Source organism: Carassius gibelio, chromosome A9 (assembly GCF_023724105.1).
Source record: "Carassius gibelio isolate Cgi1373 ecotype wild population from Czech Republic chromosome A9, carGib1.2-hapl.c, whole genome shotgun sequence".
Taxonomy (NCBI): Eukaryota; Metazoa; Chordata; class Actinopteri; order Cypriniformes; family Cyprinidae; genus Carassius; species Carassius gibelio.
In genome coordinates, this window is record NC_068379.1 from 29,393,447 (window position 1) to 29,536,964 (window position 143,518).

The 143,518-nt window shown below is 36.2% G+C and overlaps 2 protein-coding genes and 1 pseudogene across 2 annotated transcripts; 2 read left to right on the forward strand and 1 right to left on the reverse strand.

The window, feature by feature from the left end:
* Nucleotides 1-2,951: 2,951 nt before the first annotated feature.
* neurod1 (neuronal differentiation 1) lies at nucleotides 2,952-5,989 on the forward strand. Its single transcript, XM_052606758.1, has 2 exons — nucleotides 2,952-3,098; nucleotides 3,948-5,989. The coding sequence occupies exon 2, from the start codon at nucleotides 3,957-3,959 to the stop codon at nucleotides 5,001-5,003; it is 1,047 nt and encodes a 348-aa protein (XP_052462718.1). The 5' UTR covers nucleotides 2,952-3,098; nucleotides 3,948-3,956; the 3' UTR covers nucleotides 5,004-5,989.
* Nucleotides 5,990-7,802: 1,813 nt separating this feature from the next.
* LOC128020188 (ceramide kinase-like protein) lies at nucleotides 7,803-59,951 on the forward strand (annotated as a pseudogene).
* A 2,454-nt stretch (nucleotides 59,952-62,405) lies between these two features.
* On the reverse strand, nucleotides 62,406-87,427 carry LOC128020130 (integrin alpha-4). Its single transcript, XM_052606759.1, has 28 exons — nucleotides 87,048-87,427; nucleotides 86,212-86,324; nucleotides 84,401-84,498; nucleotides 83,055-83,184; nucleotides 82,863-82,930; nucleotides 82,660-82,789; nucleotides 81,176-81,261; nucleotides 80,283-80,345; nucleotides 80,057-80,194; nucleotides 78,654-78,762; nucleotides 77,036-77,130; nucleotides 76,258-76,348; nucleotides 75,221-75,266; nucleotides 74,829-74,983; nucleotides 73,392-73,546; nucleotides 69,696-69,848; nucleotides 69,496-69,572; nucleotides 67,341-67,488; nucleotides 67,102-67,200; nucleotides 66,939-67,015; nucleotides 65,825-65,914; nucleotides 65,654-65,741; nucleotides 65,460-65,567; nucleotides 64,732-64,857; nucleotides 64,534-64,659; nucleotides 64,307-64,405; nucleotides 64,096-64,215; nucleotides 62,406-63,865 (listed from the first exon to the last, which is right to left on the reverse strand). Exons 1-28 carry the CDS (start codon nucleotides 87,257-87,259, stop codon nucleotides 63,779-63,781), a joined length of 3,087 nt encoding a protein of 1,028 aa, XP_052462719.1. The 5' UTR covers nucleotides 87,260-87,427; the 3' UTR covers nucleotides 62,406-63,778.
* Between the last annotated feature and the right edge of the window lie 56,091 nt (nucleotides 87,428-143,518).

Here is a 143,518-nt window from a genome sequence, read left to right on the forward strand (position 1 = left end):
CTATCTATCTATCTATCTATCTATCTATCTATCTATCTATCTATCTATCTATCTATCTATCTATCTATCTATCTATCTATCTGTCTGTCTGTCTGTCTGTCTGTCTGTCTGTCTGTCTGTCTGTCTGTCTGTATGCATAAAATATATTTTATGCATAAATTATATTACATAAATAAATACAGTATATTTCATGAATTGTTATTTTAAATATTCTATTCGATTTTAATTTAACCTTACATGCAGACATTTAGAAAAAGACCATACATTGTAACAATTTTTTTTTTCAATTTTTTCTAAGTTGTAAATAAAAGATAATTAGATTACGTTTTACAAGAAAATTATATTTCAATCTAATTCAATAATAACATTTAATTCAATATTACTTGCCGTTTTTTCAGTGTAGTTTCTCAATTTTAACAGAAGATGGCGCTGGTGACCATAATTAGACTCAACAGAGTCATAGCTCCGATCTTATACACATACACAGGGTTCCAGTGAAATGAATATTAAACGTAAAATGCGACTATAACCATTTTAAATAACAATATATTAATAGTACATTTATTATAATAAGATGAAAGCCAACGCCATACTGTTTAATCTAATGCACTGGAAATTTATTTCATAAATGTATACCAAATAAAACATTTAGGCCTAAACAAAATAATTTATATTTTGTAGAACTCTGGTGCCGACTGCCTCGAGAGGCCGCACTGGTCCCATGTGCAGCAGGTGGCGTTACCTGCAACCCAAACGAGCCCTTGAACTAAAGAAACACAGAATCAATCCACAGAGCTGCACAGATGGGTCACCAGCCAAAACGAGCGCCACTGCATGATTTATTGCGCCAAAATACCACAGAACTAATCAGCGGACAAACTAATTAATAGAAATCTGCATTTTTGCATAATTAATTAGAGCAACTCACAATAAAATAAGAGATAGGGATTTATTCTGTCGGGAGAGCCATTCAAGCAGAGAAAGAGAGATTTGGTTTGTATCCCCTGTTCCAGTCGGAGGAAAGGTCTGCTGGTTTAAGCAGAGGACGGTAAAGGTCAAATATCATGTTAGGATGGGAGCGGAAACTTACAGGAAGCGTTAAAGAAATCTTACAGGAAGTTACCTACTTCTGTTCGTTTTGTATCAGAGCTTACATATATATGATTTATATATAAATTTGAGCAATTGTTCTACCTTTTGATTTATTCGCCTTTGTATTAAACCAGAGAAAATAAAAATTATCAGTCAGGGCGATGTAATATGACATCATACACTCTGTAAGCTATATTTTAATGCATGTAATTTATAATACCACATAAAATAAAGAGTGTGGTATGTGTGGGATGCTGAAGAAACGAGAAGTGCAAAAGCGTGAACCAAATGCGACACAAGTCCTCTGAGTTGCTGTCAGTGGTGCTGAAATCACTTGGTTTGCATGGCAACAAGGAGATAAAGACTGCAAACAGACGGCTTCCTTTCGGACCTTTGACCGGGACAAACTTGTTGATTTTTATGAGAAATATCAGCAGCATTCAGAGCCCATGTTCGTGGACACTTCACGGTTACCTGGTTATCAGATGTCTGCGGTAGGCCATTAACAGATGTCAGGAGAGATAAGCACAGATAAACAAACAATGGAAAGAAATATTTTCCATGCATGAGCAAACAGCAGGGGAGGATAGAGACGAGATACCCAACTCAGCTTTAGATCGAATAAAAACAATTGCACTACCTCAGTAAATCAAAACCTGCAAATCTTTAATATGCTCTCATAAAGTTTATTTGATCAATGTAAAGTTGAGCAAGCCTAAGATGTTTTTCTGGACTGATTCTGAACTAAATCCCATAGGCCAATATTTTAAAGACAACAAATACTCTCAAAGCTAACAACTACCGGCTAAGTAGGCTACACAATTAATGCATGATTAGATCATACACAGACTTTTATAGTGAAAAAAGTGTTATTTTGTTACTTGTCTAGATGACTTTCTGTTGATATCTAATAGGCTGATTCCTCAATTTTATTTCATTTTATTTATTGTAGGCCTATTTATTTATTTTAATAGCCTATATAGGCTATTATAGGCTAATCAAAGCACAAACGCTCCACGTCTGTTTAAATGCCACTGTATAGTTATTCCCCCATTTATGTACTTGCCTCTTTTTTTTGGGAAGGGGGGGGGGGGTAGTTGGAGGGGCAGTGATATTAAATTGAATAGAAAACACCAGATTTAGGACGTTGGATCAGGTTAGTGAGCCGTGAAACATGCTTTTTGTCAGTGCGCGTGCGACTCGCGTGCCGCCCGACCAGCATTGACAAGAGGGGGACTCATGACCGGGATCTCGAGCCAAACTTTGCAATAGCCTACTGTTTACACTCAAGATCACGAGATACTTGTAAAACATAAGCAACAATTCTCCGAACCACCACAACAAACTACAAATTTCTCAAAAATCAAATGGGCTAACCTATAAAAAGTAATGATAAGATAATAATAATTTGTATTTTTTTTATTATACAATTTAGGCGTATTTATATTCTTTTAGACAGGACCTAGGCCTATTTCTACTAATAATTAGGGACAAAACCTACTGAGTAATTATGAGATAATTTATGGACACGCATAAAGAACTGTCCGCTTTAAGACAACGGGATGTAGCTAAAGAAAGAGCCGGTCGTGATTGAATGTGTCCCACGCTTGAAAGGGTTAATCCATCCTGCGGGTACAAACAGGTCCACTGAGTCTCTAACTGGCGACAGATGGCCACTTTCTTTCGGCCACAAAGGGACGGAATACGGAGCTCTGGCGAATACAAATGGAAGAGATCACGTGACACTTGAGGCCGTTTTCCTGACGTAGTCGGCCATATGGCGCGTGCCGGGGAAGGGGCGGGGCCAGATGCCAATCACGGGCGCAGGGTGGGACTGTAGAGGCAGCCACAGACAGACATCCACTCGCATCTTCCAGCATCAGCAGCACCGCTATATAACCAGAGCATCCCATCGGCGCAGCCACATTAGGCTTCAATCCGCAGGACTTCCCACACCACCACGACGGGCATGAAACTGTCATAACAAGACATTCAACAAATCCTAGGTATGTCTTGTTTCTTTCATTAATAATAAACTCTGTATTTGACATATTTATGTTGAACTGACAAATAGCTCGGTCTCATTCAGATCATTCGTATGTTGCTGATGGTTATACTCCATGATACTTATACATGAACAGACGTTTAATTTGGAACGGCATACATTTTGCATAACTGATACTTCGTAAACCCACAAATAAATCTACTGAAAAGGTAAATGAATTGTTACATTCAATAGTGAATATGTGCCAACTTGCATTGACAAGTTTTTTGCGTTTTTTTCAAATTAATAAAATTAATTACAAAATTGATTTTTGGAGTGCAAAATAATCCTGTATATTGACAAATTAATACTTTTTACAATCTCATTGTCTAAACTTCTGCTATACTGTACAATACTTGCTTTTAAGATTTAAAAAAAATCTTGCTGTTCAGTCTCGTTAAACAGGATTAAGGCAATACCAATTTACTTATGATAATTCAAACTACATTCAGACTAATTTATTTCAAACCTAACCAGAAATTAGAATTTAGTTTCTGAATACCTAGGAATAAAAAAACACACACACACACAAACATATATATAATATTCCAATATTCCTTATTAAATTCCTTCATACTTCAAAATGAACAACAAGGACTCCATCTGATTAGGAATCTCGGATGATGTTACATAACAAAGCTGGATGAAGTAAGCAGCTATGATTCATCCACAGGTCATGTGTTGTTGCATTTTGAATGTGCAACGTAGTGCATTTCATTTTTTTTTAAGGCTTGCATGCCTCTAATGTTTAAGATAATACAGAACAATTTGATTGAATGGATGTTTAAAGGCTTTATTTATCGCTTTGTAGAGTTCCAAAATGACGAAATCTTACACAGAGGAAAGCATGATGCTGGAGTCTCAAACTAGCACGAGCTGGACCGACAAGTGTGACAGCAGCTCCCAAGACGAGCGCGACGTGGAGAACACCAGCGTGCCCATGCACAAGGATATGGAGGACGACGAAGTAGGACTTAGCCGACTCGAAGATGAGGATGACGATGAGGAAGAGGAGGAGGAAGAAGACGGCGATGATACCAAGCCGAAAAGACGAGGACCCAAGAAGAAGAAGATGACTAAGGCGCGTCTACAGAGGTTCAAACTAAGGCGCATGAAGGCGAACGCCCGGGAGAGGAACCGCATGCACGGGCTCAACGACGCGCTGGAGAGCCTACGCAAAGTTGTGCCGTGCTACTCCAAAACGCAGAAGCTCTCCAAGATCGAAACACTACGACTGGCCAAGAACTACATTTGGGCGCTTTCGGAAATCCTGAGGTCGGGCAAAAGCCCGGATCTAATGTCTTTCGTGCAGGCCTTGTGCAAGGGCTTGTCCCAGCCCACGACCAATTTGGTCGCAGGATGCCTCCAACTGAACCCCAGAACTTTTCTCCCCGAACAGAGCCAGGAGATGCCCCCTCATATGCAAACAGCAAGTGCTTCCTTTTCCGCTCTTCCCTACTCCTACCAGACGCCCGGTCTTCCCAGCCCTCCATACGGTACAATGGACAGCTCTCATATCTTTCACGTCAAGCCGCACGCGTACGGGAGCGCACTGGAGCCATTCTTTGACACCGCGCTCACAGACTGCACCAGTCCCTCCTTTGACGGACCTCTTAGTCCACCTTTGAGCGTTAATGGGAACTTTTCCTTCAAACACGAGCCCTCGTCGGAATTCGAGAAGAACTATGCCTTTACCATGCACTATCAGGCGGCGGGCTTGGCCGGCGCGCAGGGACACGCGTCTCTTTACGCGGGCTCTACGCAGCGCTGTGATGTACCCATGGAGAACATTATGTCGTACGAGGGGCACTCGCATCACGAGCGGGTCATGAACGCACAGCTGAACGCGATATTTCACGACTCGTGATGATTCTAACAGACATTTGTGATTACTGCTCGTCACGGTATTCTGTTATGGCTGATGCAAAAAGAGCAACAACATTATATGCTTAATCTTATGTACTTATTTATTGTTGTTACTGCCTTTAGGAGAAAAGAGAATTCGTTTATTCTCGTTCCCCTTATGTATTGTATTCTATAGCGCTTCTACGTTGCGGTCACACACAGGTGGGAACAGGCGTGACTTTCTTCAGAATGTGTTACTTATCCATGCTACAAAATCACAAGCAATAATTTGGAATCTATGCAATTTTTAATCCGATACTGGGCCAATTATAGAAATGAATAGAGATTGATATATTTTTCAACCTATTACATTTTACTACTTATCTATCCCATACTGAATTATTTTGTTGTGATTTTGTATAGAAGTGTTAATTTTTATAAAGTCAAATCCCTGCATCATTCCATGCAACCCCTCATGTTAATGTTTTATAAAACTGGTTTATCTCTGGTTTATATAAAACAGTACTCAATCTAGTAATAACCAGCAGGCAAGTGCTTAAAAATCTGTAATGTTGCCTTAGCAATTAATTACTGTAAAATCATGCAGAGTTGCAGAAGTCCCGTTCTTTGAACCCCGTCTAATTTAACGTTCAATCAGTTATCCTTTGTGGAATTTCGAATTGCTTGAGTGCTGAAAAATTCGGTTGTTAGAGTCTCAGTGTTGTACATAAAAGCTTGACTATCACCTTTTAAATTCGCCCTGTGTAAAAAGCTGATCGAGAGGCCTGTCTTTCTAAGATGGGAAATAAATAATGGACTGAATTAGTCTGCTCAAACTATTCGGTTATTCTCGACTTGAAATTTTATTGCTTGTGAAGAAGGAGCAAACAATGACGATGCAACCAAAAAGAGGTTGATTACAAAGTGACTCTAGTTTTGAGACTGTTGTATGTGTGTATCAGTTCATGATGGAGGTTTACGAAATAAAACAAATGGTTTTGAATTTAACATTATCATAGTCATTTATTTAAAAACATTTAGAGATACATGCATCACTCCAGGCACTTTCAGATTTTTTTTCTTTATAAATCATTATTTGTATTTTCTTTAAAACACCGACTTGCTGATTGTTCAGTTAAAATATCGATTTATAAACAGGTGAAAAGGTTTGAAACAGTTGGCTACATTTTGAAACTATTAATATGAAATTTCAAGGTCATGTATATAATTCAATATAATTAAACATATTTTTCTTTCCTAAAGGATATTCACTGTTAGTAGGCTTTAAGTAACCTTAAGCGGCTGTATTGATTTGGTGCGCAATGAGAGAGTGTTTCTTACCTGAACGCATTGCCTACAGTTTAAAATTAATAGCACAGAGGAGCCCAATGCAGACCCACGATATAAATGCACTTCCCAAAGTCTACTATTATCCAGGCTTATTTAAAACCAGATAGGGCTTAAAAAAATCTCCTCAAAATAACTTGACATGCAGCATCACGAAAAATGTAAGCGAATAGCTTAATGTCGCCATCGCATAGCAATACACTTATAAAAGGTTTTAATAAATATAAAAAAAATGTTTGGAATTTCCAAATACACCCTATATCACCGCAGATTTCACACCATACATCAGTGTAAATGGACCTGTCCTCGAATAATTTATAATCCACCTGTTCAGCAAATAATTATTCTCAAAATGTATCGGATATTTGTGTTTTATCTGAAGTGCAGAAAAGCCTTCGTTCATTATTAAATTAAGCTCAAGTTGTCACACACGCAAAATATAGATTATAATGAAAATTAAAAGACAAAGGTGTAAAAGAGAGTTATTGAGATGCCCTCACATGCATGCCCTCATATATATATATATATATATATAAAACAAAAATCTTTAAGAATTCTGTGCGTTGGGTGAAAGATTTTTGTATGCTAAATGGGAGCCATTTAGGCATCGCGACTAACATCGTCCTTTACAAATATCTTTCATTTATCATTTATACTTCATTGAGACTGTTGCATATATACAAAACGTTAAAAAGAAATTGAAATAATCTGGCATATAAAACGGGGAAACATCCACTAGAAGTTAACTGCTTAGTCTCAGAAGCTTTGGCCACTCCCAGGAACTGTCCAAGGTGCTGTGTGAGGACGACTTTTTCCACACATAGTAATACGGGTTATTGTTTAACACAGCAAATAGCCCATGCCTGCAGTCATTATAATATGGAAACATATTTAGACACGCAAGTTTGAAGCAGCCTATGTATTTGTTGACATTAAAACTCATTTAAATCCGCGGGAATACTATTACAGAAGTGCAATCAGTCTTTGACAAGATTAAAATATTTCTGTTAAAACATCTTCTTTTGCAATCCGTAATTTATTCAACTAACTAGTACTATGTCTAGTACTTTTAAAATCAGTAGCAAATAATGCTACAGCGATCTTTTGCTAGGGTATTTATATTCTATAGAAAATCGTTCACATATTCAGCTAGGCCCATGGATTTCTAGCAGGACCAAGCTTTAACAGAATAAGTACTAGTAACTAATATCATTTTTTACATATTTTTTTCATTTTTAGTAGGTTTTCCAGTTGTGATGATCTTTTTCAGTTTTACTATAGGATAACTATTTAGACATGAAACATTCTGTTTCTAATCTACTAGTACAAAAAAATGGATAGTTCGTTTAATAGGAATAAATGTAAAATGGCTGGTCATGGTATTTCTCAATACCACACAAATGTAATGATGAGCTGAAATAGTAATTACACTAAATGCGAGTGAGGGCAGCGAGCGCGCTCGGCTAAGAAAACCCAGCGGGCGCGCGCGCTCCAGAGGTGCACGGAGACGAGGAACTTCCTCAAAAGCCTAGAGACCGGGAGCGCGCCAAACCGGTAAATTGATACACAAAGGCGAGTTCACAACATTCTCACGATGTTTCAATTCCCGTGTAAATCGATAAATGTCCTGCACGCGTGTTCGGAGAATCGGGAGGAGTTGCACGAGACGCAACCGGTGTCTTCTCGCGGGACGAGAAAGCGAGTCAAGACAAAGAAGAAAAAGCCAAAACAGCAGCAAAACGCGACACTCTCTGTCTCGACCACTCGGTTATCCACGGATGACGCCCACAAGGAGCGAAAATAAAAGAAATATAGACCGGACGAGCCGATTGTAAGAGGAATCTTCCATATCGGGAAGAAGAGCCACTACGTTGTTCTCACGGCAACGCGGGTCACATGGACGCCCATTCAGTCCGAGACCCCTACAGGTGAGCAGCGCCGCGCTCTGTTTGCCGCCGTCTCCATGGTGATTGTATGCTACACCTGTTTCCGTCCTGTGTGTCTGACGCTCAAAGTCATATACGCCTCGTGCACGATGCACATGCAATCTCAGCATTGGAAAAGTGCTTGCACATGGACTCAACAGAAGCAAAGACTGTAGTTTGTAAACTTTTTAGAATGTTACAATGAATCATTTCATTTTCATTCAGTCTTTCTTAATTTGGTTATGCATATATTTCTGTCTTGTACATGAATACAAAAAAAGAGCAAATATCTTAAAGAGATTTATTAAGACAGAGTCATCAAAGACTGTAGAAGCTTGGTTTTATGAAGGTTTGGTTTTTGAATTTAGAAATTAATTTGGTGTCTCTCTCACACATTTTTTTTTGGTTATGTATATACTGTAGGCTTTACACATGATGACCACATAGGTCTACAAGTAACAAACTCTAGACTTGCACATCAGAAAGTTGCATTTTCAGAAATATATGGATTCTTCGACCACAGCACATTCTTTTACATGACTACACTGTTTTAGTGGGACTGAAAACGCAAACTTTTGAAAAAGAATGCAAGTTTTTGAAAATGATACCGTTTACCGTCTCTATGTAAACTATGAAAATGGGAATAAGAAAATGGTGATGACATGCGCATAAATGTTATGTGTTCAGTCAATAGGAGCATAGTGTTTATAATGACATCGCAAACTTGTGGCCTGGCATGCATAATACAGCATTTTTTTTGTGGATCTGTGGAAGTTGCAACATTAAAAAGGACCAAAAATATCCTTTGTAATATTTTTTTTAAATAAAAATAAACTTCTTTATTTATTTTCACAAAAAGTAGGCTTCTCCATCAATATTCAATATATATATTTTTTTTTTCCTAATTGTTGTAAACATTAGAACCAGAAATAGGCAAATTGCGGGATGCCTTTATCTCCCTTGTATCCTGTAATAATTACACAAGCAAAAGGGGGCTACAACAATATAACAATTCAAAAAAGGGGGGAAAAGGGGTAAAATCAGTCCTGCCAGAAACTCATGTGTAACAGCTGTGCTGGTAATGGACTCCGGCTGACTGTTGTGGCCACCTAAAGTAGGGCATCTGTCAGTCTTGTGGACAGTTAGCAAATGTCCAAGTAAATGATACTCAAAACTACCATCTGCATCATTATGCTAAGAAGATAACCATATGACTTTAGGAGGATTTGATTTCATTTAATATCAGTCAAACTCTAAGCTGTGCAGTTCTTTTGCTTTGGGTTTTATTCAAGGGATCCACTTACATTTTGAGTAACTAGAAATGTATGCAAACATGTCAGAGGGGGGCGCTCTATGGGAAATGCAGCAGCATCAAATAAAAACATGCATTTGTGAATGTAAGTCCACCTTTGCTGCAATCTTTGAGACCTTCATTAAAAAAAGCCCTCCAAAATTGCTCTTAAAGAGTAGATTCCCGATTTGATTGACCAGTAAACAAAACCAAATGGAGAAAATGAAACCATTTTGAAACACGCCCAGCAGTTTGAAGCTGAGGCATGTACTTCCTGTCTTTGGCTGTTGTTCTGCTCAGGCACTTCAAAGTGTGAGTGCTGCCGAGTGCAAGAGAGACTTTCAGTCAGCGTAAGCTTTATAGACAGTACTTTTCATCTGTGATCCAAGCTAATGTTATTAAGCCAGAGCTCTCATTACACAGAAAGCATTCATCTAATAACCCCCTATGGCCTTTACCAAATGTTCGCTTAAAAATGCCAAAAAATGACTGAGAGATCCCAATATGCTGGGGTCTCTATTTGACGCTCATGTGCTTTTTTTCTGCTGTGGGATAACAGATCAGAATATTGCCCCTGATCCCTCACTACAAATGACTGAGAGAGATTGAAGGACATTATCCAGCAGACAAACACAATATCAAATTACTTGACTGCAATGTGGCATTTCAGAACTTGTTTCTATGACAACACTGAGTGTTGGATTTCAGTGATGATGTGATACTTTTGTTTATATCTCCCGTTGCTTAATTTCTGATTATGTCACATGCTTTACACCTACAAAACAAAAACAACTGTGATCAAATTAATTTCTTAACATTTAAACAGTTTGCTTATGTGTGCACATATATACATATTATAATAACTAGTTTAAAAAAAAAAAAAAACTATATTCTCTATATATATATATTCTCTATATTCTCTATATATTCTCTAAAACTATGTTCTCTATATTTTAGTAAAGTAAAAGTATTTCTTTAAATATTAAAATGGAAAAAGATTGTAATAATGTTTCACAATATTACAGATTTGTCTGTTTTTATATTAAAATAAATGTAGCCTTGGTAAGCATGAGAGACTTCTTGGAAAAAACATAAAAAAAAAAAAAAATCACAATTACTCCAAACTTTTGATCAGCATAGTGCATATACTCTGTCATAATTTACTTATGATGTTGTGACTTGGAACACAAAATAGATTTTAATTCTTTTAATTCTTTTATTATTCTTTGTATTTTGTCAGAAGAAAATCATATGGGTTTGGAATGACATGAGGATAAATAAATGATGACAGAAATTTCATTTTTGGGTGAACTATCCCTTTAAGACACCACTAGCTGCGGAGCTAACATCAGTTTCTTTTTTTAGAGGTCAGCACTATATGTTACAAAAATACCAATGAAAAATTGTCTTATTGCATTACCTAGAGCTGATCCAGAGTAAACAACATGCCAGTTAGCTCACCTTTTAGAAATGAAGGTAGAGCCAGGTGAATTGGCCTCATATTCCACAACAACCACAGAAGCTTGCGGGAGACTGGGATTGTTTGCCAAAGGGATCTAGGTTTGACTTTTTGAACCCTGAATTTGCTTAGCATTGGCCTTGGCTTTACTTCAGTGTGTCTGCTGAATGTACAAACGCCGTGATTTGATCTGACTGCCAGAGCAGTTCACGCCTCCAGTCCACGCAGTTCATTTAGATCACTCTGGTGGGTTCATGTCATGTGGGTGCTGATTTTACCTCTGGCTCTGTAGAAATATACAAACAAAGCTCCTGGGTCAGAGATTGCAAATCTATCCTTTTATTTATTTTAATTTATATCATAAAACTGGATACAGAATGCAATAGTTTAAGTAAAAAGTTAACACTGAGTTGTGTTCCACCGCTAAAATGTTTGTACTGAATTCTACTGCTTAAATGATTGCTCATGTCAGCAGATGAACCTATAGGAAAGAAAATCACGCATGAGATCACTTCAGTATCTCTTTTTTCTTTCTTGTGAGAGCAATGAGATTATATGTAGTATTTTGTTTCTCCAATTTTTATACTGAACAAAAAAAACACCTTTAAAATATTAATATTAGTTTTAGTACAATTAATATTAGTTTTGTGTGTGTACACTCTGAGATTAATATGAACTCACATATCATTTAATAGTTTAATAATTCATTTAGTGGTCCTGTAGCTCAATTGGTAGAGCATTGTAATAAAACAAATAATAAGGTTGGATTAAACTGCTATTTTTAAATCTATAATCAGATATGTCCACTGCAGGGATTTTCCTTTCTATGCAGGAGAATCTAATTACCTTATAGAGTGTATCCTGTATGCATGCTCATTTATCTCTGATAGGGAATAATACATTAGATGAGAGATGTAGAATGCAATTATTCTTCTATATGCATTTTAAAATGATTTTGTTTCAGATTAAATCTTAAAATATTGACTTTAGTTCTCAGCTTCTGTTTTATAGTTCACTTTAGGCATTTATATGCAGAATGAGCATGTCATGTAAGCAAATGCTAGATGGTTAACCATACATAAGCTGCGGTACTAGATCTTTGAAAATGACCTGTTTTTCCCAGAACTCTGAGGACTTTGGTTGACCATTGCGGTCAGCATGGAGCATCTGCCCTAGTGAAGCTCACTGGAACTGGACTGACTGGCTCAGCCTCAGATTTCTGAGACTAATTGCACCGCTGAGGTTATCTGATCCCATTTCACAGCACCGAGGGACATAAGGGGGACATTTTTTAGTCCAGACATTCTCCATCCATGGAAAAATGCTGGGCAGAGACGAGATCGTTCAGTAGTCAGTCAACGTCAGTTCTAAATAACGGTATACTCTTCAATAAACATCAATCAAAAAAAAACCAACATGTTTTGTGACTTCAGATATGTTGATAAGTATTGTTAATTTAGCAATTTAGTCTCATTAATGAAGTTATGTTACACATTTAAGCAATACAGTCTTACAGACCCCCACCCCCTTCATGTCCCCAAATTATTTTGGCCGGGAGCATAATGAAAAGTAGATGACTATAATTGTTTATTTCTAGAGCCTGTTTAAAAATAATGAGCAGATCATCATTAGCATCAATAATGAGTCATTATGCTGAGACATGCTCAGCTCTTCTACTAACACCTGAGACTCGGAGTTGGAGCCTCTGGTTACAGACCCAACGAGATAGACGTACATGCTTCCAAAACACCACAACAGCATAAGAATGAGCATAAGAACAGTTTTGTATTGTATGAAATGCATCCCGCCATAAGCCTGCCATGTGTTCACCAGAGCAAATTTAAACACAAGTTGTTCCAAATTTGTATGACTTTTATTCTTTTGCAAAACACAAAAGAAGATATTATGAAGAATTCCGAACCACACTGGACCTTACTAAAAAAAAAAAAAAAAAAAAAAAAAAAAAAAGAAGAAATTAATTGCATTTATTGCACTGATCGGCACGTAATTTTTACAATCCCACAAAGGACTGTGTACAATTATGGACTCTGTGTGGTTTGACAAAAGCCAAAAATATATAGTAATACGCTGCATTGCACATGCACAGTGTTTGATTTTATAAATTCTTTAAAATGCTATTTATCTAGCAGGTTGTCCTATGCAAGCCAATCAGCTGGCTTGTGTACCAAACACAGTCAAAGTTCAAGTGTGTGACCCCTCTGTATTGCAATAGGGGTATACAGTGTCACAGTCTAATTGCATACAGGGAACAAACAGACGCTGCCTCCTTTGTTTGCATCCAGGGGGCTTGAAAACGGTAATATAAAAATGTAAATATTGGGTTTTGGTGTGTGGGTCTGGGGACACAGGCTTCCACAGGCACAGGTGGAAAATATGCTCTCTGATGCCATGCTGGGAACCACATGGCCCCACACAACATGGGGGCAAAGAGTGGCTTGCTGACCTGGCATAGGCTTTCTGCAGTTGGACCCTTTTCAAACAACGGTATTAGTTTCATCTGTGAGAGTGCTGCATGCATCAACAATGAGTAGGGTGAAGAAGAGACAAAGAGACTGATGCCAAACTGAACCCTGTTAATGCAGGTGAAACAGATGAGACATTCATGGATATTTTCTATATTGAGAAGTAATTATAGATTTTTACTTTTTCTGAAGGAAAGAGTGGTGCTTACCTGTGCATATTTCATTTGGATGATACTATGATGTTGTAGGGGGTTACCAGGGCATTGCTATGCAGTTTCTAGAGGTTTCTATGAGGTTACTTGATGGTTCAAAGTTTAAGAGCCCACCTTTAAGTCTTCGTATTGCTTCTTAAAGTGCACTTTTATCAAATTTTCCTAGTTAAAATATGAAACAAAATACATTTATTTGAGATGCAACACTGCATTAGATACTAAGACTTGTTTTGTTGTATCTTTTATACAAGTGTATTTTTTTTATTTTACTGCACTGACAGATTTTTATTTTATTTTATTTTATCATGTTTTAAGTTAAAAACAAGAGCAAAAAAAAAAAAAAAAAGTGAAACAACAACAACAACAAAAACAACCCTTCTCCTCAGCTATAGCCGCAGGCCGATCATTTATGTCTGGATCACAAACAGTATGAGATTAGTTACATGTTGAAGTTTAATACTTGGTTTGTTCATACCACTATTGTTAAGTACGAGCAGTAGGCTACTAAAAGTGATTCTTCAAGCACCACCTGAAAAAATCAGTGCATATGCATCAGACCATATGTATATTGAAATCTCACTGTTACAAAGTCTAGCAGCTCAAATCACTGCCGGTGCAGAATTGATTCTTTTTGTCCATACATTAGTTGGATGATGACATGACGTCGGGCCCCCTGCATCTCGCCTTTGCCGGAGAGCTGCTGAGAGGAAGCTTGTATCCATCTGGAAGCAATAAAGTTTTCTAGAAGAGTGCACAGTTTTATTTAATCTCCCGATGTCGTACTGTGCCTCAATTGAAGGGCTGTTCCCATCTTGTCATCTGAAATCAACCTCATGTGCGCCAGAATATGACACTTGCCACGCTGGGGGGCCACAGAAACGTTGTTCTATGCTTTGTTTTCTGCTTTCTGGATATCCGCCTTGCGAGGCCCAACAGAACTGGTATTTTCAAACTAATTAACAATTTCCTAGTATGCAAAAGCTTATGACAACCAGCAATTCTAAACTGATAGAGATGATTTAAAGTCAGTTTTAAATGCTTTTTTTTTTGCTGTATTGTCCATGCATGCTGGACATGCAATTTTTATTAGCAAGTGTAACAACTCATCCAACTCTACAGAGTTTCTTTTCATCCAGCCTGATTTCATAGTAGCCTAGAAAACATGAATTGGCAGCCGGTGAGTGTGATGAGAGCTTGAGCGTGTGTGTGTGTCAGTGCTGGCTGAGAGTGGTGTCTACACACAGTGATACATGTAACTGTCAATGAGAGAGCTGAGATCTCCGGAGGAGGGCTCCGTGTTATATGACCTCGTGTGTTACCAGACGTGTCATATTGATTTGGCCCTTTGCAGCCCCTTTAGACCAATGACCCTGAACATATGGCCCTTCTTATTTGTGAACTTGTGTGCCCTGCAGCAGAGGCACCAGCAGCCAAAAAATTTCATTCCCCTTCTCTATCCCCAACTTTGAGTTTTGGTAATACTCTCAAATCCCTTTTAGATCACACAAAGAGGTATGGTGTCTTGAACGAGAAATCTACATATCACGTCTATACATCTTGAAGGTGCGTTTTGTCTTTTTGATTACTGCAATGTGGAATCTTTCAGATTATATACTGTATGAACTTGTGAGTGTGTGTATATGCCATAGGTAATCACCAATCACACGATCACATGATTACCTGTGCCATACAAAGGGATAGTTTTCCATCATTTACTCACCCTTGTGGTGTTCAAAACCCATATTATGTTCCTTGTTTTGTTTATTTATTTATATAGCACAGATTAAATTTAACTCACGTTGCCCAAAGTGTTTCACAGTCACAAGCTAAAAAAATACAATAAATAAAACACAAGAAAATAACAGAGATAGACATATCCACCTCACATAAATAAACACAAACATTAACCCATTAAAAAAAAAACCTCTCCATTTGAATTTAAAAGATGTTGTTTTAACGCAGCTTTGAACATGGGTAAGGATTTGGCAGATCGAATAGAGTGAGGGAGGTTATTCCACAAATTAGGGCCTGTTCGAGAAAAAGCTGTATCACCACTATTGTTTATATTTTGTCCTGGGAGTGCAAAGCAGACGTTGATTTTCTGATCTCAAGGATCTAGAGGGGGTGTAGACTTTCACTAAACCGGACAAATACACAGGAGCTAGATTGTGCAAGGCCTTAAAGACAAGTGCGAGGATCTTATAAATAATTCTTAGTCGTACTGTCAGCCACTTTAATAAAATTAATAATGGAGTCAAAGATTCATATTTCTTTGCCGACTCGATAATTTTTGCTGCAGCCTTTAGTTTTTTTGTTTTTTGAACATCAGCTCCATAATGAATGGAATTCCAATAATCTATTCGAGAAAAGACAATGGATGTAATTGCTCTCTCAAAATCTGGAATGGATAGAAATGGTTTAGTCAGATGTAGATAAAAAAAAACAAGATCTCCCCACAGTGTTAATTTGTCTGTCCAACTTTAAATCACTATCAAGAACAAATCCCAAATTTTTAATCCCAGAGATTTAACAAAACCAGTCAAAGAAGTTGCATTCAAGCGCTGCAGCACATCATGCTTTTTAGGGCCAAACACAATAACATTGGTTTTATTTTCGTTAAACTTTAAAAAAATTGGTAACACAGATTGCTAATCATCCAATCACATGGCAGCATCTGGAAGTGGTGAAGTTGAAGTTCAAATCGAGCATCAGAATTGGAAAGAAAGAAGATTTAAGTGACTCCAAATGTGCCTTGTTGATGTAAGAGGTCAGAGGAGAATAGGCAGACTGGTTAGAGATGATAGAAAGTCAACAGTAACTCAAATAACCACTCGTTACAACCAAGGTATGCAGAAAACCTTCTCTGAACACACAACACGTGGAACCCTGAAGCAGATGGGCTACAACAGCAGAAGACCGCACCGGGTGCTGCTCCTCTCAGAACAGGAAACAGAGGCTACAATTTGCACAGTCCAGTGGTGGACAGTAACGGAGTAGCTTTACTTCGTTACTGTACTTAAGTACATTTTTCAAGTATCTGTACTTTACTGGAGTAGTTTTATTTTGAGCAACTTTTACTTTTACTTCACTACATTCCAAAGCATAAAATCGTACTTTTTACTTCACTACATTTCATAAAACATATCGTTACTCCCTATATCACGTGCTCCGACACGCAGAAGCGGTGTCTGATTCTTCATTAACGAACGGAGTCTTTTCAAAAGAAACTTTTAAATCGGATCGCGAATCGCACCAAACGATTCGTTTACGAATTAGAATGATCCGATTGCAGCTGTTCTGTAGTCGACCACTCACTGATTCAAATGAACCGTTTAGTGCGAGTCACCAGAAGTAAGAACCGGGAGATCTTGTGAGCGCGCGTGCGTCTGATGTTGCTAAAAGTAAGTTATGTCGAAATTTTGGATTAATTATTGTAACTGAAAATCATATTTAGGTCAAAACTGTCAGTTGTTTGGGAACTAAATCCGTTGTAAAGAGAGATCTATTTAAGCCCACTCAAATGCTCGAGTGCAGACAATGCATCAATTTTAGGTAAAAAAAAACAACAACAACAAAAACCTTAAAACAACACAGATTAAATACAATAACTCATGCATGTTCAAATTCACCGCTGCCGTAATGTTAACAGTTTTATTAAAATGTCCTTTGTGACGTCTGTTTTTATATTGTTTATCGACAGTAACGTCATACATATGTATATTGTTTGGATTAACTAGACGAGTAGACAGACATGAATGTTCATCGTACTGAAAATAAGTAAATATTGTTAGCTGATGCTAACTGTCTAGCTAACAAGCTTGTTGGTGCTAAGTTGATGTAATTTTTATAAATGTCCAAATATTTTTATTCAGCCACACATATCTATCTATCTATCTATCTATCTATCTATCTATCTATCTATCTATATATATATATATATATATATATATATATAGATAGATAGATAGATAGATAGATAGATAGATTACATCTGGTTAGAAAAGAAAGGATGTGATGTTCAGAACATGGTAACTACAGTAATTAGCAAAGTGGGAAGAGATGCACCCCGTTTGGCCAGGGGTGTTTTTAAACCACAGACAAGATTTGAGAAGGAAAAAATCATTATGAAATTTTTTTATTATTTTTTCCTTAAAATGTTCTTCCTAACTTCAGGCCCTATTATCATGTCATATATACATTACAGACCAAAAGTTTGGACACACCTTCTCATTCAAAGAGTTTTCTTTATTTTCATGAATATGAAAATTGTAGATTCACACTGAAGGCATCAAAACTATGAATTAACACATATGGAATTATATATGGAATTATACACATAACAAAAAAGTGTGAAACAACTGAAAATATGTCATATTCTAGGTTCTTCAAAGTAGCCACCTTTTGCTTTGATTACTGCTTTGCACACTCTTGGCATTCTCTCGATGAGCTTCAAGAGGTAGTCACCTGAAATGGTCTTCAACAGTCTTGAAGGAGTTCCCCGAGAGATGCGTAGCACTTGTTGGTTCTTTTGCCTTCTGTCTGCGGTCCAGCTCACCCCTAAACCATCTGGATTGGGTTCAGGTCCAGTGACTGTGGAGGCCAGGTCATCTGGCGCAGCACCCCATCACTCTCCTTCTTGCTCAAATAGCCCTTGATGCCTTCAGTGTGACTCTACAATCTTCATAGTCATGAAAATAAAGAAAACTCTTTGTATGAGTTTTCCAAACTTTTGGTCTGTACTGTAACTTTGATGTTCTGTAAAACAACTAACTTTAAAATACTTTTTTCTTACTGGTGAAAATCAGATGGTCATCTCTGTTTTCTCTCAGGTACATCACAGTGTAAGCTTCACAGTGAGCATTACTCTCATCAACGTAGTCCATATCAACAACAAAAATATCTTGACTCCATATAGTGGTTATTTTGGAAAAAATCCCAGGTATTTTGAGCAGTAGGATTATAAAAAAATGTGCTAATATAAAATTAAATTAAGTTGCCTATGTAAAATTGCAAACATCTATCTTGCAGTACTTTTTTACTTAAGTACATAAAAAATTGAGTACTTTTGTACTTTCACTTGAGTAAAATTGAAAAAGGAGTACTTTTACTTTTACTGGAGTAATATTTTACCATATGTATCTGTACTTTTACTCAAGTACTTGATTTGTGTACTTCGTCCACCACTGGCACAGTCTCACCAAAATTGGACAATAGAAGATTGGAAAAACGTTGCCTGGTCTGATGAGTCTTGATTTCTGCTGCTACATTCAGATGGTAGGGTCAGAATTTGCCGTAAAGAACATGAAAGCATGGATCCATCCTCAATGGTTCAGGCTGGTGGTGGTGGTGTAATGGTGTGGGGAATATTTTCTCGGCACACTTTGGGTCCCTTAGCACCAATTGAGCATTGTTTAAATACCACAGCCTACCTGAGTACTGTTGCTGACCATGTCCATCCCTTTGTGACTACAGTGTACCCATCTTCTGTTGGCTACTTCCAGCAGGATAATGCACCATGTCACAAAGCTCAAATCATCTCAGACTGGTTTCTTGAACATCACAATGAGGTCACTTTACTCAAATGGACTCCACAGTCACCAGATCTCAATCCAATAGAGCAGCTTTGGGATGTGGATGAACGGGAGATTCACATCATGGATGTGCAGCTGACAAATCTGCACCAACCGCGTGATGCTATCATGTCAATATGGTCCAAAATCTCTGAGGAATGTTTCCAACACCTTGTTGTATCTATGCCAAATTAAGGCAGTTCTGAAGACAAAAGGGGGTCCAACCATACGTGGCCGGTGTGTGTGTCTAATATATATGTATATATAATTATATATTTATTAAACAGTCTTATTTGGATCATGGTAATTGAGTAACCACCTTCACATGATGCATACTGTACATAATTGGAATATGATCAGTGACTTTTACTGCACAACACTTAAGTAGAACAAGTAGTTCTTTGTTATTTATATTTCTTTCTAGCATAATTTAATCTTAAATCAGCATTCTAATACTTGTGTTAGCTTTGTAATTGCATCAGCAAAGCCACGTCAAGAGAATAATTTTGCTCCTAATTTTAATGTAAAGTTGCATCAGTATTTACTTAAAAATAGATTAGCAAGTGTGGAGCTGTAAAGTGGCTGAAATACAATAGAGATATAAAAAAAAGTTTGTGTAAGCAAAAATTTGTGGCCTTCCAAAAATAGAGAGAGTACAATATTAGCAAAAAGTAAAGTTTAAATAGTGTGGCCTGTTTCTGAGCACATCAGCAGGAAACACCAGTCAGACTGGTACTTTAAAAGGTGTATCAACTCAATCTACATTGCTTCTGCTTAGCGGGCTACTCATTTAAACTCAATTTTCATGCTCTTAATTGACTAATTAGTCACTAATTAGGTCCTATTACCAAAAAAAAAAAAACCTCAGAGACCAGACCAACCTGACTAGTGCACATGCTGACAATTGCAGGGCAGTTGTACAGCAGAGTTTGAAGTCTCTCTATTAAAAGGGTGAACGTGTGCAAAAACTGCACACAATTAGCATCAAGCAGATAAGTCCTTTCTCTAATCCTGTTTACGGCTGGCATCAGGCAGATGTGCCAAGATTGATCCGGACAAGGCATCGGCTTACTGTAATGTAGCAGAGGAGAAGGCCCCCTTTTTCCTCTTCCCAGTCCCTTCAGGACCCTGTCTCACACCCTTGGAGGAAGCTTCCTGTGCAAGGCCGCTAACACGGGCCACTTTGTCATTTTCCCCAGCTCCCTGAAAGCTCTGGCGGGAGAGATTATCTCCTGTTCCCACTAATTCAATTGAATCAGGGTTTCTGTAAAGTGACCACAATGAAATGAAGCTTTGGAGTTAAATAAATAGAGTGTTGGAGGTATAGAGAGGTTGGAGCAGAAGCCTGAGTAGGAACAGATGGCGGCGGGGGTCCTGCGCAGTAATGTGAGAGGGTAGTTAATGTTCTGAAACGCGGAGGTGCGGCTTGGGGTGCTCCTAATGAAGAAAGGCTTAACTGTCATTTTGAGAGGAAGCTATAGAACTCGGTTCATCTTGAGGCTCGGCGACAGATTTCAGTGTGGTTTAATTGGGGTTTGCCTGTGGGTAATCGTTTACAGCGGGGTGTCAGGAGAGAACAGGAAGCTCGCAGTGCAGCTCTGTTAAAAGTCTGAATTCTCAACCATTAAAACTTAATATTTTTGTTTGTTTTGGTTCTCGTAGAGGACAGTACATCACAAAAATGTGACTGTACTAACAGAATGATCATTATATTGTTGCAAAGATGACATTTTAAACATATGTTGCACAATGAAAGTAAAATAATTATGATATTGTTTTGGACCCCACTGATCTTGTTCTTGAATGGGCAAAAACAGTTCAAAAGTTTAGTTAAGTCAGTAAGATTAGGAAGAAATGCCACCCTAAAAGAAAGCCTTGCCATCCCAGTTGGCAGCAACGAATTAAAGGTTATGGGCAAAAATGTGAACATTTACGAGCTCGAATCTTTCGTGATTCGTGATCCCGCTCCGAACTCCAAACTGATTCAAATGATTTGCGATCCCCAAACTGACTCAAATGATTCGCGAACCCACTTTGAACTACCGAACTGACTCAAATGATTCGCGAAGCCGCTACGAACTCCCGAACTGATTCAAATGATTCGTGACTCCGCTCCGAACTCCCGAACTAAATCAAATGATTTGCGATCCCCAAACTGACTCAAATGATTCGCGAACCCGCTTTGAACTCCCGAACTGACTCAAATGATTCGCGATCCTCAAACTGACTCAAATGATTCGCGAACCCGCTCCGAACTCTCAAATTGATTCAAATGATCCGCGAAGCCGCTCCGAACTCTCGAACTGATTCAAATGATTCGCGATCCCCATAACTGACTCAAATGATTCGCGATCCCGCCACGAACTCCCGAACTGATTCAAATGAGTCGCGATCCTCAAACTGACTCAAATGATTCGCGAACCCGCTTTGAACTCCCGAACTGACTCAAATGATTCGCGAACCCGCTCCGAACTCCCGAACTGATTCAAATGGTTTGCGATTCCCAAACTGACTCAAATGATTCGCGAACCCGTTTTGAACTCCCGAACTGACTCAAATGATTCGCGATCCCCATAACTGACTCAAATGATTCGCGATCCCGCTTTGAACTCCCGAACTGACTCAAATGATTCGCGAACCCCAAACTCTAATAATTTACAAAGTATTAATATACTGTAATATTTTGTTGTTGTTGTTGTTGTTGTTGCAATAAAAACAGACCTAAGACATCAATAGCCTTTAAAATGGCTTAAAATGAATTATATAAAAAAAGAATGAGGCAATAATGATTGGTTAATAATAACACTGTTAAAATACATAATGTAGGCATATACAAAATAAACAATTTATGTACATGTTATTACAAATGCCATGTGATTGCTGCTGTTACACTTACAGGACAATCAAATACTTGTTTAGGCTACTGACCAAACATTTCATTCAAATATTCACTTAATCTTTCATTTTTGGCCACCTTTTTGCTATAGATGACACAGACTTTATAATTTCTTCAACAAAAAAACATGCATATCACAACCCTTACAAAAATAAACCATGCTTTTATCATAGTAAAACTGCATGATTTCTGAAAGCTTGAGACTATAAAATAAATTAGAGTCATAATAAAGTTATAGCCACAGGTAAATGTCGAGAGCTACAATTGTGATTTGTAAATAATACAATTTATTCATTTAGTTGTTTATTTGATTAAAGTTATTTTTTCACCCCTATAGTAGTTTTTTTCCCCATCATCATATTTGAGGAAGGGGGGCACAACAATAAATCCTGCTTATGGGAACCCTTAAGGTGTTGTTATACACGTCTCTGGGAATGTGTGCTCTACTACACACACACACATACACACACACTGAAGCACGCGTGGTGTTTTCAGCTCTTCACTATATTGGCGCATGATGTAGGCTACACATGTGCAAGTCAGTGCGCTATGAGAAGATTTCAACATTTCATTTGATAAAACTATCATCATTCATTCGTATCGTATACACAGACTGACACAAACGGCAATGTCTTAACGACATCCTGTCAAAATAAAATTTCGGTATAACTTAAAGAAATTCAAACAGAAATATAGTACTATTGCACAGAAGAGTATGCTATACTTCAAGTAGGACTATTAGCTAATAATAATAGTTAATTAAAAAACACAGAAACTCTGTTTCATGCTTAAATTATGTTTTGGCATTTAAACACATAACATTAAGACCCATTACAAGTGATCCGGAAGGAAAAAATGTATAATTTGACTTTTAAATGTCTCTTGTGTGTTTGCTTTAGCTGACCATGATGTGAAGAAGCAGGAAGAGTATGTGGAGCTTAAGGATGTGTTTGCTGTGAAGGTAAAGCGGTGGCGCTCTGTGGGGCAGCAGACGGGTGGAACTCTGCTGGGCATCACACTCTTCCAGTGCAAGAAGAAAGGGCTCAAACTCAAGGAACATGCCATCCACATCAATAACCTCAGTGCAGACCACTGTGAGATTTGGTTCAAAAGCCTCAAAGAAATCCTCAGCGGTATGTGCACACGCCAAAGCAGCTCAACATCTACCATACACTGTCACAAATCAAACATTAGGCATTTTAGAATTATTTTTTATCAGTGCTTTAGTTAATTTTATGATGTGCAAACATTAACCTGGTCAACATTTGCTTCACTTTATATTTTATTGTGTTTGCTGACATTTATTGAATGAAGATTGCCCAACCCAGTAATGAATTGGATACAATTATTCTGTTCCTAAACCTAGTGAGTGTAGCATTTTAAGTGTGCTCTTGATGCAAGTCTACCTCAAGAGGTATGCAGCATTAATAATGCTTTCTTCTAAAATACTTTTTATGCCGAATTCTGTGGCAGAATTTATCCTTTACAGTGATGGAAATCGCATAATGCACTGATGCGAAACAAATATAATAAGAATGATGGAGAAAGTGAGGGAACTACTTACTCTACAACAACTTTAATAAATCTCATTTAAATATGAACCATCTAACAAAAATTTGAACCATTTTACCCCAATAATTTTTTTTTTTTTTTTTTTTTTTTAGCAATGTTGACTATAGCTCAAAATGAAATCGATCAAGTGACAATAAAGACAGTTCTAACAAAAAATAAATAAATAAATAAAAAATACAGCTAAAGGAAATAACAGCTTAACTGTTTTTTCAAATCAGCATATTAGAATTATTTCTGAAGGATCATGTGACACAGAACTGACTGGAGTAATGGCTGCTGAAAAAATTAATGTTAGCATCACAGGAATGAATTCATTCTAAAATATATTAAAGTAGAAGACAATTATTTTCATTGCAATAATATTTCACAATTTTACCATTTAATGTGTCTTACTGGGATCAAATAAATGCAGCCATGGTGAGCATAACAAGTTTTGTCAAAAACATAAAAAAAATCTCACGAGACAAATGTTTGAACATTTTTAAATGGATTAGAGTACTGCTTATTAGTTTAGCAACATGTGAACACCAAACTCAAATCAAGTTAGTCCTTTCAATGAGGAGAGCTATTTGTATAACCCATTGATCAGCCTATGTAGAGCATTAGATTGGTTCAGTAGGTTTTGGAAAAGAGCCTTTCTATCACAATTAAATGATTTCTCAAGTATGCATCTGACCTACAAATATGATGTAAAAATAATGTGCAAGGTGTGTCAGTTACATCCTGACTACACAAAAAAGTTATGAATAAACTCCACAGACTGTATTATAAGATAGTCTCATTGAGAGAGCCAAGGGGCACCATCACTTTTGTGTGATGACCGTATCATTGTGTGGTGTGCCTTAAGGGGGAGTCGGAGGGGGTCTTGAAAGAGGTGGGGTTGGACCTGCTGGATCAGATATTAGAGGAACAGGTTGGTCCTACGGCCTCCCTGGAGTTTGTAATTATCTGTGCTCCTCTCACAAGCGTTCACTGCCAAGACGGGCCAGCGGCCTGCCTAGTGCTTCGCTGTGCTACACGGGAGACAGGTGTCCTTCCAAATGCGTCAGAACTCTTCGTTCTCCGGTTCTCGAAAACCTGGGGGAAAGGATGCAAGGAGGAGATTTAATATTTGGGGATTCAGTAAAAGCCCGTCTGAGACTCTAACAAGGACCAACAAAAAGATTTAGTATAAACTTCCTTCGTCAGCTGATTTAGATGCTGCCTTTGTGAAATGAGCATGTGTAATCTCTGCTAATCCCGGTCTGCAGACAAAGAAGCGCTGCACATTATCACTGATTTAATCTAGCATCACAATTAGGCTGGAAGTTCAATTTCAGAAATCCTTCTTTGCCCGCTGTCTGTCCCACATAAATACTACCATACAAGTAGTAGGCTATATTTAAAACCGGATTGGATGTGAGATATGAGTTTGGGACTAGAAAATGGTGTGGGGCAAATCTCTGGACCGTGTTTTTGTCCAATGAGGGCCTGGTCATAATGCTGTATTAATGCCAGCTAATCCTTGGAATTTCAGTTACAGCACTGAATAAGAGGTGATGTAACAGCAGCAGTGCTCAGGAGGTGCATTACTCGCTGGGAATTAGGGAGGGGATTGTCCAGGCCTCACAACTTTATGCTGTCAATCCCCTCCCCCACCTCGCTGAACCCTTACTTAGACTTCAGCCATGTAACTTCTTAGCACAAAAGTGTTTCTGAGCTGTAGCCCTTTAAAGATTTAAATGCTGGCTTTTTTGTGGGTAATTGTGAGTGAGGGCTGCATGTACTTTGGGCAGAACATGAATTAATTATCATAATTAAAGAATATGCCTTGAGGGAGCCCAGAGGAGAGAGGACATGCTTATTTAGTTCTGCGAGGAGAAAAATTATTACACAAAAATGAGATTCATTGTGGTGTTTTACAGTGGAAGTGTGTTAAGACATTTCAAAACCATTAAAATACAGTGTTTTAAAATGTATAGAGCCTGTAGACTTAAACTGTATATGTGTTTACATAAAATTAGAATCCTTTATGAATGGAAAACATAGTCATTTTCCTCTCATAGGAATTGTGTCCACCTACAAAAATAACCACACGTTACACAGCAAAAATTACTTCTTAATTAGATTAATTTTCAGTGAAAATATCTAAAACTTAATTCTAAAAATGACATAAATTATTTTTTAGACTTAGTTTGAATCTTGATAAGTGTATTTTCAGTGTTTTTTGTTTTGTTTTGTTTTGTTTTTTGCTAGTTTGTAACTTTTGTCAAATCTTCCTGAAAAACACTTTATATCACAATACTTAATATCTTATGCAGTGTACTTTGGATGTAAATGTAAAGAGTTTTAGATATTTCAACTGGAAGATTAGATCAGGATTATGATTTTTTTTTTTTTTGCAGTGCAGATAAAATAATAAACAGGATTTTACAGAATAATTCATTTACAGCCGATGTAATTTCAGCGATACTAACCAAACAAAATTACAAAAGCAATTAAAAAATAAACAAACACTTGCATTAACAATTTTTTCCCCCTAACCTAAGGAATGTAATTTCACATATGTTTCAAATATAATTTGAGTTAAAAATATATTTTTTAAGTAAGATCTGATGATTGAAATAAGCAACATTTTGAGATTTTATACAGTGTAAATAAAAGATTAACCATTTGGGGTCATGATGAATCTATATTTTAGTACAGTACATCCTCTCTCCTATAGATGTAATAAACCAACATTGATAAGGGTCCATGTCTTTCCTTCTCCAGGTTCTGATGAGCAGCAGAGCAGCTGTCATGTGCTACATATTTATACCGTCACAAACTCATACAGTTGTTAATAAAGCATGGCTTTTTATTTGGTCCTTGTGGAAATGTTCACCCCATCCCCTGCATCTCATGCACATGCTCTAACACACACATAGATGCATGTTTTTTTCATAGCTGGATAATCTGTTATTTTATTAGCAGTTAAGGGAGTGCATTCTGGATTTTAGGGGTGCTCACCTGTTACAGTGGTCTTTCCCAGGGAGGCGGCACAATGGAGGGACACTCAGCACAAAAGGTGAACGGTCCAAAAAAGCAGCCCCAGACCCTCAGTCCACGGTTTGATTTTATTCAAGGTGAGCTCTGAATGCCGTCTGCAGCATCGCCCATGTTTTTCTGACTAGCCATGTGATGTGTGCTGACACATGAGGTGCGTCCGCTCAGATGACAGATTAAACCCCTGCGGTCAGAGAGTGAGCAGTAGCAGTAGACTCCTTGTGTCCTTAAACCCTCTTTTGAAAGATTAATCTTGGCGGGTCAATCAGAGCCCGGGAAGCCCTCCGCGCTCCGCTCCGGACACATAATGTGCTCTTGGTGCTCTTGTCAAAGCGCATGGTCACACTCCTGCGTCAAGCTGGACTTTATTGTTGTAGACCTAAAGGGAGGAGAAAAGACAAACAGAGAGGGGAGAGAACTCAAGGGTCAAGCACTGGGTCCATCTCATTCCTCCAAAGGCTTTTGTGACCTATCTGAATTCATATGTGCATTTGGCATAAAGCACAAGAGTTGCTATTGTGTGCCGTGCATTAAACCGCTTTGAGTTGTTTAACAAGATAATAGGGAAAGCAAAATCTCCCTTGGAACGCGATTTTAAAAGTACATTCAGAATTTGAAGGACGCTGGGCCTTTCGCCGAGCTTGCGTGGGATTTACATGAGCTGATGTACAAAAGCTCGATAGCCGAGTGGATAATGTTACACATTAACAGGTTTTCCATTAAGTCAACCTCTGCGTATCCATGGTGACTCTTTCCCCTTGGCTCCTTGGAAACGGATCAATCTGTGTATCTTATTGACTGGAGCGCTCTTACTTCAGTTGATGTTTTCTGGTCAACCCAAACTCTGTTTATATGCTGGTGAGAGTTGCTTGCTTTGATCCTGTTTCACATTAAAGACAATAAATAAATAAATAAAGTTAACGTTTTAGTTCAAAGGAATAAGTCTGTCATCATTTAATCACCTTCATCACATTGAAAACTCGTATGATTCTAATTAGCGATAAAAAAAATTCATAAATCGTGATTTTAAATTGAATAATAAAACTAAAGTGTATAATATCTGCACTGCCAAACAGAATGACTTCAGAAAACAAGATGCTAATGGACGGCAAAAAAAACCCTATCTTTAGTGAGTATGTATGTCCTATTTTACACTTACAATATTTAAAATTGGTAATGTCTTAAATATAATTATATTTTGTCTTACTGGTGAACCCCTCCCCCCTTACGGTTTTAGTTTGATTATAAATAAAACAATTTTACACTTATACAAGTCACAAGCAATGAAAATAGGTATTAATGTATTTTGGTGCATTTCCTCTCAGTCAAATTCAACTTATTATAAAGATTTTACTTGCATAACAATTCAATTTAAAGTCTAATTTGCTGACTATATAGACTATATTTTTGAAGTAATTTTCCTTTTTGCAGTGAAATGTAAGATTGCTCAGAAATTGTTAGATCTGTTTATACAGGTTCTTGTACCATTGTACCTTTGGGGTTACAGCAACTTATCACTTGGGAAGTAACCTTAAAGAGAGAACTTTGTATTTTATCTACCAATAAAAGGTGTATATTCATAGTAGTAATGTGCCCTTAAGGTACTACAATGGACCTTTTGGGGGTACAAAGGTTTCTCTTTTAGGGTACTGCCCCAGTGACAAGCTGTTGTAACCCTAAAGGTACAATTTTTGCACTGACATTTTGGTAGAATTTATTTTACAGTCCTGTTCCGCATGTACATACTATCTACTTATAATAGCAATTACAACAACTGAGTATTAACTAGGTACTAATCCTTAACCTACACTTCACCTAATCCTAATTTATCCATGTACTATAATTACATAATTACATTAAAGTAACCCTAAGCCAAACCCAAATCCTAACCCTAACCATATAGTAATTAATATTACTCAGTACTTTTATGTATAATTACACTGTAACAAGGACACCTTAAAATAAAGTATAACCAATTTCTTTTTTCTTTTTTGAGAGTGTAAAAATCAAATCAAATCTGGAGGTGCCTAAAGATTCCCGTCCATAAAAGCCACCGTGTACCTCGGGCTCTGTTGGGACGTCTCAGGGTGGACAGATGCTCCTGTGGGCTCTGCTGTAGGTAGGACTGCAGTATCACTTTCACAAGTGCTTCTTGTGGATTTTTTTCTGCGTATTCCCAGTGGATCTTCCCTATTTCTCTGTCTGTCACACCCGCCCCGAGATAGACGTGTATGCAGACATAATGGATGCACCTAACACATGGTGCTGTTTTTCCCCCTCTCTGGCCAACATTAGGAATAGTGCTATTGTCCACACCAAAAACTAGCTGTATTTGGAAAAATATACATGTGCTTCCCACGCTTTAACATGGAATAATTAATAGAATGCATTACATGTTTAATTTTATTGTCAGAGCATCTCTGTTCGTCTCATTATATGGCGCCTGTGTCAATTAATTGTTCCAATGAAAGCAAGTGCATTGATTTGAAGCCCAAACCTCCACCGCAGTTCCCCACCTCGTCTAGTGGTTGGAGCAGCTCCTGCCTGGTGATGCCTCTGCTGGAGGGGACAAATCTGGAGAGGGCTGGGTCTCCCCCACTGCTAATGCGCGCTAATGCCAGTCCCTGACACCATGCCAGATGCTCCGCTCTTGGCAGAGGATCTAAGGAAATGTCGAAGCACTCGTCCCCCGTATGGAGATCCCACAGCCGGTGGGAAAGCGGGACAGGAGAGTGACACTCTTTTTCTCTCTCCCATTGCATCTCCTGTATGGCCTCAAGATCTCTTACCTCCCCTCGGGCCTGCCGGATCCAGCTCCTCTCCGATCCTGACCTTTCCCACTGCAAGGCCCCAGTCTGGGCTTATCCGTTGGAGGGCTGACTCCCCTCGCCAGTCAGCCAGCCAGGGATTTCAGGGCAAAAATAAGACATCTGTTCTTGAGGATTAGCAAATATTCTGTGCACCCCAGAAAGCCCGTTTGGGTATTGGGGACTCAGCGAGTGGAACGGTTTATGGGTTTTATGGGTTACTTAAGTGCAGTTTGATGGCTGTGTTATGTACCTTGCGACTCTCTTGTCCTCTATGTGCCTTTTTAAGTGGGCTTGGCCAAATCAACATACTGTTATTGTATAAAAATGAAAACTTTAATTTTCAGAATCCCTAACTGAATTTCTCGACGACATTAAGACTTTTCTTATCAGATGTTTTATCCATATCTGGTGGATTTCATAAATCCAGCAGACACCTATTGTTGTCTTTCTATCCCTCTTCATGATCCATCTTCAAATTACCTTCGAACTATCCATCTATCTATTTATGAAAAGCCTACACATCTTAAAGTTTGACTTTATACATTTTTCAGTTAAAATCAGTAATGAATTTGTTTATTTTAATTCTACTTCCTTACATTTAAAACCTAGGGATTTATTTGGAATTTAAAAGCATTCTCATTCTGAATTCTACACGGCACATAACTCAGAAACAGGGTGAATTCACGGTCACACAAATAACACTACACTGTAATTTGAAGCATCGATGCCTTGCAATCAAACCATGACTGGACCGCATGGTCAATCCACTCATTAGCACAGTGAGCGAGTGTTTACGGGCAGTCCCGGGGCTTTGTTTGTCTCTGAAATCAATGTGTAACCTGACTCTGCTCTCAGGTAATTTACCCGATTATGGGAAAAGTGCTCCCCTGTGCCAAATCATCTTCTCCACAGGGAGACCCTCAGCCACACCATTCAGATGCTCCTTACCTTTCCCATCAGCACCCTCTGTGCCCTGAGACGGGGGCTGGACAGAGACAGATGTAGCTACTGTGTTGGGTGACATTAGCCGGTCTTGATAGCCCTCAGGGGTAAAACAGCCTTAAGCCTCTGAGTCATAAGGTGACTGCATCGCTGCAGAACGTGCTGACCTCATGGAATGTCCACAGGTGGCAGAGACACATGTCTGAAATGTGGACGTCACTACAAAGCTATTGAGAGGACAAACAGAACCAACTTGCTCACATGAAAGGCACAATACATGTGGGTGATTGTCAACAAAAACATGCCCAGGTCATTTACACTCATTGGATTTCATTGGATGGTACCCTAAGGTATAAAAGATAAATGGTACATATTAGTACCTCATTTACCCATACCCTAAGACTATATATTAGTACATAAAATTTACAAATCAGATATGTATGTACCATATAGGGGTATATGTGCTACAATTATGTAACTTTTCAGCTTTTGTAATTTTTTCTTTTTTTTGTAAGATTGAATTTAAATGATATATAATTTATATATATATTCTGCACAACAAATGCAACCATTAAAAAAAGTATATTTATTATAAATATTACATAATTGCACTGAATTTATATTACATTTCATAATATTACTTTTAAAAAAAAATTTATGTGGCCTGGACATGTTCTAAACAGGTTTTGTGAAATTCACCCATTTAAGAGAAAAATTACCTAAAACAGACTACAGAAGTGATTAACGTCAATAAGGTTTAATTAACGTGTGAACGCAGGTTGTCTGAAGTCTTTTTCAAGCTGCTAATCACAGTGGCCTTTTGCGGGAACACAAACAGGACTCATGGAGGTGAAACCTGAGTGTGGCCCCTTCATCTGGATTGTCTTTCAGCGAGCTCCTGGGAGCCACCATGCATCACTCGCACAAACATGGGATTATGTGCCATAGTAACGGTATCGTGCATGCTGACGGGCTACACCCCCACTCTCCCTTCTGTGGTGTTTAGATTTATCCTGAACTCCAGCTCAGATATGATCATTTAAACAACAGAAATATAGTTTCCTGTTTCAGTGTAAAGAATTAATCAGAGATGAGGGCTCTGTTCTAATATCTTTTGAATTGTCTTGCTGTCTACTGTGTATATAGAGAGCTAGAACCTCATAAGTAACTGATTTGGAACATTCTAACATTCTGACAAGTTTGGTCAAGTTAGCTAGACATGTTTCTAAGCTAAAAAACAAACAAACATATACAATAAACTGAGTACATAACTGAAGTCAAGCACCAGTACTATTCTTGCAAAAGAGAACTACTAGAATTAATGAATGAATGAATAAATAAATAAATGTTTTTGTGACGATGCAAACTTTAGTTTAGGTATTTCTGTACTTTTTTCATACTTTAAACTAAAAATAAAACATTTTCATATTTAAAAATAAAATATAAATAAAACAATTTTCTTAAAAAAAACTTTTTATAATAAATATAAATGATAAATGAATAAATAATTAAAGCTAAGCTTTTTCAAAATAAAATAAAAAATAAAAACAAAACTATTTTTTTTTTTAATTTGCAACGTTCATGTTAGCATATATTTACAATAAGCATCTCTCTCTCTCTTTTTTTTTTTTTTTTTTTTTTGGTCAGCAGTCTTTTTTTACGGAGTTCACTGCAGTGCATTCTGGGATTGCCCTCATACAAATCATGCACCATAGAAGACAGTATAGTTATGCTACCTACCTTTAAACATAGCCATTGCCATGTAATTATGATATAATGCTATCCATATAGGTAGTATACAAGGTTTTGGAACAGAGAGTCTCTTGGGAAAATCAGAGACTAAAAGGAGACTCTTTATAAATAGCAAGTTTTTGTGTGGATATTGTGAACTATCTTTATGAAATGGTGATGCAAATGTGCCCCCTAAATCTGATTCAATAGACGCTCATTGTTTTTTATGTGTTGTGTGGTAGGCCCGAAGCCCCCTTGGTAAGGACGAGGGTTACTGAGCCTCCTGAGCCACATTCACAGCTATAACAGCAGCGATGGTCCCGCCCCCCTGCACCTGCCCACATAGATCAGCATCCCCACGCTGAGCGAGACTCGCAACCTTATTTCAAGATCCCAAATCCCCCTCATCCTCCCCACCTCACATCCTTCATCTACTTTCGTGCACGTTTTGTGTCTTTTTGAACTGTGACCTTGGGCACCCCCTTGAACTCATGCACTGTGATGTCAACAGGGAGTACGGTGGAGGGCAAGCCGAGGGTAGCGGCTCGTTAGCAGGTCGAGGGTCGAGAGCTTCAGGGGCCGGATTAGAGTAAATGAGGGAGATGATGGAGGAAGGAACGAGAGCATTGAGCTTCACCTCCGCATCCTTCATTCTCAAGCACTCCAGTTAGGCCGGGAGAGAATGCAGTTCCCTAATTTCTGCTAATTATGATCCACCATTACTAAATATTGGGTTCTCTCTGCAAAGAAGGGAAAACAGAAAATAGTAAATCAAATATTGATGGCAAGTCCTGGAAAAAAAAATATTACAGTTTCCACATAAATATTAAGCAGCACAGCTTTTTAGTACATTGATATTAATAAGAAATGTTTATTGAGCTTCAAGTCAGCAGAATCATTTTTGAAGGATCATGTGACATTGACGACTGGAGTGATGTAAAAATTCAGCTTTGCATCACAGGAATAAATTATGTTTTAAAATATACGAAAATACAAAACTTATTCTTGCAAATGCAGGAAATAAACCCTATAAAAAATATATAAAATAAAACAATAATAATAATAATAATAATTAACCTAACCCTAACCCATACCTAACATTTTACAATGTGTCTATTTATTTGGTTACACTTTATTTTAAGGTGTCCTTGCGTAATTATATATATAAGTACTGAGTTATATTAATTACTATATGGTTAGGGTAAGGATTTGGTTTGGCTTAGGGTAACTTGCATGTAATTATGCATAATTCATTCTTACTATAATAGTAAGTGCATGTAACATGTAACAAAGAGATCTTAAAATAAAGTATCACCTATTTATTTATTCATTTATTACAAATCAGGACATCCCAAAAGGAGGTTTTGGTCAATTTTGACAGATTTAGCTCAATTCTGGGTATAAATTCGTACCCGTATAATATTCACATATAATGCATTGCCCACGCCACTTTTTAGTTATTGGTGTCACTCATCTCCCACCACAAAAACGTGAACAGAGAGAGACGGAGAGCCTACATGGCGCATGTATTCAAGCCTTCTCCTCATTCTTGGCAGACATTCAGCCGCTGTAAACAACAGACACTGATCTGACCTTTTCAGTCGGTGGAGACTGAACTCACGCTGTGTGAGAGCCGTTCTGCAGCAAGGGTGGCAGACAAAAGCTGAACTCACCACAAGAAATCGTTATTATGTAGGACAGGGGCTTTGGCTCACATTAACAGATGTGCTCTTCTCTAAACTGGATGAGTATCAAGCACTTAAATGAATGCCCATGGGATTCATGACACAAGGGGATTGATGTATCCTCCCGCTCTTTGTTGTTTTCTTTGCTCTGCAGGTTTTAAGAACCGTCCCAAGACTCTCAAAGTCTTCATGAACCCCATCACCCACAAGAAAGAGGCATACCAGATCTACCTGGATGAAGTTGCCCCGTTCTTCAAGCTCACCGACATAGAAGCTGATGTGACCAGTAAGTGTCTTGCATCCGTACTGTACAAGATAACAATTGGTTACATAAGTAGGTTTTCGTCTCAGGTTCAGCTTGAAATCTTCACGCACAGGTGACTGCCGCCCCCTCAGGCCTCACTCGAGGTCAAAGTGCATTAGCGTCTGCCCTCAGGGTTTGTTCACTCATAGGATTCATTCCTCGTGCTCAGCAATTCCCTATATACTAACAAGCTGGTGCTTTACGCCATTAGGCATTGGCAGTGGATCATAGGAAATCAATATTTTAGTGTGAGGAATGTCAAGGTCCCTATGTTAATGCATCATTTGAATACACACTCAAATGGGAAATTAATCATGTTTACCATTTTAATTGCCATCTCTCCATGCAATTTACTAAAAACTAACATTTAGAGGAATACTAAATATATTACTAGATTTGACTAATAATACAATATATCAAAATATCCTACATTGACCTTTTTTTTTTTTTCTCGAAGAATTCTCGAAACGCAACTTACTTGAGAAGCAACACTGCATAAATGATCAAAGCTTGTTTTCTTAGATTCATAGTGTTTGAATTTAAATGCATTTCCTCTTACTGCACTGGAAGATTTATTTCTTTATATCTTTATTTTAACGTTTGTTTTTATCTCGTTCATAGTTAAAAGAAGTGGATAAAAAGTGGCAGTGCTGTAAGACAAAGTATACTTGTATTACTGATGCATGCTCTGAAAACATGTATTTAATATGCAGTGATGCTTTTCAATAAACGTATCTAATTAAAAAAAAATGATTTTTAGATAATTAAACTAGAAAATTTGAAAAAATAGGATTAAATAGGTAAATAATTAGGTAAATAATTTTTTTTTTGTAAAACCAAATTGGATTAGTGTAGAATATTAAGAGTGGGCCATCAAATAACCACCTAGCAAACACTCAGAACACCCTGGCTACCACGTAGCATCTATTCTCAGCCTCAGATGACATGCCCACGGACAGTTGGCTTAAGTGGAAACACTTTGGTAGTTTTGAAGTCGCCATCGGATTGGCTGAATTATACAGGATTTCCAGGAGATGTATGTGTTGCATTCTTTAACGTTCCACCTGGAAACAATTATTCTGTGAATCCAAACCCCCTCGTGTTAGAAAAAAGCGGTTGTTTTTACACCTGTGACAATGAGTGCTTATCAGGATCAACTAAATGCTCTTCAAAGTCAGGTTGACTTTGAATGGCTGTCAATTTTCTGCTGGAAAAAACTATTGTGAAAGTGTTACCAGTGATATTGTTCCTCTGTGTTGTTGGGTCCTGTCCCAAATGGCGTTCTTCACGTGCACTTACCGTACAGACTTATTGTACAGGGCCTTATAGTTAGAGGTTTGTGGTGGGGACTTTCCTACTCTAATAGAATTAAAACTTTATAGTGATCTTTATCATCCTTGGTGTGAACAGCCCTTAATTTGTAAGAATCTTATTCATATGTTTTTGTATTTTTTGTCTGCTTACGCCCCACTGATACATTTAAGGGTGGCCTGGACCATCATGCTTAATTTGTTTTAAAAATGATAAGTTTCTGTACAAATAGACAAAATCAGCACTTTGTAAAATAGTGATGTTTTCTCATGAGACTCGGTGGAGTTTATCAATTAAAAAATTTGGTGTTGGCTTGTCTTTTCAATTAGGCTGATCAAAGTACAGCTAGGTGCTAACAACTCCGAAAACTACCAGAAAAATTCTGGAACTCATTAAATATATACTGTCTACCAAGTGCATGCATGTAAACGCCATGCTCGTAAAAATGCAAAAACGATCTGATTACGCTACACCAACAGTCGGGTTTAGGAGTGGACATTTGTGCTTTTTTTTCTAAATATTGTTTGCTCCCATCACATTGTACAAATTCAGACAAAATCACCACCTTATCAAATAAGTTTTTTGGGTAGAGTTTTTTGCTTTTTTATTGCTTTTAAATTTGGGTTGCCATGGCTCAAACAGCAGAGAATGTTAGCAACTTAAATGTATAAGGTCCACTAGTGCATGCATGTAAATGTGATGCTTATGAATATGGTAAGATTTAGGTTTAGGGTAGAACCTACTTTTTTTTCTAAACATCATATGTTCCTGTACAAATCACATTGTATGAATTCAAATGAAATCAACACCTTATGAGTTAAACAAATGATCTTGCTTTATTAAATTTGCTGACATGATAAAATAGACTGATAAAATTTATACCGTCTACATTAGTGATTTTTTTATTTTTTATTTATTTATTTATTTTTTTGCTGGTTTGCTTTTTTTTAATTTTGGTTGCTGTTGCTCAAACAGTAGAGTATGGTGCTAGCAAAAACATTCTCATAAAATGCATGAACTGATGCATATCAAATGCATTCAGATGTGATGCTTATGAATATGCAAAAATGTTTGCACAACCAAGCTCTCCTTTTTCTTTTATTCCTACATCACTCAATAACTCTCTGCAGTGCGCTTGTGGTTTTGTATGTGTGTGTGTTCTCATAAAGTAGCAGCTGTAAAACACTGCTGTGGATCATTCTAAATGCATCTCACACACATAATGAAAGGAGAAGTGTATCCTCCGTCAGTAACCTGACCCAAGGGGAGGGACTGCACCCATCTGTTCGAACACCGTGTGGGACTACACCCTCTCCTCCCCTTTACCCACCTCCTCACATACACAGACAGCACCCCATACTATATACACATAGACATCCATGCACTACTGCACACACACCCGAATACGCACCAGGCGCCCCCTGCTTTTGGGAAGGGGACTCCACAATCTGTGCTCCAATGAATGTGACTACCTGATTCCAGAAGCCATTTGAACAGTAATAGAATCCGATTCCTGATGATGTGCTCCCGAGGGCAGAGGCTGAGAGCTCGAGGTGGAGCCATTAAATAACATTTTACCTAACAGAAATTAAATATCTCATTCTGCCTCTCCGAACACAGAGCTTTGAGAATATACATGATTGAATTTGCTCTATAGACTCTGTGAGAGATGAACAGGCAATATTAGCCAACTGTTGTGTTTGAGAGAAGCAATTACAGTGTGTAATTCACAGCTATTTACTGATAACCAAAGCTTGTACATGGAAATCTCATCTTTGACACTTATATAGTTATATAAGAGTCTAATTGGGCATTTTATGTGCTTAGACCAATTTTAAATCGAAGTTAGATTTTTTTACTAAAATGAATGATATTTCACAGCTCAGGCCAGAATGTGGCTCAGTAAGTGAGATGTGAAAAAGGGTTGGGGTTTTGTTTGGCAAGGTCAGAGCTGATTTTTTTTTTACATTCTATTTATTAAAGAATATCTATCTATCTATCTATCTATCTATCTATCTATCTATCTATCTATCTATCTATCTATCTATCTATCTATCTATCTATCTATCTATCTATCTATCCTTATGAAACAAAAATATATTGCAGTATATTGGAAAATATCCTGTAATATATTAGGCATATATTCTTATATATATTTATTTTTAAATATATATAAGAATATATTATATATTTTTTTTTTTACATTCTATTTATTAAAGAATATCTATCTATCTATCTATCTATCTATCTATCTATCTATCTATCTATCTATCTATCTATCTATCTATCTATCTATCTATCTATCCTTATGAAACAAAAATATATTGCAGTATATTGGAAAATATCCTGTAATATATTAGGCATATATTCTTATATATATTTATTTTTTCCAATATATTGCAATATATTGAAAGCGGCAATCATTTGTATATTTTGCAATATATTATATAATATATGCATCATCAATATATTATTAAATGTATTCAAATGTATAAAATATTAGAAAATAAAAAGGGAAAATAAGATATTACAATATATCACAATATATTTTAAGAAATATATTTTCCTTTCGTAAGGGTATCTATCTTTCTATCGGTCTGATTTTTTGTCTGTCCCTACAGTTGTGCACAGTTTTCATGGTCTGTAAGCTGGTACCAGGGAGAGCCAGGCACGTCATAATGAACAGACTGGCACTTGCATTTCTGTTTGCATCATGAAACATGTTTTTAAACAACAACAAAAAAAAAAACATCCATCTGCAAGTGTCACATCAGCCACGGTGAGCTCTTTGATGGGAGGTCACAGCTGGGACCCGTTCAATGGTGGAGGTGCCCCAGAAAATACTAAGTGGGGCATGGGAGTGTAAAATGCCATCTGCGGTGTGCCGCCCCTCTTCCCCCACATTCAGTGGCATTTTTCCTTGCCACACAGGCCAGGGGTTTCACACAACATGACATCACACTGAAATTACAATTCTATTAGAGCCTATGTCCAATAAAATTTACTGACCACATTTAACCCTATTTTTCTGACAATGACCCTGTGTTTACCTTGTTACTCAAGTTACATCATATTTCTGTAATAACTGCAGAAGTGAATGGTGGGAAAAATCTTGACCTTGTTTTGTACAGCTTGGGCTGGCCAAACACAAGAGCGGTTGCCTCTTTGCGCCACAACTCATATTCTTGATTAAAAATGCAAACAGCATGCAAGTATAAATTCTGCTTTACAGCCAGTACCATATGTTCGGCTGAAGCCATTTGCCAATGCCTGGAAAAGTGTACAAAAGGCAGTTTGGAGTGCTTTTTTTGTTTTGTTTTTGTAAAAAAAAAACATTAACTCTTTCTTTTCCACAGTCACTAAGAGAAAGGGCCACGCACTGTCCATTCTGAAAGACTGCAGCTTGGAAAACTATGATGGATACATATATTATTGTAATGCAAATTATTTTTTCCTAAGATATTAGGTTCCTATCTCAGGGTGTTTATACTCAACTAAAACCGTAAAATATAAAACAAGCGTTAGCTTAAAGAAAGGGAAACGTTTCACATTCTTATATAGTTTAATTTGATGCACTTTAAAATAAAATAAGAAAAAAAAAAAGCTAATTTTTTGGTTCAGCACATTTCACTTTTGTTCAGACATGAACATGGTGATGGCTATCAGTCAGTATTTTTTTTTTAAGTTATATGTTGGAGCCAAGTTCCTGAGAGTATCGGTTTGAACAGGATTTTTGATTAAAGGGTACATAACACACAGTTTCACCTAATCTCATGTTAATCTTAAGTATATATACACTCTCAGAAAAAAAAGTACAAAACGGTACCTTTAAGGAACAAAAGCTTGTCACTGGGGTGGTACCCTCAAAGGTACATTATTGTACCTTGAGTCAAAGGAGCAAATTTGTACCTTACTTTTTTGTACCTTCTAAGGGCCAATACTGTACCTTTGAGGATCAATAATGTACCTTAGACAAAGGTACAATAAAGTACCTCTGGAAAAAGGTACAATTTTGTCCCATTAAGGTACCACCCCAGTGACAAAGCCATTTTGTACCTTTAGGTGGCAAAAAAGTTCCTTTTTATTCCCTAAGGAGTGAAAGAAAATGAAGGCAAACAACAACTAACTGCATTTTAAGACATTTATTTTAGTCCTTAAATGGAAAACAGTTTAATTCACAGATTCAATAATAATTAATCTCACAACCATACAATGTAACAACCCAAAATAAAATGTAACAATGTTTAGGATGTCATGTCTGATATAAAAACATTAAAAATAATTAATTACATTTTTTTAAGAAGCATTTCACTGACAAACTGACAACTTACTGCCACTCCAAAAACAAAATGAACAGCGATATCAGAGAATAAATACAATGGAACCATTTATATTTTCCTTCTTTCAATTTCATGAACATCACTAATAAGAACAGCAATATAGTGCAGAAAAACATGAGTTTTTTATCAAAGACCAAGCAAAACACTTTAGCACACCACACCAAAGTAAAGAGAGTAACATAACGGATAAACTAAATGACACTTGATGTGTTCTGGATTAAAAAACACAAGCTTTGAGCTCATCCACAACCCTCTACAGCCCTCCCAACACAGCTTAACATAAATGCCCCATACTAACAAACAGTTTATCATCGACACAGTATGTATCTGCTGTAGCCTTCTCTGAATGTACCGGGACAGGCTCGAGGGTTAGTGTCACGTTTTCTTTCCACTGCTGAACAAATCGGTTGAATTTGGCTTGCTTCTTAAACGACCCTTCAAAGAGGCATGAAATCATCCTCTCAGTCAATCCATAGTCCACTGCTTCTCCATCAACATCATTATCTAGACAAAAGAGAAAAGAAAAACAGCAATGTTAACCACCACTTTGGTAACAACATACAACAATTTAAAAAGGCAGACTGTAACGTTTGTGTAAGTCAATGGGGAAAAAGTTCGAGTCTAGTTCGCGCGAATGACGCGAATTGAGCGTTTCGCGCGATACGCGCGTTAAGCGCGAATGGTGCTTTTTGTGCATTTAAGCGTTTGAGGCGAATTCGCGTCTGCCGCCCGAGTTGAAAAATTTGAACTTGGGCGTCAATTCGCGCCGCGTTAACCAATCAGGAGCCTGCTAGGAGTCACTCATTCAACATGGAGAAACAACTGATGCTGTCAGTGAGCAGTCAACCAGAGCTTCATGACAAAAGTTCATATTCCAGGAATAAAAAGGACCTAACGATATATATATATATATATATATATATATATATATATATATATATATATATATATATATATACATATTAATAGATTAATTGAATAAAGGACAAAGATAAGAAACGTTTCGCTTTACCCCAAACGAATTACATTTTATCTTGAACCACTAGAGACATCAGAGCCAGCGGCAAATGTCAGAAGGTCTATCCGAGCTGAGGCTGCTCTCGGCGGATACATGATGATGGGGCTCCCGCTGATCATGTGGAGCTCATGTCTCCGAGATCGGCGAAACACATTTTTTAAATAGACGCTGTCTTTATAAATAAACCGCATATTTAAAGACTAAATCATACTTTCAAACAGTCACTGGCTATCGATAGTCACATTCCGCCCAAATGGCTTTGCTTTAGCTTTAAAATATTCCAGAACAAGAGACTGTTGGGCGGCAAAAAGGTTTTTTTTTTTTTTAATCGTTCTCCTCTGACGCAGTGCAGCTAGCTCACATAAGTCAGAACAAAAGATTTTTCGGCGGCAAAAACGCTTCTCATCCAACTCTGACGCAGTAGTTTTACAGCTAAGCTATAATGATGTGGAAAAAACGTTTTTGCCGCCCATTAGTCTTTTGTTCTGAAATATTTTAATATTTCACGTTAACGTTAACTTTTCGGCTGCAGAGTTGGATGAGAAGCGTTTTTGCCGCCGAGAAGTTAACGTTAGCTCGATGGTGAACTGTAGCCAAGATAGTACTGCTACTTATAATAATATTTATTTATGCTATTATTATATAATAATATTTTAACTAACGTTAACTAGTTAACGTTAATAATGGCAATCGTCAAAGTGAGTCTAGCCAGCTAATGTTGACAGAGTATGAACTTGGCTAGCACTAACATTAACAGTAAAAGTTAACTTCCAACTTTGAATTAACACCACAAACACTGATTAAAAATTCAAATACTTTACCTTTGAATTTACTTTTCTCCTCTTCAGTGACCTCTATCCCCAAAGTAAATAACTCCGTGATTAAATCTTCCGTTGATAAATGTCGAAGGGCCATCCTCCCACCTTTGATCGACACTGACAGAGACTGACAGTTGGATCACTGTCGATTCACTCATGTATCCTTCCGCGCTGCAATATTTATGCTTCCGCCGAGTCAAACTCTGGTTAGCCTGTAGCTAGATCCTTTCAATAGAACACAACTTAAAGCGTTAACAATTATTTGTCTGTTTTATTCTAATATAAATAGGGTAAATAGTTTGAAAATCAAATTCTTCAATACTGTTTGTGAATATAAATGATTACATAATCCTCATTAACATGATTAAAATGATTCAAAGGGACATTTCACAAAAAAAAAAAAAAAAAAAAAAAAAAAAAACATTCTGATTTATTTTGCCCATATCTCAAAACTTCACAGTTAATTTAGTTTGACATTATTGAGTTTGATAGTATAGGTTAACTTGTGTTTCTATATTGAGAGATGCCATTTTCAGCATCCACTAATTCCTGCCATTTTATATTTAAACATTAAGGTACAAATATGTAAGGGACAAATATGTACCTTACACCTCGAAAAGCTCACAATGTACAATGGAAGGTGCATAATTGTACCTTAAAGGTGCACAATTGTACCTTAAAGATACATTTTTGTACTTTTAAGGGTACATATGCAAAGTTTGTACCTTAGGGAACAAAAATGGACCTGTATTGTACCTCTTTTTCTAACAGTGTAGAGTAGCACTGCATCCTTCATATATCCAAAAAGTGTTTAGTTTTATCATATTTATAAAAGAAAACTACAGCTTTCCGATTCTTTCCGGAAAAATCCGAGCTCCTGGAGGTGTGCCATGAGCGGAACTATAATACTGATGTTTCGTGTTGTTTCCATTAACATATTTTCACTTATGTGCTGATTTCCAAAAAAATACAAAAATCTGATGCAATTGTACTTACATGAATGGGGTCTTTTATCACAGGGACAGCTCAATGTTTTAATAGCAAAAGATGTGCAAATTCAGCATCGACTTGGGTCTTGTTTATAAAACCTTCGTCACTCAAATGACCAGAATACACAAAGGCACTTGCTTCACTCCATTACTGCCCCGGGAAAACAAACTGCACCCACTGTTCATGTAATGCTGGGTTCTTGGGGAAGTTGAACACGGTAAACTTCCCTCACTTCCAAAAACGCACTTATTTGGAGGCATTCTCGAACAAATCCTACACAGCACTGCCGACGATTTTGAAGCGCATTGATATGCATAGTCTTGCTCTCCTCTGGTCAATGTGTGTGTGCGGGCGCGCTTTTCCAGGAGAAATGCTCATATAAGGACTGCCGTTCTCGTCTACATCATTAGATCCACGATCAAAAAAAAAACAAAAAAAAACTGCCGAAACTTGTACCAACCCGGAAGTAAAACTTTCAGCACAGAAATTCTCAGTCATTCTTCTAAATTATTTTTTTTTAACTTTGGCCATGTTTAGCATGAAAATCCATCTCTTTAACACTGTGAACAACTCTGAATACATGAAACACCATTGTACCCCCCCCTTAATAAATACATTTTAGTCCATTCTCACAGAAAGCTATTGTGCATCATCAAAATATTTGTAATATTGTGCACTCCTTTTGGGAGTTTGACAATCTCTGGTGATTATTCACTTTCACTGTAAGAAAGAGAACGGCCAGTCTTCTAAATAAGAAAGCAAGGAAGAAAAAGTGACATTGAACAACATAATCATGACAACTATCATTTAAAAGGAGAATTATCCCTTTAAAGGCTGCTTTATGATGTGAGTGAACATGGCATGGATTCAAAGCCAGCTGACAGAGTAATCCTGCATCTCTCGAGGTGACATTTAGCTTTAATAAATGAAGTAGGTGTTTGGGACAGAGAGGAGAGAGTGAAAGGCAGAGGTGGATTTTTGCAAAATGAGTGATAATACTTTGATTGGAGCGGCGTGCCGCGGGGCCCAGTGCGGAGCTCTCCGGTAGAGCTGGTCTCTCTGGTGCGGCTCGGCAGGTGGTTCCTTAATTACCTGTTCTGGAAGCATTGATGAAGTACCACCATCCAGCCGACCGCGGGTGCGGGGCATCGCTCACACCACATAGTACGGTCTCTCTCCACGTGCTCCAGTACTTCTCACAATTAGCTCCTCTTAAATATCTCCGGCCCCAGCTTACCGCTCATCCGTTACTGCCGCCCTACTGTTCCGCTGCATCCTCTGGGCTCGGTGGGAGAGGACGTGCTGGGTCTGCCACAGTAGTCTTTGATTAAAAACACAGCATGCAGGTTCACGGCAGTGACAAAGGGACGAGGGCGAGCACGAGCGAAGAACACATTCAGGTTGAATGGTGATTTATCTGTGGTGTATGAAGGTGGTAAGAGGGCTTGGTGACCAGGTTCTTGCAAATCTAGAAATAAAGAGATCAGACACTCTAAGAGGTCATAGTGGAACTTCAACAGAAGGATGAAGATGAAGGAAGACATAAAATCACAGGGCTCAGGATCACTGGGTCTGATAGGATTGTTTCATAGAGGTGGTGTCTGTATTATTGTGAGGCCTATAAAGTGCTGGGTGCTACCACAATATTTATACTTATGATAGAGATGTGTGCAGGACTGCTTTATAGAATTTATATGTGAGAGCGACAAAGAAAGACGTTGCAATGAGAAAATAGGATACAATTTGTATATTTTATCCAGTTTAACCTTACTTTTACGGTTTAGGGTGTGTATGATTATTATTATTTTTGATTTATTATTATTACTACTATTTAAAAGTAAATATTACTATTTAAAATAACTTTTTGCCAACACCACACGAGTCATAACTCCAGTCTTCAATGTCACGTTTTCCTTCAGAAATCTTTCAGTTATGTTGATTTGATGCTCAAGAAACATTTTATTATTATCAATGACGGAAATATTTTTTTTCAGGATTTTGATGAACAGCATTCATTTCTTTTTTTTTTCTTTTTAAAATAGAATTGTAACATTCTAAAATGTTTTTACTGTCACTTTTTATTTGAAATATAATGCACTCTTACTGAATAAAAGTATTAATTTGCTTAAAAAAAAAAAAAAAAACTTATTCACCCCAAACTTCTGAATGGTATTGCGTCATTTAGATCAAATTCTGATCAGGTTATATAACTGCTTTAAAAAGTTAAATATTTATTGCAACATTATTCAATTACAGTTAAAAAAAAAAAAAAAAACTTAAAGTAATGCTACTGAAAAATGTGAAATGTGTAAATATACAGTAATTACACAAACAGAAGCACCCACCTTAAATTCACCTAAAAGGCTGAGCCAGATTTGCTGTGTAGAGCTGCTTTAAAACCAGCCCACAAATATCTTGTAGTTGTTTCTGCATGTTAAGCTGAAATGAGAGAAAGCATTTTAACATGAATTAGTTACTGGTTCAGTTACTTCTTTTGGTTACTCATCACTTGTATAATCTTGTGGCATCATACATGATATCTTTGCACTTATGCTAATAGAGTTCATTACACATAATAGATTTCTCTTGCTTCTGTACAGTGCAGCTCTAAGACTCAAGACTCAGCGCTGGGATTTCTACATCAGTCATGATCTGTTTGTATATTTCAATTCCAGAAAGCTTTATTTTATTTTTTTTTTATTGAGGATTATAGAAATGATGCTCTGATGAATTTGTGTAAATTGTATTTTCTGTCAGCATGACAAATCACTGAGGATATAAGCTACTTAACCCGGCGGGGGGAAAGAAAGGTCACTGTTTCTGTGGTTTGCTAAACAGGATAATCTTCAAGCAGGAAATGTGTGTCAGTACTATTGCTACAACCACATGGGGTACATTTCAGTTGCACAAGTGTTATACAAAGTGGTCTTCACAAGGGATATAGTTCACTCAAAAAAATACAAAAAAAATATTTTTCATTGATTTTATGATTTTTTTCATATATATTATATTATAATATATTACTGACTTCAGGTGATATTAGTCCTAATTTTACAGCTTGGCAAGACAGTCCATAGGGTGTTTTATTAAAAAGAAACCTACACCTCAGCAAAAGCAAACGAAAAGAAACTTGAATAATTCCTCACATCCCATTTTCCCCCTGTATAGGAAATGTGTTGCATTCCTTTGAACTCTATTAATTAACCTCTGAAGAATTCTGCAAAGGTAATACTAACCACACTTTTTTTTTTTCATTAATAGACCCATCACTCATTAATTACTTCAGCAACTGATGCTTCCTTCTGTTTAAATGGAACGGTGCTATTTCAGTTACGTCTCATATGAAGTCACGCGGTGTGCCACACACAATAGACGTTAAAGTGATGGCACATCAGCGATGGATGCAATTATTCCCCTCACACATTTATTATAATTATCAACACCCTGAATGGAAAGATGATATTTGTGCAATTTTTAATGCCATCACATTGACTGCTGATAGATGGGAAGTGAGATAAGTGCCACAATATTAGACTGACATGCAGAGTTGGGGAACGTTACTTTTACGGAAGCAGTATGTTATGTTACTTTTGCATTAGTTTTCTCACCAAGATTTCACCAATACTCCACTTCCTTCAAAGTGGCAGCGCTATGCTTGCTTACAAGCATTTTTCCATTGAAAATGCTATTTTTCCTCATGTTTTGTCTGCCTAAACAAAACTATAATAGGTTCTCAGAATAATAAGGTACAGAACTGAGGCGGTACACTTTCAAAAGGTACTAACATGCACTATGAGGTGGTATATAAGTTACGAAGATGTTCCTTTTAGCTTTTGTACCTTAGGGTACTGTTGCATTAATGTTGAGAATCATGGGCTGAAAGAAAATGATTGCATTCTGTACATGTCTGATCACAATGACAATCTATGAATCTATGATACCCATCATGCCCACTCATATTAAAACAACTCTTAATGCTTTTTCACCATATTTATACACTTACTTTTCCTAACATGGAAAAGAGAGAGACATTTTCAGTTGTATTTCAGTAAATAATTTAAATAAAATTAGAAATGTGCATTAAGTGACTTGGATATTATGGTGCAAATGAAATATATATATATATATATATATATATATACATATTTAAATAACATTTTAATCATGAAAGTGAATGTGTGAAAGTCGTGACATTTTCCAAGTATAGTAACCCATACTCGGAATTGGTGCATTTAACCCATCCCATCCCATGAATTACTGTAAACTAGTGATGAGCTTACATTTACAGATAATGAAACAAAACTTTGTTGACATATAATGTGGAATGGGGCTTGTTCATCTTGACCCCATCCATCATTGCCATAAAGCTCTGCATTGTCTCTGCATGCCGTGTGTTTGGTGAGGCTTCTCGGTTGTACTGTCCACTCCTCCATAAAATATTTACTATCCTGGGGTGCATTTCCCAAAAGTTACTATGGTCGCAAGATCTGTTGTTACCAATAGACTTCAATGAGACTAACTACTGTACCATAAATAGCTAACGATGCTTTTGGGAAACACACTCCGATTTGGAAGATTCAAAGCATCCTTCGAGGCTTAAAGGAACACTCTGACTTTTTGGGACTTTAGCCTATTCACAGTATCCCCCAGAGTTAGATAAGTCCATACATACCTTTTTCATTTCTGTGCGTTCTGTAAGTGTTATTTGATGCACCCACCGCTAGCCTAGCTTAGCACAAAGACTGGATGTAAATGGATACTGTTAGCATAGTAATCCCAAGTGACAAAATAATGCAAACATTTTCCTATTTACATGTTGTGATCTGTATAGCCACAGCGTGTACAAATAACAAGGCTATATGAGACAGAGACCATTTTTAATCGTATAAATACTGGGAACTATTTTCTCACTAGGCGTAGGAGCACAGCTTGCTTGGTTCTTGTGGCACTAGAATTGATTTATGACTTCCTGAGGAATTCGGCTCTCGTGTTTCAAACATCGCTTTGATATACTCTTTAATTTGTCTGGTTCGACTCATTTCTGTTACACCTGTGACTGCAAGGTCACAGAACTAATTTTGTGAGTGGCATGACTACTTGCTCATTAGTGCTGGCCATGTCTACTAAACAAATCTATTTGTGAGATTGTACAGTATTGCTAAAGGGCATTTCTGAATTAAATGTAATCAGCTTTCCTAGGCTGTGTTCATTTATTAGTAATGTGCTTAAAGCAGATTAGTGGGCTCAGCCGTTTTTAATGATTTATTTTGCTGCTGAGATCTGACAGATTTTCTGCTATTCTTTAAAAAAAAGAGGATATTTTCCAATTAGAATACATGGTGCCTCTTAGCACTTCCATGGTTAAATCTATTGTGCAATATGACATAATGGGAATTATGGTTTTCATTAATTGAAATGGATTCCTCTAATGAAGACTTGCTAGGAAATTTTAATCATATTTAAGGAAAAGCTGTGCCTGTTCTGCCATGTGTGTTCTGTATGTTCAATCAAATATACGTCCATATGGATTTACATTTATCCACATATGAGTGAACAACAGCCTGATTGTTACATGTGTGTTAGCCAGCCCTTGGCCATGAGTTTGGTTCACGTGACTCACCGCCAATCCGTTTGCTTTCTCTCTAGCGTGGTATGTGTCGGGGGAGATGGCTCTGTAGCTGAGGTGGCCCACGGGTTGCTTCTCCGGGCCCAGATGGACGCTGGGAGGGACACAGATTCCATCTTCACGCCTGTCCAAGCAGCACTTCCTCTCGGCATAATACCAGCAGGTGAAGATAGGGTGGTGTATCTCTTTCTCCTGCAGCTGTCCCCAGTACAGTCCAAAATGTCCAGCTCCTCTCAGGAGAGTGCATGCGAATCAGTGCTCGGTCCTCGCTGAGTCAACAACATGAATTGAAAATTGACCCAATTTTCTTTAATTACACACATCTCTGGTCTTACTGTGCATATTAAATCATACATATTACATATACACGTTATTCTGAAAGTAAACAAATATTAGTTTTTGTGAACTTAACATACCTCCAGTTTTTTCCAGATGATGTCACAAAACCAAATCTCTAACCCCTCCCCCTCTAACCCCTCCCCCTTTATTCTAGTATGCAACACCCACTTTCCAAAATACAAATTCCTAGTTTCTTGTTAAATATCATGTTTCAGAAATAAATACTATACTTCCATAATCAGTAGTATTATATATATATATATATATATATATATATATATATATATATATATATATATATATATATATATAAAGTTGAATATTAAACATTTTAATCAGAATATAAATAGAATATAGTTTCTGGGCTATTTTGTTAATTGCACTTTATTATTATTATTATTATTATTATTATTATTATTATTATTATTATTATTATGTATATTTATTTTTATTATTAAACTTCAAATAAATAAATAAAACAAACACATAACACATAGCATAACACGTCCTCAAAGCCGACATGGACTAAAAGCCACAGAACAATTCTGCGGTACTTAAATACCTTTATGAAATATTTAAATGAAGAAACTGAAACAAAACCTATAATTGATAATCACAGCATGTCAAAATATGACTAGCAGTAAAATATGATAATGTATAGCAACAGCCTTGTGGCTAAACCCTGCGACTTTATTCATTCCAGCACTAAAACAATCAGAGGCGTGCTGCCAATTATTCGAACCCTGTAGTAATTTTGGTCTCAAGTTTCTGTGCTGTCAGAATGATTTAGTTTGATTGTGTTCTGAAACTCCTCTAGCGAAAACAAACATGCAGCTCATAACAGCAGCAAGTGAGTGTATCATTATCAAATTGATTTAATCACAGTCAGGCCTCTGAATGGCCCACTCACACACCGAGTTAATTGCCTTCAAGAGTGTCTGAAATTGAGCATCCTCCATTTGACTCTCCTTTGCTGGCTTTGAAACAGCTCCACTGGCCTTGATTCAGTGGCCACACTCAGACAGGACTAACTAACCTCAGAAAATCTTCTCTTTTCCTTTTTTTTGCAGTAATGTGGTGCAAACCAACCCCAAAAAGCTGGCAAACTGGGGTGGGAAGAGGAGGGAAGAGCAGGGTCAATGGGTACAATAGCGGCCCCTAGTTTTTCAGCCAAGAGATTGACCTTCACTTGTCATTTCAGGCACGGCAAAATGGAGTGCTGTTGTTAGGAGCAGTGGAAGCCCTCCAACTTCGCGCCCGCTGCAAACTGACTCTGCCAGGGTCACGTTTTCTCTTCATTAGTGCCGAATCCCATGGGAGTATTTGTAAACAGTTTCCTGTCAGAAATGCAAAAGGGGAAAAGAAAAAAAAGCCCCCCTGCCTCTGCTGTTTTCCTGCGCAGGTTTGGATGTGTCATTCGGTGTGACATCAGACCCTGGTCAATCCTTAGGGATGGAGGAAATGGAGTCAAATCACTCTCTTTTTACAGCTTTGCAAAAACACAAGTGTACTCTTAAAAATAAAGGTTTCATAAAAGGGGCTTTCACAGTGAAACCGTAGAAGAAGCATGGAACTTTTCAGTGAACAGATCCTAAAAGAATCATTATTTTCTTGGTGTACTCAACATTTTAATGTTTTGTTTTTTTTTGCAGTTATGACATAGAAGAACCATTTTGGGTTCATCAAATAACCTTTTATGCAGAGTTCTCAAAAGAACCATTTTTTGTTAGTGTGAAGAACATTTCATTATCTAATTTTCTACTGTAAAGAATCTTTAAGATCCTTTTGTCTAATGAAAAGGTTCCATGGATGTTAAAGGTTCTACATGTTCTCATTTGTAAGTCGCTTTTGATAAAACCGTCTGCTAAATGATTAAATGTTAAATGTAATGTACATGGAACCATTGATACAGAAAAAGAACATTTATTTTTAAGAAAGTAACAATCCTTTTGTGCAATGGAAAGGTTCAGTGGAGGTTAAAAAGGTTCTTCATGGAACCACTGATGCCAATAAAGAACGTGAATCAACTATAGTGATTTACCGCAAGTAATTACCATGTGCACATCAATAAAATACACATGAAATGCCCTCACATAGCAGCCAAGTTGATGTCTAATTATAGCTGGAAAACAGACTATATTCTTGAATGCGTTAATTTGTCATCTTTATGCTCCTTTCTGTCAGTATTCATAACAGTCAAGTAGAACAAACATTGAAGAGTTTCTTTTTCGAAAGATTAAACTAATTACAGAGAGCATTTCAAAGACTTTATTTACACAATGCAGGATAAACATACAAAAATGCAGCGCCCTGGCCAATTAAAGGCTTTCTCACTACACCATAGTATATACACCTCAGAACATATAGCATAGAAATTGCAGGCTTCTAATTAATTTGCCTGCTTTTAAGGGTTTCTGGGGGACTGTTAATTTCTTCGATATTCCAGGCAAAGAACCAAAATGTTGGTGCAGTTTCCACGAGACTCTCAGACATGCTTGACTAGCGAGTCATTGCATCACATTCATCTGCCTGGATGAGGGAGACATTAACTGCCTTATGAATATTCATGCTGTCTGCTTAATTAAGTTAATTGTTCTACAGAAGTGCTTGCACTTCCAAGGACAAATTTTTTTCTCTCTCCCTCGCTTTCAACCCCACATCTCCCATGTTCAAAGCCCCCTTCCTTCATATCCCCCCGCCCACACTCTAATATCTGGGCGCTACTACCATTCGTCACCGGGTTCTGGAATGGAGATGGGTAATATATGGAACTCCCGATGATGCTGGCACAGGCTGTTGCTCTGAGCCTTGCAGGAAAGGCAGATGCACGCTTGAAATATAGTGTTACCACACGGCAGCAGCGCTACAGACACCACCCAACAACAAAACGATCAATGTCAAACACCAAAAAACAACCAGCATAGAATGAAAATACTTCAGCGAACCTCAAGTGGGCTTTATGAGATCTGTACATAATGGTAATTTTAGTATTCAGAGTTTTTTTAATATCACTCATTCATTATATTTCTTTAATTGGCGGTAGTAGACCAAATACTCCATATATTACAGTTTTTCACATTATATTACAGAATTTATCCCCACAGCTGTTTATCCTCAGCTTGCGTTTATGATGGGGAGTGATATCAGCTCTCTTACAAAACCTGTAGCGAGCTGCCTACATGAGCAGTATTTTAAGGATATGCATGCTCGTTTTGTAGGCTGTCAAACGGAAAGAAAAAAAGAAGCCAAAATTCTGATTCCTGATTCTAGTGTCTGTCAAAGAACCAAATAATCATCTTTCCATCTGAAAAGGTGGAAGATACTAAATGTACTTTATTCAACACACTGTAAGAAATTATGTGTTCAGTGTTATGGTAACATATGTTTTTCTATTACTTTAACACATCAAAATATTTTAACCAATTTCAGCTCAATTTTTATAGTCAAAAAATAAAATCTAAATGCCATTATTATTATACTTAATTTTAGGCAGCAACTGAACTTAAGTAAAGAAGGTGGATATTATTTTTACATTGAACAGAAAAATATCTACAGTAAAATGTGAAATGTCATTCCCCCCCCCCCCCAATCGGTGTATGTTATTCACATGTTCACAAAAATTAAGTATATATATATATATATATATATATATATATATATATATATATATATATATACATAAATAAATAAATAAAAAACACTGAGTCACGACTCATGATACAATGCCATGTCTGGTGCATGTCGCAAGTAAACAAAATGACTAGTAGCTAGTAGACAGTACAGCAGCTCACTGGGTTTTGGAACTCAGTCCGGCAGACGCTGTTACCTTTACTGGGCCGAGGCTCAGAGCCTGGCTTTTGTGTTGAAATCATCACAACATATGGAAACTCCCAGAGAGGCCAGGAAGCATCATGGATGTGTTTGTGAGGGAGGGCTACATTACCAGTGACCTGGTAGGTGGGAAGAGGCACATGTGCTTGCAGCCAAGTTCAGTTGGAGTGTGAGTGTGTATACAGCACTGTAGGCCTGGCCGTCTATATCATCAGAAAGGAGGGAACGGTTTCATCCAACACCTCCACCCTATTCTCATTTACAGACATTTGCTTTCATACCCTGTTGATCTGAGCAAACACACTGGCCAGATAACTGCATGAAAGGAAATGCCTACTCACCCCACAAGGACAAGCTCTCTCTTTGCTGCTTGTCTCTGTTAGTAATCAATACAAATACACACACCTGTTCTCCCTTCGCAAGCTGCCAGCAAGGTAAACCGCCTTAATTGGCACAAGGTGATATTAACTTAAATTAATGCCCTTTAACAAAGTCCTCATCCTGTAATGATTAACTTTACCTAACTCATTAGATGGGCAAAGCTGCTGCTGTTTTTAAATCAATGCTGCGTCCTAACTCGCATACTAGTCTAAACAGTGTGCCAGACAAGATTTAGAGTGTCCCAAATCACAAGATATTTCCTAATGGGTGAATCTTAAGATTTGTATTTCCTATTTAGCTCATAATTCACCTGAAAAACAATGAATGAATATTAAAAAACTATATGTCACATTATCTAGATGGTCTCATTGAATCAGCATCAGCATGTCTAATGAGAAAAAGCTTGATCTCAAAATCACTTGTCCAGAGAACAGAATTTATTTGAATATGCTATTGAGATGCACTAGATTACAAACTTGATCAAGCCATATGATAACACTGTGAAAGACAAAAATGGATTCTGTGCCCTGTAGCAGGTGCTGAAGAACATTGATATGTAGGGGAGAGAGTCTACTATAATAAAGCAGAACAACATTTTTTTCACGTTTCTGTAGCCATTCGTAATGGAATCTCATCACTCACTGAGAGTAAACAGTGTCTGTGCAGGAATACACACTATAGCAAACATCATGGGACCATATGCCACAGCATTCAGATGGTCTCATAGCATCATCATCAGTGTGTGTCTAACGAGAAAATGCTTTATCACAAAATCACCTGTGAGGAGAACAGAATTTATCCAAATAGAAAGGCTGCTTGTTTATGAAATGCATAAGTCCACTTAAAGGAAAAGTTCACCCAAAAAGCAAACTCAAATCTGTAAGCTTTGCAATGCAACTTTCGTACCACAACTTAAAATAAGACTCATATGCTATATTCCAAGTCTTTTGAAGCATACAATAGCTCTGTGGGAAAAGCAGACCGAAATTGATGTCATTATTCATTGACACAAAATTGCACAAAGATTGCATGGCTTCAGAAGATTTGAAGACTATACAAAAGACTATAGTGCATTTTATGCTGCATTTTTAGAAATTGTATATATATATTAGACTCACGCACTATATTCTAAATCTTCTGAAGCCATACAACAACTTTATGTGGAAAATAGACCAGCATTGTCATTGTTCCAAGACACGGAGTATAAAGCATTTTATGTCACATTGTAGGATCATTTAGACAATATTAAGTCTATAAGTCATTCACTTTTGGTTCTTTTAGTGAGTTTTGGGGCTTGATCCAAGTAAACTAATTAAGAGTGTTACGATATGTTTTATTTTTATTTTTAATCCTTCTATAGGTTCTACCAATGTGGAGGCCTGCTCTGTGTATGGAATAAAATGGGCAATGACTGCAACCTTGCACATCATCATGGGTATGTTTTTTTTTTTTTTTTTTTATATACAGCTGCTTGTACGCTAACAGTAAGGCCTTGAGGAGCCACTATAACAAATATACATGATAATAATATGTAAATGTTATTTTTATTTACTTTTAAGTTCCACTGAGTTATGCGTGCGGGAGCAACGGTTTCATTTTCACACATTGGAAGTCTCTCTCTCCCTCTTTTTGGTGCATCCCAATAGCAGCGCATGCGGTGGCTCTCTGTAAGCTGTTGTTTAATTAGAGTGCACAGGCTGTTGTTATGGGGGCCGAAAGAAGACAACCCCCCCACACAGACTCTGCCTCTCTAGCTTCGGAGATCATGGTTAACAGGTCCCATGGAACGAGAGACGGTCCCAGGAGAGGTGGAGATACGTCTGTCGTCAATCACCCGTACGGTCCCGCCACAAACACTGAGTTTCTTTGACGTGGCTGTGGGCCGTCATTGGAAGTGTTACTTCTGGCTGGCAGTGTTCGCTTTGGCTTTAGTACTGCATGTTCCTGTCTGTCTGTCTTTCTGCGAGGCGTTTTTGAAGTTAGCACCAATATGTCTGGGCCATTGTGTCGACTGTGCAAGCTCTCCTGGGCTTAGCTTAACAGACAAGCGGATTTGGCTTGTGTCAGGGGATTACAAGCGCAAGCTAAGCTTGCATCCTCCAAAAAAAGAAAAAGAACAAGTACTGGCAAAAATGTAGCTTTACAGCTGAATTACGATTGGGATGAACACAATCAAAACCACACAATAGAATTAAAGAATCAGTTGTGTCCATGAGTTAATGATTGTCATTTTTCTGTTGTGATTGTTGTATCATTCTTCTTTGTGGATTATTGAGAAATTATTATCTGATAGTTTGTTTGCCAATCACAGGCTTCATTTTTGCTTTACAGGAATATTTCACCCAAAAAAATGTAAATCCTGTCATTATTTACTCATCCTCATTCTATTTAAGAACGCTGCTTTTATTTGCTTCTGGAGAAGAAAAAAGAGCTATATCTTCATATAGTTATTGTCAATACAATGACAATGAGGCTTCAAATGTGAAAAAACAACATAAAATGCAACATGAATCCAAATGAATCATGCGACAAAAGGAGATTTTTAGGGAATCTTCACATGTAGTAGTTCTTTTTAATACAATGACAATTAATATGCCTCATGCAATATACTCTAAGACTAAGATATCTAAGTTATACGTTAGCTTTTTGTAAAAATTGTATTTTGAAACTGTATGCTGGTATTTATGACTAGAAGAGGAAGGAATTGTCAATTTTCTTTTTCATACAACAACTAGGCTTGAAAAATGCACATAAATACAATAAAGGTAGTCCATATGACTCATGCACTATATTCTGAAGACATATGATAGTTTTGTGTGAAGAAAAGACTGAAATTTAAAGAGACAGTTAACGTAAAAAAGCTAACATTCTGTCATAATTTACCCTCATCTTGTTCCAGACATTTGACTTTATGTCTTACTGAATGTGGAACCCAAATATGTTGAAGAATGACAAAAACAATTAAAACATTCAAGTTTGTATTTGTGTGTGTGTGTGTGTGTGTGTGTGTGTGTTTCACAGAAAAAAAGCAGGTCAAACAGGTTTGAATGGTGAACCCTTATTTCTTAAGTGAACCCTTTGAAGGTGCAAAACTGGATTGTGTGACAAAATCGAATGACAAACCCTCAGAACTGGTGGTGCCCAAAAACTCTGCGGCCTAGTTTCGGATGATTAACTGCAATCTGACCTCCACGTGTGCAAGAATGCGTCTGATCATTATGCCCAAAGAATTGAGCCAAATGGTATTGTAACTCAGATTTTGACTAAAGGGAGGTGTGAGTTTTAGGAACGAGTGCTGAATTTCTTTTGTTCGCTGAGATTGGCACCTTCTCTATGCACCACAGTACACTCGCCATCTCAGCAGGAACACTGAGAAACATCCTGGTACCATCGTGATTAATTGCTCCATCAAAACATTGTGGCTCTTGGTACGAACTGCTGAGCTAAGTGTGGGCACTCGCTCAACAAAAGACAGCTTTTCCTTAGAAGACATTCCAGCATGCAGGAATTAGACTTCTTATGTTAAGAGGACTAAATAAAAAACACATTTTCCCCTTTCTTCACTAAACAAAATGTCTAGCTTTTGTTGCTGCAAGGTAAAAGAGAAACATCAGCGGCAGATAAGACACCTGACACGAATGAGAGCGCAATGCCTATTTAGGAGGGCCAACGTAGGGCTTGTTCATTTCTAATTAAGCAATATTTACGCATGTGAATAAGGCCAACTGGCGGGATTTGAAAGGATTCAATGAATAATTCATGAGCAGTGAGGAGCGTATGCTTGGGGAGACAGAAGGAGGTCAGGAATGTACCTGGCTACAGGGACTGGACTGGACCAATGGGCCACCAGATCCAGTCATTCCTGTTCACTCCGACATTTGCAATGAATTAACTCAAGAGATGTCACATTGACACTTGATAGATGTCAATGTTGTTTCTAATAGACAAAAATTAAATATGCTGATTATAGGATGCACATTAACATCTACTTAAATATGTACATATGCACTTATTGATTGGACAATACCATTCAAACATTTATATGAATGTATATACTTTTATTTAGCAAGGATCCATTAAATAAATCAAAAGTGACACCTTTTTAATGAAAAATACATGCCATACTGCTTTTAAAATTGGTCATTTAATCGTAATAGAGCTATAATATTTGTTTGTAAAGGGTTCTTACTGCCTCTTTTGTTAAACCCTCCCGTGGCTCTAGTGTCCTTTGTTCCTAGTGGTTTGTACTCTTTTTAGGGCAGTGCTTTGGTAAACCTGGCACTTCAGCATACTGACTGCATTACGTTGCTTGTTCTAGGTCATCATCAGCCTGTGGATGTGTGCAGCATCAGCTCTATGGGTTGTCTGCTGAGGTTCGTCTTCTCTGCCAGGAATGGTTTCGGTGGGCGGACGCTCGCACTGGCATAGAGACACTGCTGGATGCCACCCAGCCAGCGCCACGAGTTCGCTCTCATTAAAACACTGGCAAACCCCAAGTAAGCACTCTTTCTTTCTCAGTTGTGTTGTCAGCTGTAGCTGTCTCTCATCTGGTGGGCTCCAAGGGACTGGCTGGTGCTCTATCAAATCTGGGATTAGTGTCAGAGCAGCCTGGCACATCACACATGGGCACTGTCTCTTAGAAATCACCCTCTTTTTTATCATAAAACTCTGTCTTAATCGTTTGTTCTCTCTCCTCGTGTCCCTCCCCAATTGACCAATGGTGTGTGTGAAGACCTAAACACTGTGAACTGTCCTTAATAACCAGCCGTGAAGCCGAGGATCAGATAAAGTATGTTGAAGCCCATTTTTAAGGTTTTCTCGCCTTTAAGGTTTTCAGCGTAATTATTTGAATGTTATATAAAATAAACCACCCCCTGCTTAATTGGCCATTGGTAAGAAATCAAAATCCTGGAGATGCTGAAGGTCACCCAGCTAATGCTAATAATGCAGGATGCCCCACACTGAGAGGAACCCATGCAACTCCATTATTACTAAAATGCAGATAATGGTCGTGTACTAAAACAACTCTTTTTTCCCCATTTCTTTTACACAGAGCTGAGCGAAACAGGGATGGAGGATGTGAGTACAGCTAAATTAGGAGATACTCTGAAAATACTGCACCACTAGCTTCATTGGACAGCAAATGCTCTTGGCTAATAAGTGCTTCCTATGAGAAACAAAGGGGGGTGTTTACCAGCCGAATTAAAAGAGGAATTCTCCAGTGTACTATATTCAAATTTTAGGAAAGGTGTTTTTTTTTTTACAAATATTCCTTATTTGCCAAATAATCTGATTTACACATTCATTTGCCATTATAAAATCATTGGGAAACTCCCCACCAGCGATGTAGTGCTATATCTGTGCATCTGCTCTACTGAATCTACACTACAAGCCACCATCGCAACTTGACAAAACAAGATCTGTCCCACTATGTTCAGTGAAAAGTCTATATCGCAAGTGCCTGAAAGCTTTTTAAAATGTTAAAAGTGTAGGAAAGATGTAGTTTGTTGTAGTTTTTTTCAATCTCGAGTCTGTGTTTAAAGCAGTGTTCATGTATTTATGTTCCAATGATCGGCCAAATCTTTCACCAGTCCTTGTTCTGGGACCTCATAGTGTACAAAGTAAGCACTGCCCTCAATTCTTCAGACTGTACGCCTTAAAAGCAAGTAAGATGGGCTCAGTGGATAATGTCAGAGTAGACTGTAAAACCTTGAGATCAGGTCAGTGTGTCAGCAACACACAAGGCTAACTGAGTTTCCTGACTGTTGTAGTGGGTGTTCGGTGCGTGGAGCCAGCTAGAGTAGGCCAACATAATCCTGAAGATTGGAATCAGTGGTTGGATCAGACTCGTAAGGTCAAAGCCACCAAACTGGTCTAATCAGCACATAATTACTCTGATTAAAGGGAGTGGCCGGGGAGATTTAAGGACCGAGCATCTGTCCATGGGCCTATGAGTGCTCAACAAACCCCTCTCCTTCCCGTCTTTACCTAGCAATACAAGTTAAGCTCAGCTTCTCATAAGCAGCATCTTTACTGGCGACAGAGTCAATGCGGTCACAGAGTTTGCATTTCAAGAAACCATTTCTTTAATTGTTATTGTCTTGTTTTTCAGGAAAAATATCTAAACATCCTATAATAACTATAGTTGCCGGTGAGCTTAAATGGGTTAACTTGATTCAATAATTCCTTTTAAAAAGCTACTTTTAATGCTACTTACTTTTACATATATAATGGTAGGCTATATATTCCATCTGGACCTGTTTATACCTTGATTTACATTTTCCACTGACGTGTAGATATGGAACAGTCCAAGTGTAAGCTACAGTACATCTATTTATAGACCTGTGGTAAAACTGAAGAGAAACTGGTTTTATTAAGTAAACAATTCTAATTCCCATATGAAAAAAGTGTGGGCTTGTTATAATGTTGAACTGGTTTCCTGGTAATAATGCTTGCCACAGACTCTCCATACATGACAGGTACATATGTAATCGTTTTTATTATTGAAAGTATCACCTAAGAACAATAAACATGGGTAACCTTTTCTGTCTACCACAGGCTGGACAATGGCAGTATGGCACTGATCGCTGTTGGAAACACCTCCAGGTCAGAGTTCATCAAGCATTTGAAGAGATACAGCAGCACAAACAACGAAGTGAGCTCACCTGCCTACTGAGGGAACTTACTGAACTCACATCAGCCAGACGTGCAGGAGATCCAGCCCACGCAAATGGAGTTAACAACCTCCCCAGCTTAAACAGAATTAGCATACTGTCAAGTCAAATTAGTCGCTGATTGTCAGCTTCCCACAAAACACTTTTCAGGCTAATACAGCTTAGCCCTTTTCAGAGCCTGTCTCTTCCTTTTTCTGAAGCAATCCAATCTAGAGCTGTTTGTTAACCCACATTCTATAAATAATCTGTGTATAAATAACAGGTTGAGGTGTTGACCTGCTGCTACTGCTCTTCACTCTCGTGTGATTGTGACACGGATTAAAGCGGTGTCAATTTCAGGGTTTCTGTGCTGTACTTTATTGCCCATTTTAAAAGAGTTTGTGTGTGTTCACCTCAGAAGCCAAGTGTATTTGACCTGTGGTTGAATCAAAAAAAAAGAAAAAAAAAAAAAAAAGAAAGAAAGAAATGTATTATAATTTAGTCTATTTTTAAAATGTGCAATAAATAAATAAAAACATTCTTATTTCAGTACTGTGAAAAAAAATATATATAATTCAAATTGTAAAATATTTATATGTCATGGTAGTATTTTTGACATTTATTTGATTAAAATAAAGAATTAAAGTCAAAAAGGGGAAAAACTAAAATGTAAAATGTTATTTACTTTCAATTTAAGATAAGTTATGGTAATGAGAAAACGTGCTTAATTATATGCTTAAGTATAATTCCATTCTCTCTCTCTCTTTCATACTGTACACACACACACATACACACACACACACACACACACATATATATATATATATATAAATGCAAAAAATGCAATACATTAAAAGAGAACAATAATAAGAATCTAACAAAAAATATCACTGAGAATATGATAACAACAACAATAACTGAAATGTAAAACATACTTATTATAGTAATCAGAATTTAGGGGGAATGCAAAAACACAATGTTTCTAAATATAGGCTCTATTTTCGTTATGCAAAATGTAATTTCTTGTCATCCGGGGATGAAACGTGACTAGGACATGTTTTTTGTGAGATTTACAGTCAAAAACAATTTGCATGTGAACTTGTTATCCCACTAAGACACAGAACAGGAACATTCCTGCAGTTGATGCACGTTGTCTAAGCTTTACAACATGACTGCTGGGAGGATTTGGGTCAGAGCAAGTATTATTCTACAAAAATACTAGGGTTAATATGCATAGTTTACATTTAGTAAGAAAAAAATAATAAGTGAATAGTACTTCCATAAAATCTCTACAGTGAAATATAATAATGTCTGCTAAGCCATTTATCTAATTAAAAATTTGATAGACATACCTGGTTATCTGAATAAAAGAATATATGATACGAAATGAAAAGTCCAGTCCTGGCCTGGTTCTGTATCCAGGGTTCACTCCAGGTCACACAAATAGGACTGAGGTGAGCCAATGAGGATCAGCTGTTTATCACTGCCCCCTTGTGGACCTAAAGTAAAATACAGCCTCAAATATGAACAGTTCACAAACTAAACCATGCAAAACAATACAATAATGCAATGCAGTAAAAAGTACTGTAAACATTAAGTAGAATGTGTCTATATATATATATATATATATATTTCTGTTATTTGCAAAAACACAGTCTCTGGGAAGTTGTGCTGATGATGTCTCGAGGAGTGCAATTCAAAAGCCATGCCCATCATCTCCTCTGAAGGAACATACCCCTGGAACACTGACGGAGATCTGTTGGAGGTCCCATCTGAACTCCTGATCCAGTACAATGTCAGTCATAACAACTAATGGACAGCAGTAATCCATTAAACGCCTTGTATTGCAGTGAGCTCACTGTTTCTGACTCAAAAACAGACTCTTAACCCTAGTGAAATCACTGGAATACACAACCTTTAGTGTCTTTTGTTAGTTGCAAGTAGAGCAATATCATAAAAGAAAAATATTAAATGTTCTAGACGGACAAAAGCATCCTAAAGGTATTATAGATTATACTAGCCCTAGTCAGAACCGTCCGCTTTATGACACTGAATAAGTCACATATTTATTTGCAAAACAGTAGTCAAGATAGCCTCTGTTATACTCGCACAAGTTGAACTTCAGATGACCTGTGTATGCAAAGTACGTGTTGTTTGAAGACACTACAAACACTATATGAGCGGCACTTTCAGTTCATCTTCTTAAAGCCGCAGAAAGAGTGACGGAAGAATAAACAGAACAGTGTGAGCTTCTAAGAAAAGATGGAGGTACGTGTGCGTATATCAGATAAATCCTTGTAATGTTTAAATGTCCTGACAGCTCGGTTTATTTTCCAGGGTTCACCCGCAGCTCCTCAGACTCTTTGGAGCAGACATTGAGGAGGCGGAGGAGGCGCCGGTTAAATGCAGCTGTATCTGAACACACAGGAGCACATTAAAGAGAGATGGTGCTAGATAGTAGCACTATGAGAAACTGCACAAAGCTTTAACATGTACATAGAACATTTTATGACAGAGCAAAAAACATATGACACATAAAACTTTCCAGTGCATAAGAATATAAATTAAACAAAGTACAATTTTTTTTTTTTAAATTTTTTAAGACACGAAATTAAATCATTAAAAACATAATTGACAACATTAAATTATCAAAAGTACAGATTTTGTTTTACGCCATTCCCTGAACAGTGGATACTTTTTTTTTGGATCTTTTAGATTAAAAGCACTGACAAGCACCCATGTAGTTTCCAAAAATCTAAAGATCATATCCAAAATGTTTTAGCATGTGTTATTTGATTCATACACCAACACCCTCTTATAAGCAGGCCCAAGCAAAACCAGCTTTTCCACATTTTATGCGCACATCTTTTGTTTAGAATTTTGTTGTTTGAATATTTAGGCATTTTTTTAACTTTCATTTCTTATGACAGTTCCAAAAATTATTCTGCATACAATAATTTTGACATGATAATCAGGTTTGGACAATTAAATTACATTTTCTTTGTAAATTTTTTTTGGGTTTAAATTGAGTGAACACTTTCAGTTTCTATTTATTATTTATTGAATCAATTTATCAGTGCTTTTTTTTTTTTTTTTTTTTTTTTTTTTTTAGTTTTTATGTTTTAATTTATAACCTTAAATATAACTGTTAAAGCTTTCTGCACGTGCAGATTCAGTATGGGCCTGCATATGAGTGAGAGGTGATGGTGCGTTGTATATTCATGGACTTTCTGTCCTATAAATGAACACACACTCTTAAGCAATGGCTGGGAGCCAGACACATGCCAATCCTGTCACTGTTCTGTAGCGCAGCATCCACACACAACAGCAGCCTCCTTTGCCCTGTTTCCATGGCACCCAGCCAGAGCACACAGCAAACACTCGCTCCTTCCATCTGGCGTCTCCGTTAAACTTCTAACTATTGAAATCAGCAGCTAGAGCTTGGGAAGAGAGAGAATGCGTGTCATTTCCCCCTTTTTTTTTTTTTTTTGCAAGGAGAACCAATACCACGGTGATGCAAAGGTGTTAAAACCCCTATCACAGCAATGTTGTGCTTCGGAAAGGGTGATGGAAAGTGCCCGAAAATCCTGATTCACCCCTGTGGAGGGTACACTAACTTGCAGGCATAAAAGAGCGAGTCTCTCTTCAGATATACACAGCAATAACCTTAGTAAGAAAAGTTACAGCAGTGCGATTTCTCCTCTACAGCAGAACATTAGCCAATATGTTGTTTAGTGATCATAGGCTCCGTTCCAAAACCTAGTGAGCTGCCTTGCAGTCTACGATCTTAATAGGCAGCTGTTAAGGCAGAATCCGAACTCAAATAGCACTTTATCAATTGTATTCGTGGTACTGCCTTACAATTTGACCACGCTTCCTACCTTAAGGAACCTCCTCCAACAAGATTGCTCAATAGGTTTTGGAACAGAGCTGTAACGTTCTGTAGCAACAATACATTCTGAATCCTTTTTTCTCTTGGCACAACAGTCCCGGAGCGATTCATTGAACATGTAGTTTGTTCCATACTCTAAAGTGCATGGGCGTCATCCTGCTGACAGAAAATGCTTATTCTTTTGACAGTTTTTGTACTCCTTGTCGCTTTGCGATAAATGTTCTCAACCATTATGGTTAATGGCCATAGGTTATCATGAGTCCAGCTCCTGATGTCGACAGAGCATTAGTCCTTCATGGTTTGTCTCCTCCATTCCGACTGGTTTTGTATGAGGTGTCAATCCCATATTATGACACACTTTCTTTCTTAGGTACATAGTCCCAACTGTCCCGGTCTAACTTCTCCTTCTTCAACTTCCGCTCAAAGAATCCCAACTAATAAAAGCAAGAGAATGTATGATTGTCAATAAGCAAAAGTAATCTCAGTTTTAAACCCAACAAGGTTTAGAGCTGGTTCAAGTCCAGCAGAATATTAATCATATCATTAGATATTTCAAGTCTAGCTTTAGTGAAATCTTATGAACAATTTATATGCTCTTAATTGCTCTAATTGCACAACAATATGACGTTATGTCATACTTGAGAAATTGTCGTGTGATACATACCTTCCAGAGGGTGAGGACGAGCAGTGCTAAAATGATCAGTCCAACAATCAGACTGGATACTATTAAAAAAATCTGCACAGCCATTACAGGCTTATTGCTGTACAGACCCTCCAATAACACCTGAAACATTGCAAACATTCAAGTTCAACGATATTTTGTAAATCCAGCATCTCATTATGTATTCCTGGCAATAGAGGTTCAGACTACTTACTGTAGCAAAAACAGCATCCTTTAAAAGGATGGTGTTGGCATCTTTTACAGGTGAAATGAGGTCAATCATGCCTTGTATCATCATGACAGCATGTCTTCCCTATAGGAAATAAACATGTATTAAACGTCATGTGTTTTAGTTGTTCTTTTAGATGTAATATTCAGGTAATCCGTCTGTCAAACAATGGTTGGTCCATATTCTTCTTCTCTTCTCCAACAAATACTCACTGGACTCATCTGGAGAACCCTAGGGTTGAGCTCCACTTCCATTGTGATGGCAACTTCCTTTCCAACCTCCAAGTCACCAAAGTGGCACTCCACCATCCTACAGGTCTTATCTTCAGGACCACAGAACTGCAGAACAAAAGAGAGTGAGACCTCCTCATAACATTTACACTAAACACGCCGTAACCACAAGTATTTTACCATTATGCGCTTGCTCTTTGGGGAGAAAAAGAACACGAGTTCTTGAATAAAAGAAGGTTCGGGGATGTCACAGTCATCAATAATCGGAACTGTATTATTCCTCTGGAAGCAATGCCCAAGAGTTGTCTGCAAGACAAAAAAACTTAAAGTAAAGAAAGAGACGTGTACATTTTAGATCTATAGCATTCATTTTAAGCTAAGTTATAGGCACTGTTAGGAATAGTTTGTGTTTCTTCTGTGAATAAAGCCAGAGATGTAAAAGGTAAGCAAATTGTGATTTATACTACCAAGCTCCAAAAAGAATAATAAAGCACCATAAATAATATAATAAATAATAAAGTGCTATATCTGAGGTTGGACAAGAGCTCTCTGTGAGGAACCAATTAAATTTAAGCCACTGTCTACTAATAATCTTCCAAATCATGACACGTCAAGTTTTGCAAACTTAACAAGTCATAATTTGTCACATGACATGCAAGAACCAATGCAGTTTGGCCTCTATGATGTCAAATGTGCTTTGAAAACACTAAAGTTGATTCAGAAGCACAAACATTGTGCCTAACATCTCATTTTGTGAAAGACAAAGTGGCATGACAGTAAATATAAACTATTTCAATTTTGGGGTGAACTATTACTTTAAAATATTGTATATAATATACAGTATACCAGTTAAGATTTACCATGAGGTAAGCGTTTTATTTTTTTATTTATTTGCATGTAAATCTCACCTGTAAATCAGTGATCCTGATTAGCTGGTATTTGTATGGCACCAGCATCAGAGGCAAGCCAATCTTTACTCTCGCATCAAGAGCTTTACTAGGACCCATATTTATCATCTGTAAGTTAATAGATATTTTAACAAAACAAACCATGTCAATGATTCATTAGTGCTTAATGACAGTGTTGATGAGCGCTAAAATACCTTGTACGTATAATTGAACTTCTCAGGATAGCAGTCGACCGGCACAGACTCTTGTTCTCCAATTAGAAATGAAGTCGGAGAGACAAATCTGCAGAGACGAAGAGACACATCCCGTAATTTGACCTTCCGACATCTATTGATTCACATTTATAAGCAAAACAGATAACTTACGCGTGAACATTGAGGTCAACTGCATATCTCAAGGGCAGCGTAAGAACGACAACGTTGTCGTGCTGAAGATCTGTGTTCTCAAAGTTCTCGCTGAAAAACACACACATTGGATTGGTTTACATTCACTATTAAGGAAAGTTTCAAATGCATAAATGCAAGAAAATGGCTAATAAAAAGGTGAAGTTAAATAGTTCTGAAAGTAGCTCTAGCAGCATTTATTTGCAGACACCACTTAGTTTGGTATTGTCCCAATGAAATGACATGTTAAGTGCAGTTTAAGTACCGTATTTTTCGGACTATAAGTCGCACATGAGTATGAGTCGCATCAGTCCAAAAATACATCATGATGAGGAAAAAAACATATATAAGTTCCACTGGACTATAAGTCGCATTTATTTAGAACCAAGAACCAAGAGAAAACATTACCGTCTACAGCCGCGAGAGGGCGCTCTATGATGCTCAGTGTAGACTACAAGAGCAGTGAGCAGCATAGAGCGTCCTCTCGCGGCTGGAGACGGTAATGTTTTCTCTTGGTTCATTTCTCTTGGTTCATGTCAAATTAATTTTGATAAATAAGTCACACCTGACTATAAGTCGCAGGACCAGCCAAACTATGAAAAAAAGTGCGACTTATAGTCCGGAAAATACGGTATCCAAATGCTTTTTGGGGTGATTGTATATGGGAAGTCGTGGCCTAATGGTTAGAGGGTTGGACTCCCAATCGAAAGGTTGTGGGTTCTAGTCTCGGGCCGCACTACTCACTACTCACCTTGAAAAGATCTTTCTATCAGAGGAAATGTTAAATGGGAGTACAACACTATATACCCAGAGATTTCATTATAGGAACTCATTACATAGGCTGTCTAGGCACTCATCTTTAGATCCACTGTTTTTCTTGTTTCTAACAGTAACACTGAAAGCACATGAAACATTTGGGCATGCTGTTTAATGCTTTTGTTTGTCTTTTGCGTTCTGATCTTAATTTACAACTGTAAGCAGTAGCGAGATGCTCTCCACAAATGTTTACAATTGGCTCGAATGTCTTTGCATTTGTGTAAACCATTCTCTGTAATGAATTCCTAAGATCTAGGGCTGAGATCTCTGGATCTCTTACCTCGTGGCATTGATGTTAATACTAAGGTTTCCCCCACTGCTGTTCTGCATCACATCTAGTAAAAAGGTGATGTTGATCTGGAAGAGAGCAAAGAGATGTTTATACTCCAGCAAGACATGGTGACAAACAAACTCATTTATCTTCCATTGCTTAAGACGTTTACCTTTGCGAAAGGAGGGATGTGTAAATTCCCAACATTGCAATCCAGTCCGATGGCCACTTTATTCTCCTCTGCGATTTCACAGCTGATGTATTTATCTTCCTTAAATAATATCACAAGTATTAAAACACATCAAAGGCAGTTAAAGGGTATTGAGAAATACAAAGAGCTAAAAGGTGGCAGTCAAGTATCTAAGAGAGAACAGAACAAAATGAGGAATTACTGCGACAAAATTAAATTACCTCCAGCACTTTGATGAAATGCAGGTTACTGGGAAACCTCAAGTAAAGTTTGGGTAAAAAAGCATCATCTCCAATGTTGACCAGTGTGGTGTTTAACATGATGCTTTTCCCATTACCCAGAGCAAAGTATGGCATGTTCCTGTAGGACCTATTGGGAAAACAGTTATTTAAAATAGAAACTATAAAAATATAAAATATAAATTAATCTGTTCTATTTATTATAAATTAAGAAAATTGAATCCATATTTTATCCAGTTATCATTCTATATTATTTAGTGCGGATTAATTTCAGAGTTAAGATTCAGAAAATAATAATAATTATAATATTTCATTAGGGGTTAAACTATTTCAAACACAGAAAATTTTACATTTACACTTAAATATTGCACAATATATATATATATATATATATATATATATATATATATATATATATATATATATATATATATATATATATATATATATAAACTGTCAGATGAAGGAAGAACAATATTAGAAAAAATAGACATCAACAGAATTTTAGTAATTTCAAAAAGTGTAACATAGTGTAACATTAATTTATTTATAATTATATTCATATAATTATACCCTGTGCAATATTTGTTTCCAAAGCCAGTGTAAATAAACTTTTTTCCTGAAGTATGAACTCACAGTACATAAATTAAACAACTCAAATTATGTGTATGACAATTAAATACTAAGCCAAAATAGCATAAGTTACTAAATTTACTATATTGTAACAGTAAAAAGAAAAAATGCTTTCTAAACAGTAAAAAAATGCTTTTAATATTTTGTTCATTTTAAAATATAAAATGTAGAATTGAATGGAAAATGTGTCATCCAGTGTTTTTCCTGCATGTGTTTGTGTGGCTTGTGCAGTGAGGGCTCAAGCCTGATGTTTTTCATTTAAAGACACCAGGTGCATCTGTGAGAGTGACAAGACACTCTCCCCCTCACACTCTTTCTCTCGGTCTCTCTCTCTCTCTCTCACACACACACACACACACACACACACACACACACACACACACACACACACACACACACACACACACACACACACACACACACACACACACACACACACACACACACACACACACACACACAAGCCTTATGAATAATCAGATCATGTATTATCACCAGTGGGTGAGGGGGAAGTCCATGAATTAGTTTGCATACGGCTGCAAACATGATCCAAAATGCTAATGTGCACTCTCACGCTTTCGCCCCAATTGGGCAAGTCCAAGAAATGTGATGCATGAAATGCATCGACAGAAAGTTTGGCTACTGTGCTTGATGGTTTAATGGGTGAGTTCATGAAGAGAGCAGATCATCTCTAATGCCCTCCTGTTAGTCACAAACAACACCCACACAACTAGAATGTTTACAGAGGTCTGTAGCTGCTTACTTTGCACTTGAAAAGAAAAACAAGTTAATAAAACTATAATTATTAAAGTTTTAAGCTGTTGTATAACCGTACACATTTACAACATATATAAGATTGTTATAAGTTCTGCATTGTGACATTCTAAATGAAATTTGTTACTATCATAAAAAAATAAATATTCCACAATTCTCATTACAATAGAGTTAAAAATGTATCTTCACTGAAATAATGTGAAAGAATCAGGATGTCTGGATGCAATGTATATTTTTTTAATTGTTCGTTTTTTCTTTTTCTTTTTTCAACGAAAATCTGCATAAATTAAATTTAGTACAACAAATAATACATACATGCAATGGTAATTTTTTTAAAAATAATATTAAATTCTTTTTATAATAATTATGAAAATAAATATAAATAATTCTTATTATTTCATTATAAGTATGTAAATAATTATAAATAAAAATCATTTTACAGAATCAGAATTAATTAAATAAAAAAAATAAATAAATAAAAAAAAGAAATATATATATATATATATATATATATATATATATATTTATTTATTTTTTTTTATTTTTTTTTTATTTTTTGGATTTGGGAGCTAATAAGGGCATTTTCTAGGAAAATAACGTGGCTGCACAAAATCTAAGTGTTCTTAAAACCAGCTAAATTCTTTTTATTCATAATATTGTTCCATTTAATTTTGTGGTTTAACATGCAACAATTTACGAGAGATTCGGCCAGTTAGTGTTGATGACTTACTGCGGTAAAGCTAAATGAGCAGAAACCTGCAGGTTGGTTGAGCAGTTTTCCCAGGAACAATATCTGGCAAATGTGGTCTACAGAAAGATAAGAGATTCCAAATCAAGACACATTGTGACCTTTAATTAGGTTTAAAAAATTGGCCACGGAAGCAAACCACAAACAACAAAACAAAGATGGAGAAATGGAGAAAACCCAACCTTGTTTTTCACGACATTGGCCTGTTCATCCTTCTGCTGTAGAATGGGTTTGAGAGAAGGCAAGCCCCCTGAGTCCCTCTGTAGCACACGGTGCTCTCCAAGTTCATATTTCACCTCAAAATGGATGGGTGTGAAGATATCCCGGATGTCTTTCTGCACACAAGAGAAATAAAATGTATTAACAAGATGTTCTAAAGAAAATAATCGGGGCATGTCTATCCAAAATGTAAAAATGCTGTTTTTTTTTTACTTTCTATTCATCTAAGAAATCACACACAAAAAAAAGAAAAAAGATCATGATACCCACAAAACATGAAGCCGTACAAATGTTTTCAATATTGATAACTGTGCAGAAAACCAGCTTATCAGCATTATTTCTAAAAGATCATGGCTAATGGCTGCTGAAAAATCAGCTTTGCATCACATGAATAAATTACATTTTAAAATAAATTAAAATAGGAAACAGAATTTATTTTAAATTCAAATAATATTTCAAAATAAGACTTTTTTTTCTGTATTTCTCTTAAAAACATTTATACATTTTACAGTAGCGTAGCGTAGTTTGTCTACACAATTTTTTTTTTTTTTTTGTCATCTTAATTTTCCTAACTTCAGTGCAGATAGTTAATGCAGCTAAGGTTTACTCTGTCAGCTGTGATGGCCGTCTCTAATTGGGGGCTCACAGGTTTGGAGTTGTCCTGTGGGGTCTATCGGGCCTGTATTTAACTGCAGGGGAGATGTGTGACCGGGTTTTGGAAGGCTCTTTCATGACCAGTGTAAATGAGCTGGACTACAGCCACAACAACAACCTCAGAGAAACGCTAATTTCTGCAGCAAAGGCGAAACTCAAAGTCAACGCTGTGAACTTGTATCCTTTGCTCAGGATGTGGTCGCTGAATTTCGGTCGTCAAAATGTGCGCACACGAATCTGATGTCACAGGCATGTTTAATCTTATGGGTACAACCCAGACAAGACGAGTGCTATTTCAAGGAACCTGTAAATCATTTACATGGGTATGATGAAAATGAAATTTAAATGAACATGAGAAAGACAGGGTGTTTCCTCCACACCTTCATTCAACTCAAGGAACATTTCACCCAAAAGAAGAGCTGAACATATTGCTATGCCTTCCTGTTCAAGAATTCAGGCATGGTACATTTGCAACTCCACAGAACACAATACCAAACAACAGCATTTTAAGATTCCTATAGCATTGGGTGGAGGGGTGTTAAACGCAAATTGATTACCACAGAAAACTCAACTCATTCCTTTGATTGTAAAACATGCTAATATGTAGCATGACGTAGCAGTATTTTTGCAATAGCACTTTAGTTAATTGTAAAATATATAAACAATTAGCTGTATTAGCTGTTGCCTAAAAAAAAAAAAAAAAAAAACACTAAATTGACTCTTTTTCAAGGTGGAACTTCACTTACATCTCGCTTTATGCATTTGGCCGACGTTTCAAAATTATCAAAATCATTCAAGGTACATTTGAACAGTTTACGCATTGCTTGGGAGTCGAACCCATTACTTTGGTGTTGCTAGCAGCAGGCTGGTTGAGCTACATGAGCTACAATAATGTGGATAAAAGTACCTTCCAAATGTGTAAATGTAAACATAGATGTAGATGTCAAGTTTTGTCTTGGTATTCTCATTTCAATATCACACTCTTTAAACAGATGCATATTTAAAACAATGGATTACTGGCCAGTCATTAAAATGAAATAAGTCTAAAGTCTAAATGATTTCTTAAGCACCAAATCAGCCAATCAGAATGATTTCTGAAGGATCATATGACTGATGCTAGCTTTGTCATTACAAGAATAAATTAGATTTTAAATTAAATAAAAATAGAAAGCGTTTATTTCAAATTGTAATAATATCTTTATTTTTGATCAAATAAATGCATCCTTGGTGAGTACAAGACACCCCCCCCCCCCCCCAAAAAAAAAAACATTGAACAATCCAATAGAACTTTTAAACAGTAATGTCTCAAAATGTCAGTCAAATTCTCTCTAGAATGATAATATCTCTCTCACCAATGTCACCTGCATATTAACAAATAGTGACTGACATAAATAAGACCACTGGCTATTTCTAAAAACAAAAAAATAATAAATAAATAAAAGATACACCATTTTATACACCCACCTCAAACTTTCTGTTTCAACAGTAAATACAACCAAATATTACAGGAGCCAACGACCTTCCTAAAACACGACTCAAGGTGTCTGCCACATCTGTTTTGTGTTGCATTCATTACTCTTACTGCTTATTAATGAAGCTCTAAAAATACCACAAATAAAGCAGCCTCCTGTTTGGGTTTGCCTCTGACAGATAATCACACGTGTTTATGGCCATCGTCTCCATCAGCGGCCATTAATAACAGCGCAGCCATGCACAGGCCTCCATTAATTACTGTGTAAAACATGAGCTGGATCAGATGGCCCTGAATACAGGAAGAGACAGAGGGAGAGGTGTCCAGAGGGGCCCACAAAACACCTGGAACCTTCACTCACACTCACGGAGCCATCTATCCGCACTTTATCAACTGTCTAGCTCTCGTTCTGTACTGTCCTCCCCCGCACCATCCTGCCTGGCTCTTCCTCTTGTTCGCCAGCAGTGACGACCTGCTATCAGCTCCAACAAACTATCTGTAAGAGCCTCTTTATCACCCTGGCCTCCTGTGTGGAGTCACACCACCTGGGCCTCTCAGAGAGGCTGATTAACTCGAGCATGAAGAGCAAAGTGACGTGGGCGAATCACAGCTGTTAAGTCCACGGGCTTGAGTCTGAGTCAGCACTTCTGTATAGACTGTTTAAGTCTATAATGCACAATGTGGGCCGATCAAAGAAAATGCCAAGACACATCTGGCTTTTCAGGTGCATTTCAACCATACACTGAAATGCCGAAAGAGGTTGATTTTCTGTACTGTACTCAGCACTGAACAGTGACTTTATAAAAACGGCAACATAATAAATGCTATAAAGGAACTGTAAGAATGAAAGTTAGAACTTCAGCGACAAAGCGATTCAAAATCTAAGAAAACTTAAGAAAACTGGTGCAACTTGCATATGTTTGATTCACATTTACTTTCAGAACTTTATAATCAGGACTTTATTTCTATGTAAATCAAATATGCAAGCAATTTCGGGGGTAAACCATTACAAGTAACACAAGTTACATAATCAGATTACTTTTTCAAGTAATGCATATTTTTTCAATTTTTCAAAAATGTAATGCAACATGCTTTGTTTTCCAATTTATTCACTGACACCTCCCCAGTCCCATGCTGAGATAAATCGGGAGTGAGGTGCATAGGCCAATTTCACTTTTGGTGTGAAAGGGCCCTAATATTTGTCAAAATATAACAAAAAAAGTTAATCAAAAATAACTGTTTGTAAAATTACTTTTTTGGAGTGATACTTTTAAAAGCAATTTTCCTTAACACTGTATGTTTTTATTGTTACCTAAAATGTATAAATCATCTTTGTTGAGTGAAACGAATCTGAAATAAAGTATGAATATTAGATTTAAAAAAATAACTACCTCAATAAAAAAGTGAATTATAGAAGTTAAATACACATTTTTTCCCCATAAAATGTGCAGTAATTTGCTTACGAGTAAAGTGATAATGTGACAGTGTTAAAAGCAACATGCCCCTATACATGAACATGAAGAGAGTCTCGTACCTTCATGAAGGCCTGGTGGGTGGCACAGGTGAGCTGCTCATGCTTGACCTTCACTCTGCCTGCTGTAACATTGGATGTGCCGTTTCCATTGAAATAAAAACGAGAAGGGAAGCCATCTTTGTGGTGAACATCAGCTGTTATGTTGTACTTGAGTTCTGCACAGGAAACAGCATGACATTCAGAGACAAAGTTACAGCTGGACATAGACAACCTGTTAAATCTCTAGAGCAATTCAGAAACACATTGTTGTCTTGTGGTGAAACACTAGGGGTTTATGATGGAATGGCAGAGGAGTTGTAAAGAGCTGAAAAAAAAAACAGATTGTCCATGCAAAACTAAATTAAATACTATACATTCTTAAATGCACAAAATTGAAAGTCAAAATCAAAATCTAACAGTTTTCTCAGATTCTACATGCTAAATCTATTCATTATATTTGAAACATTTGAGAGTTGAGGTCATACAGGTTGGCAGACAAAATGCTCTATGCAAATTTAACAACAAAAATGGTTATAAATAAAACAACACCCATTTTTAGATACTTTACAAAAAAAAAAGGACTTTCATTTGATTATTTTCTTCATACTGAATGCAAATAAGTTCATTACAAACAAATGATAATGTGGCATCAGGGCAAAAACAGAACAACACAACTATAAAATGGATAGTTTTGACTCTGAATTCTGATTGGATGAGCTACATTCAAAGCCATTATGATGTTCTTGTGTGACTGTGAACAAAAATTGAAACAGTTCTACACGTTTGGGACATCCCTCTCTTTATTATCCCACTTTTAAATAACACGCAGCAGTCCTGTAAACTGACAGATAAACAGATGTATCAATCCACTGTGGTGGTATAAACGCTTCAGCAAAATCTGGGTGGCATGTTATTGCCATCACTACTTCATATCAGTTTCAAGATTATGAGTATTTGTCATCAAGCAAGGCTCTGTTGTTTACTATTTGGTCAGTGAGTGTCGATCTATCAGTGAAGGCAGGCCTTGACACACACCCTGGCCCTCTAACTGCCACAACAAAAGAGGGGATGTGGGGCAGAGATAAAGAGCTGGGAAAGATGTCTGAAATACAGCAAACTGCCACTGCCTTCAGCACGCGCTGATAAGACGAGCCAACGCACAGCCTCACGCAAACAAAGAGTTCGAGCCCAAAACGTTCATCCTTGAACACTGTGTACTCAACTCTGAGAGCACGTGTGCAGACCTGCTTAGCTTGGACATTTTTTTTTTTTTTGAGTAAGACAGGATCTGACTCAAAAAAGTAAGATAGCACTGCAAGAAGATGCAGGATGTTCCTGTATCACTCTAGGGTTTTACTGCACAAATACTCTAGACTTGGGGGAATTTTAAGTAAAAAAGTACAGTTTTCAAAAAACTTTTTTAACAAAGATTATATCCAATGGGTATTACTGTCTTACCTATGTTTCCCGGGATTTGTTTTCCTCTGACTCTGAAGCAAACCATAACATTGACACACACGGCAGGAAGACCCTTCTCAGTGCATTGGGCTATGGACCGGTTCAAGCTCTCAGGCAGCAACATGACAGCATCCACCTTCACTACTGGACGCGTTCTGAAACAGCAAGAGTTAATGGATTATTCGTCAAGTCAAACATTATTAAAGGGGAGGCTCCGGCTTCATTGGGGGGGGAAAAAAGACAACTAGCACCAATCTCCACTAGGCCCAGATGTAACATGCAGATTTTTCAAGAAATTTTTTCAGAATACCCTGGAATGTATTTAAATGTGCTAAACTAAGTTTTAAGTTACCAAAGAAAATGTGTGTGAAAAATGTATCTGCTGTTTTTACCTGAACACCACAGCTGAGTCTGACAGGAAAGCTCCCACTGCAACATCTGGATATGAACATAAAATTCCCATAAAACACTCTTGACTGTTGTTTCACACATTCCTAACTCACCAGTCCACAGATATTCTTTGTTTAAAATATTAAACATTTCAAACTATTATACCACACAATGTATTGTGGGAAACAGTGTTCCACACACTGCGCTCTAATTGCATACACCACACTTGTGAAAAAGTAGTAGGTAATCACGGTATTTAATTTATATAGAAAATGTGCATTCCATTTAAAGTGTACAAATACTACTTGTTTTATAAAACAGTATGCAGCACTTATCCGTTCTCGATCTGTGCTTTTTTCTGCCTTCAAAAAGAGTACTATTTTAAGACAGGAAATAGAGGCTGATAACAAGTTCTGACACATGTGACGTGAAACAACCTGACCTTTCAAAAAAAAAAAAAAGAGAGAGAGAGAGAGAGAGAGAGAAATAAACAATTCTGTTTCTCTTCTTGATTTCTATACTTATATACAGTACATATATATACTTCCTGTCCAAACAGCACTTTTTTCCCTTTTTTTTTTTACATTTACATTTTTTACAGGCTACATTTAGTTGATCAAAATACAGAAAAAGCTGTTATATTGTGAAATATGATTGCAATTTAAAAATAACTATTTGATGCAAAGCTGAATTTTCTGCATCCATTACTCCAGTCTTTAGTGTCATATGATCCTTCAGAAATCATAATATGCCAATTTGGTGCAAAACAAAAACAAAACAAAACAAAAAAGGAAAAAAAAGATCAATGTTGAAACCAGTTTAATATTTTAATATACATTGCTGTTTCCTATTTTTGCAGAAACCATGATACATTTTTCAGGAACCTTCGATGAATAAAAAGCTCAAAAGAACAGCATTTATTTAAAATAAACCTTTTGTAACATAATAAATGACTTTGCTGTAAATTTTGAAAACTGTAGCCATCCATGCTTTCACAGAGGAAACGTTTCCTGTTCATGTTTTGTGCTAAAAACATTACCTGGATAATTGTTGCTATCAATATCAACTCCTCCAGACACTGACTGGCCAAACATCCTGAAGTTATTGCCCAACAAAGAGCCTGTTATTCTCTGCAATGAAGAAAGCACAAAGAAGCATTCAGAAGATATTTAGATCCAGCATTTGACATATTAAATGCTAATGAAGTTGTACTGTACTTCAAGAGACATGCAAATGATCACCAGCCACAGTTTATTCTGCGATAATGATCAGATGGCTGTATATTATACCTTATGTTTTTCACTTTGCAGACACATTTATCCAAAAGTACTTAGATTCAAGGTACATATTTGATTTTTTTTGTGTTACATGAGAATCAAAACAATAACCTTTGACATTGCTGGTGTGCCATGCTCTACAATTACTGGAAAACCACAGGGCAATTACAAGACCACAAGAGCTGCTGCTAATCACTACAAACATCCTGGATGTAATCATTTTGGCCTGAAGTTAATATAATTAGATGAAGTTCTTCCTAAGCATTTGCTTTTATAACTGGACTCTCATGATTCAAATATGTCTAGTCCTGATCACTTCTTGAAACTATATGCAGAGAGAAAGAGATTTCAGGAAATGACTGCAATTAGACCGAACGCTTTCCTCTTAGTACTCCAGTTCGGAAGAAAGATCAAGAAAGACTCAAAACAATAGGGCAGTTCGCACAGGATGGGGAGGACTGCTAAGGTCTGACCTTTCCCGCCTCCGTTTCATTCTTCCCTGCCCATAATATCAGCATAAACAGCAGCTGGAGAACGTACTTGAGAGAAACTCCGTGCAATACCACTGCTCCTCCCATTGTAGATATATATAGCACCTCGCAGATCGTTCTCCTGAGGGGCTGCAATGGCCACATCTGAAACACAGGCATTGTTGTGTTAGCTTTGTTCCAAAACCTAGTGTGCAGTCTACTTAGACAACATTTTAAGACTTTTACTAAATGTAGGCATCATAGATATGCAACCTTCTAAGGTATACCGTTGAAAAGTTGGGGATCAGTAAGATTTTAAAAATATTTTTGAAAGAAGTCTCACCAAGGCTGTATATTTTTTTGAGATAAATAAATAGAATAAAAAATATATAAATAATGAGAAATATTATTGCAATTATTTTTTTTTTATTACATATATTTTTTTATTACATGTCACATAAATTAAATGAAATGAATATTAAATATGACTGATGTTTCAGCATAATTACTCCAGTGTCACATGATCCTTTAGAAATAATTCAAATATGCTGATTTGGTGCTCTTAAGAAGAAAAAATATAATAAATGTTGAACATTTTTGTGGAAATGGCAAAAACATGTTTCAAGATTCTTTGATGAATAGAAAGTTCAGAAAAACTTCACTTATTTGAAATCTTTTGAATTTCTTTACTGTCCCCTTTGATCGATTGAATGCACCCTTGCTTAATAAAAATATGAATTTCTTTAGACAAATAACTATCCCCAACGTTCGGAACAGTACAGTACATTATTTTGGTCAAATTCTATTGTTTTATTATTTTGGTCAAATTGTCAAATTCTAACGTAGCATTGCATATACTGTATTATATAATATGATATACATATGATATATTACTCATAAAAAGACATTCATATAAAGCACTGCAAGCTCAGTGAAAGCATTCATTTCAGAGAAACCATTACCAATATACATAAAATGCATGCAATATTGACAAGAACTAATAAAAATAGTTTCATTTAACTAAAAAATCAATTGTTATGCCCAATACATTACAATACAGATATTTTTAGGTTTATTAGAATATCACATAGTTAAGATGTTTTCTCAGGAGGCAGCTGCCTACTGTATGTAGGTAACAGGCAGCTTGCTACGTTTTATAACAGAGCAGATTCTAATCACGAAAAATACTATTTATATAATAATTTTGGTTTGAAAATAAATACTTTTTGCTGATGCACTGGCACTAGTCAGTAACAATGTGACACTGTGACAAAAATATAAAGTGTCTGTGAGTGAATGTGTTGCTTTCTTTTAACAGCATTTTAAAGTGTAGCCCATTCTAGTAGTACATCAGTTGTTCCTTCTGATCATGTTCTGTCTCTAAACCACACACACCGCTCTACCATGAAATACCAAGATCATCTTCAAATCTGATTCAGAGATTAACCAATATCTAGCCATGAAGCCACTCTGATGTGAACATGGGGTTTCAATGACAGAAGACAGGCTTTGAAATGCAAAGAAGAAAGTGAAACACTGAGGTTTATGTCAGTCCTATACAATATTAAAATACAGCAAAACATGATACAGTAACATTTGAAGTTAGTCAAATGAAGCAAATCAGCATGAGAAATGTACAAACTGAGAAAGATTATAAACGATCCATACGTGTGTTAGACATACTGTACCTGGATATCCGTCGTCATCAATATCGCCAAGGTTCACAATGGTTTCTCCAAAACGTGCTGCATAGGAGTCACTCCCAACTAACTCAAAGTCTGCCTCTTTCATTTCAGCCTGAGAAAAAGATATTTTTAAGAGAAGCATGACGTTAATTATTATAAGCAAATACACAATTAGCAGTCTAAAATCTGAATTAGTCAAATCTGATACATCTTTCTGCAATTTATTAATACAGTGCTGTTTAGACTCCAATTAAACATGAATAAAGTCTCTTAATGCAGTCATTTATTAATACAATGCTCAAATGACTGCAATGCACTAGTTTTACAATCTTCCCACAGACAAAGCGCAAAAGCCCTGACCAAACTGTGGTCACTTCAACTGTGACCAGAAAATGTGCTTTTGTTAGAGGTACAAAAAACAGCAACAACAAACTGTGCAGTAAATGGTGACAGTGAGGCAAGTTATATGTGAAATGTTAAAAGCATGGTGCTTTGTGATGTATGTGGTTAATTTTTGACATTATGGGAAAAGGAAACCTGTTCAATCGGTATGGCCTTGGTGGTCACGATTAGTGCCAATATACATACTTTTATACTGAAAAACAGCAAAGTAATATAAGACAGCTCTAAATATGTAGATGTGTCACTTCATCAAATGCATTACAATAGAAATACCTTCCTAAAATTATTGATATAGTTAGGAATATATGGGTGAATCCCATCAAACCCAAAAAGAACACATAATGTTCATATTCAACACCAAAAGCTTTATGGTTTAAAAAATTAAGCACATTTTCTCATCACCCCTTCAGACTATTTTTAGAGATGCAAATCGTCTAAATTTAAATAAACGTAAAATATATATTATTTGGAAAAATAATAAAATGATTAAACAATATATCATATAAAAGATATCAAAATTATATATTTATTTTAGGGCGGTCAAAATGATTAATCATGATCCAAAGATAAAAGTCTGTGTTTACATAACATATGTGTGTTTATTGTGTATATTTATATGCATATAAAAACAAACACACATATATGTATATTTTTAAGAAATATTTACATGTGTGTTTATATTTTTTATATATGATTTATATTATATATGAATATAAACAGTATTACTTAGACTTCTTAATATATGCATAAATAAAAATATGTATGTTATGTAAACACAAACTTTTATTTAGCATAAAATGAATTAACATGACAGCCCTAATTTATATATGTATTATAAAATATTACATTAATAACATATTATAATATAAAAATAATTAATCAAACAAAAAACAACCATCATTTTATTGCTTTTATTTTGAGGGTAACCTATTTTTGTGAGATTAACCCATAGGTACAGTATATATCAAACCATAATTAAAATATACATCATGTGACTGCCTCACCTCTCCCTGGTTTATGTAGACATGTACACGTCCTTCCTCCCTCACTGAGCTGAACATAGGCGCCCCAACCAGCAGATCAGACAGCCCGTCTGCATTCAGGTCAACCGCACACACACTAGCTCCATAATAAGAGCCGAGCTGTAAACAGAAGCAAACATCCCTATTGCGATCATTCAGCTGGAACCTGGATACTTCGGGAACACTTAAAATTCTTGAAATTTCTTACCTTCTTGCCCTTGGTTTTGGCAACAATTTTCAAAGTGTTGCCCTCAATCCTGAATATGTAAGCCTGGAGTTAAAGACAACATAGGAATATGGGAAATGGGAATTATAACACACACCAGCCTAATACAGAATTGTACATGAATGCGAACTACATATACATATAAGTATAGTTTCATCACGACTTTTTTAACCAGTCTCTGTTTCTTTGGTAAAATCATCAGACATCAGACCGTTACTCACAAAATGCATAAACGCTGCAAACTCAGAACATCTGCAAATGAAAACCTACTTCCTCTTCCGCACAGATGGAAGAAGAGTTCAGTTTAACTGATTTACTGTTCGCAACTGCATACAGATTAGATGTCAAGAGGGTCTCATACCTAAATCTATTTATACACAACTGCTGGGAAGTCATGGCCTAATGGTTAGTGATTTGGACTACAAAGGTTGTAAATTTGAGTCTCGGGCCAGTAGGAATTGTAGATGGGGAGAATGAATGTACAGCACTCTCTCCATCCTCAATACTTTGACTGAGGTGCACCTGAGCAAGGCACCGAACCCCCAACTGCTCCCCGGGTCCGCAACATACTGTAAATTGCTGTGTGTGTGCACTTTGGATGGGTTAAATGCAGATCACGAATTCTGAGTATGGGTCACCATACTTGGCTGTATGTCACGTTACATCACTTCTGATAATTCAGTATAGGCTATCCAGAAGATTGTTATTAAGCTACAAAAACCTACAGGCTTTGACTAAATTCTCCTTTTGCTCCAGAACTTTTCTTCTACAGCTGAACCAAACTAGAGAACTGCAACATTAAACTACTTAAAAACATGGTCTTTTCTTATGATCAGACAGGTGAAGATGATGATGTTGGTGGTGTTAACCCTTACTTTACCAGTCTGTTCATGCTGGGGAGCACCACCCACTATCTCAGTGTTTTGAGGGTCTAGAAAGTGTCCAGCACTAACTGCATAACCTGATGGAGAAAAAACATACATTGTGATAAAATATCTTAACTGCCCATTCAAAGTCTGCAAAAACACTGAAAACACTGTAATAAATAAAAAAAAAAAATAATAATGATGATGATAAAATAATAAAAAAGCAATTATTTTATATTTAGTCTATTATATTTATAACTAGTCTATATTCCCCTAATCTTCTCTTATTATGGCTAACTAAAACTTTAAATAAAATAAAAATGAACTGAAATAAAACACAATATGTAAATGTTATTGAATATTAAAAATATATAATATTTTATTTCATCAACATTTCTTATTTTCATGTAGTTTAACTTGATGTACTAAAAAAACAAATATAAAAATGTAAATAAAACAGAAAACTTTATAGACATATAAAAAAGAAAACTTAATATAAATGACTATTTTAAATTGAAAATTAAAATGGAAAATATAAAAATGAATTCAAAATATTAATATGAAATGATTGACAGCTTGATACTAAAATAACACTGATAAACTAACCTTTACAATTTAGTCTTGTATCTTGATAAAATTTAAGTTAAATATTAAATTAAAATTAAATATTAAAATAACTGATTTTTTTAAGTCATATTACAGAAACCGCTTTCACAACAAGCAATTTCCAGCTGATGAAATAAAACTTTTTAAATTGTATTAATCTACATGACTTTTCATGCTTGCAATTTGCTTGAAAAAATGTATATTGTGAAAAGCGGTAGACAAATAATTGTGATTTTACCTACTTTATTGTTAGATGTCGAAAACAAGAAATCACATAGCATTTATAAAATGGATGTTTTTTTTGAAAGTATGGATAGGTTGCCGTGAGATTAAAACAAAATGACAGATTAGCCTCTCACATATCTTTGCAACAGCCTGATGCTCATAGATATTGCAACAGTATCTGTTTCCTGTTTAAATAGAAGAACGTTATGTCTTATAACAGCAAAAGTGTGTTTCCTGCTGCACGTCTTAAGAAGCTGGCGACCACTGTATTATATTTATCTTGTTGCATGCTTAAATGCATTTTAGCAATATTAAATCAGAATATCCCTAAATCCCATAATTTCATTCACAAACCATTAAAAAAAACACCATACATTATTCCTGTTCTAAAACCTATAGAGTTGGCTTGTTGTATATTACCTACACAGACAGTTGCATTTTAAGCAAGCTTCCTAGACATTATGGAACCACATAAATGGACAATGTGCAATGCTTTACATTGGCAGCAATTCTAATACACATGCCACATGCTTGTTGCAAGGCATTCTGGGATGGCCTTCTCTGTGAAAAATACATGCTGCCTTAGAATTTGAATAAAATAAGGCATCTTAACAGGTTGAACAATAAATTTGCCTAAAGTACTTTCCCTTTTGTGAACTCACCTAAATAGCTGCCATAGAGAACTTCATTGTCATCATCCACATAAGCAGCTGAAATGTTGCTTGTGGTGTTGTAGACGAGAACAGATCCGGTCCAGTATGAGGTACCAGGAGCACCCATGACCATCAGGTCCTACAAACACAATATTCTGTTACCAAATCAATTCAGTGTCAGCTCAATCAAAATCCCAAAAAGTTCCTTATACCTCTGTTAATAAATTTGATAATCCTGCTTGACACGACCCATAACCATCACCAAACTTCCTTTGATGATCTAAACAGAGAAAAGGAACTCATTTGACACTAAGAAACACTTAGTAGTAGTTTGCTTTAGGTTACACTTTGTTTGGATCAGTGAACCACAAGCTAACCAATATGACAGTAATGGAAATCTGTACCTTTATAGCAAGGAATAATATGATTGGCTTGTTTCAAATCTGGGCTGAGTCTGAAGCAAACACCATGTGGCAGCTTGTTCTGATTGTCTTTACTAGAGTAGTAGATATTCTTCCACCGATGTCCGCAAGCCTAGAATTTAAAACATTGTAGAGCAAAGTAATCAAGTATTTACTTATCGAACTCAACATCTTATATATTTCACATGAAACAATCATTACATGGTTGTTTATTAACATTCTCCACCTTCTCTCTGACACAGAAGTAAACAGGAGATTTTTCAATGAAAAATAATAATCGTAGCTATGCATTTACTTTTATAAAAATGTTCAGTAAACTAACAGTCGGACGTTTCAAATAATTCTGAATAAGAATTATCTTATGCTCACCAAAAACCACATTCATTTGATCAAATACAATAAAAAAAGTTTATTATTACAATTTAATATATTATTATATTTTTACAGTGTTCCTGTGGCTCAACTGGTAGCGCAATTGTGTTACCAGTGCAAGGTTGTGGGTTCGATTCCCAGGGAACACATGTTAGGAAAAAAATGTTTGGATAAAAGCATCTGTAAATGCATAAACTTAATTTTAAATGTAATTTTTTTAATTTAATTTTACATTTTATTTAAAAAGCTGTTTTCTATTTAATATATTTTTATATCTTATTTATGTCTGAATAAAAGCTGAATTTTAGCCATTACTTCTGTCTTCAGTGTCACATGATCCTTCACAATTCATTCGTATATGCTGATTTGGTGTTTAATTATTATCAGTTATTGTTGGGGTGTTCTATTATTAAAAATATTTCTTATTATCAATGTTGAAACAGTATTTGTCACTTAATATTTTTGTGGAAACCGGACATTTTTTTTCAGTATTCTTTCAGTGTTATTTCAAATAAAATGAACACCATTTATTTGAAATTTAAATATTTTGTAACATTAAACATAAATATTTTGTAACAAGTGTCTATACTGTCAATTTTGATCAAGTTCATGTGTCTTAAAAGTATTTATTTCCATGTATTTCTCCATTTTACACCAAATATTTAAATAGAAGCGTGTCTCAGTTTCCATAAAAATATTACGCGACTGTTTCCAACATTATAATAAGAAGAAATGTGTACCAAATCAGCATACTAGAATAATTTCTAAAGGCTTCATGTGACATTGAGGAATGGAGTAATTGTCATCACAGAAATAAATTATATTTTTAAATAAATGTAAATAGAAAATAGTTATCCTAAATTGTACTATTATTTCAGAATATGAGCTACTGTATTTTTGATCAAATAAATGCATCCTCTGTGAATGGTAGCGTATGCTTTGACCAACAGACGTACCAAAACATGGCCCTGTGAAGGCTGCCGGGACAGACTCACACCCAGCCACTGGTTATCATTCTCTGCCAGACAGTGTCTTCCACATTTCTGTACATCTCCTGAAATCATTCAGACAAATGAGCTTAAATTAATATACAATCAATTAAGGCTACAAATACCTCTGAAAGTAACATGTTGCGAAAAACTTTTCTAAGACAATGTGTCAAGTGCTCAAGTGGAAAACTGGGGGTTTCTCAACACCACTTATGAACCATGTCATTGAAAACCATATTAAACTATTAATTCTACTGTTAACATCAACTAGATCTTGAATTTTCTGAAAAAGAAAAAAATATGTTTTTTCGCACACATAAAACTTCACAATGTGATATTGTAGATGGTTGCCAGGGTATTGCATGTGGTTGCTAAGGTATTTTCAGTGTGGTGACTAGGGTGGCTAAGTGAAAAGGTTCCTAAGAAACAAATCTTGTCCCTAAATATGGCTCAGTCTCTCAATGAAAGTCTACTGCAGTTGTTTTCAGCAATTGTATCATTCACCAGGGACAACTTGTAAGCCTGATAGACAAGTATTAGCACACAACTCCTTAAAATAGCACGTGAACTGCGGTGAAATACATGCTAAAGTTAGATACTAGGTGTTTGTTCAAACCCCTAACCCTAAGTATGAGCAATAATAATAGTGATAGCAAATGCAACTAATAACAAAACATTTTCAGACACATTAGAAACCTTGAAATGTGTGTGCACTCCAACCCAGCATGGCTTTTGGTGGAAATTATGTGTAATGCCATTTCCCTTGACTAAACAGAGACATTTTATTTGCAAGTTATATATATCCTGTAGTTTAAGCTACAAAGGAGACTATCCCCCATCCCTTGTGTCGGGGGTGCGGAATATAAGCATCCTCTTCCTGACAGGAGGAAACCCTCCACAGTCTGTCTGACCCCGCATGGGGAATTCATTCACAGGACGTTTTCACAGTCAGGGGGCTAGAATGCACACACAAGTTCAATCAGAGCACAATCAGAAGTGTGAAGTTTAAACGGAACAATGTTGTCACATAGAAATGTTTAACTGGTTAGAGTTGGTTCAACAACAAACAGAAGACAAAAAAGAGGAAGAAGTCCACAGGATTAACTTTTATGAATAACAAAACAAGAACTGTTTTTCTATGTAAAGTTTAACAGATAATTAGCAAAGCACATTCAAATTTTATGAAATTTCATTAAATTGATTATATTATAAAGTATATGTATATTATCTGAGACTACTAATGAAACTATTTTTTAACTATATTATCAGTATAACACATTTATTGTAATTAGTATTTGCAATAAAACTAAAAGCAAATCAAAAATTCATGAATATCAGAAATGTTGAATTTGTTATTTTCTTAAGCTTTAATGACCGCATGACTGGAGCTGACATCCTGTAGTAGACAAAAGCTGATGATCATGTTCTCCAGCATGATTCCAGAGTGACCTAAAGAGAATCTGTGCTTTAATTTAAGAAAAATAAACGGACAATCTGCACAAAATCCTAAACCTTGTTTTGCCAGGTTTAAATAGGATTACAAAGCTCTGGTGAGCTTTTGGACCCCACATGAACTACTGATCGCTTAAGCATTGTATAATGCTTTACTGATGAAATTGGTTGATACTCTAAAATAAACGTATTGCCAAATACCCAGGTTACATAACTTTTAAGAGCAACCTTATGAATTATTAAACTTTTTCACAACTCTACCCTTCAGATTATCAATAAAACAACACAAAAGTAGAATTTCTGAAGTTAAGGGAGGGAAGACCTACCAACAGGCAGCTGCTCACATTGGGAGCTCCACACACTGCAGTTGTAGATGGCTCCAGGAGTTTTGGTTTTAGGATAAAAGCTGGAATCGGCCACAGGCGCTCCAACCATCAGCCTTAACAAGAAATATGACATTAAACACAGTCTTGAGAAACTACCAGTGAATTTGATCCTCACTTGCTCCTGGGTATTTTATGCATAAAGTATCTTTTGCCACTTTTGTTACCAACATCAAGATTTTAGAATGAATGATTCATGATAAACGGTTCAGCAGCATGTAACATAACAGCATAAAATGTTGTAGATGTGTAACATAGCATATACATAAAATGTTGTAGATGTTTTGCAATCATGAATCCACGGTTTGAAATTAATCAGGGCTCAACTTTCACATGAGATGTGCCCATATGAGCTTAAATATAAGCTCATATGAAGTTCTTCTGCACACTTTGATCAATTTAACATTATTTTACTAGGTCTATCTTGGCTGGTTTATCATTTCAGACTTAATTAAAAATAATAATAGAGTAATCTCTGAAACAACAACTCCCAACAACTCCAAAGCTTGAAAAGGGGATTATTACATATAACTTTATGTGTCAGTAGTAGACATCTAACAGCTGGATAAATATATAAAATGTATCCTGGCAGAAAGATAAGAGCCATGAGTTAAATTGATTATTCATTGTATTCAACTGATTCAACTTGGCATGAAATGGTTGTCAGAAATATAAAACAAATGCACTAAAAAATGTGTAAAACCCACAGAATCTCAAACATGCTCATTCACCCTTGATTTACAACATCAAAACTTCTGAAGCATCTTTAATACACTAACCATGTGTCCTCAGCATGCTGATGAAGCAGAACCGAATATCCGAAAAATGATCCATTGGGTCCATGAAAAACTAAAGGACGCTCCACATCCAGATTGTAACAATCACACAGAATCAACAGGTACCAAAATATTCCAACTGCAGATGTCCACTTCAGCAGATGTCTAGAGGGTAGTGATGAAATCATCTCGTTATCAGTCATAACACCACACATAGCACACAGAAGAAAGCCAATGGTGGGTAAAAACAAAAGCGCAGAGAGTTCGAATAAACTTTTGGTTGAGATATCAGGAAGTTGTCATTGTAGTTGTCCGCTCGCAATTTGCGCTCGGCTGTTGCGCTCCTGCATCTCATCTGCTTGAGCGCGCATCGCGTTTCATGACGTCACACTGCTCTGAGTTCTGAGGGAAGCCTTTGAAGTGAGTGTGAGCGCCGCAGGGGCGGGACCGCGCTGAGCGCGCCGGACAGCGGACGCTTCTGACATGCTGTAACGGTCTAGGAAATTATGAAGAACACGATGCATTAAGAGTCACATGTTCTGTTTGACGCCTCAACCACAATGAAAATCCTATCTCAAAAGTAAAGCTTTTTCTACATTTTGTGAAAACTGATTAGAAACACGATCGAATTTGACCAGATTAAGCCTACTTGGATGTTTTTTTATTTATTTATCTTTTTTACTTTTTTAATATTAATGCTATAACTGCACAAAGAACAAATACTTTCAACACATTTTTCAAGTTAAATGGTTGACTTGACACAAAGTGGTTACATTTGTTTATTTATACATTTTAGATTTATAAGTCATGGAAGTAATTATGGAGGAATTCAATTGGTTTTACAGACAATTGGTAATGACTTACAGCACAAACAATGTACACAAATAAAGTAGTGCTTTTTAAAAGCTTTCTGAAAGCTCATTTAGTTTTGGTGATGTCTGTCTATCTACTGGCTGTCTATCTGACAACCTGTCAGCCTATCTAACCATTTTCTCCATGCTAAATCCTTTTTCACTTTCATGAGAACCTTATGACCATGACAAAGCAGATTATTTCACACGCCCACACACGCGCTAAAACGCGCACTCACGCGCGCGCACACACCCACACAGCCTTATGTGTAAGTCTCAGGATGTCTCATACACAATTCCCCTCTGAGTGATAATACTGAGTGCACATGTGCTGTGGATAAGGAGCACAGTGTGAGTCCTGGGACATCATCAAGTGTCTCAGACACTCTTTAAGCACATTTGTGTGTCACTTTTTTTGCTCTGAGATTCACAGTTTGTGTGTGCATTTCTTTCAGTGTCTATCAATAGTTACAGCCACTCTCTCCTTCCTGCATAGGGAAGAATCCACAGAGACCCTTTAATAAGTGTGAAAGAGAGACTTGTCTCTCTCAGTCTCTATGAGAATGAGAGGAAATGAATGACCAGCCAGCTGCATCACTCATTTGGTTATTGGGGTTTCTGAATTTCTCTTTTGAAAGAAGTTTTTTTTTTTTATTTTTTTTATTTTTTTTTTACATTAAAATATTTTCATAACAGATAATGACATTTTGGATGTATCTACACTATTTTTCAAAAGTTTTGGTCATTAAGATTGTTCAATGTTTTTGAAAGAAGACTATTATGCTTAACAAATACAGTGAAAGCATTATTGTGAAATATAACATTGTCTATTTGAATATATTGTAAAATACAATTTATAAATTTTCGGCATCATTACTCCAGTCTTCAGTATCACATGATCCTCCAGAAATCATTCTACTGATTTGATTTTCAAGAAACATTTACTATTATTATCAACGTTTTGCTGCTTCTATTTTATAGATATACTGTACACTTATAGCTATATCACATTATAGTCCTTCACGTCTGCTATGATCTCAAAACTCTGGCCATTTGATAATATCTAGAATATCAAAATCAACTGGGGGTGGCGGATCCTTTTTCTATTTAGCACCCAAACTCTGGAACAATCTACCTAGCGTCTACCTAGGAGGCAGATACACTGTGTCAATTTAAATCTAGATAAAAGACCCATCTCTTTAACTTACACATAATACACTTTTTTTCTATGATTTCTATGATTCAAATCTGTTAAAATGATTTTTAGACTGCATTAATCAGGTCAACCGGAAATACATAACACCCAATGTACTCGCTACATCATAAGAAGAATGGCATCTACGCTAATATTAGTCTTTTTCATTCTTATTCCGAGGTCACCGTAGCCATACAGATCCAGTTCCAAATTATATATTTTTTTAATTTACAGCAGAAGCACAGAAACTAGGCACTTTAGGACACCTTTAACATTGCTTGTAGTCAAATACTTTATATATATATAAAAAAAAAAACAAAAAAAAAAAAACATCTGTTCTGTCTGAGAGAGCTGCCCTTTTATTTTCACCCTTGCTGATGGAGTTTATGAAATCTGCTTTTGGATAAACAAATACTTTTTGTTGGGGGACATAAAGGGGCTGATTTATCTACAATTCTGGGAGGTCCTGAAAAAAAATGAACTAAATTTTCAGAGGTGCAATAGTTGTTAAATTCACTAACACATGCAAAAGTAAATAGCAGAAAAAGAGCGCAGGTCAAAGAAGGGATGACTGACTCTTCATGGCTATTTTTCATGGTCATTGCCATGCATGTGCAAAGGATGGAAAACACATGCACATATACAGTATATATGGTTCCACATTCAGCAAAATGCATTTCACAACTTCATATTTCATGTTCCCCTCAACATCACAGTTCACAAAATGTTCCTACACTGATTTTAAGAAGAAAAAAATGCAGAATATCTGTTTTGAAATTACTTTCTTAATTTTATGTTATTTATTTTTATTATTATTATTTTTGCCAATTGAAAAAAAAAATCACAATTTCAAATATTTTGCACACTAACATGTGAAAGGGAAGGAGATGCACTTAGGACAAATTTGACAACATGCAAATTAAAATGTCAGTTAATGCCATTGATATCTTGTAATAAATATTCATGTTAAACAAAATGCATTACCGTCACTCTGATTCCCTCCATTGCCCTGACAGTCATGACCTTCCAGTGATTCACAACCATTCTGGGAAAAATGTCCCTGCTAAAACTGCCTATGGACTGCTGAGCATTCCACATACAGTTGTGCTTATTTAAACTATTACATATATTGAGAATAAAATATATACATCATTAAATAAAAGGTTATTACAGCATTTGGGGATTATTTAGAATTTGCAGATTAGTTAGAGTAGCACATTTATTCTAAAACATGACCCAAATTCCTGAAAATCCTTCAGAATATATATTCTGAATATATGGTAGGCATTTTGTCTTATACTACAAAGCGTGCTGTTATGGCCTCCAGGAGCAAAAGTAATGCTTAATGCCTTTAACATCAAAACGTCCTTGTTATGCGAAACACCTCATGACCATGGTGACGTCTCTGGAGCTGTGATAGAAAAGCAGTTTCGCTAATCAGAGAGTCAACATGGAATCTGCTACTGCTGAACTTCACATAAAGTTCTGCAGAGATCTCTCAGTATGTCCATCAAGATACAGTATATGAAGCCAAGAAAGGCTAAACGGAGTTATGTAAAATTATTACCCTATTGCTTTTATAAAACATTGACTACATAAAAATATTAAGGACACAATAAAAAATAAAAATAAAAATAAAAATAAAAAATAATAATTGTATACAGTATAATAGTAACTTTATATCTCACAATTATTAACTTTATTCTTGCAATTCTCAGTTTATTTATTACAATTGGATAAACGAATTAAATTATAAACTAATTATAATTGTGTCATAAAAGGACCAGGACTAACTGTTTTATAATAAGGACATTTGGCTAATTCTGCTTTTAGCTACTCACACAGCAACTTAATTCAACAAATTTTAGCATGTTTAAATCCATTCAAAATCAGTGCATAATCCCCATAATGTGTGCAGATTCCACACTGGCCTGCTAATCAGTCTACAATGAGGCTTCAAATCTCTCAAAGCAGCAGAGATACTGCAGGAGGCTGTTCTTGGCAGATACTGCTCTCAGCAGAAATGCTATGGGATTCACCTCGTACCTATGCAGAGCCAAGAATGTGACCTTCTCTCCTTCCCTCACTGCTGTTCCAGAAAACCGTTCCCCATGAGATCACGATCTCATCACCTCTCAATTACTGAGGGCAACACTTAAGGTGACATAAAAACTTTTTAAAGAGGATGTTGGAATGAAAACCTCTCAGAGTCACAACAGTGTGAATCCTAATTAATCATGTTTATATTAAGGAAAATGTAAATGCTCAAGAGTTCCAGTATATGTTTTGTTCCATTTATTAATATTGTAAATGTTAAAATGTTTAAACACGTCAAGACACTGGCCTGCAATCAAACATACTCAAACATTTCTCATTAAATACCAGTTTAAAGTGAAGGGACATTCAGTCAAGTATGGTGACCCATACTCAGAATTTGTGCTCTGCATTTATCCCATCCAAAGTGCACACACACAGCAGTGAACAAACACAAACTGTTAACACACACCCGGAGCAGTGGCCAGCCATTTATGCTGTGGCACCTGGGGAGCAGTTTGGGGTTCAGTGCCTTGCTCAAGGACACCACAGTCGTGGTATTGCCGGCCCGAGACTCAAACCCACAACCCTAGGGTTAGGAGTCAAACTCTCTAACCACTAGGCCACAAAATTTCCCATATCCCCATTTATCTGCTCTCAGTCATCTCATTGGCGTCTATTTTTTTTATTGATCTAAATGAATTTTAGGAAGAACATGCGACACAAAGTAAAAAATTGCATGAGACAAAACTTAGAACACCATTAAGTCAATGATAGAAAAACCTCAGAGCAATATGATTTTACTCTGAGAACTTTCTGGGAGGTTTGGGGTGCTCAAAAGAGATATGATAACAGGCAACATCAGTGACTGGCGGCACCCAAAGCTATCAGTAAAGATGAACCCCAGCTGCGGCAGTGGCATGCTGTGTCCCAGGGGGCTTCAGATCTCTAAATCTTTCTCCTCTACCCTCTGTTTGAGGAAACGATTTAAGAGACAACAGGGATATAAAACAGTCACCAAGGAACTCCAGAAACTGGACCCAGATTTTACACTGGATCAAATGTCCAACAAATGTATCAATCAAATGTTCAAAATTACAAAGCAATAAGAAAAAAAACAAACAAAAAAAAACTGCTCAATATAACCAAGTATTGGATGCAAAGTCTTTGATGTCAACAGCAAAATATGTGGGATGCTTTTTCACCTCCCTTTGCTATCTAGATTTTTACCAGAATGTAGTATTTCTTTTATTTTATTTTTCTTCTGTCTGCATACATTTTTGGATTTCTGAGTACTGCCTTATGAGAACTGAGAACCACTGGCTTAGGATTTTTAGTAGGCCACCCAGCATTACCAGTTCATGAAGGGCAAAATTAAGTCATTTCTGAGAAACTGCAGTACATCTATGAAAAAATGTAGGAACTCCAAAAAAGCAAGTAACACAATCTAATCAAGCAAAATAAAAATGGATGTATAAAACCAGGCAACTGTAGGCCCTTTGGGCAAACAAACGGTCACTAAATTGTCCACAGGCGCAGCTAATTGAATCCATCAGCACATGAGAACAGCCGGGGAGAATGTGAACCATAGCCATGGGAATAAGAACTATTTGAATTTTATGTATGACATCACGCTGCCGGGGAGCTGGCAGATCTCTCACGTGGGACTGTAATTAATCATCATTACTTTTCAATCACTGGCTATTGTCTTGAATTGACATGGGGGCCTTTTTGACAATCATAACTGTACTATCAATGACCCCTGTTTCACCTAGCATTAACTGTATCATTGCAGTTACTGAAAATGTTCTGTCATTTACCTTTAAATAAAAGTACTGATCATTTAAAATGCCTTCCTGACAGATAAACAAGGTATTCTGTGGTTCACTACTTTAGAAACATTCGCACAGTAAAAGTTGATAATAGAAAAATGAAACTATGAAAAAAGGCAAAAAAATATAGCATGACCGAAAATTCACAATGATTATTTATATAATGAATAATGACAATGCATTAGAAATTATGTTGTAATGTTGCTATTCTTAAATACGGTATTTTGAAAATAACTGAAATAAATCAGAAATAAAATATGAAGATCAAAAACTTAAAAGTACAAAAATTTGAAACTAAAATAAATGCAATTGGTTAAAAATAGTTAAAACACACACATATGTATATATGTATAAATAATTAAAATGTAAAAAAACACAAAAATTACTTAAACTTAATTTTAAATTAAAACGGAAAGAATTATAGTAAAAGCTAATTCAAAATATTAAATTCAACACAAGTGTATACACAATACTAAAATAACAGTACCTTTATAGACCAATAATTTGCACAATATTTTCCACTTTGAACCATCCCCCAAAAATTTAATGATATGAGTTTATAAGTTCACAAATAAAATTAGACATAACTAAAAACAATGATTATTTCAAACATGGGAAATCTAAAGTGTTAAAAATCTTTGATTAAAAAAAAAAAAAACATCTGAATTAATTACATTATTCATTAATATGTCAATAAATTGAAGAGCCCTGGACAAATGTATTTAAAAAAAAAAGGATAAAAAATAGTATTTGTTGACAGTGTGCAATTTTAATGTTATAAAGCAGATTGTTCACTGGATGCTACTAATGAGTGGTTTAGTTATTATTCTGTCTAAAATAAGCAACATGACAATAATTAAAGACTTGGGAATAAAATATCAATGATAAAAAAACAGTATCAGTCAATCTCTGGTGTGGTTTCAATTATCTGACCACAGTGCATCTTGAAAATATTAAATGAGATTTAGTTATGATCCTGAACAGAAAACACACGTAACCACTGATGTCACAATATCTGTTTCTCCTTCTGCCTGTTTCTTTCCACTCTCCAACTTTTCAGAATCAGCTTCCTTCCCTTAGCTCATTCTCAGATCTTCTCAGCTGGGACGTTCCCAGCTGAAGGCGTGCGGCGGGCTGTTTCATCATCTGATCCTCTCATCCCATCTGAACTCCAGACTGTGGAGATATTTGGCACAAGGCTCGATCCCATCTCCCTGACATCTTCATTGAGGGGGGCCAAGCTGAAATGAGAACTCTCTCATTTCAGCACAGGGCGTCTCCGCCAGGAGGCTTCTCGACCTTTCGGGAAGGTTACAACAGCCTGGTAAGCCCCGCCGTGGAGAGGGAGACAGCGGTGGCACTCGAGGTGTAGCTTGCGAAAGGAGCTCAGCTGCGGCAGAGCACTGGCACCAACCACTCGCCATATACCTGCACCATCCTGTGAATCTAACTGGCATTCGGTGGCTTGATAAATGAATTGGTATAATGGGACAATATAATTGACATATGTGGGGCTCTCTTGAGAAATAGGATTCATCTTTTGCACTACTCACGTCGACATGCTGCAGATACCGACACAGGCTCTTCCAAAACAGCTGAGGCCCTCACACTGACAGCCCCCTACCCATCACCTCGGCAGCCAATCAGCTCTCAGCCAGGTTCACGGCCCAGTGCTTCCCTCCACGGAGGATGAGATTAGAGAAGAGAGGAGCCAAAGCTCTACCTCGCGCTTGCATTCGCAGCTGCTTCAAGGCGACCCTCAAAAAATCTACCAGCATCACACGCCATTCATTTACAGCCCTGTTGAAGCATCGAGTGATCTGTGTCGCCGTTCCTTCCCAGGACTAAAGGCAGTCAGCAAATACACAAACAGAATCAACCTCATTCGTCTCAGGGGCAGTGAATCACAACGAGCACTGGATCAACACATTTGCATATCCAATGAATACAAACTAGTCACATCTGTGAGTGGGACGCATCAAGGCTCTCTCGCAGGTCGCCATGGTGATGAATAACAGACGTGATATCGCAATAAACGAGGCAGTTTGTGTGCTCCTTCATTCCCATTTTGTTTTTATTTATGTTTATTTGCTGGGAAATCATAGCGATTGCAATTAACTGAGAGCAGGACAAACAGTACAAACGAACTGGAATGCAACCTTTGCATGTTCCTGGGGTCAGAGTTCGCCGCAGGTATTTGGATTGGATGATCCGTTGCCTTATGGTTTAGTAACAAGGCCTCAGCTGATGGCAGCCCATGAACAGAATAATGACATCAAATTTGTCAGTAGATCTTATATGGCAACACAAGAGAAGCCTTTAAATCAGTATTTGTTCATATATATATATATATATATGTGTGTGTGTGTTTGTGTGTGTGTGTGTGTGTGTGAGAGAGAGAGAGAGAGAGAGAGAGAAAACGCATAGGACATAGGACGCCTAATTACTGTGTAGAAACAACATATGGAAACTTCATTGTCCATTTCATCCCTTCAATGTGTGCCATCACGTTGTATTTTTCATGCTCAATCATGTTCAACGGTGGGAGGGGCTTTCTTGAGACGGGCTGGTGATCTTGTTTACTGCTACCATTCCACTTCAGTTAATCTAACAACATTTTGTACTGGTTAATTATGTCTTTTTTATATATACTGGCTGAAAAACACTAAAGTTTAAAGTTTTAAAGCCTGATTTGCAACGTTTTACAATCGTGTTTCCCACTCTTCTTCCCATAGTTTTTGTTAATACTGACATTATTAACATATATTAAAGTAATGACATTAGAACATATCCTATGCAGCACACTGTCTCTCACTTCAAGTATAGATCCCTCTCTCTCCCTTCCAGCACCATAACCTCCCTTCAAATATCTGCTGTAAACTCCTCTGGCCACTGCAAATACGTCAGTTAATGAATCAGAAAAGAAGCTGGTTAGCAGATGTCCCAGCTTATTAACACACTCTGTCTACAGTCTAGAATGTAATGGTATTCAGGGTTTAGACAGAGAGACTAAGAAAAAAGTCCAAACCGAGAAAGATCAAAAGGAGAAATGGTCAAATACATTATTTTTGTTCCAAACAAAGTGAGCTGCCGACCTAGAACTCCCGCCTATTACTTTCACACATTCTTATGTCACTCTTTTGTCCAAATTCTTAGAATTCTAATACTGGTAAAGGTAATAACATAAATTAAATTCAAATGTATGCATTTAGCAGATGCTTTTATCCAAAGCGACTTACAGTTCATTCAGGCTATCAATTTTTACCTAACATGTGTTGCCGGGAAATCTAACCCCCTACCTTGCGCTTCACATGGCAATGTTCTACCAGTTGAACACATGAACATACTGCATGGTGCATCCACAGGATGCATGAGGCATCCAAGATGGTGGACAAATTCAATCAATACTGAAAGGTCATTTAAAACAAACTATTGTTTTGAATATTTGTGTGTGTGTTTTTGGATCATCTACGAACAACAATGTTAGCTTAGCACCGCTTGTTCAATCATACAGGATTGGAACAAAATTAGAAAATAATCACAGAATTTTCATATCTGGGTGATCTATCAATTTAAGTTTCATTATAAATTGGAGTCCGACACATTTCGAAGCACATGAAATCAAGTTTGTACAACTACTATATTTTGGCCTTAGAAGGCAACGGACAGTAGGCAGAACACAATTTCAACTACTGTGAGTTTTGGAGCGGAGCTAATGAAAAATTATGGAACATAAGATTATTTTAGGGAATATAACACCCAATGTAGATTAATAGGGCCTGTCATACAGTCCTGGTTCTCCTCTCTCACACTATACCACTCATTGCGTAAAGCTGCAAAACTATCTAACAACCTTCTCAGAAAAGTTTCCTTGAGTTTAGTGGATTTCAAGTTTGGTCCTGTGGGTCAAAGTCATGGAGAACCAACCGGGAGGTCAAAATGAAGTAGACAACTAGGGATTCAGGAAAGAATTGTGGTTAGTTGATGACTGTTTCCAGTACAAGATAAATGGCATGACATTGTTTAACTGCAGTTGCATTGTCCACAAAATAACATAATGCCAGTTTAACAAGTTCAATAACATGAAGTTACTCAATGACATCCATTACAATTCAATTAGAAATGCACAGTCATAACTGGCCTATGAAGTACAGATGCTATTTTAAACCACCCCAAAAGATTTACAGTAGACCATCTTTGTTTAACAGTTTACCATAAACTGCTTGTCCAAATAAGCAGGGCGGTTTAGGAATCTGACCTCGCTCTGGCTTCTTTTAGGTATGCTCAGTTAAACACACACTGAAACTGAGGATTTTCTAGGTCTGTAGAAAGTCTAGGATGTGAGGGGAATGCTTATTAGTAATTTATCAATGACCTACTTGTGTCTTGTCTAAATAAACCAGCAGTCAGCAGGATCTGAATGCCGTTTAACCCCTGCAAAGCCCAAAGCTGCAATATTCCCCAAAGATTACAGCTTCCTTCCTGACCACCCCAGACCACTGCTCAAGATACTGTATGATATGCTGAGCATTTGAAATCCTTTGCAAAACATCAAGAAACTGATATATTAACCTGTGATTAAGCACTTAGGCACAGTGTTTCAATTTTTCTGTCTTAAAATGCCATTTAATGTGCATAAATGCATAAAGTACTTTGTGTCCTGAAGTGTTTCTGAAAAAAAAACCATTATGTCTCAAAATTGGTACTAAAGTTGTTCAGTATACAAAGAGCCAAATAACAACCATAATAATGACTGAATGTGATTTATGAGCAAATCTGCAGGGAAACAAATTCAAATATAATTCAATACCTCATGTAAATAAATTGGCAGTAAGTAAATTGCATAAATATGGAGCAACATGGCGTGATTTAATAATGCTAAGTATTATCATTGGGTGAAATATTCCTTTAATTCTACATGGGGCGGGACTTGCCTCCCCCTTTTATTTTGTTTTTCTTCTTCTATAAGGTCATTTCATGTTATTTTGTATCAATATACTGTAGGACGCTGACCTTTTAGAAATGAGAAAAATAATGTGCTAAATCAGTAGCATCTGATTCTGTAGTTGTGGTTAAATTTGCATGATCATTCAATATCATTAAACATCTTACTGTCAACCACAACTGCAGATTTAGAAGAAAAATAATTACTGCCAGTAAATAATTAAGAACGTTTCGATTTGAACAACTGAATCATAGCAAGAGTCATAAAATGCACAGCAAGCACCTCCGCAGCAGTTCACCAAAATATAGAGATTATTGCTTTTATACACAAAAACAATTGAAAATGACTTGTAGTAATTAGGTTTCTCATTTGTTCATATTTGCTGAAAAAAAACACAACACAACTATTAATCTTATACACTTTCAGAAAAAAAAGTTTCACAAGTTGTCAATGGGGCATTACATTTACAAAATATACAAATATGTACCATTTAGGTATTAATAAATACATGTTAGGTACTAATTTGTACCACTAAGGTACCAATATGTGCCCTTTTGTGGTAATAAAAAAAGAAAAAAAGGCAACATTTTAACTTTTAAAATGGTACTGCTCCAGTCACAACCTTTGTACCTTTTTTCTGAGAGTGCAGATATAAAAATGTGGCATTATTTAAAATCAAACAAACAAATAAACATAGAAATAATGTAACATAAAATGAATATTTTCTACAAAATTTCAGGTAAACACCTCAAAATGAACCAACTAGGACTACATCATGATCATCACATGAAAAGTCTTTTATAATGACTTTTGTGAAGTTCATTTGCAATGACTCTATGATTACAATATCCTTTCACAGTGTCCTTCTAAATGCCAAGACGACATTTGGAATTCACATCGAGACTACCAGATTGAAAACGGATAAAGTGTACCAGTTTTCTGACAGCAAAGAGTTTATGAAAGCATCTTGACAGACCCTCTGTGTCATTTTTGTATTATAAATAACCATAATAACTTCTCCCCGTGACAATCAGTCTTTTTTATTATAGAGTCAGATACCCTACAGAGACCGTGTGGGATATTGCGTGCTGTCACTGTGACAGGCTTACATCCAGCTTTAAGTAATGTGCACAAATGACCATACATGCATATTTCTCCCATGTTCTGGTTTTATTATACATCTCTCACCTGCTTATTATTTCATGCAGTTCACAGGGATTTTATACAATGGTCTCAGCCTGTCTTTTATAATTTATATCATGATAGCGCAGCACAAATTCGCTAAAGCATTATTCATTCGAGTGTTCATTAATTATGCAAATGAGTTGCAATTAACTAATCTCTTCATAAGACGCCATTTGCATGTTAATGAACTGCATGGTTGTGACATTATTTAATTGGGTAGATAGATACATTAAATGCACAGTGTGAGTCTTCAACTGATATTACAGTCAATGTAAAAATTAATAATGTTTGTCACCAGAATTTGATCAGAAAAACACAAACGTTTATCTGCATCTTTAAAGAAAGTATTTATAACCCTGTATTTCTTTACCTGTATATCCTATAAATTATGTATTACTGTGGAATTAAATGTTGCTGTAAAATCACACTTGCCCTAGATAGCTTCGGCTACAGGCCAGGGAGACTAAACACTCAATAGTCTATGTCTCTGAATGAAGCGGTATATCTCCTCCTCTAATCAGAGGTCTTTTGAAGAACCTCTGCGTTTGGAGTGTTTGTGTGGATTGCTGGCTACTATCTCTTAGCTCTGATCTGAAGCGGTGGAGCTGCTCTCTTATTATCTCCAAGGACCTCCACCCACTATTGGACGTTTCCGTTCATCTCCTCAGCAACGTTGCTCCAGAAAAACTTCCCCCTTGACCTGACCTACGACCCCAACCCCTGCCCCACCCGCATTGAAGTGTTCCTGTCAGTTGGGAAGTGATGTGCTTCCTCAGGAAAATGATGAGACATTATGGGTCTGTGAACTGAAAAAGGTCTGGAGAACCAACAAGATCTATTACTTGGAGAAACTATTCCCATACATCTCATTGGTAATTGGTCATCTGGCACATGCAGCCAATTTCTGAACCAGTTTAAATAGATTGTTCACCCAAAAATAAATGTTGCCATTTTTTACTCTTCATGTATCCATTTCTTTCTTCTGCAAAACAGAAAGTAAGTTTTGAACAACGCTGATGTTCAAACAACATTAGATTTTTTTCAAAATATCTTAATTTGTGCTCCACAAAACAAAGTAACAAAAACAAAAATGTTTGCAAATAATGCCCCAATAGTTCAATCACGTCATTAAAAACCTTTTTGATTTTCTTTGTTCTAAGAAACATAAAATAAATATTGAAGAACTTTGGGATTCAAATAACATTGGACTCCATTAGCTTACATTTTATGGATATGAAATTAAGTCATTTTACAAAACATCTTCATTTGTGTTTCACAAAACAAAGTTAATCAAAGGAAAAAAATAAAAATAAAAGTTAGCAAATAATAGCCTAATAATTTAATCACGTCATTAAAAACCTGTTTGACTTTCTTTGTTCTATGAAACACAAAATAAATGTTGAAGAACTTTGGGATTCAAATAACACAGGACTCCATTAGCTTACATTTTATGGTTAAAAAAGAAAGTCATTTTACTAAATATCTTATTTTTGTGATCCACAGAACAAAGGAAGCCAAAGAAGTTTGAAATGTCATGAGTGATATATTAAGAGTTATCAGAAGAAAAAAATGTTGCTAATAATGTCTTAGTAGTTCACTCATGTTGCTCCAAACATGTTTGATGTTCTTCGTTTTATGGTACATAAAATATATATTTTATACGTTTTTTTTTTTTTTTTTTTTTTTTTTTTTTACGTACAATGAAAGTCAGTTAAGTTGCTTGGAAAATATATCAACATGTATACTTTTTAAATGACAATTGAGAAGTAAGTTCTTTGCTCGCATATTGGCATAATTATGGAATATACCAGCAAAACTTGAACATTGATCATCATTCAGCAGCACATATTGTAAATATTGCCTAATATAAATTTCACTCTTGGTGTGAATAGACCATTTGTCAGTCTGCTTTTGCACAGTAGTTGAAACTAAACATGCAACTTAAAAATGTAGACAGTAAGAAAGCCCTTTTCACACGTTTCACATTCAAGTGAAGTGCTGGAAATTACTTGGCTTGCCAAATGAACCCTGACTTCCTTGGGGTTTGCAAAAACCTGGCTGAAATCCCCTCTCTCCAGATATCAACGAGGTCTGCACTGTGATGTGTGGATGCATAATTAGCAGCAGCATGAGAGCGAAATGGTATTAATTATTTTTACGATTAAAACATTAACCATGCAGCTCATGTGTTCATTGTGATGAAATGGGCCTGTGTCCCCCTGACCTACAAACCACTGCGCACAGGCACCAGAAGGAAGATGCGTAATTGTGTTTCCAGTTCTCCTTGGGACAGTGGCATAATTAGTGTGCTTCTCACCCAAAAGAATAGAGGTGATTTGGAAACTATCCAAATTGCAAGCCTTAATGCAAACGCACCATCGGTGAAGGGTAGTCTGTCAAAGGAACCAAACTTCACTAGGAGCGAATGTATTCGTGTAACTTGGGCGTGTTTAAATGCAATCTAGAAGTCCCGTGAGACGTAGAAGACAGGGTGTGTATTTTTTTTTTTTTGGTGCTGGATTAGGGGGTAAACTAAACAGATTTTGAGCCAGAAGGGCTCTGCAGTTAAAGTTTAATGAAATCATGCACACACAATGAGACATGAGTGTATGCACATAGTCCATGTACTGTGCTTCCCACACACCACTTAAACAAAACCAAACTGCTCTGTCAGAACAAATGGCTTTTTATCCCCAGGATTCCCAGGAACAAAAGTTTTTTGAAATATAAATAATTTTAACATTTTTAACTTTTGCTCAATTAAATGTATTTATTTGAAAAAATAGTATTTATTTCATTCTAAATTCATTTAAATGATAATGTGTGCATACATAAATACAATAAAACACACACACACACACACACACACAAAATAACTGAAACATACTTATTATAATTAAAAATAAACAACCACGTAAAATCTAAGGTGCCTCTATTCAGATATTGATGGTCAATTTCAAAGTGCAGCAAGCCTATTCATTCTGGCTGTGTGAATTATCCATAGACATTGAATGAGGATGAATATGTAATTACTTTAAATGAAGTAATAGGCTTTTGAGAATAAAGATGTGAACTGAATTAATCACCACAGAAATCAAGAAAGTGCCCATGAGTGCAGCAGCACCCAATGAAAGACAGTTTCAGTTAAATGCTAAAAAAATGCACATAATTTACCCACCCTTCTGAAAGGGCCTCAGCTTGGAGACCAGCTTGAAAAAAGCGCCATTAAAGTGGCATAATAAAACGCGCACACACATATGTGCAGGCAGTGATGAGTTTCGTTTAAGGAGCTTTGCGCTAATGAAGATGCTCTAAACATAACCCGCAACTCTCTAGTTCTGACACCTACCAATTAACGCTCCCTAGTATGAAGCCTTCCATTACCAATAAACTGAGCAGGCAAAACAGTGCTGTGGCTCCCCTGTAATGGAAAATAATTGAAGAGTTAAGTGGGTCTTATTACTTATCCACCAAGACTCTGCATGCTAACACACACTAGCTATTATCAGAGTTCATTGCCTAAAATGCCTTTGAAGATCATTTAATTGGCCCCCAACTGATGATAATTCATTAGCTAGCCATTCGGAGGTGGAAATTCAACTTCAGCTCTTTCTTTTTGGAAAAAATAATGGAGAGTCTACAAAGTAACAGTGCCACCTGCTAGCTCTTTTTACACAAAGGACAACTGAAACAGGTTGTTAACAGCATGAAACTGACGTGGAAGTGGCTACTAACCATATTTTTACAAGTGAAGCTTGGGAAATAAAAATAAGACATAACCCTCAAGCGGTTCACTTCTGAGCTTTAAAATGGCTGTAAGAGCATTTACACTTATTATATCAACTTACAGTGCATTTAAGGCGTATATATATCATAAGATAATAATTGAAATCTATAACCATTGCTAGTTATAGCTACGGGAAAATCAAGGGAAGACGTATGACATCATTGTAGACAAACATTATAAGTTAGTCTTACAACAATATATATATATATATATATATATATATATATATATATATATATATATATATATATATATATATATATATATATATATATATATATATATATATATATATATATATATATATGCATGCATGAGATCTTAGAGTGGAGCCCCAAGCTGCGTTAGTCACTGAAAGCCCAATTCATTAGAAATCATCTAGGGACTTTCAGATGGCTACTTGCCAATTCCCAAAACACCGGCTAGCCTATATACTAGCCATCTGTGGTATCATGCTCTATTGCATAAAACATATATATAACACAGAAGGGTTCTGCCTGATATGACAGACCAACACAATGATAACTCATTTTATTCACATCATTGTCATTGTTACTACAAATATTTGCTGGGTCTGTTTGTTTTCAGCTGATCTCACTATTTGGTAGAACTGCTTGGGAGTTGCTTGTGATTCATCTCACTCTTATTTCATGAGAAAAAATTCTAAATTAATATCATAACTACTGGAAAGTGGAAAATTATTCTTTAATTAGCTGTCATGTTCTTAGGGCACTTCTCTTCTCTTGGATGATTCAGAGTGCTGTGTTTTTGTTTTATTTATTTTTTTCACAAAGTGGATATCAATTCTTTAAATTATAAAAAAAAAAAAGGTTGGTAATCATCAACAGTGGGCCAGAAAACTACCTGTACAGGCATCCAAAGTTACTTAAACTGCAAAAATAAAGCAGGATCAAAATAAGCAGGTGCACCACACAAGCGGAACAGTAAAAAATACTGATATCCAGTCGGATTTTAAACAAACCAAATGAAACTACAGTTAATTATGACCTTTTAAACCATCTTTCAGCAAACTGACATATTATCTAACAGTCTGCGTTGTTTTAAAAGAGAAAATTTTATATAATAAAATAAGACAAAATCCGTCAAATACTCACTGGCGTTTGTGCTGCTGGTTTCCCTCCAATATGATGTCACTTCCTGCATGGGAACTTCTACAAACAGGATGACAAACAGGATGGAATAAGATAGTAAAGGACACACACACACACACACACACACACAAATATCTATAAAATGATGCCCTGTTACAACAATATTCCCAAGAAAATATATATTTTGTTTTGTTTGGAAACATCTGCTTTACCAGGACACTCACCCACCCACCCAACCACACACACACACACACACACACACACACACACACACAGACAGACAGACAGATAAGCAGTTGATATACTGTATATTTAATGTGAATGATACAGTGCATACATGGAAATTATCCAGTTATTCAAACAATATAATTATATATTTATATTCAAGCATTTTTAAAGTGCTTTAGGAAATTCATAAAAAACTCAATAAGAATGGACTAAAATATATACAGTAAGATTAACATATCAATAATCACATTTCCTCTCTCTCTCTCTGCACACGAAAATGTTGTTTTATGGTAACATCAATGATTGTTTGATTATTCATCATTAATTGTATTTATTGTTTCTTCATTCATTAAAATACATTTGTACTTTTACTAAATAAATAACATTTATTTCGGTTTGAAATTTTCTATAAACTGTCATTCCTTTTTCACGCAGAGACTCCAGGCAGATGCAGCTGCCACAGGTGCATGTATTTTGCCCAATATGTTTTGCTTAAGTTTGACAGTGATTTTCATCTGTGCTTGGTTATTGTTACCCTGGCTCGCCCCGGTGCTCCGGCAACAGATGTGTGCTGCTGAATCAGTTTCCTCAGATCCTCTTTCCTCTCCTCCATCAAGCGGTCTGTCACGGCCTCTGTCAGGCTTCTAATGGATAGAGAGGTTTGTGCTGTCAGTGCTCTTGATGGGCCGTCAGATCCATAACACGATACCTCCTACAACAGCACACGCTGTCAAACACGGCAGATATTTCACACTGGCTGATGATAATTCACAGACTTTCTGCTCAGATCACCCCTTCATTTCCTTCTGAAGTGTGTGAAGTTCACCGTGTTCAGCATTCACGTCACGCTTTAATAGCGCTGCTGTCGTGTTGATACTTCTTTACTAAATTGAAAACAGCAATAATCCATGAAAGGGTCTATGTGTTAGAGTGATTTTACCACAGGTAAGCAGTGTTTATTGGCATGACGTGAAACCTTGTGCCTTTACCTGTGGTAAAATCATTGTAACACTCAATAGAAATAGAAATATTTTGATAGAAATAGAATATGCGATAGAAATAGAATATGACATTCATTAAAAACATAAAATGTATTAATTTTGATAATCAGAATAAATATAATATATAAATAATATATACATCACCGTTAAAATGTTTGAGGTCAGTAAGATTTTTATAAATGATATAATTTTATTCAGCAAGCACACAAAACAGTTATATTAAAGACATTTATAATGTTACAAAAGATTTATATTGCAAATAAATGCTGTTTTTTTGTAACTTTGTATTCATCAAAATTTACATATATTACACAAAAATATTAAGCAATACAACTGTTTTCAACATTGATTATAATATGTTTCTTGAGCGACAAATCAGCATATTGAAATGATTTCTGAAGGCTGAAAGAACCTACAAATTGTTTTTGAATTTATAGCAATTTAGGATTGAATAAAAGCAAAAAGGAAGTAACACTGATCTTAGTAAAGCTAGATGGGTACTTTTTCCAAGTCAAGAAAATAAAAAACACTTTAAATTACAGCCATAGCTGTAATATTCCACTGAAAATTGAATCAATTTTTGATTATATTTTTATTTAGTTCTTGTCATGCATGTTCTATATATTTTTCAGTCACAGACCCAAAGGGCAAATAGACAACAAACCCTCCATTCATTCTTTAACATTGCTTTTAATGATATAAGATGTCATGTGATATCTACACGAGGTTTAGGTGACACCTAAATTATGATAAAAAATGTGCTTGGCCTACTTATTTGGTGTATCCTTTGGCAATTGTATCAAGACAGCATGTTAACTATATGCCCTAACCTATGATATTTAAAAATCCTAATAACATTCACTGATCTCATTTCCGTGTCATGAGCCCTCCTTCATAGTCCAGTTATGCCCTCACCACCACTCAGCTAAATAAAGTGGCTGAAGATTGGTTTTTAGCATAACTAAAGCCATTGTTGGTCGCGCAGGGTGAGACATGTGACACTGTGTGCCTATTGAGCCGAGAGTGAGCAAGAGCTCGGTGGATGAATAGAACCGGAGCACGCTTTGGTAAAAGTGCATTTTATCTCTGTCTGGGTCCGTCTGAAGGGGGTTAAGCACAACAATGAGTGCCTTGAGGAGGTTTTCTCTAACTCTTTACATTTTCAGCCTCTGAGCTGGAACTGGATGGAGGAAAATCTGGCCAAACAAGCAAACATGTTCAGAACTGAGAACTACATTTGTACAATAATAACTAAAGCCCAATGTTTGTTTAAAACGATTATTTTTAGAAATGAAAATGTTACTTTTTTCTGCTTTAGTCTCAGTTGTTCTACTGATTTACTTTTCATTTTACTCAGAAACGTGAACCAAATCTGATGACCCATACATACATTTTTTCAACAATTTGTCAAGACAAACTTAGAATGTCAGCTTGACAGAGCATTGCCTGGAAGATAAAAAGATGGACAGATAGACTGACTGACAGACTGATAGATAGACAGATGGATGGCTGGATGGATGGATGAATGGATGAACACACACACACACACACACATAGAGAGAGAGAGAGAGAGAGATACTTAAACTATTTACACCCATTAATTTTTAAAGAGATACTCCAGCCAAAAATGAAAATTGTCATCATTTGCTCACGCTTAAGTTGTTTCAAAGCCATTTGATTTTCTTTCATCTGTGTAACAGATATTTTGAGAAATGTCTCAGTTTTGTCCATACAGTAAAAATAAATGGGCATTCTTCAAAGATTTTATTTTGTGTTCTGCAGAAGAAAGAAATGCAATGCATGTGTGAAATCACACATGAGTAATTGATAACAGAATTTTTGGGTGGAGTATCCCATTGGCTTTGAACACCATTTCATACTTATTGATTTGATGATAATTAATATAAAATACAAAGCCCTGTCTAGATTTCATTTATAAATAAAGTTTCTATTGAAAAGACCATTTTCTTTCTCCATCATTTACTGATAAATGAAGCTGTGTCTGAGACCAGACAGCTGCGTTGCTGTCTCACTGCCCAGTCGCTCACTGGTTTAACAGACAGTGTTTTAATACCAAGGCACCTTTCAAAGAAACCAAGGTACCATAACATCATGTCTAATGATCAAGAACAAATTCAATTGAGCTTTAAAGATGACCAACTGAAGATTAATTAAGCTTTTACTTATTTCTTTTATTAGAGAATCAATCATATATTGAATACAAATCAGACAAATCGGGTATATGTCTTCTTTCAACCAAACATATGATGTCAAAACAATGATACGTTTCAGTGCCTACGTCATACAAACATATATCCTCTGCATAGTTACAAATAAAACCCCTGCTAACCCCTGGAATAATGACTGGGTGTTGCAAAGCATGCCAAAAACATTCGAGTCTTTCAGATAATTTGGGGAGTTGCTACGTCACTGGCATTCAAGATTTGAGATTCTGTTTAAAGAGGGAGGTGGGGCATGCCCCATAAGAGCAAGCTCTCAAAGTGCTTGCTCCTTTGATGTCTGTCTTGTAATGTAGTGTGTGTCTATAATTATCTCTCTGTTAGATTTTGCTTCGTCCGTCAAATGCCCCGATTCATTAGCAGCGTGTGGACCACCCATATCAGCGGCTCAGAGTCTTTCATTACATCTTCAGAAAACGTTTACTGGACGGTGACACAAATCCACAGACCAGGTGTGACAAAGATTTGCGTTACTTTACTTCTTTATGTACCACAGGAAAGCAAATCAATATGCACAGTTCACAAGTGGAAGAGAATAAAAAGCACTTTGGTGCAAATTGATCAAAAATGGATGAATTTGCCTGTTTACAAGGAAACGGTCATGTATTATAAAAAGACTAATTGGGGGCAAAACAAACTTGAAAGTGGTTTATCTATAGCAAAATTGTCTTTCATATACAATAAAAGAAGAACAAACAAAGTGTGTCAGCAGGATATTACATAACTTTGTGTTTGACAGTAAAGGTGATATTAGCCTTTTTTATATAATGTAAGTACACTGGGCCAGGCAATACAATTAAAATCCTTTTTTAAGCTTTAAAATTTCAAGCTATGGATAACCAGATGTTCATCCACTGGTAAGTAGTTGAACCTCAAATAGGACATCTTTTAAGGAATAAAGAGACAAAGCAACTTCTCAACAGCTCACATAATAAATGAATGATTACTGTATAGTTCATGTCAGTGCAAAGATTTGAGTTTCACATTTCTGCTTTTGTACTTTCTGGAACAAGTGAAATTGCAATTTTTACATCTTTTATTTTTAGGTCGGGTGAGTCATTTCTTCCATTTCCATTTTTTCCCCTGAAGTAATCAATAATGTGCCACATGCTGTCAAGCTTGACTTGTAATGAACCTGGACAATTTCTTGAAAGGAATACTTCACACAAAAATCTAAATTTTCAGAAAAATTCTCAACCTCAGGAAATCCGATATGGTTTGTTTCTTCATCTTAACAGATTTGGATACATTTTGCATTAAATCACTTGCCAAAGGATCCTCTGCACTAAATTGGTGCCATTCAGAATAAAAGTTTAAACAGCTGATTAAAAAAAAAAAAAATTCACAATAATGTACTAGTAATCCACATGACTCCAGTCCATCAATTAATGTCTTGTACTTCAAAACATTTTTTTGGCCGAAATTCTAGCCTATAATCTAAAGTAATGCTTTCTCCAGTGAAAAAGTACTTCCCTTTTTGTCCTCTCACATTAAAAAAAAAGTCAAAATAATTGTTTAGAACTGTTTTGGACTGTTTTCACCTTTAAACACTATTTGATCTGTGCATATTTTTTTTCAGATTCAGGGGCCGTTTACATGATGTTTTCAGCCAAAAACTGAAAAATTTTTATGCATTTTTCCCGTTTGTTTTCATGAAAATGGCATTTTGGGGACTGAAAACGCATATATTTTTAAAAACCTGATTCAAAGTGCAGGTTTTTGAAAACGCCACAGTTATCGTTTCCTTGTACGTAACTAAAATGGGAATCTTTGAAAATGGTGAAATCATGCACGTGCATGGTACGTGTTAGGTATGCAGACATGCACAGTATGTGTCGATTTTAAAGGCAAGCGCGAACAAACATACACAACAATGGTGGAGTATATGGTAGCCTACTGTTGTTGCTGTTTAAGAGTTTGCTAACGCTTCTTGGGCAAAGTGTGGATTTACTTCACCAATATTACAACCAACAGCAGAGACACATCATATACACATGGCAACAGGTACTGTTTACTAATGATATAACAGCGCTACTACTGGCCTGGCATGTTTTTCGTGTATATGTGTAAACGCAATTCATTCTGAAAACATTGTCATGTATACTTGAAACTTTTTAAAATGCAAGGGATAAACGTTTCAGTTTTTGACAACATTGTTGCTGTGTAAACGTAGCCTCAGACAAGACTTTTTCATTGGAGAAATTATTATGGATAGAGGAGTCATATTTTAACCATTAGCATTGGTTTGAAGTTAAAAAACATCCTAATGATGGATTTGTTTGTTACAAACACACAGCTTTTCACTTCAAATGACTTTAATTGGAGTGGTGTTGATTATTGTGATGTTTTTATCAGCTGTTTGAACTCTAATTGTGATGGCACCCATTCACTGAAGATTATCCATTGGTGGATAAGAGAAATGTATCCAAATCTGTTTTAATGAAAAAACAAACTCGTCTACATCTTGGATGGCCTGAGGGTGACAAAATATAAGCAAATTTTCATTTTTAAGTGAATTATTCCTATAACTGTTCTTCTGTCTCCACTCACAGTTTACAGAATCAAAACTCTCTTAAATAATCATGTTCGACTTCGGTATCTTAGTGAGCCAGATGTAATGGAAACATTGTTTCATGGGTGTGGTGCATCTGACTCAGCAGCTGAATAAGAAACAGACTCTCTTTTTCTCTTGACCCCTGATTGCCTCTCTCTTTCACAGCTTTCGTTGTCTGATCAGTCACAATAAAATTAGCACACATTTTCTTTCCTAAGCACTTCCTTAGACACAAAGCCATGACGCTGTCACAACAGTCCTTAGCATGAGAACAATTTTAATACAATAATCAACCGTCAGCAAATTTAACAGCCTCTGCATGGGAGGAACCGATGCCTGTGAGGTCATCTCCAATAACTGGGTCTGCTGGAGGTTGGCAGTGCTTGTTTTAACCATCAAAGATCAAGACTGGGGGGTCTGATGGAGGCAGAATGCCAGATGTGGGGCAGAAAGCTGTGATTATGGATCAGATCACCCAGATCCCTGCAGGCTCAACAAAGGGGAAGGGTCAAGAGAGAGATGGATCCTGCGAAGAGAGACTGCAGTAGGATTCTGACAGCTTAGAGGACAGACTCAAAGACAAACAGGAAGCTAGAGAGATGCACAGAGAGTGGCCAACCCTTTTCAGCTTGCTCAAGTGGGTACAAAGCCACAAGGTCAAAAGACTTCGAATCAGAGCACTGGCTGAAATCTTTTAAGCTCTTGCTTTCCAGGGCTAAAGGTTAAAAGGTGAATCCACATGGATGATAAGTTGGGATTGGGTTATTTGGAACCTGGGCTGGTTTAAACTAAATGTTGAAGGCGAATTTAGTTTTGTGTTGGATATAAATTACATGATTAAGACATACTGTTAAATTGATGTTTGATTTACAGAATATAAACCCACAAGAATTTTGGATATTGGCATCTTTGTGGGGACATTTTTTTCCCCATAACAGTGTATAACTGAACCACGCATACAGATACATTATTATATTTCTGTGTATGAGGTACCAGACCTGAATTTGTTTCATGTCCTGTAATTTGTGGTCATGAGTAAAACTGTCTAACTGTTGGACCTCAAAGCGGAAATGTTCTTGAAGCGGAAAATCTTCTAGGACTATAAATCAACATATTATGTTTTCCTTAATGAATTGCCAAAACGTTAGTCAACAGTTACGTTGTTAAAATTTTCTTTAACTTACAGTATGCTAGAGTAGACAAATAAACTCATAAGCTTGCTGTTCCTGGAAATCCTAAAATGTACTACAATCTTGTGTTTTTTTTTTATCTCAGATGTAAAGAATATGTGTGCTTCATGTGGTCTGACTCAACTTGATTTTTTTATGTTTTTTTTTTTTTAAGTTTGTTATGCTCACCAAGGCTGTATATATTTCATTAAAAACACAGTTAAAACAGTATGTGAAATATCATTACAAATAGTTTTAACAATGTGGATTAATCAATCTGGATCTGTATTCTGTTTTTTTTTTTCTGTTTTTTTTTATGCAAATGAGCTGATGAAGCTGTGTCAAGGTCAGTTGAATGTAGTAAAAATGTCAATGTAAGCTCTCTAAAGCACACTTACAGCACTACCCTGTACGTTATGAGTTCCTGTTTTGGTATCCAAGAAGAGACTATTTCCTTTCCACTTCAAACTCTGTTCTCTCTCTCTGGGGCCTCTTCCTGAAACATGGCCCTGGTCTCTGGTCTTTTTACCCATGCTGCTACACACAATCCTTGGACCCCGGAACAACGGTCAATACAGGTTGGGTGATAAGACCCCCTTTTTTTTAACAGCAACCATATGACATTCGCTTCCGTTATCACGCGTGCATAAAAGTTTCCGGCAGTAGTGCATTTATACAGTGCCCTGCTATATATATATATATATATATATATATATATATATATATATATATATATATATATATATATATATATATATATATATTAAATCTACAGTGTGACCAGTGTTGTCGGTTATAGAAAATAATGAATCTTATGAGACAGTTCTTTTTATGAATCAAAAACATAGACTATAGCACAAATGGCATGCGAAGAAAAGACAAGATGATGTCATTTCTAATTTATTTAGGAGTAATGTAACACTAAGAAATACAAGCTTTTTCTAAAGGGATTTCAAATTATTTATATTTCTACATAAAAAACAAACAAACATGATAGCTAGTTTACAAACAACACTGACATTAATTGTTAAGCCACATTTCTGAAACAACGGTACATTTTCTTTTACATTTAATAATTTTGCAGACGCTTTTATCCAAACTGACTTACAATAGGTAATGATTATACAGTATACAAAAAGGGCAATATTCTGGATGGTTCTGGACAAAGAACACATTTTGCTAACACATTTATAAAAAAAAAAAATCCACAGTTTCTTTGAATAACTGGACCTAAACCTGTTCAGAAATCACCTTGATGCAAAGCATTCTGGGTAGCCAGTATCACTTTAAGGCCTGGTTTCACAGACAGGGTTCAGATTAAACTGGGATTTAGTCATAGTTCAATTAGGACATCTAAGTAGCTATCATAAAGATGTCTTAGAAAAAAAAAAAAAACATTACCGGTGAGCATCTTGAGATGAATCAATGGCACTGACATATTTTAAGATAATTATGTCAAGTTTCTTTCAGTTAAAACAGCTCAGAGATGCATTTTAATGGGACTAGCTTTAAGCCTTTTCTGTGAAACCGGGAAAGTGATTATCCATTAATATAATAGCACTATGAGATTATAAATTATTGGACTGCTCTTTTTTATTGAACATTCAGAAGTCATGTATGTACAACAGGTGTAAACACCTTTTGAAAAAAAAAAAAATTACTGTAATTATCTTATTATTTGACAATGGATTTATTTTTTATTAGATTTCAATATGTACACTTTGAGCACTTATATGTACCTTTAAGGTACCAAAATGGACCATTTATGTACAAACATTTATCTTTTGAAAAGTTACCACCCCAGTGACAGCTTTTGTACTTTTATTTCTGAGTAAAACAATCGTTAATGGAATCATTGAGAAATTGTAATCATTAAAAAGAATCAGAATTAGAATCATTCCTAATTCAGTTCTATTAAGATTCTCATCCCTAATACAGAGTGCAGGCTTAAACCTTTTACCATTTACCACTGTACATCTGATGTCATGCAGAAATTTTACCAATGTTTCTTTCACCCTGTTCCCAAAAATCTTCACTGAAGCATATAAGATTCTAAAATTCATGGCCATATGCTGGAAATATTTGATATTCGTTTTCTGTGTATCACACCGCTGCTTGACAGATGTGGGCCAAATTGCTGCGCTTCAGAGCAGGAGGTGTTCTCCATGCACCATGGGAACTGAGCGTACATTCAGGGGCCTAATGCGATACAGTGTATATGAGAATTTCAGTAAGTGCATGACTAACTCTCCGTTCGGCTGTGAGCAAAGGAAGTCTTTTGTCTTAAGATTGTGCAATGAGGAACAATAATCCTGCAGCAGACAGGGAGGATGTGTTTGTCTTCAGTATGTAAGGCCTTGCTTTGTTTGAATGAAGTTGTCATTTCCTACAGAAGTCAGGGAAAATGGAGTAAAGGAAGTGAGGGAGGTGACCGACTTCCTGTTGTAGGGATGCAACAACAGTACATGGCCAGACTATGCTGAATGACATTGAAGTATATAACAAAGAAAATATTGGAAAACTTTGATTTAAATCATTAGCTCGTCCAAAAAAAATATATAAATAAATAAATAATTTTTTTCATTATTTATTGGTCACTATGAACTGCATTAAAAATATTTCCATATATTATTAATTAATAATAGATTATTACAGCAGTTCACTCAAAGCTGTATCATACTATATTCATTGAATTTACCAAGATCGTTACTAAGGGGGAAAATGACAAAAATAAATATGATTTCTTGCTTTAACATGCTTGCTTTTACATTCATCTACATTTTACATTTATTTTTAAGATCATTTAAGATATTTATTACATTAATAATATATTAACTAATTTTAAGCCATTCTGTAGCCCCTTTTAAAAAATTGTGGTTTGGAAAGACATGAGGTTTAGTAAATGTCAGGTAAGTAACAGTAAATCCTTTGCATTTTTCGCAGGCAGTATAGGGCTGTCTAGTAGCTTAAGTTCAAGGTTGTTGGCAAACAAACTGGAGGCTTTATCTCAAGGTTGTATCAGTGAACAAGAAGCTGTAGAGTTGAAATGCCTGTGGCCTTGAGTACAACATCCTACAATAAATGACTCCCTGCAATTTAGTCATAAATCACTTCAGATTCACGTTTCTCTCAATATTACATTACCTGGCTGTTGCTGGCCTTAAGGTTGGAAATACACATGGCTTTTAAAATCTGAAAACACCAGGCATCTTATACTTATAGCTTTTATAAATGGTTACAGAGAAACACTAGGCATCATATACTAAATGACTAAGGAACACACAATACCATACTTTTGAGTTTTTCCAAACACAGCTGACATAGAAACATACGCCTCATTGCTAGGAGACGCATGCCAAATGAAAACAAAAATCAACTCAAAACATCAAACATGTTTTATATCCTACGACTGAATGAAGTCATACGCTGTGTCCCAAAAGCAGCTGCAGCAAGACAATAGTGTCATTATTTAACTCAAATCAGTTCAATAACTGTGTAGAGTTCATTCATTATGAAAAGTGCAATTCACCTATATCAGCTCTACTGAAGACAGTGTAGTTATTCAGCTCTTAAATCAGTATGATGCTGATTCAATTCCATTCAGTTACAGTGTTGATGTTGCAAAGTTCATCAATTATGAACAAATTAAATTCAGCTATACTCACAGTAAAAAGGTATATGTCACTGGGATGTTATAAAAGGAACTAATATGTGCCATTAGGTACTAATACCTTTAATTTACTTATATGCACACTTTAGGCATAAATAAGGCACAGAGGTATATTCTGAAAAGTGTTCAAACCATCCCAGTGACAGCTTTTGTACCTTTTTTTGTGCCCAAAATCCACATTTAGGCTCTGACTTCGGGCAAGTGGGGTCAACTTGTCCAAATTGCAAATCAGAGCAAAAATCTTGGCAAAAGTCATATAGAGTATTCCAGCCAAAAGTATGTATTTCCAAAAGTGTTCAATAGCCAACAGTATTGTCATCACAGGCTGACAGATTTTTGGAGAAAAACTGGATTCCGCAGAATTAAAAAATAAATAAATGTATGAATTATATTAGACAAATTAAAACAAACATTTTTTTTTTTCAAAGAAATAGCGGCAGTATCAGAAATCTGCTGAATTTTCTATATAATCTTACACGCACAGATTTTGTGCAGGCCTGGCAAGAGACCTGTCGTCTGGTAAAATGATCCTTGTAAAGCAGGGTTATTCAAATCTTGCCCTGGAGGGCCAGTGCTAATTCTAAATCCAAATCTAAATCTATATTCAAATGAATCTGAATTCAAATAAAAATCTGAGATAGTCTGCAGGTTTACAGCTCTCTTATTGTTTTAGAAGAAATAAATAATGCTAAACATATGGAATGCATCAGAACATGCTTAACTCTGAACTTCCTCAGAGCACAGAAAAGGAGATCTCGAGTCATTATGAGAGATCATTCATGACATCAAAGTCTTGTTTCCTCTGTTTCGTATACAACACCATAATATATCTCCTTATATCTGGTATATTTATCCTTCTGTTGCCCTGATACATCATCAGTGATCCAAAAACATTTCTACTGTTTATTTTGTCCACCCACATAGTGACCAAGTTAGACAAAAATCAATTTTAAACATGTCATGTTGAAACAACTGAAGCATGTTAGCATGTAAGCTTCAAGAGTTCTGTGCTTCTATCTGTATGAATACATGGAATACATGGACACAGGTGGCATCACAGTGCGGTAATGGGTGTAACATTTCCGTCACACGCTTGAGGCATTCAAATCACAACACACTGGATAACTTTCCAATAAGCGCGCACCTCACTTTGTAAAAATCTACGTGTTTCAGAAAGGCAGGGCATACAGGAGAAACAATAATGTATACAATGATATGTTTCTTGAACCTTAAACCACATAAACAGATTGCATTATACCAAATACACAAAATATTGTTATTTTTAGCAACGTCATATGACCCCTTTAAACTCTTACAAGCTTCCCCTTTAACATCTTGCTCAAGAAATACAAAAATACTTATGCTGCATGATCCCAATGTGCCTACTTATACTACGCCCTTAAAGTATGTACTTTTTTGTGAGGATAAAGTACACACATTTGAGTGTGAAGTAAAAGAGTACTCAAGCTTTGGCACATACAGTACTATCATGTAATACACTTGCGTATTTAAAGGACAACTCTGTCACATAGTTACATGCATCCAGGCACTGTAAACTATAGCATGTCAGTCATCTTGTCACAGCTTCATTTAACTTCCTTCTATATCAGAGGAAAAAGAAGTAGCATGTTGTTCAACATCCTAGCTGATTTTCATGCGACATGCGGTGAACTCTGCTCATATAAAAATAAAACACAGATAACATTAAATTAAATCTTTTATCACCAGGTTAAATATTGATTGTTAGTAACTCAAACCCCTTTATCTTAACCTTTCTTAACCTTCGGTCACACACATCCACCATGTTTGTAGTTTTTTTAACGCTTTTTATTCATGTTTGTAGTTCTCAACCGAATTGTGCGGATTCACACTTCAAAAATCCTTGGACTTTTGGCATACTCTTTTCAACATACTATGCTTTGGGACAAACTTATTTTAATTTCACATTCTATTTGAGATGGATAGAATGAACATTGGGACGCAAACACTGGTTGCATGCTTAGCAAGGGAACTAGAAATCCACTGCCCAGGTTAATGCCAACAAAAATGTGTCATGAAGCATTAACATCGACAGGTTAAGTAAATGCATATTTAACAAATTTAAATTGATTTTTATTTGATTGTGTTTTATTTAGATTTTATTAAAAGGGCAGACAAACCTTAGGATATTGAAGAGTTAAAAATCACACACAAATATATGGAAGTGGTAATCTATAAGGAAGATTTTGATCATTTTAATGTATACATAGGATGTACAAAACCAGGGAAGAGAGTAAAATTTGAAATTAAGCGTTTTTTGTATGTGTTCTTGAGCCAGATGAAAAAGATTTATATAGATGAAAAAATATAAAATATGTATATAATGAAGTTTTATTTATATCCAGTGTGAAAACACAGTTCTTAAAATAGCCGCATCCACACTGCTGCTACAGTTTGTCAATCCTTTGTTAATGCTTAATCCAGTTCTGTGTACACTGAGCAGAGTTTGATAACTTGCTTCCTACACTGCCATTGAGGTGAGTGGGAAGTTAGTGATGTCCTTTGTCATGTTGCCATTGTATAATGTGTACATGGCCAAAGTGAGAAAGGCAGTATGGGTCACAAGGCCATAGACAACACGCCTCATTTAGAATTGACTCTGTTGGCAGAGCCGCTGGACGCTTAGCTCATTTAAGATTTCTTCCTCTCCATCATGCTTTAAATGCTATTTCACAGGAAGTGAGTGCTGGGCAGAGTTTGGGCGGGACTGGGCTCGGCCGTCTACCAACTCATAAACATGATTAGAAGCCTTTTATATTTGGCCAGTTGTCATCTCTGCAAACAATCTCACTGCCATACAAAAGACCTTAGAAGCAAACCTACATCATACATCATGTTCATGATATAAATAAAGCTTTAATTGTATTCCAAATTCTCTCTTCCGGTTGGAGAAGGCTGGTTCCCATGATTTTTATTTTATGCCTATACATGCTCTGCAATATATTTTCCCACAAGTTATTTAAAACTCTTTTTATTAAGAATGTTGTCTTATTTATTTATAATCCCCACTTCTTTTCGATGCAGTTTAAATGGTGTTGTATTTGAACTGAATAAAAGTATATCTGGATTGTCTCCAGTGTGATTCGTATGTAAGACTGCATTACGTGGCTATTTAATTTTGATGGACTAAAACCAGATCAGACCGGCTCAGAGACAGACATTCAGACTGTAAATTTTCTGTTTCTCTGTATCAGTGATTGACAGTTTATTGACTATTTAAACAGAGCTTTAAAATGTTCTTATTGATACTGACACACAGTATCATCTGTGTTAAAAGCATTAAATGTCACAGACAGGCTCCCATGTGCATCATGCTAAGGACTGTTGAGATGTATGTAAATGAAAGTTAATGTGGGTATTAATGAACTTGAATCATGAATAGATTTATATCCAATCTTTATGTACTGCACTACTAAGTTACATATTAGACTTTACCTATTCATAGCAACAGCACATAGTATAACATTTTATACAATGCATGCTGAGTAGTCAATATAAAACTAATGTTTGAGCCATTTTAAAATACTATATATATATATATATACATACATACATTACTATTTATGGAGTTGGAGTAACAGAAATCAGGTGGACGTAAATTACAAACAGAAGAAAAGTGCTGATTAAAGGCGTCAGCCACAGAAGTTGGATCACTTATAATATTATTATTTATTCTTAGTTTTACCAGGGAATTCTTATTAGAGTTATTCAACAGGCAATTACGTTATAATAGTCAGATTTGGCATTTCTTAATCGCTTATATTCAATCCAATCTGCCAGATCTTTTGTTAAATGACATTTTCCCCAGGCCTTGGTTCTTTTAATTGTAAAAAATTTTAGAGAACTGTTGGTCTTCTGTAAAGTATGTTCATTTACTGTACATGTACTCAATACTTGGTAGGGGCTCCTTTTGCTTTAATTACTGCCTCAATTCAGCGTGGCATGGAAGTGATCAGTTTGAGGCACTGCTGAGGTGTTATGGAAGACCAGGTTTCTTCGACAGTGGCGTTTAGCTCATCTGCATTGTTTTGTCTCTTGTTTCTAATTTTCCTCTTGACAATACCCCAAATATTCTCTATGGGGTTCAGGTCTGGTGAGTTTGCTGGCCAGTCAAGCACTCCAACACCATGGTCATTTAACCAACTTTTGGTGCTTTTGGTAGTGTGTGGAGGTACACAATCCTGCTGGAAAATAAAATCAGCATCTTCAAAAAGCTGGTCAGCAGAAGGAAGCATGAAATGCCCCAAAATGTCTTGGTAAACGGGTAAAGTGACTTTGGTTTTCAAAAAACACAATGGACCAACACCGGCAGACATTGCACCCCAAATCATCACAGACTGTGGAAACTTCCCATTGGACTTCAAGCAACTTGGGCTATGAGCTTCTCCACCCTTCCTCCAGACACTAGGACCTTGGTTTCCAAATCAAATGCAAAACTTTCTCTCATCTGAAAAGAGGACTTTTGACCACTGGGCAGTAGTCCAGTTCTTCTTCTCCTTAGCCCAGGTAAGACGCCTCAGGTGTGGCTTAACAAGAGGAAAGCACCAACTGTAGCCAGTTGTGTGGTGGCTCTTGATACCTTGACCCCAGCTTCAGTCTATTCCTTGTGAAGTTCACTCAAATTCTTGAATTGATCTTGCTTGACTATCCTCATAAGGCTGCAGTTCTCTCAGTTGTTTGTGCATATTTTTCCTCCATACTTTTTCCTTCCACTCAACTTTCTGTTAACATGCTTGGATACAGCACTCTGTGAACAACCAGCTTCTTTAGCAATGAATGTTTGTGGCTTACCCTCCTTGTGAACGGTGTCAATGATTTTCTTCTGGACAACTGTCAGATCAGCAGTCTTCCCCATGATTGTGTAGCCTAGTCAACCAAAGTCAGAGACCATTTTGAAGGCTCAGGAAACCTTTGCAGGTGTTTTGAGTTGATTGGCTGATTGGCATGTCATCATATTCTAATTTGTTGAGATAGTGAATAGGTGGGTTTTGTTGAATATGAGCCAAAATCATCACAATTAACAGAATCAAAGACTTAAACTACTTCAGTCTGTGTGTATTGAATCTATTTAATACATATATCATGTATTACATGATATATAAGTAGAAAGCTGCATGCATGTGAATGTCTGAGTCTAATTGGGTGTTTAACAGTGTACATAATGGTATCTTCTATCTTTGAGTGTTGAGGCAAACAGTATGCTTATGGGAGCTGTGTGTGAGCATGTGTAGGTCTATGCGCACATGTGTTTATATGTGCATGTGCATTTGTGTGCATTCACGGAGGACGCGGTGCAGCTGTTAGCTCGCTGACGCTTGAGGATCTGGGCTCTTGCCTCTAGAGGAGGGAATTAGAGCATTAAAGCTGATGTGACGTGTTCGCCTCTCCCAGGCAGTGCAGTTCCAGCGGGGGCTGCCAGGTGGGAGCAGGGCTGCTGACTTCATGAGCTTTGTGCTGAAGAGCCACTGTCTTCTGAACCTGAATCTCAACCAGCTGCAGCCATGCTGAACACAGTGCCACCACCATATCCACACATCAGCCAAGCAAGAACACACACACACACACACACACACATCAGTAATTGTTCCCACAATGGCACATGCATACATTCAAGTCAATGTTATTTTAGTATTATTTATATACTATAGTTTTCATTCATATTTTTATATGTTTTAAATGTTATTTTCTGTTTGTTTGTTTGTACACAAACCAAACAGTTTTTGTTTACTTCATTTAAAAAAGAATATATTTTTTGTGGTTTTAGATTTAGATTCAGGTCTCTATCATGAGCAGTGTAAATTCTGAAATAATTTATATTTAGTTGAATGATTTGATCAACTGGTTTGTTGAAGAAAAAAAAATGATTAATTCAGAAATGAAAAGTGACTATTGCCTTGTTTAAATACCCACACTTGCAGTCTTGGCCACTTGACTGTCCCAGCTCTTAAAAATGCCAAAGCGCAGTGTCCTGGATTGGTTTTTGAGGCTTAGTGTATCCCATCACCCATCACAACTTTTTGCCAAGAGGAGAGGTCAAAAAAACCTTTCCAATGTATGTTAAATATTAATAATGATTAGATATAACACATAATTTGGTAGTAAAACAAAGAGTCACACATTTTATTGGTGCAGATGAGTAGTGGGGATCATTTTATTTTAATAAAGAATAACTGTATACACATGTACTGTATAACCAATATTGCATAACATTGTAATGCAATACATGTGAGCTGTAACATCATGAGATTCTCATCTACATCTTTTGTTCTTCTTTTAATACATTTCAGACAACTTCCCTACAGATCACAATAACTTGAGAGCAGCATCCAACTCTATTTTCTGCAATTCACAAAGATATGATGTTTTTGACAGGGTGTGTTCATCATAGATATGTAAGGGGTTTTCATGCACCTCTCTCTCTCTCTCTTCTGCTTTTCTGACTTCCCTTTCCTGGACCTCCTAATAGAGGACAAGGGTCAGAGCATCTTCCCATGTTTGCCTACAGAGTGAACAATAAATGGGTCGAACTGTGGATAGTGGACAATCAACATTATACTGTAACACCTCATTACCATCATCATGATGATCAGTCAGATCTTTCCTTATCAAACATGCATATTTAAAGGTTTGGTCCAATGCAATTTATTAAATCATGCTCTTATGCATACCAAGGCTTTCGCTGTTGTTGTTTTCTATTGAAGCTGAATTTTCAGCAGCCAATATCCCAATCTTCAGTGGCACATGATCCTGCTAAAATTATTCTGATATTCTGATTGTAATATTCTGAAAGCATTTCTTATTATTATCATAAATGTAAAAAAAAAATAAATAATAAGAATTCCTTGAACAAAACATTCTAAAAAACTGCATTTTTAAAAAAGTTGTTGCTGTCATTTTCAAATAGTTGTTGATAGTTAATACATCCTTGCTGAATGAAAACATTACTTTCTTTAAAAAATCTTTCTCACCCCTAAACTATACATAATTAGCAAATAATTATAATTTATTTGTTTAATGAAACAATCAGTTTTGATACTTTTTATATTGATGTCTAATGTAAAATCTGTGCTCAAAATAAAAAAGCTATTATTTTTGCCAAATAATTTATTCATTGGTATAACTACAGACTATTAGCTGTCAAACAATGTAGGATCAAGTATGTGGTCATACGAATAACAACAGCTTTGAAATGTGGCTCATCTAATCAGAATTTAAAATGCAACTATTTGCTTTACATTTTTGCGATGGATTATGCATTACTTTGATACAGCATGAAGCGCAGCATACTGGGTAGTAACCAGGACAAGTTTGTTTCTCAGCAGGCTTTTATGCCTCCAGTGACACTATTGGGGCCATTGGTGGGTGAATACTTAGTGATGAAAATCTGAGCCACAACAAGAAGAAACAAGGCAAAACCACAGCAAGGGGCTGCAATCTCATGCTCTCTGTTGGAGTGTGAGTTTATCCATGCATACCACTAGCATACACCCACACACACACACAGACACACACCACACAGGCCCTTCCTGCATAATGTCCCATTCTGCTGAGGTGTGAAACACACTCACATCATACTTTATTTTAGCACATTTTATTTTTACGCTTTTGTTCCGAGCTGTTTTGAAATTTTGGTTATCATGTTGTTCCAACTCTGTATTATTTTCTTTCTTCCTTAATTTTTTTTTTCTTTTTTCCCAGCAAAGTAGATCCAAAAGCAAAACGACACCATCAAATTGTCAAAAGGAAGTCCACACAACTCATTCCAAGACTTCTAATGTCATACATTATAGTTTTGTGTTAGGAAGTAAGGAATGTGCAATTGCAAATGAGATTTGAGAAATACAGTAGAGGAAAAGATCATCAATAAACACCTTAAATATCTTTATATTTATCATGTGTTTATAGTACAAGTTAGGTTCTGCAACAGAGATAAAAAGGTGTAGTTACCTTTTTAAAATTTTTTCCGTGGGGGAAACAAAAAACAGAATTGCAAATGGTAAACTTGGAATTGCAAGAAAACATTTCAAATTCATTTCTTGCTATTTTGAGAATTCTTAGAATTGTGAAAAAAAGTCTGAAATGTGAGATAAAAATTTACAATTACCTTAAAACATGACAAAAACAAGTTTTCATACTATAGGCCTTGGATGTCAAGACCTGCTCCTGAAGAGTTTTCCTCCAACCATAATTAAACACACCTGAACAAGCTAATCAATAGGCTTGTTCGAGATGCATTGGTGCTGTGCAGACCGACCAGCATATGACATCAAATAACAGGGAGACTGACTGGAGAGTAGATGATTCTTTATGCTTTTGAATCACTTTGTTTTATTGTTGTTGTTTTTTTGGCAGCGCTGATGCATCTTGAACAAGCCTAATGTCTTCAGACTTCCAAATAACTGTCGGAGCTGTTGGCAGCTAAACTTTGCAGGACAATGGCCCTCCAGGAAGAGGTTTGGGCTCTCCTGTAATAGACATTACAATGGCTTTTAACACGGCTCATCTAATGAGAATTTAGAGTCAAAATAATCAGCCATATAATAAATAATAGGAACTTGCTTTACATTGGTGGAATGGAGAATGTTTGAAACTAGCAAGCAGTTTACATTACTATGGTAGAGTAACCAGGCCATGTTTGGGAACTGTCCAATCAAGATTCATACTGCCAAAAAAATAAAAAAAACATAAAAAGTGTAATTAAAAGAATACTTAGCTTGTGCTCTATATTCCAAGTCTTCTGAAGTCATACATTAGCTTTGTGTGAGGAACATGCAATTGCAATAAAAATCAGCAAATGAAGTAGAGGAACATTTTTACATTTTGATCCATTCCCCACATAAAGCTATTGTACAGCTTCAGAAGACCTGAAATATACTGCACAAGTCGTGTGTGCTATGTTTACGGTGATTTTTGGAACTTGAAAAAATAAATAATCATCCTTTTTCCTTGTATGGAAAACAAATAGCTTCAACGTCGTAAGACTTATTATGTGGATGACTAAACAATGAGAAATGTAGCATTTTTGGCTGAACTATTACTTTAAATTCACAAGATTCCAATGGGAGACGCTGACCATTGCACCAGTGATTGATGCATCTGTACATATCACTTTGTTTATTTGGAAACCGAGGAGTAATTCACTCCCTACTTTGATTTGTCATGGGGTTATAAATGCGCTTCTTGTGAAATGACAGCAATAACATAAACAAATGAGGGGTCCTTAGGCAAGGCACTGAGACATGGCAGTACACCCAGGCCGGCCCCAGCTGTTCTCCGGAGGAGCCGGAGGAGGAGAAAAGAGTAGAAGAAAAGAAGGAGGAACATATGGAATGTGCTGCCGACCGCTGTGTCCCTCAGAAAAGCCGCGAGCCATCACTGTTCCGACAGCTGGAGGTCATTAGCCCGAGGGCCCAGTGCTACACACCACTACACACACATAAAACACACTATCTGAAGGATGAACTGACGTAGAGGTATGCAAGGGGAAAGAATGAGAAAGAGAAAGTGGCTGGTATATGTCTACTTGACTGACTACACCGCCGTTCCCCTGTTGCTTTAACACAATATGTAAATACCTGGAGTAGAAAGGGGACGGGGGTAAGGAAATAGTTTGAATATTGAATATTAATGAGGTGATGTAACTATACACAGTACATACCAAAAGTTTGGACACACCTTCTCATTCAAAGAGTTTTCTTTATTTTCATGACTATGAAAATTGTAGAGTCACACTGAAGGCATCAAGGGCTATTTGACCAAGAAGGAGAGTGATGGGGTGCTGCGTCAGATGACCTGGCCTCCACAGTCACCGGACCTGAACCCAATCCAGATGGTTTAGGGGTGAGCTGGACCCCAGACAGAAGGCAAAAGGGCCAACAAGTGCTAAGCATCTCTTGGGGAACTCCTTCAAGACTGTTGGAAGACCATTTCAGGTGACTACCTCTTGAAGCTCATCAAGAGAACGCCAAGAGTGTGCAAAGCAGTAATCATCCCCAAGTGCAATAAAACGGAGCCTTTTTTATAAAATATGACATGCAAATATACTGATTATGTTATTTTATATATATATATATATATATATATATATATATATATATATATATATATATATATATATATATATATATATATATATATATAAAATAAGTTGCAAATGAGGACAACAAGGCTTTAACACATGGTCAAGGCAAGAAACGAACTCATGTAACTATCATCTATCAGACTTCAAATCTTTTGCACAAGCAGGGGATTCATGGAGCTGTAACGGGATATCATGCATGTCCTGACTCAAATAAGGGTCTTTTCACTCCTAATTACTTCTCTTTCCCATGCCATATGATCAAACAGACACAGGTCTGCTCCCAGTTTAGGAGGCTGTGGTCGATAGCCTCCAGCTTTGAAACAGAGGAAATGCAAACCATGCCCACCACCTCCTTCAGTGCCCACTAGGGTCAGCCAGCAGGGGAACGGTCTGATCGGGGCCCACAGCTTGAATCTCAAATAAAACTGTGGATACGCAGCACTTTCTGAGATGCTTCTTTAAAATAATAATAATAATGGCAAAATATTATTTCTTAAAATAAATATTGACAGCTGCGTAAGCTACAAGTCAAACTTTACAGGGAAAACAATATGCTAAATTTAAAACATGGCGTAGAATAAAAATTACAGTTTAGAAATGCCATCCATTCTCAATAACACTTACAGACAGAGAGAACAGACAGACAGATAGCTATTGCAGCTCTTTACGTATTTTCAAAGTTGTTTTAAAGTAGAAACACAAATAATCATTGCAAAATAATTGTATAGTATTGTATTATATTATATAAAAAATTTTCAGAGCCTGAAAATAATTGCCTTCATTAAACATATGACAAGCAAAAAAAAAAAAAAAGTAAAAAAAAGAATGCAGACTGCTCAATACAATATTTAATGTGCGTGCGCGCACACACACACACATTAAGCAAAGCAATACAACAAATAGGCCTATTTATTTTTCCATCCAGACTGTAGATGCTTATACCGTTAGTTAGCGCTGTTTTTCTCCTTCAAGATCAGCGAAGACCTATGACCCTCCATCATCATATACAATCTTTCAGTTTTCTAAGTCTAAAGTTTCAAGGTCTAAGTTTTATGCAAAGAACAACTTGCAGCTTAAATGAGGCTGCAAACACTGTTCATGTTGTGTTGACAGCATGGCTTGAAGGCAAGCTTATCTCCATGCAGAAGGAGCCCCATCTGAGCCCATGATGGAGTTCCAGACCCAAAACGAGGCATAATCCAGCTCCACGGGGAGCCTCAGCAGGACTGATTCACTTAACATTTACTTCCATTCAAATGAGGCCTAAAGCCACTGCTTCAGGAAACAGTGTCATTAGGAGCGACTCTGTTAAATATAGGAACCGTACAGCAAGTATTGTTGCAGGTGCAGCGAGACTGGATAAAATCGGCCGAGAGTGCGAAAGCCATACTGAGTTTGCACTGACCTTGCCTCAATGCGAGGTGTGAAATGAAGTCTTCGGGTCTGACCCCCTCATTCCTCCCTCGGCCTGGAATAATAATCATAAAAAAGGAAAAATGCAGCCAAAAGCAGCGGCCCTGACAACAACGCTCTATTATCCTGTCTTTATGTTATACAAATGTACCACAGGGACGAAACAAAACAATGCTAACCTGTACCCACAGTGTTTCCCTCTGTCAGCGGCCCTAAAGTAAGAGTAATCTAAATGAAATACCCCAGTGTGGATGAGAAGCAACGGCTCATTTATCACCGCCATCAAAAAGCAGGATGGCTGGCGCTGTCAGGTCACGTAATGACGGCAATAATGTGTTTATTTTGTGAGGAGAGCACCTGAGGGCACGAGTTTATTAATGTGTGCTCAGGTGAGAGATCGATGAGTAAGAGAAATACAAAAGAAGCGCTGTCAGGCTAACGCTAAAATAAAGGAGATCATTACTAATTCATCAAATGCGAAGATGAGTAGGCGGAAGGACGAAAAGAAGACGAAGGGCGCGCGCTCATGGTGGACTTTTGTGCACGCTCATCACGACAGACTTGAACCTGCTGTGCTAATTGGTCCGGTGCAAAAGCGCAGCTGGGGAACGTCTTCCGACAACAATGTGTGTGGAAGTCTGGTGCAGCAGGATACACCAGAGGTTCCCAGGGACAATGCTAAATCTGGCCCCTGCACACATTAAAAGGAAGCACATCTCTTGCTCGGGACAATTCTTGTCCTCCCACACTCTAATTTGAGACTCCTGCTGTATTTAGACCTAATTAATGACTTAAAATATATCCAGAAGCTATGTTTGGATAAAAAAGAAGTGATTTTAAAGTGCATATCGGAAATACGTGGGAGGTTTTGAAATCAATTAAATTCAATATTAATATTTAATTCATTGTAAGGAACGTTTTCAGTTAACCTGTATTCATAATTGAAAATATAATATTGATCTATTTCCCCCATTCTGGATTCAGTCGTATTACCTCATGACTTTCCCCTCAAAAATAATTGACAATTTTAATATTCTTTGCCAGAAAAACACAAGGTTTAAATAATGAACAATTAAAATCAAGGTTTTAAACTTTTAGTCAAACCTCATATAAAGGTGGAAAATAACTCATGAAATATTTAGTATGACCTTGCGATGATTAACATTTCCTAAAGTTTAAATGAATCCTTTCACCGACCATCTTCTAAAATTATTAATTATATTGACTTTGAGGTGTCTCCAGGTGTTTAAAGTTAAACCTGATAAAATCACCACAACAGAATGATAACAGCACCCACACATTTTTGGAAAAACAACTGAATTTATGATCTCAAGCAAGTTCTTAACCTTTAATTTGAGCACAAGCATATGGTCAATTTGATATTAATTGGGATTCATAAGTTAGGCTGTGCAATCTTAAGCAATGGTATCCACTTGTGATGTCATTTTTCCCTTCAGGCTAGATGGTTGAGGATTTATAAAAGGAGCTGTGCATCTTACCAGAGTGTACATAGGCAGGCTCATATTACTGCGAAAAGATTCATCAGACAGTAATATAAACATGTCTCAGGGCAGGCCGTTCCTGAGAGGGCTGTCCCACAGATGCAAGACATCCCTTCTCTTTCTGTGAATGTTGATGGGAATTTGTCCATATGAAGTAAGGCTGCAAATATGCAAGTTCATGACTCTGGATAGCATAAGATCACACATTCATAACATACATGCTGGGAAAAACTCCTTGTACGACTCTAAAAACAACAGCAGCAAATCTAAACATGACTTGAAGTCGGTTTGAGTCACTGGCTGCTTTTTCTAAGTTTATAGAAACACTTTACTATGTCTGAAATATGTGTTTTCTTTACTGAGAGAATTTTTAGACATTTATGTCCTGGTCCTAGAAAGATGAGACACTCACTTACTACCAATTCCCACCCACCTCCAGCTAAAATGTCTTACCAAACCCACCCCTGAACTCTTTTCTTCATGAGAGTATCTGAAGAAAAGACATTCTGATAAATTTTGGGAATTTATTAAATATTTAAAGATTTGGATCACAATGCAAAAGGGCAACAAAACAATGTTTCATGAAACATAATATAAACAAGTTTAGCATAATCTTTGTATAATATTAACTATTTTATCTTTTTCCAATCCAAGATATAATGAACATCTTCACTATTTTCTTTTGCTGGTCAGAAAAGAATAGCTTGAATTTGGTCTAACATCTTCTGTTGCATCCCGACGAAAGATAATCATCTGCATTTGGAACATCATTAGGGTGAGTAAATGTACAGGTGCATCTCAATAAATTAAAATGTTGTGGAAAAGTTCATTTATTTCAGTAGTTTAACTCAAATTGTGAAACTTGTGTATTAAATAAATTCAATCCACACAGACTGAAGTAGTTTAAGTCTTTGGTTCTTTTAATTGCAATGATTTTGGCTCACATTTAACAAAAAACCTACCAATTCGCTATCTCAAAAAAGACTGCTGATTTGACAGTTGTCCACAAGACAATCATTGACACCCTTCACAAGGAGGTTAAGCCACAAACATTCATTGCCATATAAGCTGGCTGTTCACAGAGTGCTGTATCCAAGCATGTTAACAGAGAGTTGAGTGGAAGGAAAATGTGTGGAAGAAAAAGATGCACAACCAACTGAGAGAACTGCACCTTTATGAGGATTACAGTCCCCTTATGAGGACCCCAGCCTCAGTCCATTCCTTGTGAAGTCCACTCAAACTCTTGAATTGATTTTGCTTGACAATCCTAATAAGGCTGCGGTTCTCTTGGTTGGTCTAGCATATTTTTCTTCCACACTTTTTCCTTCCACTCAACTTTCAGTTAACATGCCTGTGAACAGCCAGCTTCTTTGGCAATGAATTGAGGCAGTAATTAAAGCAAAAATAGCCCCAACCAAGTATTTAGTATATGTACAGTAAATGAACATACTTTACAGAAGGCCAACAATTCAATTTTTGTAATTTTTTTATTGGTCTTATGAAATAAACCAAAATCATCCCAATTAAAGCTGCGGTAGGTAACTTTTGACGCTCTAGCGGTTAATAAACAGAACTGCTTGCATCTTGCGGAAGAAAATCGTAGCCGGAACTCTCTCTGTTTATGTCTATGAAGAACCACAAAGGTACTGGGTTACTCCGCCGCGGTATCCCCGAAGCAATCTAAAATAGTCCGAATATAAACACTTATTATAGGTGCACCCTAGTGATTCAGGACAAGCTAAAAACACAGTTTGGAATGGATTCATGGTGTACTCACTTATTATATACATTTTTCTAAATTTTGAACACAAACAAAGTTACGGACCGCAGCTCTGATTGGTTGTTTCTTAACGGGAGCGATGCATTTCTGCAAATGGCAATAGGACCACTGGGAGGAGCCAGAGGAGCTTGATTTTTTCACAGATTATCTGTCTCATATTCTACTGTCAGGACATAATGACAGGTTTAACAAATATGTAAAAAATATATTTTTACAAAAGTTACCTACTGTAGCTTTAAAAGAACCAAAGACTTAAACTACTTGAGACTGTGTGCGCTGAATTTATTTAATACAAATAAATATTAAATTAAATCTTTAAGTCTCACAATTTGAGTTGAATTACTGAAATAAATGAACTTTTCCATGACATTCAAATTTATTGAGATGCACCTATAACCTTCACTTCCCCCAGCATGATTCTCTCATGTCCTTTGGACACATTATACCATTTGTATTTATATTTTTTATTAAAAGCCTACTTTTTGTCCTCTTCATAAAAGCCTCTCTGAGGGGTGTTACCCCAATCCCACTGAGTCTGTTTTCCCTTCTGTTCATGCTATTGTGTGTAAACCGCCCGTGGAAACAGGGCCACCGAAGCATTATTTATGTGTCTGTTGAAATATTCAATACCTCAGAGGCTGCGGTCTGTTCAAACATACTGAAATCAAATAATGATTTTACATCTGAGGAACAGCAAAATTAAATTCACTGCTTCTGACTGTCGCCTAACAAAGAAATCTATAAGTACAATAATCATGTCATGATTCTATAGTTATACTCAGCAAATAGTTTCTTGTTTAACCAGCTTGAATTTGCATACACAAAGCAAAAATCAACATGGGACGGCATGCAGAATTTAGAAATTAATAATAAAACTATGATCCATGTTGTTACCTTTAACCTGTTAAATGTCACCCCGTCCCGTATACGGGACGCCTACGTTGACTATACTATATTACAATCAAATCTTATCTAATCTTGACAAACTATATATCGTTGGAAAGGTCTAAGACCCCCCAAATATATATTTTACCAATATTTTTTGTTAAACATTATGTAGCAAAAGTAATAGATGAATTTATGACAAGAGTGCACCCTCAGAAATCTACATTACAAAAGGAGCTTTGACCTTTGTTTAAAAAAAAAAGACTTCCTCGTTGCCTTTTTCTCTATCACATTTTAGAAATCATCAGAAGTTATATATCACTTGAAAACATAAAATCTCAAAATTCATCCTTCAAAACCCATTTTAAAATCAGACATTGCATTACCATGTAAATGGCACATCAAAATCATGTTAAAAAATGTTTTCAGTCATGAATTATAAAAATGTAGGTTTGTATCATGCACATTCATGTCTATCTTCAAAAACGTGAGTGACATTTAACAGGTTAAATGGTTCTTCCACGGTGTTCAATTATAATATAATATAATATAATATAATATAATATAATATAATATAATATAATATAATATAATATAATATAATATAATATAATATAATATAAATATGTATAATTTTATATAGATAAATTTATGCATTTTTTGCATTATATAGTCTATTTTATATATGTATATTTTTAATGTAAAATTCAGTACATTTTATTCAAAAGCATTTTAATGGTTTTGTATTTCTTTTTTTTCTTTTTTTTTTTTTTGCATTTTGTTTGCTTCTCCAAGCCAATATAAGTCAAAAAATCATATATTGTTGAAAAATTAAAAATCTAAAACAGGCGGTGGAAAGAGAAGAAGAGAGATTCTGAGAAATCTGGCTCAGGAAGTCCAGTGTTCCCTTACAAACAGGCAGCTGGCACATTGAGCCTGTCTACAAAAAGCAGCAGTATGTAAAGGGAGTGACCACATGTTTAAGGGAGCGTGGAAGGATATGGGCTGTGGACCATAAGGGTCAACATGCTTTCGTGAATCCCGTCTTCTTGGCACTTCCTGTTTGGTGAAGAACGCAGGGCTAAAGGAAAAGCCTGTTAGGATGGCTTCAGAAATACTGCGCAAGACTTTGCAAAACATTAGTTTATATAAAATATGTATGTTTACACATACACCGCATTAGGGAGGATGCGCACTCACAAGAAAAGGGTGCAGGGATCTAGCGCGGAGGTCTCATATCAACAATTTTAAATACTGTTCCTGCACAGATAAGTCATCTGTTGCAACTCAATCCCTGTGGCTGATATATAATATCTTTTAAAATAAATAAAATGGAATGTTAAAATGGAAATGTCCAATCTAACTTATAAAGATCTCTCCTACAGTCAGACCACTGCCATGTGATTCAGTGAACTAAAATGCATCTACAGAATTTTCAAAGACAGATTCCATGTGAAAATCATAAATGTTCTGTTAGAATGTAAACTAAGAAAATGAGAAGTCCTGCTGTGTTTGAATGCAGCTCTGCACAATCATCACTTTTGTGAACTCTCTCTCTCTCACACACACACACACACACACTTGCTCGCTAGCTTTAACTGAAACTAAAAGAAAAGGGGAAACAATGAAAAATTTGCATATCATAATTAAATATATACAGTAAATATATATATATATATATATAGAGAGAGAGAGAGAGCAAGAGAGAGAGAATCAAATTCTTAAATATACAAATATAAATAATATATAATATAAAAAGTATATTATATTGACTGCATAACTGGTAAATATACATATAAAAAAACTGATTAATTAAACATATTGCTTATATATACAGTGGGGATCGATTACCTTGAAGATCAAGGTAAATTGTACTTAATTTGTGTACCGGGAAACATACAAGTATCTTCTGTTGCTTACGAAGGGCAGAACTAAATGGAAAAAAATTATATTTCAACAAAATAAGACAAATTTGGCCATCTTCATTGTGTTCAAAAGTTTTCACCCCCAGCTCTTAATGCATCTTGTTTCCTTCTGGAGCATCAGTGAATGTTTGAATCTTTTTAAATAGTTGTGTTTGAGTCCCTCAAATGTCCTCAGTGTGATAAGGTGTATCTCAAAATCATACAGTCACTGCTGGAAAGGGTTCAAATATGCAAAGATACTGGAAAACTGAAGAATCTGCAGGAGCTTAAAGATTTTTCTGAAGAACGCTGCTCAGTTTAACTGTTCAGAACAAACAAGGGACTCATGCACAACCATCACAAAACAGAAAGACAGCCGAGGATCATCAGGTAACAGAACACAGTACTAAGAACCAAGGGTTCCCAAACTTTTGAGTAGGGTTATTTTAATAATTTCAGCATTTTTTTTTGTCTTGTGGAATAAATGTTAAAATATTTTATGCACAATATCTTACTCAGGACAGTACTAAATAAAAAATAACATGCATTTAGTATGATCTCTCTTATTTTTTGAAAATTACTCATATTTTCACAGATTCTGCAAGGGGTGCCCAAACCTCCGATCCCCACTGTATATACCTTACGTTTTTGCTTTTCATTTTATATACCACACAGATTGTTGCTGTATGAAGGGTTTGTTCGTCTTTTTCTTTCTTTTTTCCCCTATAATATTGATTGTACTGGATTTTGGAAAACCCCCATTAATAAATCAATAAATGACTATATAAACATTTTCCATTAAACAACAAAAACAACCTCAAAATTACAAACACAGATTTAAACATTATTAAAAATAGTATATTTCTGAATCACAATTCAAATTTAAAACAGTCAAACAATTGCTACAGGTTTACAATAGCAGTGACATTCTATATTCATAAAGAATCTACAGGAAAAGTCTTTGACTGATAACTTAAGTGTTAATCAGATGACAGATGTTCTGTGTGTAAAACTCAAATGATTTAGTGTCAGTGTGCAGCAGGACTGATTGGAAGGGGGGAACCTGGATGGAAGACAAGTGGTATGATGACAGATGCATGACAACATGTCTAGCCCCTCATCTTCCACCCACCCACACACACACACACACACGCACAGAAAGGTGCCAAGGTTTGCACCTCATCTCATCTCCTTTTTTTTTCGGAGCACTTTGGCACGTCTTTGCCACAGCCTCTGATAGCGGATTGCTCGCTGTTCTCATCACTTTATTCTCACAGGAAGGTGTCAAGGTTCCCACTGACGCTTTGACAGGCTTCGCCATTAGATGGGAGTGTGATCAGGGTGAGATCCAGTCAGAGGTGGTAATTAATGTACCAGTGCAGTTATTTATACTGTAATGTGCGGAGCTGTTCCATCAGTCATTTGCAGGAGTCAGTTGACTCCAGACATGTACAAGAGGAAGAATCAGCATGCTTCAGCTTTGGAAATGGATTCCGATGGTAGAGAGCATTTTCTTGTTAATTACCCACAGAATGTATTCCGTTAGCTAGTGTGCATTAGCAAGTAGCATGCTTTCTTTAACTCAATTTGAAGTTTCATCATTATAAAGAAAAGCTCAAACAGAGAAGTCAAACTGAGAAGAGTGACAAACTTAGAAGTCCGTAACACCTGAGGAATATCCTTTAGCTGTTATTAGCATATAGTTGTTCAATTATTGCAAGACCCCACGGAATACACGACTGGCTTATGGCAATTTTGGCACTCAATTCTAGGCACAGTTCGTAAACCAATCATATCGGCCGTAATTTTCATGTGACTATTCAAAATGGTGTAGTGTGTATAACAAAAAAAAAAAAAAAAAAAAAAAAAAAATTATGGACAAGATTATAAATTCAAAAATTGCATTATATAATAGAATAGAAGTAATTAAATTAAACTAATTGTAAAATTAACTGCCCAATAAATGTTGTGTCTTATGCACAAACTGTGCTTTCATCACAGTAAATGACTACTTTTAAATGACCATCAATGGAAAAAGATGCAATGTGCCCCCAAATGCTGTAATTATATCTTCTGGCTGCAGGAATTAATGCTAACCAGCCAAACCCTGAGCTGTTATAGCAAGTTATCAAGCCCTGCACCGAGGCCTCATTGCTGAAGTGTGTCCAAACGAAACAAGGTAAAACTGGAATGTGGAAATCTCACCTCGCTGGCTTCTGTGGAGTGTCTACATGACTTATCAGATGTCTCAGAGCTAGTCTTTGAGGCTGGACGCTACACAGTGCTGCTTCCCTGTCACGCTGAATTACAGAGTCCAAAAAAACTGTAGTTAAGCAGTTTTATAGGGCTCTTCCCTCTTAAGCATGTCAAGATTAAAGCCATATAAGCCTAAGCCTAACTTTTGGTTTAACCTCAAGTGGCATCAATAATCCACAGAGTTAATGAGGACACATCAAACAAAACAACAGCGGAACAGTGCTTTGTTATTCTCAATGTATTCAAATAAAAGATTTTACTATTTTAGTGCTTTTTGTTTTTACACCATTTACTGAAAGCATGTGGTCAAAAACCTCACCACAGACTTCTATTGACATATCAGGAAATTTCACAAGTGAAATTACCCAAGTCAATATTATTTTTAGTAGACTCCCTTAAGAATAGGGTCAGAACTTAAAAAAAAAAAAAAAGAAAACACAAAAATTTCCCAAATTATTTTTTCTATTATATACTAATATCATATATAATTATATTGTAATATTAGAATTTTAAGATTTTTTTCTATTTATATAATATTTATTTTTCAGCAAAAACAATTTCATACTAGTTCAACATTGCATTTGCCTTCCCATCAAATTAAATTATTTAACTAAATTTGTATTGACATGGATGATATACTGTTTTAATCCCGTTACGAAAAAGCATTAAAGGTGAAAAAATAATAATAATAAAAAAAATACTTGTAAATTCAATCCTTGGTGAACAAATATTGTCCCCTGGAGAAACAAAGTGTAATTTCTCCCACTGCTTGACAAAGATTTTCCAACCATCTTTGGACTAAATCTTTTACACTGTAATGTTCTCTGGGAATATTGCGATATCTATTGTGATATGCTGTTGTCTAGTAAACAGGCTGTGCTTTGCTTTTTCTCCCCAGTGATCTGCATTAACTTTAGGGCTCGTACCCTGTGCTGCCAGCCTGCCACTGATGGCATTTATTGCAAGAGTAGCCAAGGGACCTGTGTGAAGCACATAAAGCCTGGCAATCTGCAGAAGTAATGTGCGGCTGAAACTCCAGGCTCCAGACGTCCTGACACGCCGTCCTCCTCTCTCAAAGTCATCAGCGCTGCTGGATTCAGATGGCTGCTGAGATAGAAAGTGAAAAGTCTCTGCTAGACGTCAGACTGTATTTTCCACTATAGTTTTAATGTCTTCTCGCTGAAAATGAGCTTGGTTTTAATTGCTCCTGAAATAATTTGGGGCTCTGCAGTTAGGCTAAATCAATCCAGGCAGCAGACGGGGGAAACACATGATGGATTTGTTGTGTCTCCAGCATTTCCTCCAAGCTCCTCTCTGATGTGTCTCGTTTTTCTACATGATTCACTCTCAATGAGTCATATGAGTTGATCTCAAGAGATACATGGTGTAAAGTGTGTCAGGAACATTCAGAAAACAATTTGTTATCAACTCATAGTCATTAAATGATTAAGGTGTAAAGAATTAGTTCACCCAAAAACTACAATTCGGTCATCATTAAGTTATTCCAAACTTGTATGAATTTATTCTGTGGACCATGATATGATATATGATATAAAACCAGAATATTATTTAAAATAATGTTGAGGAAAATAAATAATTTATGTCTTATTTTTAGTTTTATCATGATATTGATTTCATAATGGAATTTAATTGAATAGGATAGATATGCATACGATGTACCGTATTTTTCGGACTATAAGTCAGACTGGACTATAAGTCTCATTTATTTAGAACCAAGAACCAAGAGAAAACATTACCGCCTACAGCCACGAGAGGGCGCTCTATCTCTTCAGTGAAGGCTACAGGAGAACTGAGCAGCATAGAGCGCCCTCTCGCGGCTGGAGACGGTAATGTTTTCTCTTGGTTCATTTCTTTTGGTTCATGTCAAATTAATTTTGATAAATAAGTCGAACCTGACTATAAGTCGCAGGACCAGCCAAACTATGGAAAAAAGTGCGACTTTTAGTCCGGAAAATATGGTAAGTAACTTTTCGATAACATTTCATTTTTAAAAAACAATATAAATAAAAAATAATTAAACATATAAAAAAAATAATAATAATAATCTCTTTTGACAAAAGTGCCTGACAAATGTATACATGTTGTCCTTTTGTGTTCTTTAACAAAGTAAATTAACCAGGTTTCAAATGACATGAGAGTATAGTGACAGTTTTCATTTTTGGGTGAAGTATCCCTTTAAAAACCTGGTCATAAATGAACTGAGGCTGACAGCATCTGGAAAGCTGGTACTGCTGATGGATGCTGCACATGGCCGAGGTAATCCATGAAAACCTGTTGTCTGTAACTGGCAGTATAGTGAGCTTCTCTCAGAGTTGAGCTGTGGGCCGCGGGTTTATTTATCTCTGTGCGATTATTTTTATAATCCTGAGCTATTCTGATGCAAGTGGCTCATCCGACGTTAAGTACAGTGTGAGTCACCAGAGGGATGACCGTACTCATTTAAAACACAAGCTCCAGTCTCTCAAACGACCTGAGGGTGCAGGTGACATCCTCTGAACTTTTATAAGGTGAGGTCTTGAAGAGGTCGGAGCATCTTGACTGTTTATGTTCTGTAGGTCTGTGTCATGCATAGAGTTAGTCATACTTATTTGAAGTCTAACACATCCTTTCCACAAGAAATGGCCCAGTGCTCTCATTACTTATGATGAAAACCATCTGCTTTTTTTGGTTTGATGGGGTCACGATGGTTTTGTGTGCTAATAGTGCTGACTTATTTGGCAATAAGCATTTATGGTGGGGGGGGGGGTGTCTTCTGTAAGAACATGTCCTTATTTGGAAATGCAGGCAATTCCTCTTCCTGCTGCCCGGTCTGGATCTGAGATTACACCGTGTGATCTGAGCTCGACTCACACGCTCCCAGCTCTAGATCAGAATACACTCAGGATCATTAAAATGAACTTCATTAAAAGTGTGACTTCATCTCTCACATGACGGTGGACCACAGGATGGGTCTCTAAAGCTCACTCGTAGGACTTATTTTGAATGCCAGCATACAAATGTGTGCAATGCCTGTGAGAGAAACCCTACTTTTTTGTCTCACTTTATTTACGAATACATAAATAAATAGATAAATAATCACATCATTATACATAATATAATAAATACACACTGCATAAGTTATTTTTTTTTAATGAAATATATGATATATCCTTTATGAAGCTGTTAAGTATCTTCATTCATTGTAACTGGTAGAAAAGATCAACCATATTAAATTTGTTCATATAAAAATAGAAATATCAAATAACTATTGTACAGAAATGTGTACTTTCCACATTTCTTTTTAAATGTAAAAAAAAATAATAATTGTCATTCTTTTTGTAACAATATTGCATGTTCGGACATAATAAAGAAAGGGCATATTACGAAAGTTACAAATCTGATAAACTAGGGGAAAAGCTCCAGAGTGAGCTCACATCAATGTTAAAGCAGACTCACCTGCGCGACACTGTGACTTTCCACTTCATGATGGGTGGCATAGGAGCACACAGGCTAGGAAACTCCCATCGTAAGACAAAGACAGAAAGAGAGAGTGAGAGACAGTGTTGTTGCCTTGCTTTGAACACCAATTAAGGGCTAAAATAATTAGGAGGAGACTGTCTGTCGACTGGTTCCTCGCCACCAGCAATCTGTGTTTGAAGCACAGATGAGCCATTCTGCAAGCTCTCACAAAGAGCCATTGTTTGGGAGATTCTGGACAAATGTGCCCTGGCTAATTTGAAACATACTCTTTTAGGAATAAGAAGCACTGGCTTTGAGTCTACAACAATAGAATCTGACCACAAGAAATCACTCCGGTGTCAGAGATGATGTTTGTTATCAGCACCGATACATTCTGACAGATTCATTTAGGAGTCTAATTTCCTCAAAGCCTGAGGATGGCTGATGGTTTGTAAGGTCATGCAGAGCGGGTTCACTCTCACAATAACTCATCTCACAGAAGGGGACATGCATAACATTAACAGTGGATGTGTTTTTAGAATAAGCTAAATTATATATCATCTTGGCTGGAGGGCCAGGCTCTGTTACATTCGACAAGAGGACTGCATCCCTGTCTGCCATCGATGTAAAGAGGATGCCTCTGAACCTAGGAGGGCCGAGGTGAATTGAATCATATAGCTTGAGTCAAATCAGCCATAGAGGCAGAGGAGAAATTCTTAACAGACTCCCAGAAATGTAAAAGGTAACAAAAAATATCAAAATCTTGTTTTAGCCTTGTTTTTTAATTATGTTTAATTATTACAATTATTAAATTCTTTGAAATCACATCATACAAAAAGTGTTGTAATTTTTGTGTAAAACATCATTGTGTTTTTTTTGTGTGTTTATCCAACAGCTAACAGAAAAAGTATAATGACATAATGGCAATTAAGTGATTTACTGTTACGAAATAAGGAAAATAAATTAATAAAATAAAATAGGTGGTGTTTATTTTATGCAAATTATATATATATATATATATATATATATATATATATATATATATATATATATATATATATATATATATATATATATATATATATAATGCATATTATTATTCTGAATTTGGGGCAAAACATAACTAATAGCCAGTACAAAAATGTAATGAAAAATGGGAATTAAGTGATTTACTGTTACAATAATAATAATAATAATAAAATCCTTAAAAATAGGTTGTTTATTTTTTGCTAATTATTTAATTTTATAATTGATATAATTGATCTGCAACAGCTAGTACAACAATATAATAATTAAAAAAAAGATTGTATGGACAGCAGGGAACATTTAGTCAAGAATCTGAAGAAGCGTTTCTAATAGTTGCGCTGATGGTTTTCTCCTGGCGTGTTTCCTGCAGATAGAGAAAGGGGATCGCAGGCACTTCTTAAAGTTGACAGGTTAACAGTGCAGTAATCCCAGCAGCAGCTGCGATCTGTGGAAGCATCTAGTGTTGGTGTGTGACTGCTAAAACTGCCATTACAATAACCTCCCCGAGGAGCTACTTAGCGAGCTATCCCAGCATCATCATGAAGACAAAGGCTCTCCAATCTGTGGGCCAGAAGCCTCATGCATGTGGAATCAGTGCCATCTGTTGGCTATGACAGCTTTACACTTAAAGCTCACACTATCACCCAGGGGAAGATGGAACAAACGCATTAGGAGACTTAAGACTCATAGCACTTCTTTTTTTTTAAGATATAAGGAATTTGGTAAAGAGGTCTAGATTTCCAGTCCAATATATGTTTTATATAGTTGCACCATAAAGATAAACCCCAGAAATATGTACATGTGTACCAAGCAATCAACATATCATGAATTAAATATTTATATAACTACACAATTACCCTACCCAAACTTTTTATTGCACCTAAAATATATTTTTTTAATCATTTAATAACCAATTTTCTTTTTAGGAAGTCCTCAGGAGGAGGTTTACTCAGATTCTAGCAACATTTTACACAATTTTAATAAAATAAAAAACACCGACCAACCCTCAGCCTCTATGCGATCAGCTGTCTCAAAACACATGGCTGGTCTAAATATTATGATTCTGGAACATACTGGTTGGAGTGGGAGAGTTTCACACCTCTCAGTGCCTAAAATCAGAAGACTTGTTAATGAAAGAATGTGATGAGATCTAATTGGGGTCTACAGGGATTGTATTTCATCTCAAACTGCTTGAAATGCTTCGGTCTTGTATACAAATTAAGTGAGGAGTGTTACTGATGGAATGCAAAACTTTTAATTTGTTAATGCAAATTCAAATAAATAAATACATAATTATTTATACTATGTGTACAGTAACACACACACACAGAGAGAGAGACCTAGAAGAACTAAGAACTAGCTTTGTTGAACTATGCATATTAAAAATATATAGTTCACCAAAAACCTTTTATAACTCACTATTGGGAATGTTGTCAGATTATATTGAGTAACTGCCACCTGATTTATTTCTTTATGTTTTAACCCCATGACAGCAGCATTGGCTATATTCATTTTCAATTTCACAATTCAGTCATATATATATATATATATATATATATATATATATATATATATATATATATATATATATATATATCATGTCAAAATAATTATATAACAAATTTTTTCGGAAAATTATATAAATAAATATGTGACTGTCACTTTAAAAACTGACAAATTTATATAACAAAATGTTAAAAACAACGGTTTTCAACACTTATAATAATAATAATAGTTTTTAATGAGCTCATAATCAGCATATTATAATTTTTTCTTAAGGATCATGTCATCTGGAGTAACAGCTGGCAAAAATTCAGCATTGCATCACAGGAATAAATGACATTTTAAAATGTATTCAATATTGCTGTTTTTTTAATCAAATAAATGCAGCCTTGGAGAGCATAAACGATTTATTTTAAAAACACAGACGAATGAAAAACACTATTTGACTTTTGGCTCAAACGTTGCATTTGTGTTATGAAAATGACATTTACTATCTCTAATACCCCCCCCCCCCCCCCAAACCAAACCTGATTAACACGTACTCTCATACAGCCTAATATTGTCACGCTTACAGCACTCAAGACCTGTCTGCTACACAAACTCTGTGTGGTTTGGAGGAGGCAAACACGCAGCTCCTTGAAAAACAAAAGAGGAGGCTGGGTCGTCTCAGCCGGCGGGACCCCGTCAGAGGGCCTCTATTGTCAGCCAGGATGAGGGCATTTAGCAGCACCCATACTAATCCACAGCTCACTTCATCTCAATTAAACCTTTGTGTCCTCTTCTTGTAGCGGCTGGTGTTCACAGGCCTACAACACACTTGAACTCAGTGCCTGAACGCTTCCACCCCTTCCTTTGTCTCACAACACGGCCAAAGAGGGGTTAATAGGCAGAACACTGCTTATGAGAAGGTAATGATAGCTTAAGAAAATCAGCTTAAAGGATGTTAACCATACTTATAAAAACCGCTTCAGCTCTGATTCTGCTAGGACGACCCATATCATAAAACGCATATGCGACTGAACATTAATATATTAAGGCGCTATGTAGCTTGTAACGAATTAATTAATTATAAATAAACTATAAATAAACAATTGTTTTACATATTTCAGTAAAATTATATTTGTTAATGCATAGTTAATGCATTAAAAATTTACTTAAAATAGCATTATTTATTTTTTTCCATTAATTTATTAATCTTGGTTTATGTTTTTAAATTTTGTGTGTTTACATTTTTAAAAGCTACATAGTTTGAACAGCTATGAACTCTATTGGTGGAAGAGCTGCTTACTGTGATGATTTATTAATAACAATAATAAACTAATTCAAATAATATAGTTCATTAATTATAATAATAAACTAACAGTAAATAATTATTTATAATATTATTATTTATTATTATTATACTAATGCTGTAAAAAGTTGTTCATTGTTCATTTATGATAACAAATGCATTAATGTTATGGTTGCCAATGAATGTTAAGGAATTTTTTTTTTTTTTTTTTTTTACTGTTTCTGTCTGTATATAAACTCACTATGCCACTTGTGAATGTCTGTTACAGTGATTTTAACAAGACAGTTTTGTGAGGGTTATTGCTTTAGTAAACTTGATAAAACTCCAGGATACACATCTGAGCAACAGGAGCAGAAAATAGATCTATGTGCAAAGCATCCCACATAACATCAATAATTCCACACAGAAACAGTCATGTAAGAAAACACAGTTAAGGAAAGCCTCATCCATAAGACCTCAAGGCCAATGTGTGTCTAAAGTGAGGTGAGTGCGAGATCTCATTTTTACTCTTCATGATGAAGGGTCTGTCTTCTCATTGACTGAATTTGATTCTCTTTATGACACTGGGCACTTCATCAGTATTTCACCCCTCTCCTCACTCATGAACTTTCCTTACGCTGTGATTTCTCATTTGACCTGCCTCAGCTCATTTAACGAGACCGCTTCCTGATGGGATCAATGAAGGGAATAAACAATCAAAGGAACATTTCTAAACAAAGCAGGCAGTGAGAGAACGGGATGTTATGGTTTGTCTCCCTCGTGTGGCCATGAGATGAAGTTCTGTCTCCAACAGGTCCTTAAAACATTTTTAACAACTGGAATTTGTGTGTTTGCAGTCAAAAGCCTGGAAACACCCACTCATTGTTAGAATTTTTAGGAAAAATTGTGAAGTCATTAAAACTATTATCCAATCCAACTCATATATTAATAAATAAAAATAAGAATGAAATGTACATAAAGCAAAAAACAAAACAAAAAACAAAACAAAAAAATAGAAATGAAAAAAAAAACAACAACAATAATAAACAGTAAATAACAATAAATTTAAACAGAGTTTTACATTTTTCCATATATGGCTTATATTTGCCTACACGTCTAATTTCAATAGTTTTAGATTAAAAGGTATTTTATATATACACACACACACACACACATTATATATATATATATATATATATATATATATATATATATATATATATACACACACATACACATTAATGAAAACATTTGTGCTGATTAATTATTACTGACATAATATTAATACTTTGTGGAAAATATTATTTTGTAATACAATTGGTTACACTTCACAATACGCATTAATTAACATGAACTAATAATGAGCAATATATTTTCTACAGCATGTTATTAAACTTTGACAATGTTAGTTAATAAAAAAAAATGTGCTAATTCACATGCATTAAACTAATGTTAACAAATATAACTTGATTTTAATAATGCATTAGTATGTCGAGAATAACATTTATATAATAATAAATAAGATTAATAAATGCTTTAGAAGTATTTTTCGA

Bases quoted from the DNA above. Each gene is read 5' to 3' on its own strand.
- neurod1 (XM_052606758.1), top strand. From the start codon at position 3,957: ATGACGAAATCTTACACAGAGGAAAGCATGATGCTGGAGTCTCAAACT.
- LOC128020130 (XM_052606759.1), bottom strand. From the start codon at position 87,259: ATGTGTGGTGTTATGACTGATAACGAGATGATTTCATCACTACCCTCT. The intron at 80,195-80,282 runs GTAAGAAATTTC...TTCTGTTTACAG, and splicing joins CCAAAACCAAGGGCAAGAAG to CTCGGCTCTTATTATGGAGC. The intron at 64,858-65,459 runs GTGAGATTTACA...TTTGTCTTGCAG, and splicing joins TCAGGATCACTGATTTACAG to ACAACTCTTGGGCATTGCTT.